The 144,179-nt window shown below is 35.9% G+C and overlaps 1 protein-coding gene and 2 long non-coding RNA genes across 5 annotated transcripts; 2 read left to right on the plus strand and 1 right to left on the minus strand.

Moving 5' to 3' along the window:
• The first annotated feature begins 24,564 nt into the window (after positions 1-24,564).
• On the plus strand, positions 24,565-32,302 carry LOC145684551 (uncharacterized). Its single transcript, XR_014131323.1, has 3 exons — positions 24,565-24,720; positions 29,699-29,893; positions 32,151-32,302. It is a non-coding gene; the product is annotated as an uncharacterized LOC145684551 (long non-coding RNA).
• On the minus strand, positions 29,923-32,151 carry LOC145684561 (uncharacterized). The gene is made up of 2 exons (XR_014131324.1): positions 31,808-32,151; positions 29,923-30,555 (listed from the first exon to the last, which is right to left on the minus strand). It is a non-coding gene; the product is annotated as an uncharacterized LOC145684561 (long non-coding RNA).
• Positions 32,303-34,321: 2,019 nt separating the features above from the next.
• LOC145684566 (uncharacterized) lies at positions 34,322-105,932 on the plus strand. 3 transcript variants are annotated; one of them, XM_081756964.1, is made up of 7 exons: positions 34,335-34,600; positions 39,830-39,966; positions 87,984-88,187; positions 98,784-98,904; positions 99,421-99,467; positions 100,454-100,634; positions 105,451-105,932. In XM_081756964.1, the coding sequence occupies exons 4-7, from the start codon at positions 98,786-98,788 to the stop codon at positions 105,518-105,520; spliced, it is 417 nt and encodes a 138-aa protein (XP_081613090.1). In that variant the 5' UTR covers positions 34,335-34,600; positions 39,830-39,966; positions 87,984-88,187; positions 98,784-98,785; the 3' UTR covers positions 105,521-105,932. The 3 variants fall into 3 exon arrangements, with proteins under 3 accessions (XP_081613087.1, XP_081613085.1, XP_081613090.1); XM_081756961.1 differs by lacking the exons at positions 87,984-88,187; positions 98,784-98,904; positions 99,421-99,467; positions 100,454-100,634; positions 105,451-105,932 and adding an exon at positions 45,231-52,000 and having other exon boundaries at positions 34,322-35,167; XM_081756959.1 differs by lacking the exons at positions 87,984-88,187; positions 98,784-98,904; positions 99,421-99,467; positions 100,454-100,634; positions 105,451-105,932 and adding an exon at positions 45,231-52,000 and having other exon boundaries at positions 34,322-34,600.
• Positions 105,933-144,179: the final 38,247 nt, after the last annotated feature.

The following is a 144,179-nucleotide window of genomic DNA, read 5'->3' on the forward strand; positions in this document are numbered from 1 at the left end:
CCCTTGTTTTCTGAAAGTCTTTCTGTGTCTAAAGAAAAAATGCGAATAGGACGCAAAAAATCCTTTTAAAAAATTTTAAAAAAACGTTTGGTTTTGACTCGTAGTTACCTAGTTTTAAAGATGATATCTATGAACTTCTACAGTTTTTTTTTAAAAAAAAGGGGAGATTGACCACAAGCGTCTCTGGGGGTAGAAGTGGATGGTGTCTTCCCACTTGCGACAGTCCTATTAGCGACAGGAACTGTTAACTGTCCTATGAGCGACCGATTCGATCTGTTAACTGCTCTATAAGTCACCGATTCGTTCATACTAAGATAATGGAAAAAGATAAGGTTCTCCCTTCTTCAACTTGTTTCATGCTAATGTAATTTAGAACCTAACAAAATGTACTATGAAAAATTTCGCTCTACCTGAATTTAATACGTGAGAATGCTCTCATTACATTAACAATCTTTTATACGTTTTTCCTAATATTATATTTTTGAAATAATTTCTATGAATACATTGACTCTATCAAGGGGAAACTAACTAAATACATTTAGAGTAGCTCCGTCTTTGTCTATGATTCTAATATAATTAAAAATTTTATGTTAAAATGATATGGAGCATAAGTTTAGATTGAATATGTTTATGTCACAAGAAAGAAATCAGAAAGAGGTAGGGGCGCCCGAAGAAAATTTTCTAGGAAGGGGCATCTCCATGGTTGCTGTATCACGTCTGGTATATCTGGTATTTAATATACGTGGTTTGCTATATTACGTATACATTTTTGTGAGCCAGAGGGCGACCCCTGCCTTCCCATCGGGCGCCCATGGAAAAAAGGTGTTCACCACTTGAGGATATCAAAGAAATCTAAAATACGGTGTATTTGAAGAAATTATTACACAAGTTACAAATATCTCGCAGGACTTAACGGTTCGTCTAGTTATAAGGGATTATTTCAGATTGCTACACGACAAGCTTTTATGTGTAAGTCAAAACAAGGGAGGGAAGGCAAATTAAACAATTAGTTTACGTTTTAGTAACTTACAATAGGGGGAAAGGTAGTTTAAAGAGTTTGTTTACCTTTTGGATTGTTTAGAGTGAACTGCATTGTAATTGGTTGGATTGGTTGAGAATAGCCAATCAGATGTAAGGGATCTCAAAAGCTGTCTTTTATCATTGACTTTTTTTCATTTTATTTATAGAGTCTTAGGAAGTCTAAAAAGTAGATAGTTGGCGAAACTGTTACACGTTTAAGTTTTTCAAAATAAAATATATTACTGTGCTTAGTGTGTGATTAGATTTGAATCAAATTAAATACAGAAAACAGAGCTTTTGAAGAAAGGGGATATTACAACTGGACTTTCAATAATTACATAGGAATATACTTTTCATGGAAATATCCCTGTTGTCTAATTAAGTTACTTGATATGTTTTATGTCAAATCTAACTCAAAATTAAAATAAGTTTTATTTGCACTCACAGTAGGGGAAAAATATATTTGACGAACAGTATCACTTGCACGTACATATTTCATACCAAGGTTGTTCGGCCGCTAATAACGCCAGAGGTAAACATATTTTACGAGATGGAATCATATCATCTTCCATCATCTCAATAAAAATGAATCGGTCGCTCATAGGACAGATAACAGTTCCTGTTGCTAATAGGACTGTCGCTTCTGGGACTAATTCAAGTGGATTCGTCCCCCCAAGAAATGTGTACAAGAGGGAATGGATGAACGTTGAAAGCATTTACATGAAAGAAGTAAAGAAATAGGGGGAGCATATAAATATTATATTTGTTAAGTAGTAGTATTATATTGTGAATATACTTACATAAAATTTGTCTTCTCAGTTCGGTGATATGATGACAGGAAAACAAAAGAGCTAGAGAAAGACTACAATTAATGAATGATATTAAACCGTGTAATAGCCATGCCAAGACAAAGGTGCTGAACACCAATATTAAGAAATAAATAAATAAAAGTTGTCATATTCTATTTACCTCATAATTTTGACTTAAATTTAGTTAGGCTCATCTACAGTAATTCTTTGGTTTAGTTGGGGCCGCGGTGGTTCAGTGGTAGAGCTTTCACCCCTGGTGCATGGTGTCCTTGGTTCGATCCCAGTTCGCGCCAGGTGAAGTTTTTGGTGGACAAACACAGTGTGCGTGGGTTTTCTCGGGGTTCTCCCACTTCCTCCATTCCATCGTTTCACTCATCTTTCATCATCACCCTCTTCTTTAGCCTAGCCGGCATAACGGTGGTACGTAAGATTTTATTTCATTTCATTTCTTTGCTTTAGTCGTCCCCCTTAATTTTTTACATACCAGAGGCGCGCCCATGAGATTGATCTTTTTACAAGAAATTCAGCCATTAAAAAAATGACTAGATTCAAGTGACAATCGATGCCCTATAGTTTTGTTCTTAAAAATTTAGAATTAAACACAATATACTAAGCAAAGCTATGTGAAAAAAATATAAAAACACAAAGACGTAACAGTTTCAACATATTAACTGTGTCTTCATCAGACTTCCACTCGTTCTCCTATTAAGACACAATTTGTGTTGAAACTGTTAAGTGTTTATATAGATAAATATATCATATAGTCTTACTCAGGGTGTTGTTGAGTTTAACAATATAGCAAGAAGGCCTTATAGAATTGTTATAATGTAAAATTTAAGATTGAAGTACCGTTAAATAATTAAAAATCTGGTTATTTTGAAAAGCTGAAGATTTTTGAAGAAGTCGCGGTGGCTCAGTGGTAGAGCGTTCATCTCCGGTGCTTGGAGTCCCTGGTTCGATCCCAGCTCGCCCCGTTTGGACCTTGTGGTGGACAAATACCGTGCTCGCGGGTTTTCTCGGGGTTCTTCCGTTTCCTCCCACTTTCTTCATTTCATTCATTTCTCATCCTCACCGTCTCCTTTAGCGTAACTTCGCATAATCGTGGGACGTAAAACTTAAAGATTTCATGTCATTTTCTTGTCTTCTTCAGTGGCACGAAGAACAATATGACAATGACATTATCTAGGTGGATTATTAAATTATGCCAGTTTGTCCAGTGTTCAGCTTTCCTTTTTCAATTCTTTAAATCTGTTACCCTAGTTTATATCAACTTTCAATCAACAATTTTGTCAAAATAAAAGCGCAATCAAATATTGAAAGAGGGAATGGAAACGATCACAATGTTTTTTTATGTTTCTATTTCATTATCATTTGGTCGAGTCGAAAAAAGTTAATCCAGTCTTCGTCCCCTCACGTTCTGAAAGATTTCTTCTTCTTCTTCTTCTTCTTCTTCTTCTTCTTCTTCTTCTTCTTCTTCTTCTTCTTCTTCTTCTTCTTGCCTTGATAGCCTCGAAATGCATTGAATGAAATTAAAAATGTACTAACAAGAAACATTTCCTAAGTGTGAAATGAATTTTGCACAATATCATGATACATTTATATAGTTCCTCCGAAGATGTAACATATCCAAACTTGTAACTGCTAATGGGCTTAAATACAGTAATGAAGTTATGGTGCAATAAAGATTTGGCAAAACTCAACCAAAACAATGGTAAAATTTTAAGCTAAATTTAAATAACTTCAAATGTATTTAAGCAAGCTATAGAAAATTCTAGTGACATTAGGGGTCGTTTACATATCACGCAACGCTTTTTTTACCACTTTTTTACTCCCTCCCACCCTTTGTCACATTTCGTAAACCAAGGCCTTTCCCCTTTGTCATGTAACACTTTTCATTTTTGTTTTTTCAACAATTTTGTTTATTTTGGGGGTTATTACAATTTAAAAAAAAAACTAATTTTAATGGCAAAATTTTAATTAAAAATTGCTTGTATTCTTACTAAAGTTGTGTCTTTTTCGCAAACAAATCAAAGTATTAGAAAATGGTAGTACCGTAATAATTTTTAACCCCATAAGGTTGTTTAATTAATCAGTCTTTATTCTTCGATATTACATATTGTCGTTTTTCTAAGGAGATCGCTCCCATTCTTTTAGGTCACTGATGGTTGATAAGAAGGAGGTACTGCCAGAAGATGCGGGTGAAACAGAATACAAAGAACTGACATCGATCTCTTCTTCCAAGATCCAGGATGCTTTCTGTATTTGCAGTTCTCCAGTGTCGGCAACGCAAAGATCTCGTCGACCATAGATTTGACATGGCTGTACACTTGGAGGAGCAAGAGCATCTCGTTTGTGAACAAGCTTTCGAGCCTCTTTGTACTTCGGACTTCACCCCTTTTTAAATTGTTGTTCTAAATCAGTGTCAGAATGCGATTAAACTTGATTTCTCCGAGAAAATTCAAATCCAAAGAGCAAAAAATTCAGTACGAGATTACTATCGACGAATTCGGTTTTTAATATCTTAATTTTTGGTCTGCAAAATCGTGGAACGTTCCGTCGCAGAAAATATAATTTCATGAAAAGAGTTTCTTCTATTTCACATGTGAAACTCTTTAGAAGAGTAGAGTGGGTAATTATTCAAATCAAAAGTTTTGAATCATATTCTCAAGAACAGTGATATAATTGGAACGCGGGGGCATTTTTAAGCGTACTTATGATCGCTAACAACTACCTTCAGAAAAGCTTCGTGTGCCGTAAATGCAATGCAACGATAGCCAGAAAACGAAAAATGAAATGAAATGAAATCTTTAAGTTTTACGTCCCACGATTATGCCGGTTAGGGTAAAGGAGACGGTGATGATGATGAGAGATGAGTGAAATGGTGGAATGAAGAAAGTGGGAGGTAACGGGAGAACCCCGAGAAAACCCACCAGCACAGTGTTTGTCCACCACAAAGTTCACACTGCGCGAGCTGGGATCGAACCAGGGACCCCAAGCACCGGAGGTGAACGCTCTACCACTGAGCCACCGCGCCCCCCTCCCAGCCAGAAAACGGAGTTTATTGTATTCTAATACATGAGGGTTCGTCATCAGTCATGCTGGTGTCTAGTAGCGTCTTCGAATTCCTTCTACATGATTCAATTTATATAGGATATATGTTTGCAATTTCCCAAAATAATAGAAATATTTATTTATTTATAAAAAAATAAAAGAACTGAATAAAATTATATGTTTAAAAGATTGCATATAAACCTGAGAATAAAAATAAAAATTACGTGCGTTGATCATTGGACTACCCGACAAAATAAACTATTTTGTTCCTCAATATTACTGTTTTAAGAACACAAACTTATTGAACAAAAATCAGTAAGTTTCTTCCAGCCAACTGAACATGCACTAATGTAGCTGTCGGTTAGCTTGTTCTACAATTACTTTCACTTTCGATTTCCAACGATTGTAGTGAAAAAAAAAATGAAGCAACATACCGTATCATCTACATTGTTAGGATTGATATCAAGCACGAGAAATATAGATATATATATTTATTTGTATTTTTCACGAAATAAAGTAGGCCCTATGTGTTTTGTTGTTGTTGACTCGGAGGAATGTTTTCCACGTTTATTTTAAATATTCTATACAATTTTTCACAGACATGCTGTCGGCAGCTATGAATAACGAGTTCAAATGACAATAATAAACTAACGAAACGTAAGTGCATTAAACCAGTAATCGTATAATTTTATGAGTAAACTAGTCGAAATACCCGTTCGTCGCACGGGGAGAATATGTTTTATGGAAAGTAGGTATCCTCTTCTATTTTAGGACACGTATTTCAATAAAAGTGAAGTGATAATAATCCACAAGATGCTCTACTTCTGGGATAAATTTGGAAACACCCTACCCCCATAAAATATAAACTTTAGTCGAGTATTACGAAAACCCACTTTGACATAGATACTAGTTCCAAAAGTTACTTCAAGCGGGTTAGCCGTTTTTTCGACCTCGAAAACTATGAATTCGACCTTATTTTCGGTCACTTTTCATATTTTATTTTCGACCCTTTCTCACCTAACATGCGAATGAGGGCTCAACGTAGATCAAACATCCTCCAAAATGTTGGTATTCATCTTAGCGATTCTGAAAACAATGGATTAGACTCTCATATGTATAGTTTTCGATTATTTTTACATGTCATCGCCTTCCGACCACACTCAGCGGGTGCTATGAATGTCGTACCCATACTAAGGACTGAACTTGAACTTATCGTGTCAGGAGGTGTCAGTATTCATATTAGTGACCCTAAAAACTATTTATTCGACATTAACGTTTAATCGGTTCGAGAATGGTGCTTCTCAATATCTTGCACTTGCTCACACGAATTTTCTTATACCTCCGTTTTCGGCCAAAAGAGGGTTCACAGTCCTTGAACAACATCCCCCATATTCACCTGATTTGGTTCTAGTAGACTTCATACTCTTCCCTAAGCTCAAATCCGCCCCTTAAGAGGGAGCGTTTGGAGGATGTTGCATCGGTTCAAGTAAATGTGAAGGCAATGCTGAACATCCTTCAAGTGGATTTCTTTCCTAGAGCGTTCCAGAGTCCTTATGACCGGTCTCTCTGGAGTATGTGAGTTGAGTTGATTTTGAGTTTAACGCCCCTTTCAGCAGCGAGGCTATATGAGACGGGACCTACTAATCCGAACCACATAAGCTTCCACCGGAAATTGAACGCGGGTCTGCCGCGCCAAAGTCGTATACGCTAACCGCTTAGCCGCGGAGGAGCTTTCTGTAGTATGTGGTGCGACAACGGATGTATGTACGAAACTAATGTGGTTAGAAGTTTTTCTGGCATTGTTAATTGTATTATTTCGGCGTAGTCCTGAAAATTATTTACCGCAGTGTGTATTTTATTCATGGTGGCCGCGGGGCTCATTTTTCAGTCATAAACCACTGGCACAAAATTCCACAAATCAGCGACGTATGATGTGTTCGTTCATTCATTCACTTCTAACCTAAAATGCATTCTTGATGTGTTTTTAGCTGTGTGCTCAAGATGCATTCTAGATGTGAAGATTGTGTCCGTTTGAACTCGTAAAAGAAAATCGCTCCCAATTTATCTTTTCTTTTCAATATATCAATATCACTGGCGTATTTAGGGGGGTGGCTTCCGGGCTTAAGCCCCCCCTCGAAATCTTACTCAGTATAGTAAAGTAAATGAAATATCTTGCAGAATTTTCACATTTCCAGGCAAAGCCCCCCCGAAAGATAGCAAAGCCCCTCCCGAAACAAAATCGTAAATACGCCACTGATCAATATAAATATAGCAGTGGTTCTCAGCCTCATTCCTATCATGACCCCTATTTTATCACATCCTCTTGCCAGCGATCCCCTTATAATTTCTGGTTAAGCTGGTTCTGTAATAAGCTTGTGTGGGACTTTTAATATACCTATTGCAGAGATCTGATTAAACCCATCTATTTCTATAATAGCAGAATCCATTTCTTGTATATAGTGGATACAGTAACTTCCTTAAAAGCGAATGGATTAAAACCAAATTTGGTCAGTTCATTCCTATTACAAGTATGAATTCGATCTGTCACACTGTTTTTAAAATGGAAACCGTTTGAAAATTTTAAAAATTCGCAACTCCCTTAAGTTTGAGTCATAGATTAAAAAATAAAGTGATTTTTAATTGCGTTTTAAAAATTTGGACAGTTGTTAAAAAGAAGTTATTGAGTATTTTAAATGACTTGATAATGTGCGTCACGAATATTTAACCAAACATTGCCGCACTAGTGAAATTACACCATGCTCAGATATCTCATTAGCTTTTAATTTTAATTGTATTCCAATATGTAGTGTTATTTATTTATTTATTTATTTCCATTTGTATTTTTCTGGTATTTCAATATGCAGTTCTCATTAGCTTCATATCATAGCTCTTTCATTTAAATTGATTTTTAAACAACTCTGTATCTATTAAAAATGTTGAGTAGACCTGTTTCTTGTTCTTAACAGTACGTATAAATATAAAACTATTCCTATCAGAACAAAATTCAAATAAGCTTTAAAAATCTTGCATATATATTATTCTTTACGAAGCCAAGCATTTCGGCCAATAAGGAATTATATAAACACATTATTATATGATGTATAATTAGTAAAAATATAAAATAAAACACTATAATAAAACATTATATATTTTTTCATGATAAAAATAAGACAATCAAATTATATTACAATAATTCTACAAATTTTTCAAATTTAAATTACAATATTTGACAGTAATTTATTCCTTCCATTTAATATTTTCAATGATTAAATTTCATTGTTATATTTAAGTCTCTATTAATATTTAATATTTTATAACAATAACAACAATGACATTTAAACATGATTTCTAAGAAGCAAACGCAATTTGAATAAATATTATGTTAGAGGTGGATGGAACAACATTTAAAGTTTAAACCTAAAATACTGTTAAATTTCTCTGAACCCATTGATATATTATTTTTATTATTCTATTGTTCGCTTGTTTCTGTTGTAGCTTTAAAAATATTTTCGGTAGTAGATTCTAATTATATTTCTCTCTTTCGCTTATCTTTTCGACACACCATGAAACTCTCTCGCGACTCCCAGGTTGAGAAACCCTGAAATAAACCTACAACGGTGAAAGATAGCGGAATCCGCAAAGTAAACTCGGAAAGTTCCGGATTTCAGAAAATTCTGGAATTTAGAAAATTCCGGAATTCAGAAAAATTCCGAATTTCGGAGAAAGTCTGGAATTTTCTAAATCCCGAATATTTCCGAATTTCTGAACTACTCTGAATTTTAGAATTTTTCCGAATTCCGGAAAGTGAAATTTCCAATTCCGAAAATTAAATTTTCCAGAACCCAGATTCCGGAAAATTTTCGGCATCCGTAGTATAAATATACTAACACTCCTAGTTTCAGTAACAATTGAGAAAATATAACAGCATAAAATGCCAAACCTCTTCACGTGGTGTACACGTAAACTACTACTTGTTTGAATGTATGCAGTGTTTTTGACGTTGTATGCATGATCTCGGTTCATTCATTGGATGCATTACAAAGTCTTTTCCCTACTAGACGTTGCAAAAGACATTTCAATCAAAACAACTCAATATTTTGTACTTTAGAAGACTTGAAAAGGTTATGGAACTTTAGTTCTGCAAATAAATAAATAAATATTCAATGATAATAATTTTAAATTAGTTTTAGTTTACTGTTAAACGGATTTTTCTTCATTCATGAAACAAGAAGTACTTCCCTTATTCTTACTCTGCAATGATCTTAATTTCCATCGTTCGTTGAATAATTCTCAAACAGGTCTAACGGATATTTGTAGAACGTTCCTTTGTGAAAGTTAAAGGCATTCGAAAGTGCCATATGAGGCGCCTAGTATCAAAATCCGCCACACCCATTTAGCTAGTTTGGAGTAATTTGCAAAAAACGTGTAGTCAATCTCCGTATACAGAAGTTTCAAAACAACACCGACAACGTTTGGGTGGTGATTCCTGACACCACGATAAGACAAAAAGTATGGACAAAACCTGGGTGCACAAATACTTCCCTTCGGAGTTATAGACTACTGAAAACATGAAAAAATGAACTTTGAAGGTTCATAGCTCCAAAACTACGGGACCTACCGTAGCCGGGTCAAGACTTCACTTAGGAACTAATATGTGCCCTATACAAATACCCAAGTTTTAGAATCCTGAGGTACTTCCGCAACAATTTTTATAGAGGTAGTTGGAAAGTATTTCAAATTATATGCCTGTAGCGAAACTCCTTCGAATTTTGTGTAATAATAATAAGCATAAATATATATAGTCTATATATGTAGCAGTTGATTTCAATGCATTTTATCAAGAATATACCACCATGAGCATTCTAACTACAATCATACAGTCTCTCTCTCTCTCTCTCTCTATATATATATATATATATATATATATATATATATATATATATATATATATATATATATATATAGAGAGAGAGAGAGAGAGAGAGAGAGAGAGAGAAATAAATATTTAAAGCTTCTTATAGTTTTTCTCAGTGAGGAAACTAGAACATGCATATTACGACAGACAGAATAGTGCTTTCTGTACAGGAACAACGAAAATATAAAGTATTAATCTCTAAGTTTTCACAGTTTCTTATGTCAGTAAAAGGTACACTAATTTTCTTGCTTCCATGTCTTAAATTAAATCATATTATGCTGCAGCTACTTATGAAACACTATTCGCTGGGTTAAACTAAGAAAAAATAGTAATATGTTCCGTTAGACGAAGTTTTTTTTCTTAAAATTTAAGTATTATTATTGTGGGCTGAATTTAAATTCAAACGACATCGGAAGTGTCACTGTTCATCTCAGTGACCACGAAATCTATGGGTTCGACACTAACATCGGTCATTTTTGATTGTGGCCAACATTGTGGGGGTATCGAAAGGCAATGGGTCCGATGTCACGAAGGCATACACAATTCATGGGCAAACGACGTCTGCAAAGCACAACAGTGGTCGAAAGACAATCCTGTCAGATAGAAACCGAAGGGCATTAAAACGGATTGTAGCAGCTAACAAGAAGACCACTGCAATAAAAATTACGTCTGAACTCAATTCCGGCCTACAGAACCTAATTTCATCGAAAACAGTGCGACGGGAACTTCATAAAATGTAAATTCATGGCAGTTCCGCTATCGCCAAACCTCTGGTCATAACAGTAAATGCGAAGAGGCGTATCCAGTGGTGCAAGGACCACAAGCCGTGGACTCATGAGCAGTGGAACACGTAATGTGGTCCGATGAATCAACCTTCACCTTGTTTCCAACAACCGGTCGTGTTTACGTATGTTTACGTCGCAGGCCTATGATACAGACTGTCTGCTCCCATCTGTAAAGCATGGGAGTGGTTCTATTACAATATGGGCAGTGATATCGTGGTTTTCTGCAGGTCCCATCATAGCCCTGCATGGAATGATAAATGCTAAGGCGTATGAGGCCATTTTGGGGGCTAGGTTCTACCCATGGCCCAAGTATTGTTCCCTAATGGTGATGGCATCTACCAAGATGATTTGGCACCCTGTCACGCTCCAAAAACGGTGAAATCATGGTTTGAGGAGAATGACCAGGAGCTATCACACCTCCCCTGGGTCCCACAATCACCAGATCTGAACATCATGGAGCCATTGTGGTTTGAGTTAGAAAGACGTGTTCGGTCTCATTACCCTCCACCAGCATCCCTTAAGGAACTCGAGCATGTTTTAGAGGAACAATGGTACAAAATTCCACATCCCATGATTCAGGAACTGTATATGTCCATTCCACGTCGGATCCAAGCTATTTTGGACGCAAAAGGAGGCCCCACACCATACTAGGTATGATTTTCACACTTTTGCAAACGTTTTAGATTTTTTTGTTCAACCCCTATATATATATATATATATATATATATATATATATATATATATATATATATATATATATATATATATATATATATATATATATATATATATATATATATAAATCGCCCTTCCCTCTCCCAAGTTGCACCATTAAAGTGAAATGATTAAAACCATCCCAGGCCCTGAACCTCATCTATGTTGAAAATTTGACCGAGATCGGTCGTCGTGTGGTTCAAGAGTTATTAAGTTGCAAAGACAGCACTTTAATTTTCATAGTTTTTAAACATATCTTTCCCTTCCCCCTCCGCTACGTTGCGCCGTCAAAGTGAAATGGTGAAAACCACCTTAGACCTATGTTGAAAGTTTGATTGAGATCCGTTGGGTTTATTTATTTTTATATACCTTTCCCTTTCCCTAAGTTTTACCGCCAATGTGTAATAATAAACAATTTCCCAGGTCCTAACGTAATATATGTTGAAAAAAATGATCGAGATCGGTCGGGTGGTTCAAGAGTAATTAAGTCATATAGATTAATTATGAAATATGAACACAGTTACTCCTATAATAGGCGATTCGGGAAAAATACGCCTCTATTATACAATTTGTAGATTTATAAAGGTTAAATTTAAAGCTTGTTCGGATGCATTAAATGGAATGATCCCTAAGTATGTGAACATACATCAGGATGAACAGATGGTTACTTTAACATTTTCGGTATAATCATGAAACGTCTATTGAAATATCGAATTCGATTTTACTTCCTATCTCCAACTTTCTTTTTTCCTTATCGCCGTTCAAAAGTTTCTTTCTTCCTTTCTTTCTTAAGGGAACTTACATGAAGAATCTGGACTCTTGTCTACAGGAAAGGCAGTCGAGTGTAGTACGATTACTTATGAGTTGTAACGTGATTTACCATACAAACACGCATTGCAGATTTTCCTCCTTTTTTTTTCTATTTACGTTTCTTTTGTCCTTTTCTCCTTTCTTTCATCTACGCTAGCTGAGGGGGATCAATAACAAAAGAGGTACCGACTGCAACTTCTGGTATTTTGCAACTAGAACTTTCTTTTTCTTCTTTTCTTCCTTTGGCCCCTTGCACCAATGGGAACATTTGCATTCAACTCCATCCGAACCCAGGCTATTCAATATGAATGCTCTATCCATCTTTTATTCTCCATCAGTCTTTTTCAGCAGATTTTTTTTTTCTTCTTGAACTTTCTCGGCGTGGTTTAGCCTCAAGAGGTAAGAAATTTCATGTTCAGCATTTTAATATTCATCTGTGCGTCTTTGAATTTGGTTCAATGCAGGCGCAATCAACGATTATTTTATATAAAAGTTTATATATAATATTTAGAATGAAACTAAACCAATAGAGAAAAAATATCCATTGAAGCGAGACTTAATGATAATACGAGTCATGAAATTATGCAATTTGAACTACCATACTTGAGTTCCAGGGGCGTAAATAAGGGCCACGCAGACAACGTTTTGCGTGGGGCCTCAAGTCATCAGGGAGGCCCAAATCATGATGTGGAACGTAGAGAATGGGGCCATACTCCACATTAACAGCAGGAGGGCCCCAAAGCCTTTAATTACGCCACTGTTGAGTTCTGAGTAGAGCTCCCTATTGGCTAAGCAGTTAGCGTATGCGCCTTTGGCGTGGGAGACCCGGATTCGATTCCCAGCGGGAGCTCATGTAGTTCGGATTCTACGTTGATCAGTAGGTCCACATCTCATATAGCCTCGCTGCTGAAAGAGACGTTAAACTCAAAACCAACTTCAACTTGACCTCAAATGCACCGGGGGAAAAATCGAAACTATTTGCTATTGTCTTCCAAGTACGTACTCTCACTGTTCGTCTTTGCAGTGGTTTAAATAGTGTTCTCAGTTTTAGTGTAACACTCAAAACTACTATTACTTTTGGCCCCCCGCAGCGCAGTCGCTAACACTCTCGCCTTTGGTACGAGAGATACCTGGTTAGATTCCCAGTAGTGTTGCCACGAGACGAGACATTTCTCGTGTCTCGTCTCGTCTCGTAAACGAGACGAGACACGAGACGAGACAGAACCCTTTTAGACGAGACAGACTACTTTTCTCGTCTCGAAAACGAGACGAGACACGAGACGAGACGGGACGTCTCGTGAAATGTCTCGTCTCGTCTCGTGTCTCGAAAATCAAAACGCTGGCGGGAATGGACAAGATTGAAATTGCCAGTGGTCATATAGATTGCAAAAGGAAAATCCCATTTGTGAGAAAACATGTTGAAAAGCCTTCATAGAAAAGTGTCCTCTGTCTATTGAATGAAACAATCGTGATACGTGAGCTTGCAGGAATATCATCCTTAATCTCTTGTCCCAAATTCTCTTTGCTGTAAACTGAGGATTTCTCATTTTTTTTTTCATTTCCGGATGGAATGATGACAAACAAAACAAAGACAGGGAAGATTTTTACAAGGTCAAGAAACCGAACTACCACCACCAGCTATTCAATTTGAAAACTGGGTAAGGTCTATACTCATCACAGGCTGTAGTTGAAAGTTTTGGCTGAGGTGGCAAAGAGAAACAGACAACACTTGTCTTTATTCTCTGGTGGCGCGGCGGTATTCTTTTTACTAAATGAACTGAAAACGGCAATTGAAGTACATCTTGCAACTAAAATTTTGTCCTCTCTCTCTCTCTCTCTCTCCCTCCCTCACACACACACACACACACACTTAAAAATACACTTTTACCGTTTTACCAATCGCCCGCTTACAGCAGTCATGTTGAAAAATTCACATCTTCGTTTGGAAGCCGGCGAAGGACAAAGAAAGCAAACATATTGTCGACGAACCCTTCAAATTGTTTGCTTTCAGCAAATTTATGGTACCCCTATAGTAATAATAACCCTGGAGCTGAAGAGGTTTTACAGGGGGCCTTCCTTTTGTTACGCGGAAATGTTTGATCTGACCAGAGTGCGAAATTGCCCTCTGCTTCTATGTTGGGAGGAGGGGAATACTTCACTTTCCTAGTGAAAAATATTCATTAGGACCTGAATTATCTTCAAAAATGTTTTCTTACAGGCGCATTAAGCCTTTTGAACTTAATAAATGTAAAGAACATTTGGTATGATATTCATGGAACTCCGTTGAAAGCAGAAAATATTTTGAGAATGATCAAAATTCAAACATTGAAAAACGTAATTAACAGAAAAGATATAGGATACCCAAACCATATTTTTAACCCTGCTAGAAAATGTATATCCTATATTTTTACTAATTCCGTACTCCCATGAAAGTAACCTGGCCAGGATATTCTCTCCAAATTTTTCAGACTGAAATCCGTTTATTCCGTACGATTTCGCCCCCTGACACAATACGGAAAAACAAATGCTGTTAAAATCCATACACATGAACCTTCCGGGACTCAACCCGTGGCCTTCAAGCCGATGGTCTATCACCGCAGACTGCTCGGTTTGGTATGAAGATGTACGTTGTATGATTACGAATAGATCACGACAATATAAGAAACTTTAATCCAAAATGGCCACCCAAAATCCTTTTTTTAGACCACAAGCTAATCTGGGTATACTGTCATGAGTTTGTTACACAAACGGGGCAACCACCATATAGGGGCACACACCCCGCGGGTATGGGAAGAGATTTGTACCATGGAGGTGTAGACTGGCCCCAAGCATTCTTTCCTCCGATGTGTCAAATAGAGCTTACTGTGCAGTAACCTATAAAATTTCAATCAAATACTTTCCATTACTCAATAAAATTATTTGGTTCCAAGCCTTTTTAATATATATATATAATAATTGCAACAAATCTAAACATGCTAAAATGGAAAGTAGTTTTTGGATTGGTATGGGTTAACACTGTGAAACCTAAAGGCTGGAATATATGAAATCAAAGTGTACACACACACATCTATCTATCTATCTAATATATATATATATATATATATATATATATATATATATATATATATATATATATACCGACACTATAAAGCAAGTGGGCCCCTATATGGTGGTTGGTAGTATACGGTAGTGTCGGGGATGGTGACACCTTTACATCAGACTTTGCTTGTCGTGAAAACATCATTTGACATTAGTGTCTTCATCTTCCACGTACCTATGAGCAATTTACTATATATTCGTGTATTGAAACTGGTAAAACAAATTTCAATGTTTCAAAATGTTAAAAAAAAAAAAAAAAAAAAAAAATAGGCCAGGGTCGAGAAGCCTCAGACAACTAACAGCAGAGATATATTATCTTGTAAACTATTTGCCCTTACCTTGTCAGCTTATTTGAATTTATTTTTAAGACCTTCAGGCAACTTTGGCCCTCTTCGAATAGATGATGATGGGGAAATTAGTGGAATGAAGAAAGTGATAGGATACAAGACAACTTCGAGAAAACACACACTCCATGTTTGTCCACCACAAAGCTCACATGGCACTAACCGAGATCGAACCGACTACCACACACACCAGAGGTAAATGCTTCACGGTGTAGCTACCGTGACCAGAGATGGAGTGGATCAATGGGTCAAGTGGGTCAAGTTTTCTGAGTGGATCAGTGGGTCGTGAGTCAACAGCATGTGACCAACCACCCACGGTGACCCACTGCGACCCACCACCCACCATGACCCACTGTGACCCACCACCCACCGTGACCCACTGCGACCCACCACCCACCATGACCCACTGTGACCCACCACCCACCGTGACCCACTGCGACCCACCACCCACCATGACCCACTGTGACCCACCACCCACCGTGACCCACTGCGACCCACCACCCACCATGACCCACTGCGACCTACCGACTCAGCATAGCGAGTAGAAGAGTCTCTTCTACTCGCTATGGACTCAGTATGATCTACCGACCCTCTCTGCTCACTGCATTGTAGAGAGTATCTTCTGAAGACTGGTAAATTTATCTCCGTTTTACTTTCAAGACCTTCATTTCCCTTTCTTTTCCACTTGTTTCTGTCTACTTCCCTGAGGTGAGTATATCTAACCAAGTGAAAAAAGAACTTCGGGCACTTTTGGATATTAATATTTTAATAGTAATAATAGCAATAGGACTTACACTACAACTTGGCTTTCAAGACCTGTGGGTTTTTAGAGCTAACTACTGGAAAAAATCACTTTTGAATCACTGTAATATATAAATTATTTATAAAAAATTGAATGTAACTATGTGTGCCTGATCATCACGGTCAAATTGCAAAGCCAAATGAAATTACTTTTGGTATATAGTTAGGCCTTAATCCAAATTAGGATGTTATATTGCTTTTATTATAATGCATAATATCCTAAGGAGGTAGTGAGGATCCGAATTTTTGCGAAACAAAATGAGTATCTCGCAAGCCGTTAAACATACGGAGCTGAAATTCAGTGTATTAACTCTTTATTGAAAATAAACAGAATGTGTCCTAGCATTTTTTTAAATGCTCCTTTATGTGGGGAGGGGGGCGCACTTTCTATACATGGAAAATTGGTAGTGAATTGGTTTGTAAAAATGATCGAAAACGATCGATGTTATTTCAGAAAAAAAATCAGAAACAAAAAATACAGTGCTTGGCTTCATATATAAATTGCTTTCTGCTATAATAATTGCTGAAGCTTATGTTTATTATATGGAGCGCTCACAGCACAGGGTAATCAAACCCATAAAGTTGTGAGAAAAATAGGCATAAAATTTGTACTGTAAGCTTAATTACACGGAAATTTGAAATTTGGATTGTACGCATAATTGTATGGAAAATTTTACACTTTTTTCCCTTACGTTGGTCTACTTACTTTGATTTGGAACTTCGAAATTTCATCCTTTTTCCACTGAAAAGTATTTATAATTCAACAAGGAAATAATTATACTATGATAATTTAACTGGAACTCATCGTAATTTGGCACATGGCAAACAGCAGTGTGGTAATTGAAGTTGAAGAAGGAGGGAAATTCCCATTTACCTCTGAATACTTTCCAGAAACCTCGTTCCCTTTCGCTTTCTAGACGGGGGAGGGAACTTGGTAATGGTATCAAACCTTCATGTGTAATTACAAAAACTAAATTTATAAACAAATAAGAAATCATCAGTTTATCAGGCTTTAATTGATAATTTATTCACAAGATTCCCCATCAAAGGCGTGGTATATGAAGTTTCTGTTCTACATGGGTTGACATTGCCAACTGACATGGTCGATATGGAAAAGATGTTGTTTGGTGATAGAGACATGATACTTCTTGCTGAGTATTTCAAAACTGACCGAGAAAAATCGTTATCAGACTTAAGTCTAACAAGTAGATTGTCGATGAGAAGTTGCAGAAATCGGGTAGAAGTATTATCAATTTCCACGACAGAGTGCGAACGGGGATTTCCCCTTATGAATTTACAGATGACTGATATTAGAAATAGATGAAGTGCTCAAACATTGTCTAACTTGTTGCTCATCAATGTTAATGGCCCACCGCTAGACAAGCTCAAAGTAGACGAGCTAGTTATTTCTTGGCTGAAGGATGAACATCATTCCACTGCGGATGATTTACCGCCAGAAAGTTACCAACAGGAAATAAATCCGATTTCAGATTTGTTTTAAGGTGGAAAATTACGAGTTACGGAAAATGTATACTTGTATTACTAATGGCTTATTTGTGTTATTCAACTTTGTACCTACTTTTTAGTAACTCTCTTCTTTGGTTTAGGTAAACTACGTTTGAATAAATATTCATAATAATTGCAACTATGCATATTTGTAACTTAAATTTAACGAATACTCTCTTAGCAAGAATAGCAAGAATACTCTCTTAGTACAAGTATATTTTAGGCACACACTAATTTCCCCCTACCTCAAACTGTTTCCTCACTGACAAACACTTTACCATTTTATATCGTAAAGGTCAGATCCACCGTTATTGTAACAGAGTGGTGCTTGAGCGATTGACTAGAAATTCAAACTCCGATTAGTGACAATGTCAGTCTTGTTTTATTACAAGTGTAAACTCTTTAGTCAGTTCAGAAGAGGACGTGGATCGTGTTCAGACTTCATGACGATGGATTTTGGTGAGTCAGACTAGGTCAAAGTGGATGAGAGTGGTTCATGGTGGGTGGTGGGTCACGATGGGTGATGGGTCAGAGTGGGTCACCGTGGGTGGTGGGTCAGAGTGGGTCACCGTGGGTGATGGGTCATGGTGGGTGGTGGGTGAGTGGGTCGTGGGTCACGCTTGGTGGTGGGTCAGTGGGTCGTGGGTCAAGTTTTCATTGACCCACGTCAACTCTGACCGTGACATTTCTTGTCTTGTTTGTTCTGGGTAATAACTTAGTTGTATCTTGATTAGCATGGTGCAGCCTGGTACATTTTACTTTCGTTCCCATGGTATGCTGCTATATTTTTTACGAGACAAGACGAGACAAAACGAGACAAACGAGACGAGACGAGACGGGACGGGACAGAACCTCTCGAGACGAGACACGAGACGGGACGAGCACGTTTTTTCGAGACGAGACACGAGACGAGACATGTTTTGCACGAGACGAGACGAGACAGCCTGAAGTCTCGTCTCGTCTCGTCTCGTGGCAACACTAATTCCCAGTGAGGATACTCGATCGAAAAGGTGTAATATCTTTCTCAGGCCAGCTATCCAGCGCGAGGTTTTAACTGGATTTTCCTCACTCACACCAAGCAAATGCCGGGATGGTACCTAACATAGAAGGCAAAGGCCACTTCCATACTTCATTCTTTTCTTCCTTCCTGCCTTTCCCGGATAGTGTACTTGCCAAGGGACGCCATCTCTATGTCTGGGCCATAGACGCTAGTAGGGTCCAGAAACATGTATAAATAAATAAATAAACCGGATAACTTTAGATTTACTTTATTACACGATCTCAAATGTCAGTGCAGAGGTATAGTCATGGGGCTAAAATGGGGGCCCGATGCCCCAAATGAGATTCTTTTGTTTAATAAACAATTATTAAAATTGTTTAATACATACAACGAATGAAGAATGTTTGTATTTGAATATGAAAGAAACATTTAAATCAAAATTATATATCATGTTAATATGCTCAAATAATTAAAATAGGTGAAATTAATAATCTATTTTGTTGCTCCTTTTTGCTTAACCAGATGTACACAATTCCGAATGTATTGCTGCACTATTGCATAATACTATGTAGAGTTTAATCATTTTCTTACTGTTTTTATTTATTTATTTATTTATTTATTTTTATTTTGTGTGTGTGTGTGTGTGTGTGTGTGTGTTGGGGGGTTGTAACCATTTATTTAAACTTATATAAACACAACGTTAAAAAAACGAACTTCTTGTAACCAATTTGTTTCCGTACGAATAGTTTATTAATGAATTTCCTAAAGCATTTGATTCGAGTTTCACACATTATTCAGATCCATGTTTCAATAAGGTAATTTTGCACATAAATTATTATTATTTATAATAATGATGATAATAATAAAAAAAATGTGCGTATGATGAGTTATAAATGTTTCTGTATTCTGTCAGAAGATTTCAAGTTTGTTTTTAGTATGCAAAATACCAGCTCAATGAAACAAAAAATAAAATGAAATCTTGAAGTTTTACGTCTCATGCTTATGCCTGCTAGGCTAAAGGAGATGGTGTTGATAAGAAATGAAGGAAATTGTAGAATAAAGAAAGTGGAGGAAAGGGGAGAACCCCGAGAAATCCCACACATACGTGGAGTGGGGAGCAAGACTGTTAATGGGGCTGCGTTAGAGGCCTGCACGGGCTCGGGCCTATAAAACATACAGAATATTACTTCGGGCTCGGGCCGTAAATTTTTAACCGACCGTACAACCATATTTCTCGGGTCTTTTGGGACCTAACTTTGTAAACATATTGTACAACGATATATATATATTACACCGTTCTTTCTGCAGAACTTTTAAAACACAACTGCAAAATTAAACGTCTAATTGCTGTAAATGAAGATACAATTTTGCGTTAAGTATTAAGTTTCTGTAATTCAGGCTTATTTCGGGCTCATTTGATTATCATACGAATTCGGGCCGGGCTCGGGCCTAAATGCTAAAACATATTTCAGATTCAGGTCGGGCCTCACATTATAAATTCACAGGCCGGGCCGGGCCTGGGCTAAAAATTTCAGCCCGTGCAGACCTCTAGGCTGAGTTGAATTCATCTTACATTAATTCATGAATACTAACAAACAACCGATAACTGCAGGAAGGCTGAAGATGTTCCCATATTAACTGAGCCATCCGTGCCACTACCTAGCTACGCTTCTAACGAATTTCCTCTCCAGGACTTCATTTAAAAACGTAGTATAATAAAATCTCCAATAAATACGTTTCTAACTGGACGTTTAGGAAAAAATAAACAGAAACTTTTAAGAGGCTTATAAAGTAAACGGAAATTTGAAATGAATTCTCTAAAAAAAAATTAAATAATAAAGTTTTACTTTCCACGTTTATGCTCTACCGCCTAAAAGAGACAAATAATTAATGAATATAAATGTTTTTCAAATACTTGGTAAAATAAAAATCTGAGAGGCGAAGCCAGAAGACCTCGAATAAAACCGAAATCTCTCGTGTTCTTGTGTATACGTTAGCGTTGGGAAACTTGGGTTTGATTCGTGGTGTGAGCTCGTATGGTTCGGATCACATAGTAAGTTATAGGTCTACGTCTCATAGAGTCTCGATGCTGAAATGGACATTAAACCATAAATTAACCAACAAACAGCTCGAGAAATCCACGGACACAATGTTGTTCACCACAAATTTACATGGCGGTGAGTGCCCTACCACCGAGCCCCCAATAAAATCTGTGGTTTTACGTCCCGCAATTATGCCCCATAAACTAAAGTATCGATAATTAATGATAGTGAATGATTGTGAGATAATTCCTACAATGAGAATGAAGGAGGACATGGAAGAATACCGAAAAAACTCACGCACACTCACCGCGGTCCACCACCAACTCATATGGTTTGGACCGAACCAGGCATCTTGGCACCAAAGGTGAGCGCTCTGAACACATTAAAAAAATTCATGCTCTTATTAGTATCACACTAGTAGGCCATATTAGATTGTAATGTTAATAGGATAACGCTACTGGACCTTATATGGTAACATTATAATGTTATTATAATAACTCTAGTGGGCCTTATAATATTGTAATATTATTAGAATAAAGTTAGTGAGTATTATAGGATTGTAATGTTATTAGTATCACGCTATTGAGCCTTATAAGATTGTAAAGTTATTAGGAACACGCTAGTGGGTCTTATAATATTGTAATGTTATTAAGATCACACTAGTTATTAGAATCATGCTACAAGGCCTTATAAGATTGTAATGTTATTAGGATGACGCTGGTGAATCCTATATGATTGTAATGTTATTAGAATTACGCTAGTGGACCTTTTAAGATTGTAATATTATTAGGATCACGCCAGTGGACCTTATAAGATTTTAATGTTATTAGGATGATGCTAGTGGACCTTAAAAGTTTGTAATGTTATTAGGATCACGCTAGTGGACCTTATAGGATTGTAATGTTATTAGGATCACGCTACTGGAGCTTATAAGATTATAATGTTATTAGGATGACGCTAGTGGACCTTATAAGATTGTAATGCTATTAGGATCACGCTAGTGGATCTTATGAGATTGTAATGTTACTAGGATGATGCTAGTGGACCTTATAAGATTGTAACGTTATTAGGATGATGCTAGCGGACCTTAAGAGATTGTAATGTTATTACGATGACACTAGTGAGCCTTATAAGCTTGTAATGTTATTAGGATCGACACGCACTTCAGAAGGACTCGAACCCCAATGGGTTTCGCTCTGTATCGTCAATTTAATATATCAGATCTCTTTTGACTACACTGCAAAAAAATACAGAAACTACTTTTAGACATAGTAGGACACTTTACACATTACCGACTCTCTTTGAACATCTTCAGATGACACATATTCACCCCTTGTACATACTGTGTTGTCCAAGTATGTCCCAGATGTATGTACAAAATGTTGCAAAATGTATGTCATTACTTTGTTTTCAAACTGTTTCCCGAGAAGTGTTTTAAATATGTCATACTAGATACTCTTTTTAGAGAATGAACGCTTTTGAACACGCAAATTACACTTCATAAACACTATTTGATCAAATATTTTCGTAAACATCTGTACTAAAAGTGTTTCAATTGTGTTTTATATTTTACAGTGTATACCACACCAATGAGCTACCTTGAACGAAAGTTGTAATTCCATAAATTTATATTCTTTATTTTTTCCTTTCCTTTTCCTAATTGTATTTCAAACACTGTTGCTGCTATCTTCATTAGTTAATTTTATCTATTTTTCTTCTTTTATGAATCAGGTAAACGATAAATGTGCGTTTCAACATTAATTGGTGTTTGTGCATCCATACTGCTATTTTAGTGTGGATAATATTGGAAAAGTTTCTTTACTACTACTACTGATAATAATAATAATTAAATCTGTAATTTTACGTTGTACGTTTATGCCCAGAAGACTAAAGGAGATAGATAAATGGATGATCATTGAAAGGAGATGGAAACTGCTATGCCATAACTGATGGAATGATAAGGTGGGAGGAAACGGGAGAACCCTTAGAAACCTACGGACATTGGCTGTCCACCACAACCTAACATTATCTGAAGTCGAACCAGGGTCCCCTTGCACCACATATGAACACTCTACACTGAGCCACTGTGCGTTCTTTATTTGTGCACGGTGGAATTCCGTTATTTTCCTAGGTGGAGCTAAGTGAAATCTTCGAGGAACAGTTATTTGTTGAAATAATCTCTGCAATGAGTTGCGTGTCTTTGAACGTTGATTGGGTTGCGCTGGCTCACTGGATGAACGTTCACCTCTAGAGCATGGGGACCCTCGTTCGACCCCAGCTCGCGACAAGTGAATCTTGTGGTAACCAAACACCGTGTGCTTGGGTTTTCTCGGGGTTCTCCTACTTTCTTCATTCTACCATTTCATTCGTTTCTCACTATGACCCTCTCTTTTAGCCTAACCGACATAAGTGTGGCACGTAAAATTGAAAGATTTCATTTCATTTGTAAACGTTCATAAATTCTTTTTAATTATGTTCGTACAATAACTTCATCAATATACAGTTTTTATACTGTTAACCATGTAATACTAAAACGGTGTTTTTAGACCTAAGACTGGGCTGCGGTGGCTCAGTGGTAGAGCGTTCACCATTGGTGTTTGGGGTCCCGGGTTCGATCCCAGCCCTCGCCAAGTGAACTTTGTGGTAGACAAACACCGTATGCGTGTGTTTTCTCGGGGTTCTCCCGTATCCTCCCACTTTCTTCATTCCACCATTTCATTCATTAGTCATCATCACCGTCTCTTTTAGCCTAACCGGCATAACCGTGGGACGTAAAACTCAAAGATTTCATTTCATTTCATTTTAGATCCAAGACTTGGCTATTGTCCACGGGACTAGAGAAATATCTCGTCTCAAAAACGAGACGAGAATTGCTATATTTCCAATCTCTTCTCAATTTGAAAATGCATGTTTTAAAATTTCTGGTCTTGTGGCAGTCAGAATGATACTGGAATTCGAACCAGAATTCGAACCAGAATTATGTAGACTCTTCATTGGCGCCTAGTCGTTGCGCTGGAATATTTTGAATAGAATATCTTTAGTAATATTAACTTAACAATAACTTAACATTCTTTACTGAAATCAGAAGAACCCAAAAGATAAAAAGGAAAAAAAAAAGATAGTTCGTTATTCCTCAGTCGTTCATAATAAGTTTAGATTGTAAATATTTTATTTTTTTCATTTTTCCTCCACAGCTATCATTCAGAAACACGAAATGTAGCTGATAGTGACGTACAGTAGTAGACTTTATCTACCAAACAAATCTCTCTTTCAAATATTTCACAACAGATTTCATTTCCTGATGTTCGGTTACTCGTTTGTGAGAATTTCTTTTGTTTACATTTTTCTTTCCTACCACACGAAACTCAATATTTGTTGCAGGTACTTAACAAAAATTCTTCAAAATAAAAAGAATAAAACTTGTTCTGGACATCAATACTATACACACAACCTTGACATAGCACATGACCGGCGACAGTATTGTTTTGGCAAGTGCGTCTCCACAGAAAACGTATTTGTTTACTGGAGATTTTGTTCTCACAAGCGTCTGGATTTAACTCGAAGCTGTTGTTGAAATTATAAACGAAACATTTATTTTTTTTAAATGTTTAGATGACAAGATTTCTTCAAAAGTTTATTAAATATTTCTTTTAGTCTTTATCTTCCACAATAATTCCACAATAAAAGAGTCATATATATTTAGGGTACCTATAAAAAAAATCTAGTATTATTTTGTTCTTCATTAAGAAGAGTAACACAACTTACCTGTTGCTAAAGTCTAACTACTGGTTCCACAGTATATTATTATGAAGATCCTAACTATAGTGAGTATATATACTATATATTTACCTTATTTAAACTTGTAATATAAATCAGGTTTAATGTTAGAATATGTAGTTTCAAACTTACATTTGAATATACCTTACAATTAGCTGTATATCTATACAATATACAGAGCTCCTTCGTGGCTAACCGGTTAGTATATGCGCCTTTGGCGTGGGAAACCCGGGTTCGAATCCCAGTGGGAGCTCATGTGGTTCGGATTATACGTTAAGCTGTAGGTCTACTCCTCACTTAGCCTCGCTTCCGAAAGAGACGCAAAACTAAAAAAAAAAAAAAATCAAATCAAATATAGAATATACATTAAAATCTACATACAGGGTGTTAATTTAACCAGACCGACAAATTGTATGAAGCGATTCCTCACATCAATATAAGAAAGAAAAATAGTTCACATGAACATGTGGGGATAGTTTCGGAGCTAGGGCCGTCCAAAAGTGGGAGAACTTTGTGGGGAATCATTTGCGCATCCATTGCACATTTCTGAAATATGTATCTTCGGATAGCGTATGTGTAACTTCCATGGACCGTCAGCTCCACAATGTCTCATGTTGCGATATATTTTTCCATGCTTTTGGATGGCCCTGGCTCCGAAACAACATACTTTTCCCCACAAGTCAAATTGATTTATTATTATTATTATTATTATTATTATTATTATTATTATTATTATTATTATTATTATTATTATTATTATTATTATTATTATTATTACAGTGTTGTGAAGAATTACCTTTTACAACTTTGGTCCTAGTTCATTAATACCCTGTGGACCATTTATTATGAAACGACCTGGTAACTTTTAAACAAAAAACAAAAAAAAAAAAAAAAAAAACTAAAAACTAACCAATGGCATGACAACCCACGTGAGCCTGAGCCGCTTCAACGCCATCTATTAGCGATCGGCTGAATTACATCCAGCCTAGCAACGAACAAGTGGTTAGAGCACTGCATCAAAGTGTGTCTAACAGACATATCAGGCCGTCACATATTTTATTCGTATGACTCCCCAGTTTGCCTCACGACGCTCGGTGAACGCCGAAAATTGGAAGGCACTAGCTGTGAATCGAACCCAGGACCAACGTCTATATGAATCCAACGCTCTAACCACCAGACTACAGTGTTCCCCTAAATTTTAAATTACTTAATAGGAATAGGTGAAATTGTATAAAATGCAAATATCGACAGGGAACCGTTTTCTTTACATACACTTCAATACCAATCAATTAATAGTGTTCGCAACCCAACATAAAGCTATATATTTTAGATGGGACTATGTCAGGTTATTACAGCAATGTGATATCTGAACCCATTTTGCAGATATGAAGAACAATGGTAAAGTTTACAACTTTGCTTAACATTATGTAATTGTGAGAACTTGTATGTAGTTCGGCAACGGCCACAATAGTGTTCACATCATGTTACTATGGTCCTGTGCGGAGGAAGGGGGTTTACACCTGCATTACACTTACATTTTTCTTCTTTCTACATACATATGCACATACACCCTTTTTTCTTAATGACAGAGTTTTCAGGTCATTCTTCTTTCTTCTTTTCTCTTCTTCTTTCATTCTACATTTCTTTCTTTTCCCGAACTGTTTTTTCCCGACCATCTGACAGGGGCGGATCAAGGGGCGATCGGGGTGATCGCCCCCTCCCCCGAGGTGAGGAAACTTTGATATTTTAGATATAAATAAAACCCATCCCAGAGTTTGAAACTCTTAAAAGTAGCTCTAAGTAGCATTACAACCCACCGCCCTTCCCCTAGAAGTCCGTCCTGGATCCACCCCTGCCGTCTGGATATTTAACCCTCTTTCTCTGTCTGAACTTCTTTCCTGATTTAGACGCTTCTTTTTCCTGATTGTGTTCTTTAATATTCCTGATTGTGTCCTTTACTTTTCCTGATTGTGTCCCCACTATTATTGCAATTATTAGTTTAAGATAATTTTACTTAGACCAGGCTAATCGTCCTCGTGGACGGGCCATTTTTAATCTATAACATTTACATCAATTCTAATTTCAAAACAGTATTAGTGATGAATTCGAGTGGCTATGGTTGCGACTATAATTATATAATCACTCAAAGGGAGAGAATAAGAAGAAGTCGTAATTACAATTACCAAAAGCTGTTGCTGTAATGTTATAGAAGCAGATGATAAAACATTTTTAAAAATAATTCCGTACAATTATATGTCATAGTAATTTCTATCTGTGTTTTTATAGAATATATATAAGAATACAGATGAGGCGTAAAATCAATTCTTTAGGTTACATCAGTAATTTATCTGTTAAACAAGTGTAGTTCTGTTAAGAAATTCTACAAATGTTAGTCGAGTTACGAAATTTGGGGGAACCGGACCCGGTGAACATGCCGTAGGTACGTCCTTAAGTCCCATTTCTTCATTCTGTCTTTCAAGTTTCCTTTTCTTAAAAGCAGCTTACTTGGTTCTTTTCCATTGCCATTTAGTGATGTCAAAATTTCTGCCTCGTTCAATACAGTACTCCATCTGAAGAATTTCACAAAGTAATCTTTTCTTACTTCTACTCTAAATCAGGGCCGCATCCAAGCGGGGTCCACCGGGTCCGGTCTCCCCCCTCCCCCCAAAAAAACTTAACTCGACGGACATTTGTACACTTTCTTAATAAAACTATACTATACATGTTTAGCAGAGAAATATCCAATGTAAGCTAAACATTTGCCCTTGCTCATCATTTGGACTATTTCTTTTCTGATAGAAATAACCTAGTTTTATCATTTTACGTAAAAATATAGGTAGCAATACTCTAAAATAGTTTTCGTGTTTTTCAACTGTAGATAGAATAACACCCGTTAAATACTATATAAACTTAGTTTCTTGTATTATGGGACCACTCCCAAACTTTGGACCCAGCGGCGTAGCGAGCATTACAAGATTGGGTGAGGGATGAAACTTCAAATTGCCAAGTCTTGATATAAATTTTCCAAGTGTTTCGAAAATCTTAGTCTCACTTTTACCAACCCTGTGAAAAACTACTACAGTAACCTTATTTTCATATTCGTCCCATTCCATGCCCCGTCTGAGATACGAATACGAACAGCCCTTGTTCGGCTTTCGAGTCCAATTTCACACCTCGGCTCAGGATCATTATCATCACCAACGATGCACAACTGTTAATTTGACATCTCAGGGCTAGGTTAGGTAATCCCTGCCAGCCAATCCTCACGAGATCATTTGAACTACAATGTTGTAGAAATGCATTTAAAAATGTAGAATAAGGTGGGATATACTTACTGCTCGTGGTGTTGGGATATCTAATTTACATAAACATTCAATTGAGGGGTTCAGTGAGTTACCAGGCTAACATACACCCTGGTGAAAATTGAGATTTTAACTAAACTGTGTACCACTGTCATTTACTAATCTTTGCCTGAACCACTTGTTGGTGTGGCTTGTCCTGAGACATGGGCGGATTCAGGGAGGGGCGACCGCCCCTCAAGTAGGGGAAACTTAAAAAAAAAATAAATCTAAAATAAAACCCATCCAGACTTGGAGCTCTTAAAAGTAGCTCTAACTTGTAAGTAGCAGTAATGCAACCCAGTGCCTCCCAGATGTCCGTCCTGGATCCGCCCCTGTTGTGTACTAGGCCAAAGTATGGGGATGAGTAACGTGTTGTTTTCAGTTTTCTTTTTTTTCCCTCAGAAAATTACAATTAGCTTAGTCTCTCAATTGTGAAAAAACAAACCAATAATTGTTGATGCCACCTAAAACATACTTATCCAAAGCCTACAAAATACATCACATTATTTAAGTCCCTTTCAAAATTCCTTGCGATATTTTTCTTCTTGCCAAGCATCCGAATGTCATGGGGCGCTTCGGGTCCCGGGTACGATTCCCAATGGGAGAGCATTGAACGACAAAAGTGCTTCGGATTACACTATAATCAATAGGTCCACGTCTCCTGTACCTACCCGACATAATCGTGGAACGTTAAACTAAATCAAACCAAAAAAATCTTATCGACCCTTCTTTAGTTAATAGCGTCGTAAAAGTCAGTGCTGTTCCTAACGGAATAATATTGCATATAAATTGGGCTACATCCTTAGCTCATCTATTTTATATTTTAAGGACTTTTGGTAAAACGTTGAAGTTCGTTGGGTGGGGTGTGGAACAAGGCTCTGGCAGAGAAGTTGAAGAAAGCCTGGGAAAATGTCTTTCTAGAATGATTTTCTACCAAAATGAATAATGTCTGTGGTTAGCGAAGAGAAAAATGCATTATAATACATATTTTAATGTATGAGATTTGATTTTACATTAAATTCATTATTTATTAACGTATTGAAATAGTAGAATTTATTATGGAAAGGAGAGTGCGAAATTCGTGGGGAACGGGGGATTTTTCCCCACTAAATATTTTTTGACAAAATTTACCCCCACTAAAACCTTGCTGGGGAGGATAATGTAGTGAAATAATGTCAGAAGTTTGCAAAATAATTACAGTAATGCATATACAATAAATGTGTATTTTATATTTGAAATAGAAGAATAGATATATTTGAATATCTGTTTGAAATATATATTTATATTTCAATTGAAGATATATTTGAAATAAAAGAATAGAGTTACTGTTTGAAATAGGGGCTGGCTATCGACATGTTAGCATAAAAGATAGTAACTTCATTCACTTATGTTGTGGATCCAAGCAAATGGCAAGTTGCATTTTCATTTAACATTGGGTACATAAAGAGTGTACAGCCCAAACAGCTCGTCCAATTAAAAAAAAAAAAAAAAAATCATTTACTTTAGATTGAAAACATCATATTTGAAGACGGTTTCCCCTCTTACATTTTGTTGTAACTCTGATAATAACAGAGTTACCCTATATCAGGGAACTTTTGAGACACCTGTATACTTAGGCACCTGTATACCAGTTCAAAACAAAAAATGTTAATTAATAATTGTTATTCTTTTTGCTTAATTGTAGCTTTTGTTGGTCTTCCTTCTACTGGCGACCGTCTCCATGGCAGCGCCGACGTTTGGACTTCTACCATTCAAAGGAGGAAGATCTTTAGGTCTCCTCAGAGGCTTAGGTGGTTTAAGAAGAGCATCAAGTTTGTTGCCCTGGGTAACGAGGTTATTCGCTGGTTAAAGTTGTGGATAATTCATTCCAATAAACAAGGTAGGTTGTTATAGATTTGTGTGTATCTATATATATAAAATGTGTTTTAGCTTTAAGGAAACTGAATGTTCTTTCTTTGCTAACTGTCTATCATATCTCGAACTGGATGACCTGATTCACACGTATAGTTTATATAATTAGCTCAAGGGCGTAAATAAGGGCCCCGCAGACCCCGCATTGCGGGGGGCCCAAACCATCAGGGGGGGCCTAACTCGTGAAGTGGGACGTAGACGTAGAGAAGGGGCCCCACTCCACGCTGTCTGCGGGGTGGCACCCAAGCCTTTAGTTACGCCACTGAATTAGCTTGTAGTCATCTACTACATTCGGATCCTCTCAGTACTGATTGTTGTCGAAGTAGATTTTTATTCTTGGTCTTGAATGAAATAAAACTTCTAGTTTTACGTCCCACAATTATTCCCTTCCACTGGCTTAAAAGAGATTGATGATCAATGAAGGTGGACGAACATGAAAGAATTAGTAGGATGAGAATGTCGGAGGATATAACAGAACCTCAAATAAACTCACAAATACGTTGCCCACCACAAACTCTGCGAATTCTTATCGGAAAAGTATTGTGTCTGAGAATTCTTATCGTTACTTATACTAGTTGCATTTTGTAAGTAGTGCAATACTTTTCACATTATCGAAGAGATATTCTGTGCCTCACAACAGGGGTGCCCATCCCCCCAAAGTTGATGGCGCACTCCCCCCAAAACTAATAATCTCTTCCCTCCTCAAAACTCAAGTCCTCTAAAAACAATTGCCCAGTGTAGCAGTAGTTTTTATAGTACTAATAATTGTTATTTTTGTTGTTGTTTTTATTTCCTGTAGTAGTATTATAGAATGCTTGTAGTAGTAGTAGGGGCAGTAGTAATTATAAAAATGGCATCACTTTTATTAGTAGTCTTGGTAGTGTACAATACTAAATATGTTTTATAAGGATATTGAAGTCTATAAAAACTTCTACACACTGTGTATGGGACAGGTATTCTTTTTTTTACAATTAGTAGTATTATTTTTTTCTTTACAAAATATTGATATAATTCCCTTGTACATGAAAAGTAAGACGCAAGTTACAAGTTATTGAGTTTGATACCAAAAGAAAATGTTATCCTCGAAATTAGCCTACAAAAAGAAATGATATCCAACAAAAAACATTCCTGTAAAAGAGCTAAGTACGAGTGGTCTTAAAAAGAATTGAAATCACAAAAATAGGCGCCAAGTTCTGGTGGACAACAGTTACAAACACTCACTGGCTCACTTCAAATTTAGATTTGAAACTTGGCTGTTGTCTGTATGGTTACCACTAGCTCACAATTGTCAAACTACGTTATAATTTTCAACAGACAACATAGGCAAGTTTCAAATCTAAATTTGAAAGTGATTCCTTGAGTGTTTGTAACTGTTGTTCACCAGAACTTGGCGCCATCCTTTCATATAGCAACTTGCGCGGTACTTCATTCATAGAGTTTCTAAGCAGGGGGTAGGGGGATTCATTCTCGAGATTAAAAAAAAAAAAAATCGCATCGTGTTCCAATGTTATTCTGACGACAGCAAAATTACTTATTCGACATTAGAGTAAAATTCTTCCCCAATTTTTTTATTCCCCCAATTTTTTTTTTCTCGATGGCACAACTTGCGCCATTCATCCCTCCTGTGGGCGGCCCTTCTCTCTTAAAACGAACCAACCTTTCCTTTCATACGGCTACTTGCACGGTACTTCATTCATCGAGTATCGAAGCAGGGGGTAAGGGGGTTCACCCCGGAAAATTTTTGAAAATTAGCTTCTCAAAATCGTGTTTTAATGCTATTCCGACAGTAAAATTGCTAGTTCGAAAGTAGAGTAAAATCCTCCCCAAAATTTTTCTTAATGGCGCAGCTTGCGCCATACATCCCCCCTGTGGGCGGCCCTGCCTCACAATAAAAAGCGTCATAAACGGCGTCCACAGACTTCTTGAAAAGGAAATCTTAAGAAGAAAAATATAGTTTTTTCTTTCTTTCTTTTTTTTTCTTTTATTTTTTATTTATTTATTTTTTTTGACAGGCATATGTAGAAAGTTTACTTTCCAAGTATCCGATATTTTAAATGGTCTCTTTTGAATTATTCACCAAGATTCATTACATTTTGAATTCATTTTACCTATGGAGAGGTTATTGAGCTTTTATTTTTTAAAAAAAGGCAGAAATTGTTTCCTAACCCTAAATGATGCCATATAGTAACTTTATGTTTTTTTTTTTTTTTTCTTATATTTTACAGGTATCACATCCAAGGTAACAAATGGAGGATCGTAAAGGATATTTTTGTTTGTTTATGATTTAAGGTTGACAATTGAAATTGTTATATCATATTTAATGTAGGCCAATACTGCACTTGCATTTGTATGTTAAATAAAAGTATTTTAAAACATCCTTCATTTCTTAAATATCAATTCTTTTTGAAAACAGGTTGATGAACTTACCTACCTTACGTTTCTAAATTGAAAACCTCTCCTTCCCGATCATGTACACTTAGCTTCATTTTAGTGGACCCTGCATTGAAAATGAAAAAATGAAATAAAACATTCGAGTTTTACGTCCCACGGATTTGCCGGTTAGGCTAAAGGAGACACTGATAATGAGAAATGAATGAAATGGTGGAATGAAGAAAGTGGGAGGAAACGGGAGAACCCAGAGGAAATCCACGCACACGGTGATTGTCCACCACAAAGTTCACTTGGCGCAAGCTGGGATCGAACCAGGGACCCCATGCACCAGAGGTGAACGTTCTACTACTGAGCCACCGCGGGGACCTTGCATTTTTACGTACTCCATACTTTAGCCAACCGTTTACCTTGGAATTTGGGGGTGAGGTTAAATTTACCTTGAAGTTGCACCATTTGAGCGTGACATTGGTGATATTGATTTCTTACTTTTTTGTATGTTCCCCTGTATTCAGGGACGTACCGGGGGTGGGTCCTGGGGGTCCGGAGCTCCCCGAAATTTCTACTTTTGTGTAAATTTAGCCTAATTTTAGGGTCAATTTGAGAAATTTTAATATAAAATACTCTCATATTGAGTTTGGATCCCTTCCGAAATAAATTCCTGTGTACGCTACAGCTATATTACTATGTACAAAGTTTCATGTTCGTCACATTCACCAAACTATAACTACAAATATCTTAATAAATGCATGTTTGGAGCATTTTTCACGTGTTTAGTGCCCTCTATCTTGGAAACGGTAAACGATCAGCAGCTGCCACTTTGAATTTCAACACGTCACTTTTGACTGTTGCAATGGTCTGTCCAACAGCTTGATAAAAATTGAGTGTATCGTAACAATAAAATATGCTTCATTATATGTTAAAAAAAAAAAAAAAAAAGTTTAATAATGTGAGTGTTGTGGGGCGCCGAAAGCTCTAGCTACGGCTCTGCACACACAACTTTATTGGTAGCTAAGTGTGTAATCAGCGAGCGAAGGGGGTTAGAAGCCCCGCAGTACTCGTTTTATTCCCACCTTTATGACAATGATAATACCCTATGGTATTACGTAACGCTCGAATGGTGCAATTTCAATGCAAATCTAACCTCACCCGGAATTTGGCTCCATCGAGCCAACATTATTTTATGCTTAATATAAAAGCAATGGTATATTTGCTTTCTTATGTTGGACATCCGAATTTTCAATATCATACTTTAATCTCTTCATTTCTTACAACCTCATACAGAAGATCTTGTACTGTTGTTGTCACGGTTTGGAAGGTCAATGAATCCGAAGTAAAAAGGTGGAAAAATCTACATTGAATGTAATTTCTCTAAAACTAAAGTAATGCTGCTGTTTATTGTTTTTCATATATGTTGCCGGACAGTGTATGTACAAATTTGCCCCATTTAAGGAAATAATGGTGTCATTATGCATCCATATTTTAAACATGTGCAATAACAGAAGAAAGACACGAGAAGGCATCCATGGAAGAAAATTTCTTCTGAAAACAGGGTACGATTGGTAATGAAGATCACAGCGTTTCTGATGGGAAGACGGGGGAATACTGCGAAATATTGAGGGGTCCGTTTCCCCCCAATATTTTGTAGTACAAAATTTTCAATATTTTGTTCTAATTTAATTTATTTATTAACGACAGAATAACATACAATAATAATTATTATTATTGTTTGGAATGTAATATTCAGGCTGTGAAACGATTATTCAGAGTTCTTGATATATATTTCAGGGGTTTTGTGAAGATAAGCAGAAAGGGAACAAATCAGCTAGGTATGATAGTACCATTTAAATCACTTTATTTGATGTTCCCTCCCCAAATTCTACATGCCAGAGACGCCAGTGATGAAAATGCATATATTTGTGACGACTCGACAATCGGCACGTATTCTGACTTCATTTAGGCCGAAGTGTGGTAATTCGATATAAAATACAGTTTTTAAAAAATCCAGTACAATTCTTGCGGGTGTACGGATTTCCAACCCTGACTAGCGGTGATATGAATATGAAACAGAAATTGAAAAACAGGCCAATTCGTCCATTTTGGAACGGGCCATCTTTTTACAATTATAATAACAACAAGAAGATTTAAGACAATTTTAGTGAAACAGTCAACTTGGCCTTAGTGCTGTGACTTTAATTTTAAAATCTCCCGCAAGGGAGATGCATAGATAGATAGAAACAGAAATTGAGGGAGATTTATTGCAGCAATTTATTTCTTTAGTAATCAGGTTGGTGATGAACTCAGCGGTGTCCTGTATCCAACGAATATCATTGAATATTTATTGGATCCATGTCTTACTCATGTATTGTAGTGAATGAGTACAAAGTCTTTCCAGTACAAGTATAGGGAAAGCAATCTTGAAGGATCAGAGAATTCATTGTATTTATTTCGTGGAATATGTTTAGTACAAGGGGTTCAGAAGCACGTAAAGAGCAGAAAATTTACAGGAGAAATGAATGATGCACGTACTTAGACGTAACAGAACGTAACCAAATCTAACCGAAAGTAACCTAAGCTAACCTGAACTAACCTAAACCAACCTAATGTTAGTAGAAATAAGCGAAATTCTATCATTCTTTGGAAAAGTATGCTGGACCCATACACTAATATAACATAAACTAACCTAATTTGAACAGAAATTACCAAAATTGTAACATTTTTTAGAGAAAAGAGCTGGACCCCTTCTGCTAAACATAGGCCTATTTCGTTAAGCGAAGCAAGCTAATATGAACAGAAGTAACTGAGCAAAAGTTAGAAATCGCCTGCTGAAGGCATTGCCAGTTTTGGCTGATAGGTTAGTTACAGTTAAGTTACGTTTCGTTCACGGTATTATCCTATTGGAATAATTTTGGAACTGGGCCAAAATCAGGTAAAATCACCATGTTTACAGGAGAAATAGGTTGATGTTACGTATGTATAATTACTAAGTACTAACATAACCTAACCTAACCTAACCAAGCCTAAACCATCAAAAACAGAAAAGACGGTTCTAGAACACAGGTCCTCCTTCCCGTCTAGTTGTAATAAAGACAGAAAGCAACGTGCCCTGCAGGGCTCTAACCCGCCCTCACTCGCTAACGGTCGTTCGGCAATACTATGTGATTTAAAAATTAAACTTTGGTGCAGAGAGGAACCAACCTAGCTATTAACCTACATGAGGGGACCTGTGCTCTAGAACCTTCCCCACAGAAAATATAGGAAGGAAGTACGAATTTTAAGCTAAGAATTCTGCCCCCCCTCAATCCAAATATCCTAAACTAACCTAACCTACCTAAATCAAAAAAAAAAAAATACAGAAAATATAGCAAGAAAGCACAAAATTTAAGCAAAATATTCTAGCCTCCCAGTTCCAAAAATATGTCGATCCGATATTAGGGGACACATTTATGAAATATCCTCTTTGGCAAGAGTTTACTTAGGCCATTTCATTCAAACTCATCCTGCTTTAGAAAATGTTTCTTACGATAAGTGTTGCATTACTGGGTGCAGATTAACTTGAGAAGGGACGAACCAGATTAAAAACCAACCAATTTGAAATAGGTGGCCGTTAAAAAACACGAATGCTGTCTAACCGAGTAAGGATAGAAGCTCAACAAGGAAGCCCGAGAGGTTGCGTCCATAAGCAGCAAGCGCGTTAACGATAGTATGTATATGCATAAACGGGGATAATGGAGAAAATTTTGTATGGCATAAAAACAAGCATTGTATGTGTCACACTTTTATCACTTTGTACACTTCCTGCACATAGCACTTAATTTCATTATGTCTTCCGTATGAAGTAAATTACAGCACCTTTTTCAATGACAGTCTAACACATTGGAAAAATGATGCCATTTTTCCCCAATAATATTTCACTCCGTTTATTCTTGCATTAAATTTTAAAGCGTATTTTCCTTAATGTCTTTTCTACATTTTTCGACTTACATTTATTAATCCGTCTTTCGTGAAATTTCAGCAGATTTCTCTCGTTCTTGGTGTTTTAACTGCACAAATGTAAACACTGTTAAATCACAACCCACACAGATATTCAACAGTTTCTCAATATACTTCCTCCACAATGGGATAACTTTCCACCGTAACGTCCACCATAGCAAAATAGATCCGTCTTCACTAATATTCATAAATAAAAACTAATTTCTATCCTTTTCGTAGTCTCACACACTCACTAATTCTTCCCGGCAAATTTATCAAATTATCAGTTGGGCAACGGAACTTAACCCTAATTCATTTAACATAATCTAATCGAGAACCATTTACATTAAATTCAATGAAAGGTAAGGCTTGGTTTAGTTTTTCTGTATTTTAAACGAGGATAGTGGAAAAACATTTCGTATGGCATAAATACACATATTTTACATGTAACATAGCTTAGCGACACTTTCTTGATCACTTTGTACACTCTTTCACATAACACTTGACTTCATGTCTTCGTTATGAAGTATTACATGGTAAAGAGCACACTTACTTATGCTTTGATTTTATTTGATTTTTGAATAACACATCACTGAATTCTGCCCTTTTCTTATACTGTTTTTGAGCGCTGTTATGATTGCCAGTACGTTACCGTACTTCAGACCTTCGTTTGCAAGGAGTCAAGACACCTTTCGGAATCTTTGATCATTAGGAGTCAGGACTTAAAATATTGTCTGCTATTTTCCCCATGTTAACTAAGTTCTTAGAGGCTTTCAAGTGTATACTTTGTATTCTCGCGTTTTACGCATGTCAAGTGTAAGATACAATATATTCGGAGTTCCTCTTCCAAAATCAGAATTAATATTTCTTTCGTAAATTTACCTGGCTTATATGTATATGTAATGATTATATCCTTTTGGAAAATACGGTACTGGTCCAATTTATAGGGCCACAGGTTTATAAAATTGGGACAACTTTACAAGTCTCCTCTAGTTGGTATTCTTACGTGGACACAATATATTACACTTTATTAGTTTTAAAAAAATTGGTCCGAATTACTCTAACCTTATCCTATTCTACTCTACTATGGTCTTTTAAAGCGGTCCTACTTATCGATGCTCAGCGCGAGCATGTATTGTAACGTTGATCCGTAAAATATATAGAAGAAATACTTAATGTATATCAAAGAGGGATATATATAAATAATTAAAATATATGGATATCTTACCTGTGTCACCCCTAATGTTAAAAAATGTAATTCAGACTTTATGCTTTTAACCGCGTAATAGTCCATAAGGAAGCCATAATAAACTAAGTTCCTATGTGAATACGGTGTGTTATCCCATGATCCGTAACTGTAAAGCTATCCACAGTGTTTACACGATCCTGGCGTGCTTTCTGCGAACGGATCCGGGGACTGCAAGCGTTTAATAGGACCTCTGCATTTCTTTCTATTGTTCTATCATCCCCTATTAAATTTACATCATCAGCATAAGCCATAACCTGGTGAACACCGTTCAACTCTAGGCCCTGGTTGCTATCTTTGATTTTCCTTATAGCGTATTCCAGGACAAAGTTGAATAATAATGGCGACAACGCATCTCCTTGTTTCAGGCCATTTTCAACCTGAAAACTCGTGGACAAAAATTTTCCTACCCGGACTTTACTTTGGGGATTCATTTAAATATACCTTAATTAATCTCATTAGCTTTTTCGGTATGCCTGTCTAAAATCAATAAATAGTTGATGTACCGGGGTATTGTATTCCCACTTGTTTTCAAGTATTTGGCAAATGGTAAATATTTGGTCCATGGTTGATCGATTTCGTCTAAATCCGCACTGATAATCTCCAATAGTTTCATCTACGTATGGGGTCAATCGCGCTAATAGGATGCTTGACAGGATTTTGTATGCCTCGATAATTATTAGTTAGTTTATCGCGTTTCTTGTGAATTGGACCAATGATTGATTCTTTCCACTCTTGTGGCAATTCTTCCTTGTTCCAGATAAGGAGAATGAGTTTGTGTATCTTGTTCCACAAATTTTCGCCTCCAGCTAAAATTAACTCAGCCGGAATTTCATCTACACCCGGGGATTTGTGTTTCTTTAATTACTTTATAGCGTTTACTACTTCTATTCGGTTGGGTTCTGGAACATGGTTCTACGGTGTGTATCTCCCTTTCTCCACGCATATTAGTTTTTGGATGCGTGTTAAGCAAATCGTCAAAGAAATCTTTCCATCTATTTAAGTTGCTATCTGTATCCGTGAGAACTGTTCCGTCAGCTTTCTTTAATATATAAGCACGAGGTTGATAGCCTTTCTTAAATTCGCTGATCCCCTTATACATGTCCCGGATGTTTATTTTTATACATGTTTTATTTTTACTATTATCTTCAAGTTCCTTAATTTTAGCTTTCAAAAAAATCGCATTTCTTTGTTCTAAAAGTTTTGGAAGTTTCTCGCCTGATGTCTACAAAATTTTGTGTAGTTATTTCATTCGGATTTTGTATCCAACGTAATTATGCCTATTTTCTCTTTTCTGCTAGTTTAGTGTATTTCTGGTCGAATCATGGTTTGTTTCTACGTATTTCCGCGTTTCACAATTTTTCTTTTGCTGAAATTTTAATGCTATCTCTAATTTCAATCCAAGTATCCTCAGCACTAGTGCATTCTGATTCTTCTAAAGCCGCGAATCTATTCGAAACTTCAATCTGATATTCCTCTTTTACCTGGCTCTCTTCTAATTTCTTTAAATTAAATCTCTCCGTTTTCAGACATTGAATATTTCCTTTATTCAGCGATAAGCTCTCTCTCTTATTATCGGTGCTACCAGGTAGTGATCAGTGTCACAATTAGCCCCTCTAAACGACCGGACATCAATTATGCGAGATTGTCTTCTATCTACTAAAACGTGATCAATTTGATTATGTGTTTTTCCGTCTGGTGAGGTCCAAGTGTACTTATGAACATCGCGATGTGGGAATTTTGTACTCTTCACGATAAGGTTTTTTGATGTTGCAAATTTCACGAGTCTAACACTGTTGTCATTACTTTCCATACGCAGACGTTCGTTCCCTATAATCGGGTTGAAAATATCCTCTCGTCCTACTTTCGCATAGAAATCCCCTAATAGAATTTTCATATGGTATCGCGGGAGTTGATCAAATATCCGTTCTACTTCTTCGTAAAAGCTGTCTTTTATATCGTCATCCTTATCTTCAGTTGGGGCATGTGCATTTAAAACAATATCACATCACCGACCCTTAAGAGTAATAAAAGAAAGTCTGTCAGTCTCAGTAACAAATTCAACCCGTTTAATTGCTGATATTATTCGTTTGTGAACGAAAAATATCGCCCTCAATTAAATTGGTGATATGAATTGCATCCAAGTAAAGAGTTGATAAGCGCTTCACTTTAGTCATTGCATCTGTTACTGATTAATAAGGATTAAATATTTTGAGCTGAATCTATTGTGAAAATAACATGCATTTTGCCAAAACTGGACAGAAAGAAAACGCACCTACCAATATTTCATATTTTCAGTGTGACACGTCAGAAAATTGGACAGTAGAAAAGGCACGGGGAGAGAAGCATACATCATTAGTTCTTCAGTTGATCACCACTGACCATTCGACTTCGATTTGGTAGAACTCTGCCATGGAGCTTGAAACATTTACTCTGTAAGTACCTTTGTTTACCATGTTATCCCTTCTCTATTGTCGAGAGGTCTTTCAGTCAAACACTGCCTTCTGACATGTATGAATGGAATGTCATAGAATCATTTTGGGTATAAACCTCCTTGCGGCAGGCAACTTATTGTACAATTGATTTGCAATAAACTGTATAATTAAATGGGATTTCGAGCTCTCATTAAAATAATAATAATAATAATAAAAAAGCTGCTATCGAGACTAACTCGAATCAGAATTTATAAATTTAAATTTAGCTTCATAAATTAATGTGCGTAACAGTTTGGATGTTTAAACAACAGAAATCTATTTGTCAATTTATCAAATTTATTTATCTATTACTTCATTTTTTTTAAAAAAATATTTTAATAATAATGAAGGATAAATAATATGATACATTTACATGATAAAGGCTTGAGAAAATTCCTTGTTTATTATTTGTTATTTAGTGTTCTTGAACTTTCAGTCATGGACAATATTAAGAATTTTGTAAATACAATATCTAATTTGATATATATCCCGGGGATATCTAAAGTCAGAGGCCATAGGCCAACTCCGTTTGAGTTGTTGGAAATAGGTGGTTTTCAATTTAAAATGGTGGATATTTTCAATTGAACTAACCGTTTGGGTTCCATACTGGTGAAGCGCCATTGTTGGGTTAAAAGAAGTTTCTAGTTCAGTAGGCTGTTCGGACGAATGTTGGTATACATCATTATATGAAGGAAGCTAGAAACTTGGGATCCATTCCCTAACAATGATGTATTATTGGTATGATGAGAGTCCAATGAAAGCATCTGCTGAACTGTCAATGTTGTTTTTTTCATTTAGCATAAGGTACCTTACCAGTGTGGAGCGATCGGAAAACTCGCCATGTTAAATGAAAACACACTTACTTCTAACAATTTCCTTCTCTCTTTATTTTATCATATCTTCACTCATGACAGAGTTGGACTGTGACTCCGGTCTTGTAATACACCCGGCATATATTGTAATAAGCTGACATTTCTGTATTTTGTTCCAAGCAATGTAAAAATTAGTTATGAAGAATTGTGTATTTTGGATGGTTAAAAACTTAGTCACTCTATAATGGGGACCTCCCACACTAACAAAAACAAGAAAAGTATTAGTGGATGAAAATATGTAAAAACTAGGAGAACCCTCCCTTACCGTTCATTATGATTGTAAAGAAAGTATTGCACATACCAAGAAATATGCCGTTTAAGCTATTGGCAACAATGCTAGTAGCTTGAGAAAGGCGTGGCAGCAATGAGCAGTTCTATTGAAAAGAAGAAATTAAAACCAGCTGAATGCTATTTTGACTTCAAGAAACATTGCCTGTTCTGTCGGGGAAAATATAGGGAAGAATTCGAGAATAAGTTCCCTTATGAGAAAAGTTTGGAGAGTGAGCATATTTAATATCTAAAGAAAAGTGCTACAGAAAACCAGGGGGAAAAAAATGGTCCTATATGTTTTTCAGGTTTAATTGAGCTCTTTCGAAATATTTCAATGTCTGTTGTAAAAGTGTTAAAATGTGATTTATATTTCAAGATTGTTGTCATGGTCACAACTTGCAACAATTTTCTTTTCACTGCTGTTTTGAAAAAATGGCCTCCATCTTGGAATTTTACATTGGATCGCTGAGAAAATCTATACAGCAAATTTAGAATGTCTCGTGCTTCTTCCCTCAAAATTTCAACTTAAAAGACCGAAAACTGCGCTTTGTAGCATGGATACCTGCTGTTAAAAAAAAATAAATAAATAAAAAAATGGCCGCCGTTTTGAAATTTTACGTTGGTATGCCACCTAAATATATCTAAAACCTTGAACCCGTCAAACGCATGAGAGGTAACGTCCCTCGGCGTCACCGATCGACGAGCTCACTATTCAGGGAATCCATACATTGATTTGTTCTATAATTGTTTTAAGCTAACGTAATTTTTTTTATTCATTCAGTGCATTCAGAACTTTATAAAGGTCTTATGATGAATTGTTGTATGCCTTAACATGAAAACATCTAATTCGCCCAAGGAAAGTCCAAAATCTGATAAAAAATCACTTTCAATGCGATCACCTTAGTTGTACCAATAATATACCATCGCCGGCCCTACGATCCCTTAGCGCCTTACCATATCCCTCTCGTAACATGAGATTTATCGTAAAGGGGATAGTTGACCTTTCGGCCGTTGTGGCGCCACTAACGTGGACTAAACAGAAGGACAGGTTGTCTATTGTCACATAAGTCGGATTAGATTTAGATAAGTGTAGTGTGGTCAGAGTTGTCAAATAAAAATAGCCAAAATAAGGGATGGGTTGACGAGTTTCAATGAGTATTAACGGGAAGGGTTTTGATAAACATGATCTAGTGGTAGAAAATGAGCCAGGCATCAAATAAAAAAGTAATCATCTTAGACCGAAAGAAATACAAAAGTATGAATTAATACAAAGAGTTAATATAGATTTAAGAAAAAATAGGTAAATCTTACTTTTAAAATATTGGATTTACGTAATGTGAACTTTTTTTCAAAAATCCTACTTCACGCTTGACTTAATTGTAATTATAATCTTTTTCAAGTTTGGATTTTTCTTTAGGCTGTCGAAAATCTCAGCTGTCATCAAGGGTAGAACACATATTTCTGTGTCAGTCCATTTCAAACTTATATGTGAGAAAACTCCACAAATGAATTTGACGATGGGATCCTTAGGAAAAAGGAGACGACTTTAAATAAATTTGGCAATTCGGAGCTTTTCTGAAATAGCATTTGCCATTTACTGTCCACACTCATGACGACTCATTAAAAATTGCTGGCTTTAAAGTCGTTGTCTGAGGTAAATTTGTCATTTGGGCAAAATACGGGACTTCTGCTGTTCCGTATCGAAGCTCCCCGGGACGCGGGACAAAATCATAAAATAAGAGACTGTCCTTTAAAATCCGGGACATTTGGGAACCCTGAGTGTAGTGTTTTACGTGATTTTTCTCCTTGCTAAAAAAGAAGTCACGTGGCGTGTGTAGGCACTATAGTTGCATAATACTTGCAGTATCTTTATGTGGTAAAATTAACAGCACAAAAATTGTTCTTTTATTGTTTTAACTATGGTATATTTGTGTATCATTTTGTCTGGGAGCAATGATATGTTGGTTAGCAGAACCATTGTAAATACAATAAATCGAATTTTGAAAACTGGATTACTATCGCTGCCTCCCACTGCAAATTCTACTACTATTTCAAAGGAAAGTATTCCCGATCACTTTACTGATTCTGAAGCATATATCCCCATACCAGATACAGTTACAGATTTGTTGACTGTTCTTCATACTGATCTTAGTAAGTGTTGCTTTTTGCTTGTGTATTTAATTTTATTTATTTATGTTTCTGAGTAGTAATGGGATCTATGCGTAGGTTGGTTAGAGCTAAAACCTTTAGCTTATGGGCAAGAGTGCCGATTTCTGTGTAACTTTGGGGGAGCCCTATGGCAGATACGCTTTAGTAGAACAGGAAAACGAATTATCATGTACTGTAGAAATTGGAGAACCTACTTCAACTTAGCATTTTGCCCCCCGCCCCCCCCCTTATTAGGGGAGCCAATTTTAACTTCGGGGGGCCCGGCCTCCAAAGCTTCCCAAGATTGATGCCTTGCTAATGGGATAGAAGAAGAACACAGAGCCTTTATTTCAGATACTATCCCAGTATTTGGTGTGCCAGTGGTAACTCCAAATTTCCCTAATATTTATCTAGATAAAATGACGTGATTTACTTTTGTGAAATATCGTAGTAATATGTTAGTAGTCTTCTATTTACATCTTACTAAAACAGATAATAATAATATACAAAAATCTCATGTTTAGAAAGATATTTATGTATTTCTGACAATCTAACACAGCGTTTCCCAACCTTTTTCAACGGGTGTAACTTGAATTCTCACGGCACACTCATAAATATAATTATTATCATTTGTAAATATAAAATACCGTGATTTTTTTTTTTTTTTTTTTTTTTTTTCAGTGATTACTGATCTCCTTCTCACAGAGAAGAAAGCTGGATCACTGATTTACCTTCGGGTTAAATCGTTATGCTTATTTTTCGTTCTAATTTAAACACAGAAACCAATTTCAATGAAATATAGGATTCAGGTTAGTAAAAATATAGTGTACTTTCTTTTTCGAAAACTGTATCCAGCCTTTCACTTAGAAGGAAGATCACTAAATAACGAACAAACAAATCTCTTGTACTTTTAAAACACAAATGTAGGTAACTTGTATACATGTTTGCTTTGTCGAAAGGATTGAATGATATTTTAAAATTTCAAATTACGAAACAGTCTGCAACAACACAGTATGAATGTTATAATTTATTAACATTGTTAATATACGTTACAATTTTTAATTATATGAAAATTAGAATTGTTCAATAATATTAGTAATGTAATAATTTTTCAATAATATCTATTGAAGGTTACAATTGTTTAATAATAATGTAGGAAGGTTACAATTTTTGAAAAATAAGTAAAACACGTTGGTGCACGATTCAGAATTGTGCAACTTGAGCTTGATGTTCTTTCATAATCTTCTTCAATTGTGGATGGATAGTTGATAAACACACCCTCATGTCGTGTTGCAGAGGTAATAGTTGTGACCTGTTCTTACACTTGGTTGTGTTCATTGCAGAAAATCCTGCTTCACTTAAGCAGGATGTTGAAAAGGGAATTAGAACTTTTCACAGTCTTTGTAGAAATAGCTGGATATTCTCTCCGGAGAGAAATCCAGAATGATGCCATGTATTGCTGCAAGTGCTGAACCTCGGTCATTCCTCACATCGACAGGTTCAAAGTAATGTGAAATACAAATATACATTTTTTCTGTCTTGCAATTTGGCTGCTATACAATTAATCATTTTGTTTCGATTTCCTCGCAGCACACCAGCGACCAATTCGCGGTACACCGGTTGGGAAACGCTGATCTAATATATGAAACCTACTAATACGATAATGCCAGGAAAAAAAAATATAACCATTTTGCACTAGGAGAAAAATAGATACATTCATTAAAGTGTAAACTAAAAGTGAAATTCAGTTAAATCATAACGCAAATGAAATCCGATCCTTAACAATTCAGTCTGTGCACACTATGCACAATAAGAAATTAGTCAACTCACATTTTTAAGAAATTAGTCAATTCATAACATTTTAGCCTATTGTTCAGTACTATTATCACAATTTGTATAATATTTTAATGTTCCCATTTATGATTTTCTTTTCAGACATTGGATCAGGAACAGTGAAACTAGCTTCTACTGCTTTCTTAGGAGGTTTTGTAGATCGTAAAATTATTCAAAGCATAGATTGTGCCTCATGCCACAAACTTATCAGTCAGGACAAATGCAATTCCACGCTTTTGAATTTGATACATAAACAAGACAGTAGAAACGGAATGTGCTATCCTACAAAAGAACTAGTGTGGGAGATTCACGTTGTTGAAAAGTTTGTTGAAAAAGCCCGTCGGTTTGTGAACACCCGAATTTCGGAAACTCTTTCCACCTACATTGTTTCCTTTCTGCAACATGTTTACTATTTGCAGTGCCTCTTTTCGGACAATCATTCATTCAAATTAACAATTCAGTATTGTAAGTAGAATACTTCAGTAAATGTTTTGAGCCATATGGAATTCTACTGGAAGAATAAGCAGGCTAAGAATACACAGTAGGGACGAAATAGATAGGATTATGCACAATCACTAAAACGTAAATCATCAAACTTCATTCAATACCTTTTTATTAAGATTAGAATTTATTTATTTATCTTATTTTTTTTTTATCGTTTACTTTAGTATTATTATTATTATTTGCAGGATTAACAGTATTATACAATATTTAATATACCAGAAAAAATTAAATTGTCTAAGAAAGTCCAAAATTCGACGGTATTATTCAACTTTTAATACCAACGGATATGATAAGTTTGAAGATCCTTTCTCGTTGATCTAGTTACTGGTACCCATAACTGAATCATCTATGGATTTCGGTTGCAGATTCCAGCGGGAGCTGATTGGTTCGGATTCCCGTTAATCAGTAGGTCCCGTCTTATATAGCCTCGTTGCTGAAAGGGACGTTAAACTCAAGATCAAATCAAATCAGTTTCAGATTACAAGGCAGAGTTCATATTTAGCTCTCGAGTTCCACTGAAAAGCATGTGCAGTTTTCAACTGTCCTCGGTGTTTCTGCGTTATGTCCCTGTCGTTTGTCTAATACGAAAAAGTAGAACAAAGATGAGGAAAGTATATGTATTAAGGAAATTTTTTGAAGGAAATTTCAAAATAAAGCAAGAAAAATGGATACATTTGTTGCTTCAGTTTCTGTTTAAAAATTATAAAATAATCAAAGTGGTCAATGCGCATATTCTCTGTGAACGAGATCCTTATTTCTATACCCGGCGGTTGGAGTTGAGTCTAGTGTTCCTTTCCGAAGCAAGGCTATACAAGACGGTAAGCGTGATCCGAACCACATGAAGTTTGGCCGGGAATCAAACTCCAGTCCCGGCGCCAAACGCGCGTACACTAACCATATAGCCACAAGAATGATCATTTTCTGATGGGAGAACATCAAACGCACTACTATGCTTCAGAATCCATCTTAAGCTGTAGATATTCTATACTAGCTGAAATACCCATTCTTCTCATGGAAGCTGTTATGACAGTCGTCACCTCTCACAATTGTGTATGTATTATTAAATAAAATTTGTATTTTTATTTTTGTTTCACTTTGTATGTATTTTTTCTTCTCGTGTTCTGGTTGGAGTCTGGACAAGGAAGAAAATATCTTTAAGAACCAGAGTAGTGGTCATCTCACTGAAGATCCGAGGACCCTTGCTGTCACCATGCTAATTTATTGTTCTCGGGTGGCGAAGAAATTCCAGCCCTCTTAACGAACTACACACGCACGCACACACAAATTTTAAAATTAACAGAAGAGAGAGAAAGACAAAATTTTAAAAACTAAATCAGTTGCTATACGAAGCGTGCAGCGAGAACACAAGAAATAACGATTTCTTCACAACGTCTTTGCACACATATGTATATTTTTATTCATCGTTATTATACAAATATGTTCAGAAAATAAATACTCATAGTTAGTGTCGCAGCAACGAAGGTGCTGATATACCAAGTTCCTGCATAACTCGAACTCTCTCTCATATTAAAATGGACAGTTTATGTGAGTGTAAGATGGTACTCTGTGTCTTCTCCACCAAGCGAGGGCAAGGTCCAGATGGATGCTTTAACTCCGGACTCCAAGTGGGACATGAGGATTCTACGTGTCGTGTGAAATTAAAACACAAGGTAGGATCTATACATGCTTTACATTGGCTTTGCATTCATATTAACCTTTCTTGGCACGAATACTACAAGACGCCCAAAGGGACGCCAAACCATTCGTATTATATGGGTCAGTTTGGAAGTGTCCAGATTATTGTAATGAGACTTCTGTTGTTATTTTTACATTACCCTTTTTTTTTTCTTGGCATTTATTCAGATGTTGACTACTACTGACTCAACAGTCATTTGCCCGCGATTGAAGGGACGAAAGAACATTAATGTTTGAAGGATTTTTAGTGGCAGACTTCCCAGAAACGCTACTCATTTTTTTTTTAATTTAAAGTTTGATCATGGAGTGATAAACTTATTTGAACTACACTTTTTTTTTTTTTGTATGTGTTTTAGAGAGAATCCTAAAATAAATTATGAAAAGTTTCAAGTGCAGTTAAATCATCGTATCTTCATCACTACGGAAACTAGCTTAATTTTTTATCATTTTACTCTATTTTGGAAACATCAGTTATTATACATAGTCATTGTTAATTAATATAATCTATAAAAAAAATCGAAATGTAACTTACGTTAAATTATTTTAAATAATAACTTCAGAATATAATTGGTCACTATTAAGTTATTCAGCCCGCTAAGATAAAAGGTATCTCAAGGGACAGGAATAGATTTTACTTTAAAACAAGAAATATTTGTTTTGTTATTGATAGACTACCAATACATTTCCATTATGTTGGAAAGAAAGTATTACAGATGATTCTTGGTTACTGTACGACATAAAGAAAATGGAATACGTATGATGAAATGTATGTAAGCGAACATAAAGTATTACGTTTAATTGTAAAGTCATATTTAACTTTAGTCTTTCTGTAGGTAGTTGTTGGGTAAACTAGGCGTCGACGACCTAAAGTAATGTAGAGTATAAATATTGGCCAAGAAAGATCGATCTCTAGAAGTAGATTTGTGATTTAATTTCCTGTGTATTGATTTATAGTAATGTATGTTTATGTCAAGTGTGTGAATACAACTATGGTATTTTCGTATTAGTATTAACTAGTATTATTAGTTTGCTTTCAGAAATATAAAGCAAATTATGAAATTGAATTTTATATACTCTAAAAATATATCATTCACTATACTTCATTTTCCTTGTCAATCTTCTTTCAAGTAACTCAAAATTAAAGGTCATGACCCCGATAATCTTAAATTTTCATTAAGCAATATTCTATCTTGCTATTCTTCTATACTTTTCTAAAAGTTTTCCGTCATTTAAGTAACTGATCAAACTAATCAAACATAGATTCGATTCTGGTATTGTCAATGCAAGTAATTTGTATACGATAGGAAAACTATTCAAATTTATCAAATGAAATATGATAATTAACTTGTAATTTAAAATCTTGTTACAAACTTGCATTTTAATTAAAGAATCGTAATGTAGTTTAAAATGCCATTTGTATTAATGTTACATATCCGCATTATGTAATTTTGCAGACATTCAAAATTTAGAAAGTTATTGTAGTATTTTTTTTTTAAATTGATAACCTTTACAGTAAAAGTTCAATGGAATAAGTATGTCATTTTTTTTAAATGCAAATGTTTTCATCAGATGTTGTTACCTGTTGCTATTTTTCTTATCTAAATTAAAAATTCTATTAATGTTATCCAAATTCAGTGTTATCTTTTCTATTCAATCAAGTTCAGATTACCTCTAATCTCAATTTAGGCAGAATAACAAAGCTTTGAGTATTGCTACATAGGGATGTAGCTGAACTGACTTTCACTTAAAACATTATTTTTTTTTATAAGTAACTTGGCAATATTCTTCGTTAATTAATTTCTAATAATTTTTCTGGCTACCCATTTTCCTTTTTGTATAAATTATACAGCACAATAAAAGCCAGTGCAGCTCTTCCCTAAAAGTCAAAATTAGAGAAACATTTTCCTTTTTCAGCCATGCAGCATGTGATATGAAAGAAGATCGGAGCAAAGCATTTTTTTTTTTTTTTTTTTTTTGCGCTCGCAATTTTTTTATTCCACTTTTAAGACTTGCCTTTCTCCAAAGCCCTGGAATCCGTCCGGAGAGGGGTTGGTCTAGGAGTGAAGTAGGAGGGGGAGTAATATTCAGGCGACCCAGCGGACAAATCCTCGCATCTGTAGCGTTTTCAGCTGAACCGAGGTTCGACTCCAGTCGGACTCAAACCCCGGTAAAGCTAATCGTGAAAAATGGCCCCCCGAACAGGGACCCGAATAATGTTTTGCGTGAAAAACAGTGCATCGAACAGGAACACGAATAATGTTTACTGCAACAAAATGTCACATCAAAATTGGAATTCGTGTTTTCGAGACAAAAAGGACGTTGCAATCATTGACCTGCTTTACTTAAATTAGATTATTTCACATTAAATTAAAATATTTTCCCTTCCTAATTACGAAATTGTGGAGTGTAGCAACACTCATGGCATTGAATTTCCATTTCCGATAGTTTGAAATTTTCCTATTTATAGCGGACACAACAGTTTCAGCGGAACAACCCAGAACAACTTAACTGAAAAAAAAGTAAGAAAGAAAGAAACGTTCTGTTTGCTGCATAATTTTTGCTTCACATCCTCTGAGTATTTGAAGCACAGAAGGGAGGAAAACACAGGTCAAAAAGAAGACTTCACAAATGACGGTTTACACACTAGCCTTTCTAAAAACGACAGGAGGTGAACCCTCTGAACGTCGTAAAAAAAAAAAAAATAAATAAATAAAATAAAATAAAAAATAAAATAAAGAGTATTGACTACAGCTTATAAATGGTTTGTTTTCTTTCTGCCTTTTGATTGAATTTGAATGGATTGAGTAGCAGAGAAAAAGAAATAAAATGAAGAGGATACCGGAAAGAAACAGGTAAAAAAAAAAAAGTAAGTACAGTCAACTCAATAAGCAAATTTATCTTAATATAGGTATTCATACATTGAGCCAAGTAAATCAGTATTAGTATATATCTATTAGTGACATTTGTATATTCGTATGTTTAGTAGTATTTTAGATTAAGATTTACGTTTGTTCTTCGTATTATGAATTTATTAGTTTCATGTTTTTGTATTCATAATTTTATATTACGTTAGAGTGCAATATTTACTACTAGGATCTATTGATTTATATATATGTAAGGTAACAAATCTTTAATATTTGTGAATATTTATAAAAGAATCAGAGAGAGAGAGAGAGATGGAGGAATTTGGGATATTTAAATGGCACTGGTTTGAAGGCGGCACTAACTACTCCATAAAATAATTTTGTTTAATGGGTTTGTGTAACCATACGTTTATACATTACATCATTTGATTTTTTTTGTTCTTGTGAACATTTGACTGGAGAGCAACAAACTTGCCCTGATTGTGGCAGAGATGTAGGGGAACAGGATGTAATCCCATCTTCTTCTAATGCAGAGTGTGTCACGTGTAGCGCTGTCAACACAGCAGTGGCGTCGGCCGAGGGAAGGCAATCTCCAGCAACCGAAGAAACGCCAAGAACAGAGCAAGCAGATGCTTCTAATAGAAATCTTGATATTATCGTTATGCTACAGAATCTTATGGAAGACCAGAGAAAATTCCGAGAAGGTCTTGACCGGAAGCTGGATGAACAACAGAGAAGATTGCGAGAAGGTCTTGACCGGAAGCTGGATGAACAACAGAGAAAATTGCAAGAAGGGCTGGAAAGAAAACTCAACGAGCAGAAAGAACAGCAGATGCAAGATATGAAAATTTTGCAGGAAAGTATTGCTGTCAAAATGGCAGAGAAGCTGGATAGGCAGGCCCAGAACTTGCAGAGATCAAACGAAAAACAAATACAAGAGTCTGAGAAGGTAAGGGAAGAACGAGAAGAAACTTCTCGAAATGCATCAAATAATGTTCAAGATGTTGAGTGCGAGCAGGAACTGCCAAGTGAAATTATTGTGGCCAGCGAAAGTCTCCGAAAACAGGAAGACAGAGAATGCACTGAAGAAATTTGTGGAAAGGAGCAACAGATTGAAGAGGAGGAGCATATTGCTACAGGGCTACATAATGCAGATCTAAAGCAACTGATAGCAACACCTCAGCCGTTGAATTCACCTTCAGCAATTCCGGTGAATGTAAATATGCACACTAAGCAGCTTGATTGTAAGGCGACCAAGAGGCAGCAATTGAAGAAGAGGAAAAGAACTCGTGAGAAACTAAAAGGGAACCATAGAAAAAGAGTGCGAAAGAAACACATACGCATAAAGTTTCTGGAAAAAGAGGACAACATGGTTGTTAGACCAACTTCCACCGATGGATCAGTGTACACGCGAAGAGGGAGACAAGTACATGTCAGAGAGATTTCCAGACAGGAAGCACCACCTGACAGAGGCGAAGACGGCCGGATCTCCGATGACGACCAAAGCCATGTAAATTATTAGATGCCTGTGACTCCAGGGTTCGAGTTTACGATCAAATTGAGTGCCAAACAAAATAAGCCGCTACTTGTCGTGTGAGAAACTTGCGCCAGGAAGAGAAATTTCATAGTAATGTAGATCGATTTAAAAAAAAAAAAATAGAAGAAACCATATAAAAAAAGACTATCTGGTCGAGGTGAGCAGCGCTCTTGTGGTAACAGAAACAGCGCGCCTTCCCAAAGTTAAAATACATATCACGGCAACATTCCTCTCACAAGGAAGAGAAAGAAGAAAAAGAAGAAAACACGTAAGTCAGGCTTAAAAACTAAAATTGAGAATAATTGCAGAAAGCAATCTGGAAACGGAGAGATGCAACAATGAAGACGGAGGAGCAAAACTTGAGGAGAAATTTCAACATGTAAATGACCACGCATTGGCAATGAATATGACACTTGTTGACTTGAGAAAAATGAAAGTTAGAGCACTCGGTTGTACTACGGTCCCGAATGAGCTCCGAAGTAGAACTTGCGTTAGAGGCACTTGTTAAGAAGCTCAACGCAACCTTCCTTCGTATTTGAGGTGTAGACTTCCTGCAGGACTTAACGCGCCGAGCTAAGAGTTCAAACTCGCTTGCAGCAGCGAACTTCCTCAGGGTCCACCAATATTTTAAGTTTATTCCTACCCAGTATGGTAGAAGATAGATGTTCTCGAATTTTATTAATTGTTCGTATAGATGAAGTCCAAGTGGATCATGTAAGATTAGTACAGCATGACAAGAGTTATAAGCTAAAGTATCAATAAAGAAGTTAACCTCGCAAAGAGAAGAACAAAAGCTCCAATAGCATCCTCCGGACATACCAGGACGCATCTCCAAAAAAACCAAAACAATATATGATACAGCACCACATCAATGGGTAAATACCAAAGAGCCAATGACGTTGCATTCAAAATATGTTAAAGTTGCGTTTAAAAAAAAATAATTTCTTGCGATATATTTATATGTATATAAAGGCGTTCAAAATATGCTAGCGAACATAAATAGCACTCTGGTGGCTCGTCCAACTTTGATCGGACTCGAAACCCTACAATATGTTACGCTTTGACAGAAAGAAGTTCTCTGCTCACACTTAAACGAAAAATGGTTGAAGCAACATCAGAGCCAGGATTTTCATGGAAAACATTTCTGCAACAGTTGTAGTCGGTGACTCATTGTCATTTACAGACTCCGTTGAGATGAAGCAGATCTTCCGTTTCACTTCATCTCGTGCTTCATCTTAGGAGGGGGGTAATTATGACAGTCGTCACCTCTCACAATTGTGTATGTATTATTAAATAAAATTTGTATTTTTATTTTTGTTTCACTTTGTATGTATTTTTTCTTCTCGTGTTCTGGTTGGAGTCTGGACAAGGAAGAAAATATCTTTAAGAACCAGAGCAGTGGTCATCTCACTGAAGATCCGAGGACCCTTGCTGTCACCATGCTAATTTATTGTTCTCGGGTGGCGAAGAAATCCCAGCCCTCTTAACGAACTACACACGCACACACACACAAATTTTAAAATTAACAGAAGAGAGAGAAAGACAAAATTTTAAAAACTAAATCAGTTGCTATACGAAGCGTGCAGCGAGAACACAAGAAATAACGATTTCTTCACAACGTCTTTGCACACATATGTATATTTTTATTCATCGTTATTATACAAATATGTTCAGAAAATAAATACTCATAGTTAGTGTCGCAGCAACGAAGGTGCTGATATACCAAGTTCCTGCATAACTCGAACTCTCTCTCATATTAAAATGGACAGTTTATGTGAGTGTAAGATGGTACTCTGTGTCTTCTCCACCAAGCGAGGGCAAGGTCCAGATGGATGCTTTAACTCCGGACTCCAAGTGGGACATGAGGATTCTACGTGTCGTGTGAAATTAAAACACAAGGTAGGATCTATACATGCTTTACATTGGCTTTGCATTCATATTAACCTTTCTTGGCACGAATACTACAAGACGCCCAAAGGGACGCCAAACCATTCGTATTATATGGGTCAGTTTGGAAGTGTCCAGATTATTGTAATGAGACTTCTGTTGTTATTTTTACATTACCCTTTTTTTTTTCTTGGCATTTATTCAGATGTTGACTACTACTGACTCAACAGTCATTTGCCCGCGATTGAAGGGACGAAAGAACATTAATGTTTGAAGGATTTTTAGTGGCAAACTTCCCAGAAACGCTACTCATTTTTTTTTTTTTTAATTTAAAGTTTGATCATGGAGTGATAAACTTATTTGAACTACACTTTTTTTTTTTTTGTATGTGTTTTAGAGAGAATCCTAAAATAAATTATGAAAAGTTTCAAGTGCAGTTAAATCATCGTATCTTCATCACTACGGAAACTAGCTTTATTTTTTTATCATTTTACTCTATTTTGGAAACATCAGTTATTATACATAGTCATTGTTAATTAATATAATCTATAAAAAAAAATCGAAATGTAACTTACGTTAAATTATTTTAAATAATAACTTCAGAATATAATTGGTCACTATTAAGTTATTCAGCCCGCTAAGATAAAAGGTATCTCAAGGGACAGGAATAGATTTTACTTTAAAACAAGAAATATTTGTTTTGTTATTGATAGACTACCAATACATTTCCATTATGTTGGAAAGAAAGTATTACAGATGATTCTTGGTTACTGTACGACATAAAGAAAATGGAATACGTATGATGAAATGTATGTAAGCGCACATAAAGTATTACGTTTAATTGTAAAGTCATATTTAACTTTAGTCTTTCTGTAGGTAGTTGTTGGGTAAACTAGGCGTCGACGACCTAAAGTAATGTAGAGTATAAATATTGGCCAAGAAAGATCGATCTCTAGAAGTAGATTTGTGATTTAATTTCCTGTGTATTGATTTATAGTAATGTATGTTTATGTCAAGTGTGAATCATCTATGTCAAGTGTGTGAATACAACTATGGTATTTTCGTATTAGTATTATCTAGTATTATTAGTTTGCTTTCAGAAATATAAAGCAAATTATGAAATTGAATTTTATATACTCTAAAAATATATCATTCACTATACTTCATTTTCCTTGTCAATCTTCTTTCAAGTAACTCAAAATTAAAGGTCATGACCCCGATAATCTTAAATTTTCATTAAGCAATATTCTATCTTGCTATTCTTCTATACTTTTCTAAAAGTTTTCCGTCATTTAAGTAACTGATCAAACTAATCAAACATAGATTCGATTCTGGTATTGTCAATGCAAGTAATTTGTATACGATAGGAAAACTATTCAAATTTATCAAATGAAATATGATAATTAACTTGTAATTTAAAATCTTGTTACAAACTTGCATTTTAATTAAAGAATCGTAATGTAGTTTAAAATGCCGTTTGTATTAATGTTACATATCCGCATTATGTAATTTTGCAGACATTCAAAATTTAGAAAGTTATTGTAGTATTTTTTTTTTTTTTTTTTAATTGATAACCTTTACAGTAAAAGTTCAATGGAATAAGTATGTCATTTTTTTTAAATGCAAATGTTTTCATCAGATGTTGTTACCTGTTGCTATTTTTCTTATCTAAATTAAAAATTCTATTAATGTTATCCAAATTCAGTGTTATCTTTTCTATTCAATCAAGTTCAGATTACCTCTAATCTCAATTTAGGCAGAATAACAAAGCTTTGAGTATTGCTACATAGGGATGTAGCTGAACTGACTTTCACTTAAAACATTATTTTTTTTTTATAAGTAACTTGGCAATATTCTTCGTTAATTAATTTCTAATAATTTTTCTGGCTACCCATTTTCCTTTTTGTATAAATTATACAGCACAATAAAAGCCAGTGCAGCTCTTCCCTAAAAGTCAAAATTAGAGAAACATTTTCCTTTTTCAGCCATGCAGCATGTGATATGAAAGAAGATCGGAGCAAAGCTTTTTTTTTTTTTTTTTGCGCTCGCAGTTTTTTTTTATTCCACTTTTAAGGCTTGCCTTTCTCCAAAGCCCTGGAATCCGTCCGGAGAAGGGTTGGTCTAGGAGTGAAGTAGGAGGGGGAGTAATATTCAGGTGACCCAGTGGACAAATCCTCGCATCTGTAGCGTTTTCAGCTGAACCGAGGTTCGACTCCAGTCAGACTCAAACCCCGGTAAAGCTAATCGTGAAACTGTATTTGGAAATCAACTCCTGTGGGAATATTACCATTCATCTCAGCGACCGCGAAAACTATGGATTTGACACTAATATCGATCATTTAAAATTATTTTTACATGTCTCGGTACCCCCCTTCCCCTGCAGGTGAACCCCGGCTCGCATACAATGGTAGCTGAATTTGAAAATCATCGCTAATGGAAGTGTCACCATTGATCTCAGTGACCGCAAAAAATATGGATTTGACATTAATATCGGTCATTTTGGATTATTTTTACATCCCCTCCCCCCCGCCCGAGATCCCCTGGATCGAATTTTGAAAGAAAAACGCTTTGTCTTTGGTTTGAGGCCTGGACCAAGGTAACCGTGACCAAAGTTTGGTAACTCTCGGTCCACTTACCTGGTCTCCAGGTCGGTCCCAGTAAACGCCCTTCCTGAGACTTTCCTCGTTCGAATTAAAAAAAAAAAAAAAAAGAAAGAAAAGAAGCTTTGTCTTGGTTTGGAGCCTGGACCAAGGTATGCGGGGCCAAAATTTGGTAACTATCGGTTGACTCGTCTCGTCACCAGGCCGCATACAGACAAACAGACTTTATTTTAGGGTTAAATACAAAGTAACCAATCAATCAACAAGTTTGAAGAATGAATAAGAACATAACTTTTCCACTGATGTAGTGAAACCTCTCTATGTTGTCCACCATCGGTTCCATTGGAAAGTAACCAATTTAGACAGGTGGCCAACTTACAGGAAATAAGTATGATTGGTGTATTTTAGAATTGGATTTCTAGTATTACTTGATTGTTGAATTTGAATATAATTTGATATCAAATTCGCCCGGTATTTTTCATAACGTTAGTATGTGTATAATTGGCAAAGACATGTGTAGTAAATTTCATGTCAAAAGAGCAGTAAATAAAAACAATAAAACGAAAATAAAACTTTCTTGTCCAACATTTTGTTTTACTCCTTCTAGTTTTCGTATTTGTAATTCTTTTCCTATGAAATTTACCAGAAGTATACATTTCCCGATTATGCATATAGTATCAATATTAAAAGTACCCTGCAAAATCATTATCAAATTATAATCTTACAAGAAGACAATATAGATATGCGACAGTCATTTTGAACACGAGTGTACACACTTTTCTTTTCCTGAAAACTAGTCTGGTACACTGAGTTAATCGGATTAAAAACACAGTAACACAAACAACCATAAAATAGAAACATATGTGAACAGGCTTTTAAAATTGATATTGTAGCACACTGAGTTATTCAGATAGAAAACAAGAAAAGGAAAATTATAAATTGAACAATTTATTTGCAGTATATATGACTTTTTTTTTTCAGTTGTTACTGTTCTTATCTATTGCAAAATAGTCCCCTAGTTTTGCTTGCTTTCTTTTCATTTTAGAAAAAATCCAATGTGCTTCCTATCTGTTGTACAGACGAAACATACAGTAGTTAACTACCTCTTGTTACGAGCTACAAGTATTACTCTCGGAGCGAAAGATGTTTTGAAAAAAATCTTAAGAGAATTCATATCTCAAAACCTCCTCTATCTTTCGACAAGACGTCAGGTACGTTTATAGGTGTGAATTGAGATGGTTAGATTTAACCTTGAAAATTTTCCGGTATTACTAAAGCTCCCTACTGATGAAAGGAGCTAATATTGCTAATGGTTTTACCAAAACAGACTGGGTAAACAAATACGTAGAACCATTTCCTGAATTCCTGTACGTGCTTTTTCTTATTCACATCTTCTTTCACCACCCCTTTATCAGAGTGGTGTTCTGGCCATTGATCTCCACGAACAAATCGTGGGAATCCATCTTCCTTTGTCTCCAGTCACAAATACAAATTATCTGCCTCTCATATGGGAATACGAAAGAGTTAAGAAAAATAACAAAACGGTATTTTGCGTGGCCAAGGTACGCAAGTACATTTATCAACATGGGGTAAACATTGCTTCAATGCGGATAACTTTCAAGATAGACAGGTGGCCAACTTAGAGAGTAATAACTAACGAATGTCTTATGGGAAAATGCAGGTTCAAGACGAGCAGGTGGCCAAGTGGACAGGATTTACTGTATTATCTACTTCTAGTGAGCTACCTCGTCAGTATGTGGTCAGTTTACACATTTTTCGTCCGGGTTCGATTTCCAGTGGGAATTTATGTGCTTCGTATTCCACGTTAGTCTGTAGAACCACGTTTCATTGTACCCTCAATGTTGCAAGGGACCTAAACTCTCATCAACCAACCAATCGTTGTCTACTTTTAAATCACTTAACCCAATCATCGAAAACTTAGTATAAAACGAAAAAGTTACAGGCTTCAGAGGTCGATTTGTGCATTTGATTTCATTTTAGCATACCTTTCAGCAGCAAGGCTATATGAGACGTAAACTTGCATATTATAGACTACCTGTGTCTTTTCATTATTATTATTATTATTATTATTATTATTATTATTTACTAATAAAACTCCAAACAGATCTGAAAGAGGGTGTCTAATAGGAACAAAATAACTTCGAAAGGAAGTTCAGTAGTTAGTTAATTTAATGGTAAGTTTCATTAACTACTTTACATGCCATTTGCACTCTATGATTAAATGAAATTTTAGCAGATTGATTCATCATACTACTGAATTTTGACCACCAAGAAATGGAAACGAGATATGGTTTTGTCTCTTTTTTTTATACTTTGTAACATTAATCTAGTCATCATTTGTTAAAAATTGCGAATTTCCCAAGAGGAAAAGGCTTCAAACACGTGACGAAACCATCAGGCAGGCTGGTTTTCAGTGCTGCTGCTGCTGAATTTGAATTTTGAATCCCAATTTTATGCATTAACGTGCGAAAGAGAGCCAGGTTAAATTATTATTAGCCCCCCTTTTTTAAACCATATCCAAACCTCAAATTTTAATTCATGTAATTCAGAATATATTGTGCTATTTAAACAGTATACATGTATGTATAACGAAGTTTTATGCTAATTTTTCTGTATTATAATTGATAATAATATCATCCCAGTCCCTATCAAGGTTTCCTTTATCGGTGTTCAGGCTTTTTTTTTTTTTTTTTTTTTTTAATGCTTGAAATACATTTTTTTCATGTCAAAGCATTTTCAAATTACCAAACACTCGGTACAGGATTTGAAATATTTCCACGTGCTACTTTAAAATCACCGCATGAGAAAATCCAAAAGCACAAATAAATAAACTAAATAGGTAGTACATTATCGTAGGACAAACAGATGTGTATATATAAAATATTAAGAGCAATCTATAACATATTGAGAAAGCCAGATAACAATAAATATCGAAAAAAATTGCATAATTTATTAAATTATCCCTGTTGAAACACACACACATACTCAGAAAAAATATGAAGATGGTGTTGTGGAAAAAGATTTGTCATTGTGTGCCCCCTGAGGATGAGTGTCCGAGTGTCACAATTAGAATATTGGATGGAAAAAATTGACTGAGGGACATTACTAGGCGATTAATTTGAAATACAGTGTAGCCCACTTATAACGAACTCAGAAATAGCGAATTATTAGATATTACAAACATAAATTAAATCCCCATCTCACCGCCTATTTAAAACATGGAAGAAGTGACCATATATTACGAACAGTATTTTCTGTAAAGACCGCTTATAGCGAAGTTTTCAGAACGGGATCATGTTTTCTTTTGTTTTGTTTGTAGATAACTCAGGTACCGCAAAACTGGTTTTCATAGCTGTTGTCGCTGTGCAAGCCAGGCATGATCTGCCCCTCCCACTCGAATGACAGCAGAAATCGCCCCGGGTGCAGATATTTCCGGCAACACGTGTTCACCGGAGTTCAAGGCCGAGGTTAGAAATCTGTTTTCACTGGAGATCATTGTGTTATAGTGACAGCGACGACTCGTGAAGCCTGGGCGCTACACGAATAATAGAACTGATTTCTGTCACGTGTGATGTATCGGAAGAATTCGGTACAATTCGTAGAGCTGCTTTCCGAACGTATACTTAAGAAAACGTGAAACAGAAGTGCATCAACTACGTTGCTAAACTTAGAAGACATGGTAAATGACCGGAAAAAAAAAAAAAAAACTTAAAGAACTATAACACGAACACTGGCAATTATTCGAATTAAACGACAAATGATAGCAAAATATAAAACAACAACAACAATAGCAACAAAACGAAACTTAGCGGCAATCCGACAACCCTGCACACTCAGGAGATGTGTTTCATATATCGCGCGAGACGACACTGACAAAATTTCATGGATAAGGTTGACGACCAGAAGACATCGTAGCGTTCTACTGGGTGGTGAAATTGGTAAATCTAGGTCAAGCTTCACGACTCCCGCAACAATTATAGACGTGGAGAGAATGTGAGGTGCGGTTTTCGGTAGCTGTAAGGTAGGAACACGCCGCAAGTTAATTTTTTAACTCGTGTTTGTGCATCGCTAGATTGAAAGACGGCAAACAAAAGGAAAACCATATCTCTTTCAGACAAAAGTGAAAATTATACGTATTATTGGTACGATAGGCTAGATAACAACCTAATTAATAAAATTATCTTCAGATGTAATACAATACTGCTGTATATTCTTTTTTTAAAACGTATCTACTTGTTATCTAATCTCTTTTTTTCAGAATTTAGAAAAATACATGAGTTTCTTTATAACGAAGTTCAGATATAAAGAACTCATTGTGTTGTTGATCCCTTGAAATTTGTTATAAGTGGACGGGGCGCGGTAGCTCAGTGGTAGAGCGTTCACCTCCGGTGCTTGGGGTCCCTGGTTCGGTCCCATCTCGCGCCGTGTGGACTTGGTGGACAAACACCGTGCTCGTGGATTTTCTCGGGATTCTCCCGTTTCCTCCCACTTTCTTCATACCACCATTTCATTCATTTCTCATCTTCACCGTCTCCTTTAGCCTAACCGGCATAACTGTGGGACGTAAAACTTAAAGATTTCGTTTTTGTTATAAGTGGGCTGCACTGTATTACAATGTATCCCATGCGCTCGATAAGTAATTATTTAATTTCCTTAGATCGATATTGTATTAATACAAATAATTTATTTCAAGGCATGGTAAAAGAGAAAGTGAATTCTGTCGGAGTGACGCAACATCAAGAATTTTACCTATGATATTGGAAAATCCTTAAGAAGAGAAGTACCTTGTTGTTATGCTCGGAACAAACTATTTTTCGAGCTATTTTTTGTTATATATATCGCATGCACTTCCTACAAACACACAAATATTAGTAAGTTCATTGATAAATAGAGAAAACACCCGTTTTTTTTAACACACTTAACCACTCTGAATAATAAAATTACTAATTGATACGATGGGAATGCATATCTATTTAACAGTAAATAAAAGTTCTCATAAATACATTAAAACATCCACAAGTACGAAATCTATGAATGGTTTCGAAACACTTCTCAACTCTTCGTCAGCGCTACTTAATAGAAAACTTGTTGCTGCATAAAAATAAAGAAATAAATAGTGAATTTCCTTGTCTTCCCATTTTGTGGGTAATGAAAAGTCAGTGATTACTCCTATATAATATCACAAAACACTCAATTTGGAGTCACGCAAGAAATTAATGATATTGGATTACGTTGACAGAAACATTTTCAACTTGAAACATTTATAAATCATGGAAGAAGCACTTGCTGTATAGTAAGATTTGGGAATAAAAGCTATGATCCAACGTGGAACTGTTCAGTAGAATTCAGCGTTTTCGTCCAGTACTTCAGAATCCAGTCTTTAAAATGTAGAATTAAACAATTAAGGATTATACTGCGGTGGGTTACGAAAAAACTATATGTGCTGAGGAAGAAATTATTAGTGCTTCGAAACTATTTGTACATTGTGTTCTTCGAAATCGTTCGTACATGTTTTAACGTGTGAAAATTTTTATTTACTGATATAGGAAAAGTTTAATTTTATGAGAATTAGTAACAAATGCCTATACTTATTACACGGAAACAACCTTTTTTTTTTTTTTTTTTTTTTTTTTTTTTTTTTTTTTTTTTTTTAATCAAGGTAATATTGATCTCGAGAAGAGAATTTCCTAAATCAACAACTTTACAAGATCCAAATTGAATTTCAAATCCTTTTCAAGTTTCTGTATTAAGATGGATTAATATTATTTGTTACATATACGCTTGTAGCATTTTAATTTACAGTTTTGTATTGATGAACGTGATTGTTGGTTTCAGCAAGACGGGGCAACATGCCATACGGTAAATGAAACATTAAACATGTTACAAGAATTTTTCGGTAAAGCGGTAATAAGTAAAAACTTGTGGCCCAGTTGCTCCCCTGACTTGACATCACTGGACTTTTTTTTTTTTCTATGGAGCTACTTAAAGCAAGAGGTATACAAGAACAATCCTCGAACTATACAAGACCTGGAAACAAACATTCGCACTGCCGTTGAGAACATTAACACTTCTACTCTTCGTAAAGGCTGCCCACATGGTGAAACGTGTGAATCTGTGTTTGAATCAAAACGGGACGCACTTCGTGATGAATAGCAATGTGACCGGGTGCATGTAAGTAAAAGTTTTATCGTGATAATTTCAAAGTTTCTTTTTCATTGTTTTCAAAAATTGTATAATGTAGACATATCCTTAACACACCTTTTAATACACTGAAACGTCAGCAGTGTTGCCAATTCAGAGTATTAATGTATGAAAATACGATTTTTGTAGTTACCCCTTACAGAGGCCTTATCCGATTAGTTATCGGTGGAAATGAAAAGTTCTTTTTTCCGCTCCGTAGTTCCCAAGCTACTCCAACTAAACAAACTGAAAATTAACGACAGAACATCCATACGTATGAGTTAACTCCCAACTACCAGAATTGTTCAACTCTGGGGAATCTTGGATAAGGCTCCAAGGTTCTATTGTATTTACATTCCACTGACTTTTGGGCAGCCATGTCATCAGGGTTGGCAAAAACCATGGGTTTTATTGAAAAAAACAAAAAAAAAAAAAACGTTTTTTTTTGGGGGGGGTTAAACCAGGTTTATTTGGTTTAAATAATTTGCTCTATATATTCATATCATGTATGGACAGAAATAAGTTTGTTTCGCCTTGATATTATTATGCAACAGCCGGGTTATGCTGAAAGGAGTCACATAAGCTTAAAGCGGAATAAAAACTGCTTCTCGAGTTACATCCGAGAGAAATTGTCCTCCATTTGAACTCGGAACCAGAACTAATTGGCCACAAATGCGATACGTCTGCCGACTCACTCACGAAGGAATCCTGATAAAAATACGTTGTACTTATCTTTACACGCTTCTTAATATAACCGTCAAGAGTCATTTCAGAAGGACAAAAAGATGAACAGTTGCACAAGTGAAACCATTATACAGAATTACATATGGACAATTTCAAAGTACTACGGAGTACAGAAGAACTAATTTAGTTTAAGTTAGTTAACAACGACTTTTATTGGTCCAAATTAAAGAAATACAACGACTTAATTTGCATATCAGTAAGAAAAGTGAATAAAGATACGAATTATTTGAGTCCACTTTGGCTCAGACTCATTTATACATAAATAGATACCAAAGATACTTCTCATTTCACTAAATGCCTCTCGTGGGTCTGTATGAACCCCCCCCCCCCTCACACACACAGACAAAAAGTACGGCATTTCGATGTATTTTATCAATAGTAAACATTGAAACGAAATAATATTTAGAATTTTTATTTGATTGCAATTACATAACAATAATAACTACAAAAAAATCACAAAACAAACATTTATGAACTTATATTAAAAAGTTGCTTTTGTAGTATAATCTTTTTGAGTAATGAATGGGGAATTTACGTCTGAATATAATACGAATAATATACGGAAGTGAAACGTAATAACCCACAAATGTGTGTTCATCAAGATTTTACAAACACTTACACTTTTACGAATATTTTTCGTTTTCTGGTTTAAACCAGTTTTTTTTTTTTTTTTTTTTTTTTTTTTTTTTTTTTTAATACAGCTGGTTTAAACCAGCCAACCCTATATGTCATAGATCTATTTTAACCATTTAAAATGGTGTTTTCATTTTAAAAAATATTTAAATTGTAATGTCCCACATGGTGTTGTGTATAAACAATTCTACATGCCAGTGTTTACAAACACTACCCGGTTGTTTAGCAAGAGGATTCCCCACCAGATGGATCTACTATCACCTGCAGACGACAGGCTTCTGGCCCCTCCCACGGAGCAGACGATATCAAAGGAGCAGCAGCGCCACCGCCACCCAAGGACCTCTATAAATTGGCTGGGCGACGGCAATTTGGTACCAGTTTTCTGGTGTCCCCCCTACTGTTTGCCACGGAACCCCAGGGCCTCTAGTCTGCTTCGGGACTACGCCTATCCTATCTCCTGGCTAGCCTCTTCGGGGCTCTGTAGAGATCCTGTCTGCGACTTTACGATCAAAGACTATCTGTAACTAACCTTGCAAAGTTAGAGAGATTATTTGTATAGTATTTTGTAAAAATACTTTTATAATGAAACTTTCATAATAAAAGCCAGTAGTGGGAGTCGATTCCGGATGCTCTTTTTATTAACGCTCTACGTATAACCTATATGGGACAAAGTTTTACATGGTCGAAGCTTTGACCGGCTCAGTTTTGATGTGAATACTCCTACTGGGCAGTATTTTTATTAACTGGCAGTGAACTCTTTTCTCGTAGGTATGTGATTTTCTTATTTGTGAAATTAGTGACTCGGACTTGACTTTATTTTAGTGTATGCCTCATACTAGATCAGGAAAAATCACTTTTGCGGAGAACGGTGCAAACATGGATCAGAATTCACGCCTTTCTTTCAATATACCACACCTCACTAAATATTCGGGACACATTACGGAGGACCCCGATAGATTTTTTATGCTGTTTGATCATCTTGCGTTATTGCATTCTTGGAATGCAGAGAAAAAGAAAGAGCTATTACCTATGTACTTATCATACAAGACATGGTCCTAGATTTAGTGTTACAGTTAAAAGCTTAGAAGCAATTGGACTCACTTAATTATGAACAATTAAAAGCTAAATTAGTCACTTAAGTAGATCAAAATTATCTGCCTATAGGGCTGAGTTTGAAATTTTTCAGGTTCAACAGGGCGAAAATGAGTAAATTGATGCATATTTCTTAAGGAAGTTGAGAATTATACAAGTTCTGCCTCAGGTCACTGAGGAACAGAAAATAAATTATTTATCATTAAGATTAAAGAAAAACTTTTTACAAAAAATCGCGTTAGAAACATTCACAACAGTTCAAGATTTACAGACACACTTATATAATCTGGAAAAGGCGCATGACCTAATAAAAAAAACGTGATTATGTAGAGTTACAACAAGCAATTTATTCGCTTTACGATCAAAATTCACCATGCAGCAGTATAAATTCATCGGCAGTTGAATTTGCTTCCTTACCAACACTTCAACAACAACTAACTTATCCGTTATGTAATCCAACACCTAATAGGAATCAATACCAACAACCTGCCCCAGTATTTCCTGTACCTTCAGTACCGCAGCTACAGGGTGCCTCACAAAATCAGTTACCTGCAAATCCTTCCCTCTCCCCCAAGTTGGTAATCCGAATCCCACTCCGAACCCCCTGCTCTTAGCACATCTGGTACTTCTAGCGCCAATAATTCATTAGATTTTAGTAAACTAACTAATCAAATGGCCGAATTATCTCTTCCAGTAGCCCAAAATCAGAGCCGATTCAAGACATTTCTTAAGTGTAAGCAAACAATATTTAGGCGCCCCCATCTAAACATAGAAGGGTAGAAAATTGTAATGGACAAAAATTCTTTAAATAATTGTTACAATTGCAAATTTCTTCAATATCTGTAGTCTTTCTGTAAATATTGACGAAAATGGCCAAATGATAACTAATTGTTTAGATATTTGTAATCTTCGTCAACAGGGGACAGTCGAATTTAGCATTAGGGGCCGCGGTGGCTCAGTGGTAGAGCGTTCACCTCTGGTGCTAGGGGTCTCGGGTTCAAACCCTGCTCCCGCCAAGTGAACTTTGTGGTGGACAAACACCGTGTGCGTGGGTTTTCTCGGGGTTCTCCCGTTTCCTCCCACTTTCTTCATTCCACCATTTCATTCATCTCTCATAATCACCGTCTCCTTTAGCCTAACCGGCATAACCGTGGGACGTAAAACTCAAAAATTTCATTTCATTTTTTCGAAATTAGCATTGTGGAAGTTTTATCTCCTACGTTCTGCGAAAGTTCTTTTTTATTTATTTATTTATTTATTTATTTTTTATTATTTGTGGTCTCTTGCTCTGTAGGAATATATTTCAACGAAACTGTAATTACTGAGAGTATTCCCCCATGATATTTGTTCATAATAGGGCAACTCTTCTCTGTAGCTACACATAAGACCTATTTTATGGCAATGTTGCTTTGAAATAAACACCCTGTTTTTTGTAAGCGAAGTACAAAAGTACTTTAAAAATTACGAAATTGTGATTAAGAAGACATGGTTCAACCATAAAAGCAATCTAAATATTTTAATGGTAATGTTATCAATGCTTGCCAATTAAAGGGTTAATAGTACTTCTGATTTCAGTTGTATTTCCATAGAGCAGAAATGATAAGAAATATCAAGAAATGTTTTTTGCAATCGATTCAGCGTCCCAAGAATAGGTTCCACCTCCTCCTCCAGAAGTGGTTCAAATTAACAATTTTCGCTTTCAGTATTTATCGCTATCGAAGAAAAACAGCACGGGATAGCGAATAATGGCTTTTTGATATGAATGCAGCGTCCGAGAAACAGGTCTATCCTTGATTTTATTACTTTATTGCAACCAATAGTTATAGATGTAGCACTTAAAGTTTGAGTATTAAAATCGCATTGTTTGAAAGTCTACTGTAGTAAACACTGTAAAACATACTCATTTGTTTTATTTTGGTTTGTTACATCTCAATCAAATATATATTTCATATTCATAATCGGTTATAGCATTTGATAAATTAACTAACTTTTACGCTCTACTGTTAAATGTGGACTTCTCTATTCGCAATAGAGAAGCTAATAATATTCATATGCGTAGCTTGAATGGTGTCTGGGCCAAGACACTCGTGTTACATCCCAATTTCAGCTGATAGCTTCGTCTAGTTCAGGCGATCGAATCTCATTTCGAGAAAATACAAAGGAGTAGAATTCTTAAATAATTAATATTTTTCTGACCAGAGTCTTTATTAATTAAAATAAGTCGTAACAGTTTCAATGACGTACCGTTATCTTCATCAGACGTTAATTGGCATATATATGTTCATACTAATGTAGGTAATGTAAATAACATAATATTAAATTATTGCTGTACAATTTTAATTATTGCTTTTTATATAATTTTAATTTTTTAAATATGTAACAATAAGGTATTGTTATAATTTACTGATTCATTTTAAAACTTTCATATTATAACTATATGTATAATCACTATTAACATTTTTCTTTTCTTCTTCTCAAATGTCAGTTAAATTTGACGTTTCCTCTCCATTCTATGTTCTATAATGTAATTTTTCTTATCCGTGAAATCCGTGAATTTCTTCACTTTCTAACAACCTATCCCATAATTTGTAATATGCCATTACAGTCTAGTGAAATTATGTTTTAATAGGAGGGTGCCCGAAATTTTTTGCACCGACTGTACCTGAAGTTTAACAAAAAATTTCTGGCTGTTCATATAATTCGTAATTTTATTTGTTATTCTATTTCAAATTAACATGGAAAAACTGTAAAAAATTCATTAGGAATTATAGTTTTGGGAATCAATACCTTTATTTATATTTTAAATTAGTTATAAGTTTTGTATATGGATATGTAAATGGATTATTACAATTCTTACGGTGTCAGTGCTATCCGAAAATATAGATCCACTATTGGACGGAACTTTCCAGATCAAATAACCAATCTAAAATTCGACAGAATTTTCAGGACCACCCTTCACCTCTCTTTTAGATACCTAGGTCCTTCTAAAATCTAGTTTAATCCAGATTTTACCAAATTTTATTCGCTTCAAAGCCCCACCGCCAAAATGCTTAGTTTTGATTGGATGATAAACCCACGCGATGATATTAGGGCGCAATTATTCCATTCTACGCCGGGAAGATGGACTGAAGACATTGGATTCTAATCGTCTAGCTTAAAAGGTTAAAAAAGAGCTAGAGAAACTACAAATAAAGGTAATATTGTGACTTTATTGACGTATAGAAAATCACTGGAAGTCCGAGGAGCCATAAACTGTTAAATTTCCTAGTCAAAACTGGACAAAAAAGCAAAGATAGGAACCATAAGATAATGACGCCATGATTTCATCTGCCGATCGATATGGACAGGATTCAGAAGTATTGTGATTTCTGTTTTCTTTTCTAAAACCGGTTCAGAAGATCAGTGTTTCCCATCATATTTCTACCTCCCAATTTTCCTACTAATTGAGGGTTACAAGACCTGTCCATTATAGATTTGTTTATGTAGTTAGAGAGTGATTTTTTTTAATTACATACATGGCGGTATTTAATTTTGTGGTAGTCAGTCCAGTAATCACAATGCACGTGTAAATTTCAGTAAGGGCTCCTATCTGACTCCCAAATTGGGAGTACGGCTTCCAGCGGGATGAGTTGAACATTCAGTTTGTTCCGGGTTCCTGCCCCTTCAGGGCAGGGGTCCTATTGCTAGCTAATACTCCGATATGTCCCCTCAGGGCATCGATTAAACAGGTTGATTTCAAGAATGTGATTTAGTAAATAAAGGGCCAGTTGGCCCTGTTCATTTCTTTTCCTTTCGTTACCTTTCATAGAGCCGATTTAACATGGTAAAATCTGAATGATTTCTGTGTATATTTATTAGTATAACATGTATTAATGTAGTGTGTAGTATGAATGTGGCATGTATGTGTTCGTAATGTAGAAACATGTTCTAGTAGTAGTAATTGTGGTAGTTAAGTGATGAAAGAGTGTGTGAGATGGTTAAATACGGACAGTGTAGTATTTATTATGCGATAAATTCTTTATTATTCCGTCATTAAGTGAACTCATACACAATATTTAATAGTGAACTTAATATAGTATAATAATTCCGTGTACAAGGTCACATTCAGTTGTTCAAGGGTTGATTATATCGTCGCTAGCCCTAGTGTCAAAAGTCAGTACTAACCGCCATTCTTCTGTCGAGATGCTTAGTGATTTAGATTTCATGAAATTGACCTTTCTTTCCGAAATAAAACCTAGAAGGTATAATTCACAGCCCATATGAATGTACAGTTAGGTCAAGTGACCCAAAATTAATATATTCTGAAAGTTTCAACATTCTGCATAGTCTAGAAATCTAAATATTTAAATAAATAAACAATACGTAAATTTTTAACAGAAGTCGGGCGATATGATGCTAGTTCTTCGCTTTGAAAATATATTAAATGTCCATTTTTCTTCGTGGCTGTAGAATTCATTGTTGATGCAGAATTTTATAAACATTAAACATTATCGCAGATAATTCTATTTTCAGTGAACATACATAGGATTTTTTTTCTTTCGTTCTTAATAAAGCTACCAGGTATTACATAGTATTGTGTGTATGGTGAAAGAGTCTTGAGTTCGAGTGAGGTTGTCGTGCGGTGATCGGAATGGGAAAATGTTTGTAGTGATTATAGATTTTAAAGTGTTATGATGAAATGTGTATATAGGCTGGGCGTAGATAGAGGAAACAGGGTGTTCGTAAGATATAGCGTCGTAGTAAATGAAAAGAATGATGATATGAATATAATATGAATATTAATGTGAATATGAATATAAAGTATATGAATATTGTAATAAATGAATATAGAATATAGGACACCCATATAGTTAAATATATAGTAGCCCAGTGAATACTTCGTCGCGTGTTGATATATAGATATTGAATAGATACGTGTAGCTACAAACATCTCAGGTTCTGACCCCTGCACCATAATATCACGCGGACCGGAGGGCGATATATAGTCGGACTACGGTAATACTTTGTAGTTTATGTGTTATAATAATAATCATCAACCATAGTAATACCATCTGATAGAATGGGTAGCATCATATAATCGCTGACTAGACATATTGAATATTAAATTGTGAAAAGACAGTGGTAGTTATACAACAGGGCTGTAGTGAATTATATTTTCTGGTCGGTTTTAAAAATAGAATGTACCACTCTGTGAGATTTTCTTTTTTTCTTCACGTTACCTACTCAGGCTAGCTTACAATGTTCATGGAGGCGACAGTCCTGATAGGGTTACAGAATCAAAACAATTAGTTATTGAAATTTATTTATAGCGTACCCGGACGTCGACCCCTAGTCCCCTTAAGTATTTTCATGTCTTTTCTTAGTTTAATTAGATGAGGGAAATTAACGACGTCCCAGACTGTGGCATGTCTGCGCAGGGTAGCCATCGGTGAAATTTGGTTATTGAAATCACCGATCCAAAATTCAGTTTATTTAAATTTTTTTTTAGTTTGGCAAATCACTAATTAGGGATATCTTAGCTATTACTCTAATTTCATTACTATTCTGGAATCTTCTAGTTTCCAAGAGGTCGGATGATTTTTTTTTTTTTTTGAAATTCTAAATTAACACCTACTCTAAACTTCCGGGGGATTTCCGGGAACCTGCTGGTTTGGGCCGGATACGGGGATCGGATTTCAATCTTACAACCAAACTCTTGTGGGATTGGGATCTGATGGACACAGAACTTGCATCCTTGGCAGCAGGGCGCCTCTTGAGTCTACGTATTTGAGTAGACCACCCTTTTGGCATGCTAAGTATATTTTGGCTATGGATTTGTTAAGATAGAAATTCGACTTCTGTCTTTGTAGCGTTAGTTATTTCTCACTTAAGTCTTTGGCGCCCCTATTCTTCGTCTTCCTTCTTCTCTATCTCTCTCTCTGTCTTCATTACTTCGAGATTTTTTTTTTTTCAAATTTTCAACCTTCCCCCCCCCCCCCCCCCCGATTTTGAACTTGTTGCTTACAATTTATTTAACTTACAACTCTGATCTGAAATTACCAGCTGAGACGTTGCAAGACACGATTCATGGATAAAGTAGATAGTGATTGGGTCCTCCATCACATTTTGACCTATCGCTGAAATGAACAAAGACTTAGTATTTGACGACACTTCGATTACGTTCTTTCACCGTCGTCCCTCTTAAGTTTTTTTTTAATCCGTTGGTCACTTTCCTTTCTGTTTTGGTTTTCAATTACCTTGTAGTTAACCTGGGCCCAGAAATTGTATTTTGATTTACCTAGTTATATCTAGAAATGCTCTGTGTTACGTGTCTGCCTCACAAAGTTTTTTTTTTTCTCCTTCATGATTTAAACACGAATTGATTATATAAAAGTTAAAAATTTATAGACGCGCGGTATCAGATAAAAGTTAATTTGTTTCCAAATCTAATGTTGGAAGTCATTTGTTTTCTTGGACAATGTTGCAACCTTGTAAAATTTTATTGTTGGGGATGATTAATTTAAATGTGTGCGCATTTATTATAAATATATATATATATAGAGAGAAATAAATACTTCGAAATATATGTGTAATTAGTATGTGAATATGATGTTAAAGTAAAAGTATGATATTAAATGTATTATGAATATATGTAAGAGCGCTCGTGTCTGTCCCCCCTAAACGTGTATTGGTTGCTATAGTTTTACCAGTGAGTTTTCTGACGAATTTAAGAATGTAGATTTTGTCGAGAATACCGCCGTGCACTTAAATAATTTTCCTTTTCTTCTGAATCAATGTAAATGATAACCTATGTAATTATGTAATGGCATGCATTGAAAAGTAACGGCAGGTCTAAACGTAACCCATACCATAACGAATATTATTCCTGAACGACTAACCTAAAACCATTGTGGAAAGTGTACCTTGAATCCGTCTCACCTTCATATGTATCCTGTGATTTGACCAGTTTTTTTTTATCCTCAATTTGAACCATCATACTCCGTACACCTGTGGAAGATCATTTTTTTTTTTAAATCCGAACCATGTATAAACATATACGAAAGTGATCCTAATGAAAGGTCTCGTGAAGTGTCCCAGTGTTGGATAAATAACTTGAAATTATTCAATTAATAAGTTGGAAATGGACCTTCTAAGAGGAGAAACATCCTCTGGTGAAAGTGATTTTCGAAATCCCTGGATGGATATAAAGCGTCGCAGTGTGCGATTGCAGATATAAACTGTTAAAAGTTATAAACCAAGTATAGACGACGAATGGTTTTGTAAACCAATAGATATATATATATATAGAGAGAGATAGATATATATATATAAACACGAACGAAGTTAAATGGAGCGAAATGTTCTGGACACTACGAGTAGTGCGTGATTTGTGATTTGAACGCTCAAAATTAGTAATATTTTAATGTCTCGACGTGAGGTAGAGACTCATAAGTTCTGATACACTTAAAAGTTTTTTTTCTTTCCTCTTTGTCCAATTTTTTTTTAAATAAAATAAGTGTCTTCTTTGCGTATGTCGCAAATCATAATTTTGCTCTAGCATGCCTAAGATATGATATATGTAATAATTCCTTTTTCTTTTCTTTTGTCAATATGATTGAATATATAAAAATTTACTAAAATATAACACTATGTACTCTATTAATATATAACTAAGAATTTGTGCTTTTAATATTTTTTTTTCATAATTATTTGTTTGTCTTCTCTTTTCACTATGAATGTAATAAACTATTTGTACCCTTGTAGCTAGTTGATTTTCCTTTAAACATATATACACTGTCCTGAGTGAGTGAGTGTGTGAATGCATGATAGATTTAATTTAAGTAATTTTAGTGATATCATTTGTCATATTAACATCTGTAATATATGTGTCATGTTTTAATATATATGTTAAGGTAAATAACCTAGGTTATGAAGGACCGTCACTAACGGTTTAAATCGGCTCGAGGAGTGAAGCAAAAATAGCAAGAATAAGCCTCAATACGACATCTTTCTTCCAGGAAGTTGAGATTCTTATTGATACGATACATAAATTTATATTGAGTTTATAAGTTTGATTTTTTTTTTCCTTGGCTAATTCATATGTGTGGTCGATCCTGAATGGTTATTAATCACCGGTTGGCATAACATTACCAAGAATGATTTCACTTTTCTCGTTTCCAGGTCTAGGTCTGGGCAACCCCATGATCGTGGTGCCTGGAGCTAGGTCTGGGTGGTATGAGGGAACATGTGTCTATTCTAAAGCATTCCAAAATTGATTAGTCGTTAATAATATTTAGAATGATTCATATTTCAAGGACTTTCCCAACCTTTTGCTATATTTCCGGAATTATCCAGTAATCTGTTTTCTTATTAAAATACCATATTTCTTTTCTTTCTTCCTTACCTACCTCCTTCTTTTACCCTTCTACTTTCTTCTCTTTCTTTCCTATTTCTAATTGAAAGAAAACGGAGTCATGACAGAGTAGTCGCTATTGGCACGGTCAATAAGTTGTTTAGATGAGTTTTCTTCGGGAGTCCGATATGGAATAATTAACAATAACAAGAAAGTTTATTGGAAGTTACTCTATTGGAAAATAATCTGGATTTCAATCAGTAAGTGATCTTTCGTAATCGTCCTCGTTAAAGAAGGTTGAATTTTAGCGACTCCTCTCCAGTACATTGCGCTTTTATTATTTTCTTCGTTTACTATTTTTTTTTTTTTTGTTTTCTTTCAATATTGGCGACCGTTGACGTTGGATAGTTACCATGGAAACAATTGTTTTCCCTGGTAACGAATCTGAAATTATTTATTAAACACTGTTTAGGATCGAGCACATATTGGCTTGGCCACAAAGATGAATAATTAAAAAGTCACAGTGAGATTAAATAATTATAGTCATTGGCTGTTCTGCTATCTTTGTCTCTCTCTGTAGAAAGGGGGAAATGAAGGAATTTGCTAAAGTGACTTCTAAAATTTGAAAATGCTGGAAGTTGACCCAAGGAGGGAATTAGATAGGAGTCCCTTAATTTATGAATAGTACCTGAATAATAAGTCTTGTTAGTTGATAAGTATATAATTGCATGTGTTTATATTGTGTCTTTTTGGGTGTAAGCTATGGCAACCAATAGAGAAGTCGTATCACACGAGAACGCGGAAGTCTCATGTACACAATGTACATTAGAAAGTAGTGAGAAAAGAGCTCGCGTCTCCCGTAGGCTAGTGAGGTGTCACGAATGTGGGCTGAAATGGATTCATTTCAGTTGTACCAATTTAGAGGATACTGCGGAAAATGCAGAAAAGGTCCGAGCTGGTGAGATAGTCAAATATTGTAAAGAATGTGAAGGGAAGCTCCACCAGTCGCGTGAACCCATGAGTTTATCCTCTGAAAAGGAAAATGAACATCCCGATTCGGACGGTGAACGAGGGTATAGTACCCCGAAGAACCGAGGCCAAATATCTCCAGTGGAGATATCTGACCTCGATGATGATGAAAGAGATGGGGATCCAATTGGTGATAAACCCAAAGAAAAGCAAAGGAAGACTGGGTCATCTAATAATGACGCTCTCCTCCTTTCATTGCAACAAATGCTACAGGAAATGAAACGCGAAATAAATGGAAAAATAGATAATAATAGCCTGGAAATGAAACGCGAAATAAATGAAAAAATAGATAATAATAGCCGGGAGATGAGACGTGAAATAAATGAGAAATTTGACACCTCGAAACGAGAAACCGAATCTCGATTCGAGGTATTAACCCAGAAAATCGACAACATATGTTTGGACTTTGCTTCCTCAATAACCACATTGAGGCAGCAAACGTCTACTGAAATTGATTTGGTCAGATGCGAGGCTCAACAGTCCCTAAAGCAATTTCAGCAGGAGACTGAGGGTAAATTAGATAATGTAAATTCTGAAATCGAACAAATAGATACCAAATTGCACAAGATTAACAATAAATTAGAAACACAGCAGGCCGAAATTGATAGTTTAAAGTCAACCTTGTCGGACTTATCATTGAAAACCGAACTGGAAGTAACTGACCAGAAAATTTCGAAAATTCAAAACGAGATAGCAAATATTCAAGAAATGACAAAATCTAGTCGCGAAAAATCAGAGGTAACCTATCCTTTCCCCGGTAGCGATTCCTCAGGAATATTACCCGCTATAACTACCCGTGGCGCAGGAAAAGAAAATTTAACGTCAGTTGATGCACGGAATATTGCGACGCACTACCCCATGCATCAGTCGGAACCAAAGTCGTGGTTCAATTCCAATAGTGTGCCGAATCAGTCGAGTGTTGTGACGACTACGGTCACTAGCGTGAGTGCTCCCTCCTTACATGGAGGTATACAATCACATAGCGTGTTGCCGGGAAAAGGAGATGGGTGCCATTCTGAGTCGTTGTTCATGGGTGCGATTGGTCCGGGAATGGAGCCCAACATATTTAATACGACCAATAGAATCCCTTTTAATTACATGGGTAATTATAACACCGCTACTACGTCGTCGGTGGTAAATCCGGTGACGACTCCGATTGTGCAGGATAATATGTTAATTCCCAGTAACTATTCCCCTGCTTATGTTAGTATGGGTTCCAAGGTTTCGCTGAGGGACATCGAACGTTTTCCCACTTTTGACGGGAATATTACCAATGGACAGCCTCGTGTTTTTCTGCGTAGATTGCAGCAGTGCTTAGAAATGTATCGGCTGACCGACAGAGAACGTTTACAAATAGTGGAAAAACTTTTAATTGCAGCATCAGGCGCGTGGTTTGCTTCTATTAAATATAGAATCCATACGTTTGACGATTTCCTGATCCTTTTCAAGGAAGAATACTGCAATGAACATATAGAGAGGCTTCAGAAACGCAACCTCCAATCTTTAAGATATGATCGAGCCAAGTATGGGTCCCTTCTGGACTATGCTTGGAAGATCATCGAACTGTACTACCAGATCGCAGAAAATCCATCGCAAGCCGAGCTAGTAGACATAATAGTGAACGCTCTTCCACCAGATGAGTCGCGGGCTATTGCTTCCCACTTGTGCCAAACGGTGCGAGAAGTTACGTCACGCCTAGCTGCCCTGTGTGGGAAAGAAACTGGAGGCCCACCAAAGAGGTATTTCGCCAGACAGGCAAAAATTGTGAAACCCGTGAAAAGCAAGGCAACGGCTAGTTGCCAAACGGACTTTCTGAGTTACACCCAAGCTGGATCTCGCTATCCGAGTGGGAGTGGCTCAGAAAGCAATCAATATAATGGTCGACGTCTGTTCCGTAACCGACCGATGTTTAACAATCGCCGGGGTTATCGCCCCTATGACCGCACAATGGGGGAATCGAACCCGAATAGGGACGATAATAGGAGGAACTTTAACGGGGCGTACCGGAGAAGAGAAAACGGTAATGGTCAAAACGGCAATGTTAACAATAACTGTACAAGTAGATCTCAGAATTCTGCCCCTTCGCAAATACCAACTAATGGCGGAAATGGAATTCTAGCCACTCGAGGGATTGATAGTCGCGAGACCGCTGTCAAATCGACAAACTAATTCCGCAACTACCTGGTGAAATGGGGGAGGATAGTTGCGGGAAAATATACCCCATTATTTTGAAAAATCAGACTGACCATGAATGTAAATCTAAGTTATGGACTCAAAATTCATCATTTCGGGACTCGTTACAATTTATTATAAAATTTGTTATAGATGAGGAACCCTTTGCTTCAAGCGAAGAACGCTATTTTTCTGCCTCTCCCAGCCTACGAGGAAGTATCGGCGGCGTTGAACTTGTCGCTACAATAGATAGTGGCTCGGAGCTCTGCCTAATGGACTGGGAGGTGTGGAAAAAATTAAAGCAACGGTTTCCATCCGCTAAATTGAGACCATACACGGGCCTTACACTTGGCGCTTTCGCTGGAAAAGAGAGTTTTTCGGTTCAGGGCGTTCAGAATTTCAACCTAAATATACAGAATCATATATTTGAAATAGCCATTTTCGTTATAAAGTATTTGCGAACGGACCTAATACTGGGATGTCCGTTTCTAGATAAATTCCATTGTATCATTGACCGGGAAAAGAAAGAGATCAGAATGAAAGATAGTTTAGGAAACACTGTTGTCGTTCCCACGGATCGACCAAATATAATGCTAGTGAAATTACCAGTAGAAGAGATTGCAATCGGTGAATCAGGATGGCCGGTGGTGGATCAACCCATGCTTGACCCCAATTTAACTTGTCAAGCTGCCTGTGCAGTGACACCTCTCCACAAGGGAGGGGTTAACAGGGGAGATCAGCTGGATCCACTCCTGGGCACCGAATGCAATGTCTCGGAACAAGAGATTGATTCATATATTGTCACTCGGGATGACTTACCATCACCGATTAAATTAGGTCTTCGGAAATTATTAATAAAGTACCGTTCTCTTTTCTCTGAGTACCCACGCCGTGTTAACGCGCCTCCCTATAAAATACAGTTGAAAGATGAAGAACCAGTTGTTGGACCATGTTATTCCGTTCCTCAGGCTATACAACCTGAGTTTGAAGCAGAGTTGAATAAATGGTTACGGTTGGGAATAGCAATAGAACAAATGTCTCCATATCGAAATCCTATTCATGTCGTCCGGAAGGCCTCTGGCGGTGTACGTCCAGTTTTAGATCTGAGGGCTACCAACTCAAAAATTATATCTCCACAGGTGCAGGTAGAACCAATCAATGAGTTACTACACCGTGTTTCGCAGGCAATGTGGTTTTCGTCGTTTGACGCGTCAAGTGCTTATTACGGGATCAGTTTACACCCAGACTCTTACCAATGCACCAGTTTTGTGTACAAGGGAAGACAATATTGCCTTACTGTTCTGCCACAGGGGCTGAAAAGTAGTCCTGCCGTATTTCAATCAGTAATGACAAAATTTTTTAATGACTCGACCCGTTCTTTTGTTATTTTGTACTTAGACGATGTACTAGTAAAATCAACTACTGAAGAAGAGCATTTGATTCATTTAGAGAGAACTTTCGAAATCTTTAAACAAGCAAATTTTTCATTAAATTTCAAAAAATGTAAGTTCTTTGCACGGGAAATCAAATTTTTAGGACATATAATTAGTGGCAGAACAATAAGGGTTGACCCTCGACTCAATGAGCCAATTCGTTGTTTTCCAGTACCGAAATCCAAGAAAGCATTACAGAAGTTTTTAGGGCTTATAGGATGGAGGCGAAAATTTATCCCAAATTTTTCTGGTCTCACTGCTAATCTGTATCAACTCCTGAAAAAGGATCAGAAATTCGTACTGAATAACGAAGCCTTGGAAACTTTCAATAAACTGAGAACTCTTCTTAGTAATCCACCTGCATTAAATCAGCCAGATTTCTCCTTGCCTTTTCACATCCATAGTGATGCGTGCATGGAAAATTTGGCTGGCCTACTTGCACAATATCCTTCAGATAAAGATAATCCTAATGTCATTGGATATGCCAGTCGACGGGTGAAACCCTATGAGTTGTCTCTTTCAATATCTCAGCTGGAACTCCTGTCAGTCCTGTTCCTCTGTGAACATTTTGAGCAGTATATCACGGGTCGTACTACTTATGTCCATACGGATAACGCAGCAGTCACGCATGCATTCACTCAAAAGAACCTTGAGCCACGAACCACCCGCATTATATTGAAATTACAGAAATTTGACTTAATTTTCCAACACTGTCCAGGCAGAGAAAATTTTGTAGCCGACACAATTAGTAGATACCCACCTGAGGTATTGCTTGAGCCCGAAACACATTATGTTCATTTTTTAACCAAAACGCAGGATGCTGATATTAATCTAGACTTTATTCGAGAAAATCAAATAACAGATGAATTATGTAAGAACCTGTTAAAGCAATATGAAAACAACCATAATCTGGACAGAGTAACAATGTACTGTGGGTTAATTTATATTAAACCTTTACGTATTCAGAAATGGCTCTTAGTGATACCGCAGAGTTGTATACCCCAAATTATCAGTGTTGTCCATTCTACCGGTCACTTTGGAGTTCAAAAGTGTTATCGCTTTTGTCGAGCTATATTTTATTGGAAGAATCAAAAAACCACGATTAAAAACTTCATACGAAATTGCATAGAATGTGCCGAAACAAAGTTTACAAACCGTGCTATAGCTAAGCAGGAATGTCATATTCAAGCCACCGTACCCCATGAGACTCTGGGGGTGGACTTAATTGGAAAATTGCCACCCAGTCAGGGATATTATTATATTTTATCTTTAACAGATATTTATTCTCGTTTCGTTACCTTCCTCCCACTGAAAAAGGCTCATACTAAGGAAATAATCACCGTATTAGAGAGACGATACTTTCATCTATTGCCCTACCCACAGGAATTTTTATCCGATAAAGGACCGCAGTTCCAATCTAAGTTATGGCAGGACTTTTGTAACAAATACAAAATTAAACATAAGAAAACTTCCAGTTATTCCCCGCAGGCTAACGGCGTTACAGAACGTAGCCATAAAGAACTCAATAGGTTGGTTAGATTATGGTGTCATGAGGATCAAACCACTTGGCACAAGTACTTAGTCAAAATTCAGGACCTCCTAAATAATTCATATTGTTCCAGTATTGGCTGTACGCCTGCGGAACGCTTTCTTAGTTATTCTGCCATTGATAGCTATAGGAAAGTGTTCCCATGGCCCAAAGAGTTAGATTCCGTAGATAACCGTTTCCGATACGCTGAAGTAGAGGTAAAATTAAAAAGTCATGTTAAACAGTCGTCAAACGCTATAAATCTGCAAGAAGGGCAATTAGTGATGTTGAAACTGCATAACTTATCCTCACTTATAAAGCATGAGTCAGCAAAATGGATGAAAGTCTATACCGGCCCGTTTTTGGCAGTTAAATTATTGAAAAATTGCGCTGTATTACATAATCTAAAAGGTGAAAGTATCGGAACTCACAATTTCCAGAATCTTAAACTTTTCAACTGTACTGAGGACAAAAAACGGGAACTTCTATCTCAATACCCAAAGTGAATGTTACACTGTCTCATTTGAGTGCATGAGAGTATGAGTGAGTAGTTAGTTTATTAGTATTAATACATGTTAATTCTATTCAACAAAATTTTGTTATTCAAACAAAAATTTTTTTTAACGACGCCGGGGAACTGTAATATGCCATTACAGTCTAGTGAAATTATGTTTTAATAGGAGGGTGCCCGAAATTTTTTGCACCGACTGTACCTGAAGTTTAACAAAAAATTTCTGGCTGTTCATATAATTCGTAATTTTATTTGTTATTCTATTTCAAATTAACATGGAAAAACTGTAAAAAATTCATTAGGAATTATAGTTTTGGGAATCAATACCTTTATTTATATTTTAAATTAGTTATAAGTTTTGTATATGGATATGTAAATGGATTATTACAATTCTTACGGTGTCAGTGCTATCCGAAAATATAGATCCACTATTGGACGGAACTTTCCAGATCAAATAACCAATCTAAAATTCGACAGAATTTTCAGGACCACCCTTCACCTCTCTTTTAGATACCTAGGTCCTTCTAAAATCTAGTTTAATCCAGATTTTACCAAATTTTATTCGCTTCAAAGCCCCACCGCCAAAATGCTTAGTTTTGATTGGATGATAAACCCACGCGATGATATTAGGGCGCAATTATTCCATTCTACGCCGGGAAGATGGACTGAAGACATTGGATTCTAATCGTCTAGCTTAAAAGGTTAAAAAAGAGCTAGAGAAACTACAAATAAAGGTAATATTGTGACTTTATTGACGTATAGAAAATCACTGGAAGTCCGAGGAGCCATAAACTGTTAAATTTCCTAGTCAAAACTGGACAAAAAAGCAAAGATAGGAACCATAAGATAATGACGCCATGATTTCATCTGCCGATCGATATGGACAGGATTCAGAAGTATTGTGATTTCTGTTTTCTTTTCTAAAACCGGTTCAGAAGATCAGTGTTTCCCATCATATTTCTACCTCCCAATTTTCCTACTAATTGAGGGTTACAAGACCTGTCCATTATAGATTTGTTTATGTAGTTAGAGAGTGATTTTTTTTAATTACATACATGGCGGTATTTAATTTTGTGGTAGTCAGTCCAGTAATCACAATGCACGTGTAAATTTCAGTAAGGGCTCCTATCTGACTCCCAAATTGGGAGTACGGCTTCCAGCGGGATGAGTTGAACATTCAGTTTGTTCCGGGTTCCTGCCCCTTCAGGGCAGGGGTCCTATTGCTAGCTAATACTCCGATATGTCCCCTCAGGGCATCGATTAAACAGGTTGATTTCAAGAATGTGATTTAGTAAATAAAGGGCCAGTTGGCCCTGTTCATTTCTTTTCCTTTCGTTACCTTTCATAGAGCCGATTTAACATGGTAAAATCTGAATGATTTCTGTGTATATTTATTAGTATAACATGTATTAATGTAGTGTGTAGTATGAATGTGGCATGTATGTGTTCGTAATGTAGAAACATGTTCTAGTAGTAGTAATTGTGGTAGTTAAGTGATGAAAGAGTGTGTGAGATGGTTAAATACGGACAGTGTAGTATTTATTATGCGATAAATTCTTTATTATTCCGTCATTAAGTGAACTCATACACAATATTTAATAGTGAACTTAATATAGTATAATAATTCCGTGTACAAGGTCACATTCAGTTGTTCAAGGGTTGATTATATCGTCGCTAGCCCTAGTGTCAAAAGTCAGTACTAACCGCCATTCTTCTGTCGAGATGCTTAGTGATTTAGATTTCATGAAATTGACCTTTCTTTCCGAAATAAAACCTAGAAGGTATAATTCACAGCCCATATGAATGTACAGTTAGGTCAAGTGACCCAAAATTAATATATTCTGAAAGTTTCAACATTCTGCATAGTCTAGAAATCTAAATATTTAAATAAATAAACAATACGTAAATTTTTAACAGAAGTCGGGCGATATGATGCTAGTTCTTCGCTTTGAAAATATATTAAATGTCCATTTTTCTTCGTGGCTGTAGAATTCATTGTTGATGCAGAATTTTATAAACATTAAACATTATCGCAGATAATTCTATTTTCAGTGAACATACATAGGATTTTTTTTCTTTCGTTCTTAATAAAGCTACCAGGTATTACATAGTATTGTGTGTATGGTGAAAGAGTCTTGAGTTCGAGTGAGGTTGTCGTGCGGTGATCGGAATGGGAAAATGTTTGTAGTGATTATAGATTTTAAAGTGTTATGATGAAATGTGTATATAGGCTGGGCGTAGATAGAGGAAACAGGGTGTTCGTAAGATATAGCGTCGTAGTAAATGAAAAGAATGATGATATGAATATAATATGAATATTAATGTGAATATGAATATAAAGTATATGAATATTGTAATAAATGAATATAGAATATAGGACACCCATATAGTTAAATATATAGTAGCCCAGTGAATACTTCGTCGCGTGTTGATATATAGATATTGAATAGATACGTGTAGCTACAAACATCTCAGGTTCTGACCCCTGCACCATAATATCACGCGGACCGGAGGGCGATATATAGTCGGACTACGGTAATACTTTGTAGTTTATGTGTTATAATAATAATCATCAACCATAGTAATACCATCTGATAGAATGGGTAGCATCATATAATCGCTGACTAGACATATTGAATATTAAATTGTGAAAAGACAGTGGTAGTTATACAACAGGGCTGTAGTGAATTATATTTTCTGGTCGGTTTTAAAAATAGAATGTACCACTCTGTGAGATTTTCTTTTTTTCTTCACGTTACCTACTCAGGCTAGCTTACAATGTTCATGGAGGCGACAGTCCTGATAGGGTTACAGAATCAAAACAATTAGTTATTGAAATTTATTTATAGCGTACCCGGACGTCGACCCCTAGTCCCCTTAAGTATTTTCATGTCTTTTCTTAGTTTAATTAGATGAGGGAAATTAACGACGTCCCAGACTGGCATGTCTGCGCAGGGTAGCCATCGGTGAAATTTGGTTATTGAAATCACCGATCCAAAATTCAGTTTATTTAAATTTTTTTTAGTTTGGCAAATCACTAATTAGGGATATCTTAGCTATTACTCTAATTTCATTACTATTCTGGAATCTTCTAGTTTCCAAGAGGTCGGATGATTTTTTTTTTTTGAAATTCTAAATTAACACCTACTCTAAACTTCCGGGGGATTTCCGGGAACCTGCTGGTTTGGGCCGGATACGGGGATCGGATTTCAATCTTACAACCAAACTCTTGTGGGATTGGGATCTGATGGACACAGAACTTGCATCCTTGGCAGCAGGGCGCCTCTTGAGTCTACGTATTTGAGTAGACCACCCTTTTGGCATGCTAAGTATATTTTGGCTATGGATTTGTTAAGATAGAAATTCGACTTCTGTCTTTGTAGCGTTAGTTATTTCTCACTTAAGTCTTTGGCGCCCCTATTCTTCGTCTTCCTTCTTCTCTATCTCTCTCTCTGTCTTCATTACTTCGAGATTTTTTTTTTTTTCAAATTTTCAACCTTCCCCCCCCCCCCGATTTTGAACTTGTTGCTTACAATTTATTTAACTTACAACTCTGATCTGAAATTACCAGCTGAGACGTTGCAAGACACGATTCATGGATAAAGTAGATAGTGATTGGGTCCTCCATCACATTTTGACCTATCGCTGAAATGAACAAAGACTTAGTATTTGACGACACTTCGATTACGTTCTTTCACCGTCGTCCCTCTTAAGTTTTTTTTTAATCCGTTGGTCACTTTCCTTTCTGTTTTGGTTTTCAATTACCTTGTAGTTAACCTGGGCCCAGAAATTGTATTTTGATTTACCTAGTTATATCTAGAAATGCTCTGTGTTACGTGTCTGCCTCACAAAGTTTTTTTTTTCTCCTTCATGATTTAAACACGAATTGATTATATAAAAGTTAAAAATTTATAGACGCGCGGTATCAGATAAAAGTTAATTTGTTTCCAAATCTAATGTTGGAAGTCATTTGTTTTCTTGGACAATGTTGCAACCTTGTAAAATTTTATTGTTGGGGATGATTAATTTAAATGTGTGCGCATTTATTATAAATATATATATAGAGAGAGAGAAATAAATACTTCGAAATATATGTGTAATTAGTATGTGAATATGATGTTAAAGTAAAAGTATGATATTAAATGTATTATGAATATATGTAAGAGCGCTCGTGTCTGTCCCCCCTAAACGTGTATTGGTTGCTATAGTTTTACCAGTGAGTTTTCTGACGAATTTAAGAATGTAGATTTTGTCGAGAATACCGCCGTGCACTTAAATAATTTTCCTTTTCTTCTGAATCAATGTAAATGATAACCTATGTAATTATGTAATGGCATGCATTGAAAAGTAACGGCAGGTCTAAACGTAACCCATACCATAACGAATATTATTCCTGAACGACTAACCTAAAACCATTGTGGAAAGTGTACCTTGAATCCGTCTCACCTTCATATGTATCCTGTGATTTGACCAGTTTTTTTTTATCCTCAATTTGAACCATCATACTCCGTACACCTGTGGAAGATCATTTTTTTTTTTTTAAATCCGAACCATGTATAAACATATACGAAAGTGATCCTAATGAAAGGTCTCGTGAAGTGTCCCAGTGTTGGATAAATAACTTGAAATTATTCAATTAATAAGTTGGAAATGGACCTTCTAAGAGGAGAAACATCCTCTGGTGAAAGTGATTTTCGAAATCCCTGGATGGATATAAAGCGTCGCAGTGTGCGATTGCAGATATAAACTGTTAAAAGTTATAAACCAAGTATAGACGACGAATGGTTTTGTAAACCAATAGATATATATATATATAGAGAGAGATAGATATATATATATAAACACGAACGAAGTTAAATGGAGCGAAATGTTCTGGACACTACGAGTAGTGCGTGATTTGTGATTTGAACGCTCCAAATTAGTAATATTTTAATGTCTCGACGTGAGGTAGACTCATAAGTTCTGATACACTCAAAAGTTTTTTTTCTTTCCTCTTTGTCCAATTTTTTTTTTTTTATAAAATAAGTGTCTTCTTTGCGTATGTCGCAAATCATAATTTTGCTCTAGCATGCCTAAGATATGATATATGTAATAATTCCTTTTTCTTTTCTTTTGTCAATATGATTGAATATATAAAAATTTACTAAAATATAACACTATGTACTCTATTAATATATAACTAAGAATTTGTGCTTTTAATATTTTTTTTTCATAATTATTTGTTTGTCTTCTCTTTTCACTATGAATGTAATAAACTATTTGTACCCTTGTAGCTAGTTGATTTTCCTTTAAACATATATACACTGTCCTGAGTGAGTGAGTGTGTGAATGCATGATAGATTTAATTTAAGTAATTTTAGTGATATCATTTGTCATATTAACATCTGTAATATATGTGTCATGTTTTAATATATATGTTAAGGTAAATAACCTAGGTTATGAAGGACCGTCACTAACGGTTTAAATCGGCTCGAGGAGTGAAGCAAAAATAGCAAGAATAAGCCTAAATACGACATCTTTCTTCCAGGAAGTTGAGATTCTTATTGATACGATACATAAATTTATATTGAGTTTATAAATTTGATTTTTTTTTTTTCCTTGGCTAATTCATATGTGTGGTCGATCCTGGAGAACAGAGTTCAGATACTGGATGGTTATCAATCACCGGTTGGAATAACATTACCAAGAATGATTTCACTTTTCTCGTTTCCAGGTCTAGGTCTGGGCAACCCCATGATCGTGGTGCCTGGAGCTAGGTCTGGGTGGTATGAGGGAACATGTGTCTATTCTAAAGCATTCCAAAATTGATTAGTCGTTAATAATATTTAGAATGATTCATATTTCAAGGACTTTCCCAACCTTTTGCTATATTTCCGGAATTATCCAGTAATCTGTTTTCTTATTAAAATACCATATTTCTTTTCTTTCTTCCTTACCTACCTCCTTCTTTTACCCTTCTACTTTCTTCTCTTTCTTTCCTATTTCTAATTGAAAGAAAACGGAGTCATGACAGAGTAGTCGCTATTGGCATGGTCAATAAGTTGTTTAGATGAGTTTTCTTCGGGAGTCCGATATGGAATAATTAACAATAACAAGAAAGTTTATTGGAAGTTACTCTATTGGAAAATAATCTGGATTTCAATCAGTAAGTGATCTTTCGTAATCGTCCTCGTTAAAGAAGGTTGAATTTTAGCGACTCCACTACTCTACGTTGAGTATTATTTTTTCTTCATTTACTATTTTTTTTTTTTTTTGTTTTCTTTCAAATTCATTTATTTGAGATTCATTTGTCCAGTTCATTAATCTTTCTCTTTTCTCCCTCTTAATCCTTCGCCCTTCATTCCATTTTCTTATTAATGTTCTATTCTCTTCTTCTAAACCTTGTACTCCTTTCCAATCTGTATCATTCCTGTTTCTTTTACATGTTTATATATCGCGTTGTTCTCTCTTTTAAGTCTTACGTCATCCTTATGCTCTTTTACTCTTTCTTTGAGTTTTTTCCTGTTTTTACAATATATATCATATTACATTTCTTACATTTTACTTCATACACTACTCCTTAATCATCTTTTTTATATCCTTTTTATTGCGCATTTCCTTAATCAGCTAGGATTCTACTTCCACCTTTTCTAAATGTGTTCACACCTCCTTTTCTTAGTAAGTTCCTTAGTATCTCTGTCTTTTTTCCAATGCTCTGTATCGTATGCTATTTTCTCTTTTACTCTTTGTCTCTTTTCTCTCCTTTCTCTCTGTGTTCTTTGTTTCTGCTTTTCTTTATATTCTTTATGTTAATAATTAATAGTGGCCAACTTGCTAACAAATCCGCTGAAATAGGCATATATCGTTATTATGTAGGGCTCTTTCTCTTATTAATCCATTTTATTTTTGTCTACTTGTGTAAATAGCTTTATGTAGCGTTTATTGTATTTATTGTTTATTATTGCATATTCCATTGTATAATATGGAGGCAGTATTGCAATCTCTTTCCTGTACGCCCCCAATTATTTCAGTAAAACCATAATTGTCAAAAACCCGGTTTTTTTAATTTAAACCAGATTTTTTTTTTTTTTTTTTTTGTTTGTTTGTTTAGATAATTTACTCTATGAATTTGTATTACATATGAACAGAAATAAGTTTGTTTCACCTTGGTGTTATTATGCAACAACGGGATTATGCTGGAAGGGATCACATAAGCTTAAAGCAGAATTCAAACTGCTTCTCGGCTTACATCTTAGAAATTGTCCTCCATTTGGACTCGAAACCGGGACTAATTAGCCACAAATGCGATGAGTCTGCCAATTGACTCTAGAAGGACTCCTGATAAAAATACGTTGTACTAATCTTTACTTACTTACTTGTTAATATAACTGTCAAGAGTCATTTCAGAAGGACAAAGAGATAAACAGTTGCACAAGTGAAAACATTATACAGAATTATATGTAAATCGAGAAACTCCCGCCTTAGCCATTGGGAAAATCCTGTTATTGCTTTGCATATAAAATTTTAAGATCAGCTTATCATTAAGTACGCTAAACCTGAGGTACTGAATTACAAATTTAGTAGGTAGATATCATTCAATAAAATTAAAACTGAAAGTACAATCCAAGCTAATGTTGGAAGCTGCGAAGGTTATCAATAAATTTTGCCAATTTCTATCAATATATTCAAACAATATTGACTTCTTTATAGAACAACAGACATTCAGGCAAGCAGAAATATACAATTTGGTTTCGTTTGATATGTTTAGGTTTAACATCCTTATGTAATACCAAGGTTATTAAGAAGATGACTCGCTAAAAGTGACATCGGAACCAATACATAGTTTATACTTGAAAGAAGGATATGAGGATTGAACATGGGACGTCTTAAAAGATGAAAAGGAGATGAAACTAATGCAGATGGTTTGATATGTGAAAACGTCACCATGAAGTTCACACGATTTAAAGCGTTTTTGTTTTTTGTTTGTTTGTTTTTTTAAACCATTTTTTAGTGTATGAAAAAAAAACACCTGGTTTAAACCAGTCAACCCTGAATAAAACAACTGAATACTTCTACTTTAAATACTATTTATGCTCCCATTCTCTATTCTATAGCAAAGATTATAGGGATGGGAACACAAGCGTGCCAGGGAATTAAGCAGAACACAACCGCACTCTAAGAGATCCCGTCAACTGTAAGTGATGGGGAGACCCCATTTTCTGGTACCCTCTCCTATACGAAAGATGGTGAGCGAAAGCGAGTCAACTGAACGCCTGGCCGAGGCCCCAGGAACCAGCGAAGAAATATTTTCAAAAAAGGTGAGAAAATGCTTTCAGACAAGTAACTGAAAATATTAATAGTACAGTAATATTAGTAAATAGTATCAATATTTTGATGTATCTTTATTTTTGTGCAACTATAATCTTTATTTTCTCATGGAAGTAAAATAATAATATGTTTTTACTGTTTGCATGTTTTTAATTCGTAGTGATTAAAATTCACTTTACCAAATCTATTATATTTGGACTCTTTAGTAATTAAAATCACATCAAGAATAGGTTCTGGTATTTTTAAAGCAGGATTTGTTAAATAACTATAGTGGCCTGATGTCAAAAACTATTAATCATTACTTGAGTCTTTCTTTGTGTTTTGTTCATCATCCTGGAATGAAATCTACTATAAAGTTAACATAACCGTAAAAATTCAGTCAATTCAGCATGCTTTAGATTATCTTATTAATGCTATGTAGAACTTTCTGAATACAAATCTTTAGCCATTTAGTTTTTCAAATCGTTGGGAGAGTCGTTAACTTTATCACAACAATAATTAACATACGAAGTTTCTTGTTTGTTTAATTGACTGAAATGTATAAATACTGAAGGGAAAACATTGCACAGAAACATTATGTTCGTATGTTAAACATACTTTTTTGTATGTGATGCGAAATATCCTCGCCTATGGGGTTATATTTCAATAATTATGGTCACACTGAATATTTACTAATGTACCTGCATGAATGTTTTCCTTGTATATCTAGCTATTATATGTTTAATATACAGTGTTCTAAATCATCACGTTTGTAAGTTACATGCGATTTTTTTTAATTCCTTAAATCTGGTGAAAAGTTAGCCCGTCTTACGGTACGTCCATTACGCTTTGTGATGCAAGAAATCAAATTGTGACAAATAATTTTCAGTTCAGTGTCGTAATATATCTGCATAACGCGAAAAGGAGTATTTTTATTTTTGTTTATTAATCCATTTTTCTGAACCTAGATTTCACGTTTCCTCACAAATGTTCGATAAGATTGATATTTAGGAGTTCCCAGACCAATCAAGACATTCGATTTTCAGATCTTCTATTCGGTTTCTTTTTGATTGTATGGTGTGAATGAAGTGCCTTGATGGAAAATACCATTACTATCAGGATTTCTTGTAGATAATATTGAGCGGAATTCATCATACTCCAAAGAAGTCTGTCTGTCGTTTCAGGTCCGGTCCTGGAAAGGTGAAATACTTCCAAAATACTCATGACCAGCTCAAATATGTTCGCCAACATTCCGTCGTACAATTCTATTTCCCACCATTTACACCACAAAATGCACTTCGTCTTACGTTTGAATTTCCTTATAGAGATCATGCGTTTCTACAACTAGCCAAAAGAGGTTCTTGCCTTTCGTGATTATCAGAAACAGACATTCGGCATTAGGTGTCGAAGTAATCTCGATCAGCACCCAGCACCTTTTGACAGCGTTCCTGCAGCTGTAGAATGCCCTGGCGATAAAATTCGGGGGTCTTGGAAGTCCGTGGGTGCGTGGCGCATGTCTTCGTCATTGTGGAAGGTTGTCCAGGGAATGGAACAGTAGTAATCTAATGGCGGTAGCTCCGACGAATATGGCGCATGGCACAATGTCTTCCAGCCAAATCGCGAAATGGTATCTCTAGTCATATCTGCCACATGTAATCGTCCTCGAGGTACAATATACTGGCTCCTCCTGCTCCAATACGTGTTGCAACTGCTGCAAGTACAGGTCCACAGCGATAGTCTAGCCTTGTGGTAGAAGTTCATAATGCACTACTTGGCAGCTAGTCCACCAGACGTGCAGAACTGGTCTTCATATGCTAGGCACAATGTCTGGTATGCTTAGGAGTGTAAAATATACCCACTGTTTAACACTTATGAACACTGACCGTGCGGTGTGGAGATATGAACGAAAAATAGGCTATTACTCGTTGTTCTTTTGTGGGCAGATAAAAATGTCTTTGATACCCATTGGCTCAACTTGCACACCTTCCCTATGCAGTGCAGGTGAAGTGAGTGTTTTCTTGAAGATTTGGAAGCACTGAGATTTGCAACACATTTGACTGCTTTCAGGGCCTCGCCACCCCATACCTCTCCCTACTGCGTGGTTCCTCATAAAGCCTCAGATCCTGAACTTCTGGAACCAGTTCTGACGGTACGTTCGTTCACATCATCCTCCCCCAATACCTAGCCTATTCGATAATTTGATGCGACTGCTGACAAGCCGTCTTGAAGTCGTACGGCAAATAATCGCGAACGAGCTACTTCTATACCTTCACATTTCTCCTCCAAACTGTGATTGCTTTGTGTGCCCAGTGTGCCTGTATTGGCGCAGGCCAATAGCCACACTAATTCCTATCGCTGTTCCACGCGTAAACCACTTCGTTTCTTTCCGTGAGCTCTTCATCAAATGGGACGTCAAAAACTTTTTAAAGGTTACTTTGTATTCCGTAGGTTTTGTAAGGACGTGCTTCTTAACAAGTATTGTAGTTCCTACAGTCTTTAATGGTCTACCTAGTGCTATAGACACGTTAATATACACAGTTTCAGCAACTAACTTTTGCAGCAATTCTTGGCTGGTTGCCTCTTTGTATTCTAAGTTACCAGTTCGTGAAATTGTATGCGTGCATCCTCTTCTCACTTTTCTTTTCGATGAAATTGAACATGTATCCTTCTAGGTTTTCAGTAATATTGAAACGCTTGATTTGCATGTTCTCGTAGCGGTAGCGTTATCTGTGATTGAAATATCAGCATTATGTGATTGGAAAAATTTTAGCAAGTCTTGTTGGCAACGTCCATTGTATTGCACTACACTCATAAATGATACATGATTGCACTTCCTAAACTTGTAACCGAAACTGAACTGCACTTACACGCCAGAAAGTGAAACTACGCTGTCCGTTATCCAGGATGAACGTTTTGACCATGAAGATGCCATTCTTCGCTTCAATAACGAACAGTGCATAGACAAAACCAACGAAATAACATAACTTCTCGCCTTGCCCCAATTATCTCGTATAGTACTATAAGAAGGCCAAACTATGTATTCTCTGCATTGTCGCTCTTCTTCAAACGCCTTATCACGCAAACGCTAAGGAACGAGATAATCAAACTCAATAAGCTGTGATATTCACTGTCATTCACGCCTTCGATTTGCAGGAATTGATTAATTTCTATTACACAAAGCCCAATATTCACTCATTCGCTTAGTATTTCCTTTCTGCTATGTGGGAATTCTGATGGTAACGAAAAATCTTTAACAAAAATTTAAGTTCAGACAAGGTTATATTCTTTCCATGTAGAAGATACCCTTACGATCTTTCTTTACTGTTAAATTGGTGTATTCGTTTTGAAACCACTTACAAAAAGATAACATTTACTAGATCGCACACATAAACACAAAAAGTTCTAATCAGATACTTTGTTCTTATAGTCATTTAAGATATACTCAAAGTTGACAGGAATATAATAGTTCAGATCAGGCTATTTGTGTCTGTAACTTCCTGAAAATCAAAAACTTCTCAAAGTTTCGCTTCCGAGATAAGTTGGCATATCTTGAAGAAATGAAACTTTTTTTCCCATTAAAAGACAATAAAACTAAGATAATATTCTGTCGACAAGAACTTTATCTTATTTAAGGGAACTTTCGAATCACCATTAAAATTAACACGTGTGTTTTGTAAACTTAATTTCAACAAGACAGTTTATAAGCGTTCAAAAAACACAACAGCTCTTTCAATTTGGTAATACCATCCTAATCAGAAATGTATGCACTAACCGCGAATCTAGAAATGTTACATAGTGGAGGTTTGATTAAAAGACGACTATTCATTCCTCAGGTATGTTCTTTTAGCTTTACTCAACTTGAGTTAAGAATGTTTGACACAATTTGTGAGGAGTGTACCCTTATGCCTCCGTGGTTGAATGCTGCAGTGCTGTTGAAACTACTAGCCCAAACTTACGTAAAATACATATATATATATATATATATTTATCATCTTACTTTTAAAGCTGTTTCTTTGCGCTGATTGCAAATATCTACAGATATGACTTCGCCCATAAACGCCATGTGGTGCATTAAATATAAATGCATGTATAGAAATTGGCTTGTTCGGATCTGGTTCCAATAGATCTTCATATTTGTCCATAAACAGAGCATCGAATCATGGCAGTATTAAGAACAACGCCATGACATCAAATGATGCCAAATAATTGGCTGAATTTCACCAAAACATCTTTGCAAGAATTATTTTCTATAAAAAACAAATTGGTTATCAAAAGAATAGTTTTTACCACTTCCGCTTTCAATAGAGAGAAAGAGATGGGTAGGATTGGAACCTACTCTTGGGAGTTTGAAACTGTATGGAAGAAACCATCCCTCGCTACATAGGCACCGACACGAAGAAAACATTGGGGGTCTCAACTACTCTAAATAGGAACAATGGATGTAGGGTTAGTTGGTTGAAAACCAACTGGTTTTAATCAGAATGGATTTAGACACCTTGTTGCCTGAGTATCTCCCCCTCCCCCCCTCCCGCTTCGTTCTGGTTAACAGTTTTCATTCACTTTCTCACTATTTACGTTCACCGTTTCTGTGCGCCAATAATGGACTACTGACAGCTCGTCACAATGCAGTTGCAGCCCTCCCCGCTAGTCTAGTGGCTAGCACGCGTGCATTTGGTGTGCAGAGTCCCGGGCTCGATTCCCGGTGGGACCATTGAATGACAGTGAGTCGATTTCAGCTTAAATTGTAGATCCACGTCTCAAGTAGCCTTGCTGCTGAACAGATACGATGAATGATAATCAAGTCAATTAAACAATACAGTTGCAACAATTCAGAAACGATAATGGCTAAGAATTCACTATAACAGGGTGTCTATCGGTCACGAAAGTCACGAAATTTAACTTTTGGGTCACGATTTATATATATATATATATATATATATATATATATATATATATATATATATATATATATATATATATAAATGTAAGTGCAGATTGGAAAATTTTGTACTATAAAACGTCAAAGTTCACCATCAAAAATGTATATGGTCGGCTTTAGACATGTTATGAGCAAGCTTAACAGAGATTTTTTATTTATTTTATTTTTATTATTCATAAAATTTGCATAAGCAATCTAATCTTATATTCAGATTTAATATATATATATTTAATTAGTTTAGTTATTTTATATACATTAGATTTCAAGCTAATCATTCTGATATTATTTTATTTTATTTTAAATTTCATTAAGTTTAGTGGCATAGCAGAAAACTGCTTTTTCTTTTTGTATATTTGTTGGAAAGTTCCATATGATTTTTGAAACTTCAGGGAGATAGAGGTTAGTGACCTTTAGAGTACCAAATATTGCCAACCTATAGTATCTAAGAAATACTATAAACAAGATTCTTTCAATGTGTTATAACTATTATAGAAATATATTGTAAGAAAAGGAAAGAAATTCTAAGGATGGACAAAACAAAATTGGCGACAGAAAGTCGCTGAGCAATCTTTTGTTAAACTATACACACCTAGATACGAATTTTCAAATACAATACGTGAGAAATTGTTTCACTGACCGCGATTTTCACACTTTTAATGGAACCGCTACCTCTCCGGTGGGGGTGGTTCAACGGTTCTAGGTGCCCAGTCAGCGAACCTTCATCAATTCAATTTTCATATTGTTCCAGGGTTGCCAGAAGGTACTGATGTATGAAATATATTTTTGAATATAAATTCCAACCTATAACAATTCTTGGACAGATCCGATATAGTTATATTAGTATATAGAATCGCGATCCTTACCCGTATTTTCTTTATAGAATAGCTATTTTGGCAGTTTGCTATTTCTTGCTTAATTTTAAACTCAGTATGTTGATTCTGGCACTCCTGGCATTCCTTGGAGTGTGATGAAGGGTAGCAGAAGACAATTTTCTACTACCAACAAAAAAAAAAGTTATTTTGTATTTTTTTTCTGTTTTTTTTTACAATGACAACTCCACCCAAGTTTATAAATGTAAAATAGGATATTTAAATATTGGTTTTCAACTTTTGTTACATGTCAATTGTAATTCGTTAATCGGTAATATCATGAATTATAAATGTAAACAGAAAAGGATATCGGTCACTGAGAGAAGTTGTTTACATTCAAAAAAGAAACAGTAACCGCTAGAGGGATACATGCGTCAGGCCTCTCGCAAGCAACCCTTATTGTGAAAGAAAGTCCCGCTATCCTCTGACAATGAAGAAAGAAAAAAAAAAAATTTGAAAGCCGCGAAGGAGGCGAGTTTTGGTAAAAGCTAGCGTTTGTGTGTGTAACAAAAGCAAATGAGAGTAAAACATTCAGTTAGTTGAAGATCCACTGTCGCCAAAGTCAGACATTTTTTTTTTTTTAATGAGAAACTGAGAGTTGAACTCATATCTTCATACATACATAACTTCAGCAGTAATAATAGAGCTAATTGTTATTTGGATATCTGTTATATAAAGATAATTATTCTGAAGAACTACATTTTATTTGGTGCTAAAGTGAATAATCTTTATTGACATAAAATTACAGCTGAAAATGTCTGACAAGTAAACGAATATTAGTTTAGCATACCAAAAGTGAAACACTGTTTGCATTGCTGAACTTCATTTTGACATCAGTGAATTGTTATTTTATTAAACACAAGGTATAAGACTGAGTTAAAGATGCCAATGTGTTTTATCAGCAGTTTCTCTGAAACTAAAACTTTATTCTCAATAGAAGACAAGATCTAAAGACAGTGACTCCCAAGGAAGAAGGATAATAGGACCTCTCTAGGAGAATCATCTGTAGTGAAGTGTGATTACAGTGACGAGAAATGAAATATCTTGTTTAAACGGTTTAGTGACAGTGAACATTTGAATTTGAGAGAGATCTCTATTATTATTTTTATATTAAAAAAATCATTTAAGGCAGTTATTAAAGTGATTTAAAAAAAATCTATTGAATATCTAGTGTGTATATATATATATATATTGCGTGCGGTGTTAGTGTGTGTTAATTAGTGAAATTAAAAATAAATATGTGTGCATTTTCTATAAAGTGTGTGGAGTTTTTAATTGAATACTTAGCCGCAGGGTGAGTACAAAATAACTTGTAGTTTTTTACTTTTCAGGCATTCCAGGATTTGTTGTGTCTGCCAGATTTAACTAATTCAATTTGATGATAGATTCACATTTTCTTAATATTAAGATAATATCTTACCTAAAGTCAGAACTTCAAGCAGCATTACTGTCCCTAACGGGGCAATGGGACGTTAAAATAGAACTCATGTTTACAGGAATGTAAATTCTAACTTTATTGTAATTTGGCTCTACCGACACTAAATTATATTTTTATTTTTATTTTTTATATTTATTTTGGCTAATCTAAATTTTATTAATTATTTACATTTACATATGCATATACATATACATTTACATATTAATTATTTACATTATAAAACGATCCATTTTTCAAATGTTCAATTAGTACTATTTAACCGCAAATAATGAATGAGTGAATAAAGAAAACAAACACTTCACTGAAACTCATGCTCCTCTTCTTCCAGAAAACTGAAACCATAACACGTCACCACAATAATGTTTTATTTTTTCTGTCAACACTATCGATAAACTAACATACCAACACGTCACAAAATCTTTGGAACAAAACACATCGGAGTATACGTTGTTACTGACTGCGTTTTCTCCACAAAATGACCGAAATTAAATATTTGAAAATGTAGAAAGAAAAAATCAGAAGAAAGGAAGGGAAGCAGGATTGGTTTTCTGCAAGCAGGGGTCATAAACCCCTATATAAACTAGCATGTGTTGCAACTGCTAGCAGGGAAAGTTTAGAGGGCTTCCAGAATTCCTAGAAAAAAAGGCTCACTATACTTGTCCTTTACATCCGCTCATATAGTAATAAAATGAAGACAATTCACGCTGTGTGTGTTTGTTTTGATGCCCCAGGAGGACAATGCTCACCAATACAGTCACTAGTAAAGAATTGAAGCTGGGAGCGGGAGAAAAAAAAAAAGTATTCTCTTTCCTCTTTTCAATAAAAGTTGTGAAACGGAAAAACAGCTGTTTGGCGACACTAATTTTACTAAAGAAAACTAAATATTATATTCTGAAAATGAAAACGCACCTGAGTAGTTATTTTCTAAAACTGTCTGGAAAAAGTATTTTGAAGAAATAAGGATACGAGAACATAACTGAAATATTGGGGGGTGCTCAGCCCCCTCATCGGTAATATTGGGGGGACTGAAGGGATCTGAGCCCTCAGATTCCGGCGCCTATGCCTCGCTATATTTTACCGGTTTTACACTATATAAATCCAATATTGTAAGATTTCTGCCACTTAGGTTTCAGTGGAGCAAAAGTGGCTTTTTAATGTAGTGACAGTTCCCACTGGCTTCCCAATTAAAACGGAGAAAAGTGTGTTTTAAAAATATGGACATTTATTCCTGTATGAGAATAAGGAACGACTGAACACAGAATTTATATGAAGTCTACAACCCTGATTGATGCCATTGAAAGACTTGGTAACATAGCGTAAGTCTTGATGTTTGATGTTACCTTCTTGTTCTGGCTTGTTCCATTCTAGCGTTCGCCTGCCGTCACACAATGATCCTTTAAATATGAGTTTTTGAGTTTTACTTTAAATATGTGACCATACATATAATATAATCACACTCTCACCGTAGCTTAGAAAACGGAAGTTTTTTTTTTTTTTTTTTTTTATCTCTTTGCAGTGGTGGGAGAAGGAAGTTCTGTACTGATTACGAGCGCTGTATACGAAAAGGTATCAGGAACTTGTTCTGCTTCTTGCGCGGAAAGTTTATACTGTTTCAAGAGCGGGAGATCTCTATAGTAGAATTTTGAAGCATTGTTTGCTTTGCGACTCTCATATGCAAAGATCTAACACTTTAGATCTTACTAGCACTTTCGATCCTGGACTATTTCAGCCCTTATTTTCCCCTGTCGTGGGTTTTTTTGAGGTTTAGAAAAAAAAAATACTGAAACCTTAATTATGCAGATAGAAAGATGAAATTTGGTTTCTTGAAAGAAGAATAACAATTTGTCATGTAGAACAAAATTTAAATGCGTTGTGCACAGGAGAGTGGGTGTGATGACGTCATACTTTTAAAGGACATTTTGCTGATGTAATTTACGTTTGAGTGAAATAAAATTATTTCTTTTAAACTATACATAAAAACCCCAAATGGAAGTAGCTTTAGATAGTGGCATGCTGAATACGTGCTAACAAAAAAACATTCAACTCGGGAAGAGTAATGTCTCTGAAACGAGAAAATGTAGAGTATTTCTTTCAAAGCCCCTTCCAGATGCTTCTTCGCAATTTGTTGAGATGCGTACCTGTTCGTTTCATTTAGATAGAAACATCGTAGTCAAAAAAAATATAGAAAAGAAATCAAAGAGAGATGTATCAGCAGTAAATACTTGGGAGGGATTAAAACTGGGAATTCTGCAAAATTCAGGTTTTTGAGATGGCTGCTGGTCCCTAAAATTATTTATTTATTTATTTCGTTCTGCTTCCAAGATAGGGTTATGACATGTTTTACAGTTATTAGAAAATTATCCTTCTAAAGACTCATGGTGCAGTTTTCTGGGGAACTATGAACTGTAGAGGAAAGAGCAGTGTTTTCCAATTCTAATCAGTGAAGTGGAATTTGTGATTAATTTCGTGACACTAGACTAGGCAGAAGTGAAGCCATCATACGTATTTTTTTATGTTCTGTGATTTAATTGCGAATTGTGTTTGTTTATGAATATTGAGTGTTTTTTTTTATAAAATAAAAAGAGAGAATAGAAAATTCCAGAATGAACAGTAAGAGACGTTGAACCGACGAGGAATCTGAATTTTTTTCTTTTCTTTTCTTTTTTTTCTTTTTTTTTTTAGTTCGTCAAGTGCTATGTAAGGACGAGGTTTCGCCCTTACTGTGTTATTTTGTGAATAAATAATTAGTGTACAAGTGTATATAATGTTATTGATAAAGGTAAGTCTGGCCAGACATATATTTAATTACATACATCGTATTATGTGTTATACATATTTATAATTTAATCTTGGCTATTGCTTATTTGTATGTGTATATCTGCTTAAGCTGTATATTCTTGCTTGGATTTCTTTTCAGCTATATTTAACGAACTCTATATTCAAGTTTTTTAATATAGATTTTCTTATAGCGATCGATGGAATTTTCCAGAGGCTTGCGACGGTTGCTCGTTTTTCAAAAGACTTTTTTGCGGATTTTTAAGCGAAAATAAAATTAAGTAAACTAAAAGGGGAAGGGTCATCGACCATCTAAAGCTTACATACACTGCTTACTAAAAATCGTATTTATATTAACTAGTAAGTTGGCTTTAGCAGTTTTCTGCATATTTGTGTGTTTTCCTCAGGGATGTTCATATTTATGTTAAGTTTGGTTTTGGCGGTTTTAATAGTTTCGGTGGTGTCAAATTTTATATAATATTTTTTAGAAATTTTCAACGGACTTCGTGAAGAATGACGGAGAGATTCGTTAGTGTTTTTCGTGATATTGCATTTAGTAACTTTTTTTTTTTTTTTTTTTTTTCAGCAATGCCGTATAAAGACGCTTCTAAGCCTAAGGAGTACAACAAAATTTATTGGGCTAAGAGGAAAGAAGAATTTCAAATGACGTTCAAAATATCACAATTGGTAGAACCACATTGTAAGAGGTATGAATTTAAATACTCCTTTCAGAATTTTGGTATTAAATTAGTGTGCTTAATTTCTTATTAATGGCTATTTACAATTTCACGTTTATTAAGTGGAAATATTTTAAAGTATGTGTAGTTTGTGGAAACTTTAGGCACTACCTTTATAGACTGTGATTTTTGCTAAGATTGTTGAAAGTAGACGCGTTCCTCAAAGTAAATTCTAAACGAACATGCTTCTATTTTCTGGGTGTTTTTTTCTTTATTATACTCTTTTAACTGCCATTTTCCCTCTATTTTCTTGGAATTGACTGAGAACACCCAATTAAACGACTTTTCCTCATTTGCCATTTAGAAGCCATTTCTAGGAGTAATTTTATTTCGTAGAACGTTTTATCGACGGTATCGAAAGACATTTAATCATCAGTATCAACACTAATTACATGTATATAATTAATACTTCATACACCTTTTGATGCCGTATTTTAAGTTTTATTTTTATTATTGTTGTTAATTTACTAACCATCATCTTTTCAGGTTGCAAGCCACGGAGTCAACCTGTAGCCAAGGAGGAGGTCTCTGCCGTAAGTAAAGTAATTTTGAACCCTATATTGCACACATCACAATATATCAACAACACTACTGCACGGTATTTACCAAAGCTTCCATAATTATATAAGCAGCATGTCAATATCAGATACTATTGTATTGCAGAATATACAAAGGTTAGGTACTCGGATCAGTTCTACTGTGTATTCCAAAGTTCAACTTCTAGTTCGGGACTACGAACCCAATTGTCAAAAATTAACCACTAATTTTGATCTTTTGAGTTCCTTCAGCTAAACGTGCGTGTCCATAAGGAAGCACATATTTTATTTGCATAAGTAATTTTTAATTATAGACACAAGGTTATAGATATGGTTCATGATTATGCAATTTCAGTTCGGTAATATTAAAAAAACATTTCTTTTTTAATTAAAGTCTTGGGGGAAGGGCAAGTGAAACTGGATTGCTGTTCGCCGCAAACGAAAATCCGAGGACGTGCGCCGAGAACTTGAAGGTGAGGTATTAGTTAATATTATTATTTTGATGAATATTTTGTTTATGTGAAACCTCTCGATTTTCGCACGGTACTCTACGACGAATTACTAATTTTTCAAGTAGTTACACGTATAAGAAAAAAAGAAAAGATTAAATTTTATCAATTTAGAATTTTTAAAATTTAACTTCTTTAGACGTTTTACTATAAGTTAATTTATATATAACTGACCGTCATTTTCTCAGTTTGCTAGCCAAGGAGTTTTGTCGTATTACATTAGGTACATAATACTGTCTTACATTTGACCCGATATAGTAACTTGAACTCATAATGTTTGTAGGTTTTAATGTCAATGTTTTCGTCAATGTTTCGTGTATCGTGCATATCATGAATGGTGTACTTTTGTATATTTTTTGTACGGAACATTTAAGCTTAGCCACCTATAGCTCTAATCACCCAGAATTTTCGTTTTACCATTTTACGTATGATAATTATTATTATTATAAATACCCTTTATTATTTGTTTTTCAGAGCGTGATCCGAGAAGCAAAACGCTTGTTGAGGACGATGTAGAAAGCCAACCGTTTAACTCGTCCCCTTCTCCTGTGCCAGAGGAGAATCAACAGATTGAGTTGAAGCTAACAGAGGAAAGGCCAGTCTCTGGTAGAGGACGGTTAATTAAAAGGAAAAGAAGTAGTATATACGAATACTGGTAAATGGAATAGTTAGAAGAAACGACAATGACTCATAGTCTGCTAATTATTAGCTTAGGAAATTTAATGGGATATAAAGTATTCTTCTTAGGATGTTTATTATTCCTGTACTGTGTAGGAAGTATTGTCTATTACTTACTTTAAGCATAACATTTTATTGAAATCATTATATTTTTATATATACTAGTACTACAGCATGTACCTAGGTAGAGGGAATGACAATGACCTATAGTCTGCTAATTATCATTATAATTAAAAGTATTTATTCACTATTTTAGTAAACAATTTGTAATTTTTCAGATATATTTGAAAGATTCAAAGAAATTTCAAAACACGTTGACTATGGTTATTTTATAATATAACCGATCTAGGGAGAAGTAACTCATCGTTACTCACTCACTCACCGAGATTTGGAACATGGAATATTAGAAGTATTTAAAGGGCAGGCGCGTTACAATCTGTAACGAATGAGTTAGATAAATACAGGATGGACCTAGTAGGAGTTAAGGAAGTTAGGTGGGAAGGAAATGGAACTGTTAAATCCGGAAATTTTACGTTGTTTTACGGGGAAGGAAATAAAAACCACCAGTTAGGAGCAGGGTTTTTCGTTCACAAATGAATATTACCAGCAATTAAACGGGTTGAATTTGTTACTGACAGACTTTCTTTTATTACTCTTAAGGGATGGTGGTGTGATATTGTTTTAAATATACATGCTCCAACTGAAGGTAAGGGTGACGATATAAAAGATAGTTTTTACGAAGAAGTGGAACGGATATTTGACCAACTCCTGCGATACCATATGAAAATTCTATCAGGAGATTTCAATGCGAAGGTAGGACGAGAGGATATTTTCAAACCGATTATAGGGAACGAAAGTCTGCATAAAGAAAGTAATGACAACGGTGTTAGATTCGTGAACTTTGCAACATCCAAAAACCTAATCGTGAAGAGTACAAAATTCCCACATCGCGACGTTCATAAATACACTTGGACATCAGCAGACGGAAAAAACACATAATCAAATTGATCACAAGAAGGCAGTCTAGCATAATTGACGTCCGGTCGTTTAGAGGGGCTGATTGTGACACTGATCACTAGCGATAATACGAGAGAGATTATCGTTCAATAAAGGTAATATTCAATGTCCGAAAACGGAGAGATTTAATTTAAAGAAATTAGAAGAAAGCCAGGTAAGAGAGGAATACCAGATTGAAGTTTCGAATAGATTCTCGGTTTTAGAAGACTCGGAGTGCACTAGTGTTGAGGATACTTGGATTGAAATTAGAGATAGCAATAGTTCAGCAATAGAAAAATTGGGACACGCGGAAATATGTAGGAACAAACCATGGTTCGACCAGGAATGCATTAAATTAGCAGAGAAGATAAAAAGGCAAAATTACGCTGGCTACAAAATCCGAATGAAATAAGTACACAAAATTTCGCAGATATCAGGAGGGAAACTTCCAAAACTTTTAGAACAAAGAAAGGCGATTTTTTGAAAGCTAAAATTAAGGAACTCGAAGATAATAGTAAAAATATAAGTATTCGGGTCATGTATAAGGGGATCAGCGAATTTAAGAAAGGCTATCAACCTCGTGCTTATATATTAAAGGAAGCTGACGGAACAGTTCTTACTGATACGGATAGCATCTTAAATAGATGGAAAGATTTCTTTGACGATTTGCTGAACACGCAGCCAAAAACTAATGTGCGTGGAGAAAAGGAGATACACACCGCAGAACCGTATATTCCAGAACCCAATCGAATAGAAGTAGAAACCGCTATACAGAAATTAAAGAACCACAAATCTCCGGGTGTAGATGAAATTCCAGCTGAGTTAATTTTAGCTGGAGGCAAAAAAAATTGTGGCTGGAACAAGGAAGAATTTTCACAAGAATGGAAAGAATCAATCATTGTTCCAATCTTTCTTTCATGCTTTATATAGGCGGCGAAAAACCGGGAAAGGTCAGGAAATTTGAGAAGACTGAATTCAGCTAAGAGTCAGGGAATGATTTGCTAAGAATGAGATTTTTTTAAAAAAATATATATATATATATATATCTAAAATGAAAATTTTAAGACAATCTCAGATGTGGTTGTAGGTTTTAATTTTTTAAATTCACAACTTCAAACTTGGAAACTTGTCCCTGTTTTGCCGTAACGGTGTGTAACAAACTTATTTAGTTGTGCGCGTTATCTTTTACTTTTGCTTGTGCAGTAGAATATCATATTGGTAAATCATCCACAAAATGCAGTAGTCTCAAGGATACAATAATAATTCATTTTTGACAGATGCATAATTCCAACCTTTTTTCCATACCACTAGTTTCGATTTTATCGGAGTTCTGTCCTTCATTAAGAGAGTAGCTTTTGACATAAATGAAAGAATTTGGGAATACGGTTAGTAATGTATTTTAATTCGCAAAGAGGTTTATTTCGGAAGTGCTTGTGAGTTTACGAAAATTGCTTATAAAGTTGCAGAACAGCGTATACATTGAGTTAATACTCAGTGAATAGGCGGACTAATTTCATAGAATATGGGATACGTCAATAGATATGAAAGTGAATTTTCTACTTTCTTCTTATAATGCAATACTTATTAATTGCTGTACATTCATAGGTACATATTTAATCGTTTTCCACCGATAGTTATATTGAAATGATTTATGACGAAGTGTCTCATAAGTTCTTTAAAAATATATTGTTTATTCTCATTTTAAAATTATTCTGACATTAAAAATGATGCAGGAATTTGGAAACAATATTTATGGTACACAAGTTCAAATAAAGTTTCAATTTTTTTTTTTCTCTCTCTCTCTCTCTCTCTCTCTCTCTCTCTCTCTGTCTGTCTGTCTTTAATCATTCTTTGAGCCAAATTTTTGTATGCTTTTTTTTAATGCTAATACGAAATGTCCAAAGTTTTATAAAATAAGATTATTTCAGATGTGTATAAAATATTTTATAACTGGAATGCAGCCTTTGAAAGGGGGAGAGGGGGGCACAAAAACTTCTGGGACTTGGTGGGTGTGTTCCCATGGTATCAGCACTCGTCTCAAAAAATGTGTAACGAAGACACGTTTTTTTATTTAGTGAATTGAAAAACAGAAAAGAGATTGTTAGAATTTGCGACTCAACCTAAAATAAACATTTCTTTCCAGTACACTGTGGAAGTAACCAAGTTTCATGATATGCAGTTCTTGTTTGAATGTTGATATCATCATATCTTTACTATAGGAAAAAAAAATAATCATGTTTTGTGTTTCGCCAATATCCTTGGATTTTGGAACAAGGGAAATAATATGTCCCTTCTTGCTGATGGTTCATTATCACGTGTTACATTGAATGAAGGAAAATGATTCAAAAGATCGATCATGTTTCAGATGTTAGGCGAGTTTGAAATATTCTGCATATTAGTCCTCACTTAACCGTTGAAGGATCGGACGTGGATCCACTGGTGCGAATTTTACAAAATTTTCAGTTTCCGTCCATCCAATATAGTTAAATTTTCGTTTTAATTGTCGAGTATCCTTTGTTAATATCATGTGACATTATGTTTCTTTTTGGAAACATGGCTCTTTCGCCTCTGTAGAAGTCACGTCTTTCCAGTTTTGCTTATACAGTAAGGTATATTATTTAATTTAGTGTAGGGTACGTTTCTATCAATTTATTACAAACACTGTATTACATGACATTTTTACGTAGTGTACAGTACAAGCTTTTTTATCTTAGCTTACTACTTATGATCACTTTTGATTAGCTTACTATTCATTTACTTTAAGTATATGCACATGCACTAATTTCTTTTCATGCATACATTTTGTATAATTGTATATGTAATAATAGTGCTTTCTAGGAAAATCAAAAACGTATATTAGTAACAATTTTTTTTTCAGTTCTCTGTTAGACATGCGCTTCTTGTAGAACATAAGCTTACTGTTTTTTCAAGTATTCAGAAGGAAAAGCATACAGTCAGTAAAAGAATCTCTTTACTATCTTTATTGTATTTACGAGTCAAGTTTTATGATCGCTCTCAAGTTCGAATACCTCTCATGCATTGTAAGCAAGAAAGAGTTTAGTAGTGGCAAAGTAGATGTATCTTCTATAATGAGAAAGGCAATGAATGTAATTTAACACTTAAAATAAATGAGTCAACGTGCATTATGCATTCAGTACACAGAAAACGAAATTAAGCGAAGAGCGTGTCCACTTAAAGGTGTGATATTATGTGCAAAACGGGTTATATCTAAGAACCAAGATGATATCAGTGTTTGGGATGGAAAGGGAATTTTCTTAAGTATTACAAATTTATTAATAAAGAAATTGTATGCTTCGACATAAGCAATGAAAATGCACCGGTGCTTGCAAAATCCTCTCGATAAACAAAACAAAACAAAAAAAAAAAAGTCAAACTGTACTTTAAACTGTTATTACATACTGCGTATGGATCAGAGCTAGCTCCATCTAAGTAACATCTGTTCTTGAAACCCATATTTTTTATGTTTGCACATCTTTGCTCTTTCAGGGTACTCACACGCATCACAGATGTCACGAAGTCAGCGTTAACACCCGATCACTTTCAGTCTTAGGATGTAATTGTATTCGTTTTACAAAACAATGTTTTACATTGTTATTCAAAATTATTTGTTTCTTGTTCCTAATATTGGCTGAAATGCCCGAATACATCCGAATTCACTCGAACATGAATATGGCGAGATGTGACATAAAGTTAAAACTACATAGTATGTATTTTTATTAGTAGTAGTAGTACTAGTATTTGCTGTACCTTAAAACTAATGACATATCCTTTTGCAGGATGAAATTTGACCATTGGCGACAACCATTACCAGAACACTTTGTATTTTTGGAAATAACCATCATGTAACACTGACAAAAAGAAGCATGCGAAACATCATAACACCTGCACGAGTGATTTTTAACTAATGGAACATATTACAGTTGTTAGAATCCACAGAGGGCACTGTTCCATTTTTAATGAACATACTTGAATACAAATAGTAAGAGAGATTCTCAAAATAAGGAAGAGAGAATTGTGGGTATTCTACGTGTAGAAGATAATAATGAATTTCGAAATCATAGTAAACAAGAACAACTTGAGAGAGATGAGGAAGCAGAGGGGGTTTCTATTGATCATGAACAACAACAGGGTGAAAATGATGATGAGAAAGTGGAAATTTTTTGTTTGTAGAGTGTTTTGTTTCTTGTAAATAGTATAATCTCTCATTTTCGTATATGTAATTTTAAGTCTTTTTAAATACATACTTGTATATATTCTACGTCTTTGCTTTTTTTATTCCTCATCTATGATAACTGTATTCCATTCTTAACGAAGTTAAAATTTTTTCTACTAATTATAACAATGCTTTTGTAAATGAGAAATACCGTTTTTGTCTATCAAAGAACAGCATAAAACTTCCGACTAGTAAATTCGTCCTAAATTGCTAAAAGATATTAGTACCACTACTAGTACTGCTAATACCTTAATGCAAATATACACTATTTCTTTATAAATTCTAGATAATATATCGTAGAATACGAGTAAAATGTTGAAACCGAAAGTTATAATGAATGCGATTTAGAAAAACTTTTTTTTTTATTATTATTATTATTACAAACAAAGATCAATAATAAAGCATAGGAACATAAGAAACTATTTGTAATTTTCTATAAAAGCTTTTAAGGATTTCATCATGAGAACAGATATTTCACTTTGCTGCATATTAACTGGAAAGGAAACAAATGGTAAAAGTGGAAGAGAATACCACAACATGTGGTACAAAGCTCACTTGATGCGAGCTGGGAGCAAATTAGAAACACCAGAGATGAATGCTCTTCCACTGCAGCTGGGATTTTTTCATCACGTTCAGAAATGAACATTGTTTTTACTTTTTAAAGATTAAATATAGAAAGCAAAAAAATATGTTTATACTAGTACCTGTTACCTGTTTCACTAGTATTTTTAACATCTTAAAGAAGACTGCATAAAAATAACAGGGCGATTTTTACAGATCTTAGATACATTCCATTCGTGTTTCGAGGACCCTCAGGTAACGAACAGTCCTTTTTTTTTTATTATTATTATTAAGGTAAATAGAAAACCATTTCATTCACCAAGTCGCCAGGATGTAGTAAGCAGAAGAGTGAAGATAATGAAAGCTCCAGCATTTGCTGTTGGGGAAACAGGCTTATTCACGTAACTATCTACGTAACGGCATTCGTTGTGAAAAGTAAGAAAAAGAAAAAAAAAAAACATTCTTCACATTGCTATTCATCCTCGTGTGGCTGACATTTCGCACTGTTAGTGAAAAAAAAGATGAATGAAATTTAAAACTTGAAACATAATCTACTTTCGCTTTCATTCTTAGATAAGTATATATATATATATTTTTTTCCATTCCAGAGTGTAACTTAAAACAGAAAAAAAGATGTATGTGTGAGTGAGAGGGGAATCTGCTCTAAAAGATCCTTTTCATATTCTCCTTGTGCGTAAAAGTATAAATATTTGTTTTAAAATAATGTCTACAAATACTCTTTTTTCTTATTTTTTAATTTTTTAAATTTTAAATTAACTATTACCTCAACCTGTGTTTACTACACAAACGAAATCATTTCTTTTAACGTTAAACGATTATACCAGCTATACTAAGGAAGACAGTAAAGGTGAGAATGAATGAATGTGTAAGAATTGATAAAATGAAAATGTGGAAGGAAACGTTGAAAAACTCCATCGATATAATGTCTACCACAAATTCAACTTCGTTGGGGACCAAACTATGGACAGCAAAGGTAACTGTTCTAACACTGAGCTGCCGTGCTCCTGCGCTTTTCTACATATTATATCATTCTGCTTTTTTTCCATACCCGATTATACCTCATTTTGGGCCTACAAGTTTGTTTTTTTTTTTTTTTTTCAAGCTGTTACCATGCAATAGATAAAAAAAAAGAAGAAGCAAAACGTCTGCGGTGCGTGTCGAACCCGCTATACGTAGGTTCTGTAGTGGTTGTCTAACAGAAGAATACCAGCGTTTCACCAATAATGTTGAACCTAAGTACTCCTCTGAAACGTTAAGTAGAAAACAACGACAAGTTTTAGTTCTCAAGTCCAAGGTAATTGCTCACAACAGTAGTATAAATTTGTCATTTTACTATATAAATGGAATATATATTTACGGTTATTATTAGGAAGGATGATTTTGTATACTCTTATGCGTTTCATGGACATTTCATTCTTTACGTAAAAAGTAGTAAGCTCTCTAAGATCATTCCTTTTTTTAAAAAAATATATACCAAGCAGGGCGCAAAATTTCCGGCGACTAGAAATTTACAGCTGGCGATCAGTGTTCAATAGGAATGGTCTCTGCCTAAACTTAGTCACAGGGCTGCGCAGTTTCTGTTTCGCACGAAAATAATTGTCACTGAGTGAGTGAAAACACAGAATGTGAAGTCTTCATAACGGAAATGGAAAGTGGAGTCTTCACAACATTGTAATTCGCCCCTCTTTTCCCACCCTCAATTGAAAACTTCATTACGAGATCCCTAAATTTGCTTCCGAGTCACATTTTGTGCAATTTTACCTGCAACTACTGGCAGTGTCGAACTGGACAAGGTGGCGAGGCGGAGATCTCTGCCTGCGCCCCACCCTCTTATGGCGCCCTTTTGTCAAAATAAAATAGAATTCGTTATATTGAACTCAAGAAAATTTTAGTTAATATTTCCAGTATTGTCTTTATAATAAAAATTACATGATAGAGTTATTGCAGATTTGCCACATGATTTAAGGGCTATAGCCTGTCAAGTCACCGTGCTCTCTTCGTTGCTGGTGCCAACAATACCAGATATCCTAGGTGCTATGCTGCAACGCGGTCTGATCTAATTTTATCACAAGTGACGTTGTGACTGTTGTATGGCTCATTCTCTCGTTGCATGGTTTGACTATGATAGTGGCATAGTGTTATCGTCGTTATTCAACATAAACGGCACCTGCGTGTTCCGTAAGGACGCGCCGCGTTCTGCAAGAACGAAGATTCTTGTTATGATATCAAGAAGTAATTTAATAATCAGTCTACTGCAGAAAATAAGTACATTAAGTTACTTTGATGGAAATATTACGGCCACAGCAAGACGTTTAAGAGATATGTAAATGGTTGAAATTCTAAACTCTAATGTCAGTAGCTCTTAACACAGAACTGTTTGAGCTTACAACACCAACTTCGAATTACGTAGAGTTCCCAAACATGGACTACTTAACGGCAGTGGAAATGGTCCAAACACTAGCAACAGGTTTGAAGTCACTCAGAGAGAAATTTTCTGAGTTGTACGGAAACGTTAAGATGTTTTCGAAAAATCTTAAAGAGAATTTGAAGGAAAACAAACTTCATCTTAGGGTTGATGCCTGTTTTTGAACGAAAAGGATTCGGCGTAAAAAAGTATTTCTTTGATGAAGACTCGTCTTACGCCTTTGCAAGAGGAAGGTCAGTGGAAGAAGTTTAAGTGGAAATGTACAGAATTTGTGACACTGCTTTGACAGAAGTTGAGAAGTAGTTTGCTTCAAATGAACATTTAATGAAAGATAATGCCTGTTTGGATCCAAAGAGATTTGAAGAAATAAAGAAAGCAGGATTACCAGATGAACAGAGGCGGATCTAGAAGGTAAAACGCGCAGCAGCTAGAACCCAGACTATGATAATTATATCATGAGATTACAATTTTTCATAGGTATTGCAGAGGTTTCCAGCTTAACTCTCTCCCGTTGGCTAGGACGTTGTCATTGTTGACCTCAAGTACGGTATTATTTTACACATTGCATAACAGAAAAAACTGCAACTGAAACTATATCTAATGTTTCAAAAAAAAAAATCAATAAAGAATAAAAGGCAATGCTTACTATAAATTTTCAAAAAAGTATATAAGTAATAGTTTCAATCACTTTTATTACTCAAAAACTTGGGGAGATAGGCTCCCGCGGCCCTAGGCTAGATCCACCAGTGCAGATGGAGCTATGAAAACATTAACAGAAAATACAGGCGCGTGTAAAGAAACTCTTAGAAATCAAACACTCACGTGAACTCAAACAATTTTCGACCCATTACAAAGATTACTTCAAGAATCTGAAGGATGCTTCTATTAGTGACTTTGATACGTTTCTGTGTCCAGGTGATTCTGGAAATAAGGAGAATGGGATGAAAAGAAAACAGAAGATCTGGATCAGCTGAATGTTCGCCGTTGTAAACAGAATTGTATACACTGTGTTTATACTCTATGAGCTGACTTTAAATAAAGGCACTTATAGCAATCTATATTGTGCCTACAAATATATTATGACTCTTCTAAATATCCGAGTTTGAAGATCATTAAATCAAAACTAAGTCTACTGGAAAACTTAATGCTCCTTATTACTGAAAATGTTCAGAATTATCCTGTAGATTACGATGTTATTGGAAGCGAAATAGCAGAAAGCTGAAGAGATTTTATACAATTACTCATGCTGTGAAATCTAATATAGTCATAAAATTTACATAATGGCATTTTTTCTTTCTGTTCGTGCTGGAATAGGTAGGCTCTTGCTAATTTGTCTATCTTACATTCACATTTTTGTTGGCTGTAATTATAATATTATTCTGTGATATGTAACATTTAAAGTGTTTTGTCCTAAACGTTTTGTGAGTAACTATGTATCCTTAATGCTGTGAACAAATTAAAAAAGACATTTTAAAAGCAAAAAATGTTTACACTAATTTGGTTATAAGGTGCCCCTCTAAGTTTGCACCTCCGCCTAGCACTGACAGCCCCAGTCCAGCACTGAGTACTGCTTCATATGAAAGAGGCTTCAGCAGTCTCAACAGAGTTAAAACTCCCTACAGGAATTCACTAAAGATTGACACACTGGATGATTTGCTGACAATTTCCATACCAAAACTACAATCGACAACTGGCACTTCAGTGCAGAGAGAGAGCGTTACACAAACGTGAAGTCGTAAGGTAAGATATTTTTTAACATGTATATGAATTGTCCAATTCAAACTTGATTATCCTGAATCGAATTGTCTGGTTTTGAAATTTTAAGCCCCGATGTAATCTCTTTGTCAAACAAAAGATCGGGGGGAGGAGGGGTACTTCTCACAATTCGTACGTGAGAGATACTGGCGACCATCATTTTTGGATTGGCGAGTGCTTCTGACTTTCGAAATTTTGCGTCCTGATACCAAGTAAAGGTAAATATCATTAACTAAGCACATTTTAACGACTTTTGTGATTCCCCTTCAAAAGTCATATATGTGTAACAAACACTCCATTATCATTCCTCCTTTGATTTATGTCTGTGTATATTGGTTGTCATGCGTGCGAAATCTAAGATTATAAAATATTAAATATTTTCATAGATCCCTACTATATTCTTCAAAAGATGTATTTTGTCAAATTCTCTTTCTTAAAATAAAATTAATAAAATTGTGTGCTAGTACAGTCTACATATGAGAATTATGTGTAGAAAGATTAACAAAATTCGGTTCGGCATACATTTTCTTACTAGAGCATTTTCTGATCTTCAGTCCCGATTGAATAGCCATATTTCATCACAAAGTAATATAGTCAGTCGTATATAAATAAGTATATTCTACTTAGTACACTGGCATTATATTTCCATTCTATCCTTGAAATAAACCCAACTTATTTCATGTAACATATGATACAACAACTAATATTGTTTTTCTAGAATCAATTTATTTTTCTTATAAGGCAACAATACGTTAGTCTCACAGACAATTCAGTTGCCAGTAAAAGCTACACTAATTACGAACTTTACAATATTATGCATTATTTTAGCTATAAACTATTATTTACAGGTGGTAGTTTAAATTTTTGTGACCCACCGAATTCCTGACGTTAAATACTACCCATCAATTATTCCATTTATAAAATATTATTTATAGATGGCAACACAAATGCCTGTAACGCACTATAATGTCACAAAATTGCATCATTGTATTTAGTCCTTTAATTCTTACAGTATATGATGATAAAATATATACAGGGTGACTGGTAATTCGATGCATTTCTTGCAAGTTGATATTCTTCAAGTACTTTGGAACATTTTCAGCTATATGAACCGTGGGTCCCAAACCGATAGTTTCTGAGTAATTTGCACATCTGTGATTTGTTTGGAATTTGCCAGCTAACGAGAAGTGCGAGAGAAAATTTTACCCTGACTCACTTGAACATATCGTAGAACGATGAAATTTTACGTGTGTAATCCTGCATACCTATGTAAGTCGTGTGGTAATGTACAGCTCGTAACTCTGTACTGGTGCTGTGTTATAGGTCCGAACGTGAAGTAAGGTGTAGTGGTCCAAAATCCATTACTGCACCTCAGAAAGCAGTGTGGCAACATCGCAGAAGTACTTGCCTCTAGGAAATGACTGCATATTTGGGAAGAGGTGGGACCAAGATCGTGTGCGATCAAAAGAAAATGCGAACTATGGTGGATTTCATACCCAGGGTCGTGAATCTGTCTGCGAACATTCGAGCAGTAAACGGGTGCGTTGTTTTTCAGGAAACGGACACCTTTTGTCAGGATGCCACGCTCAGGGATTTCACAGAATCCCGCAATGCACGCAGCAGTGACGCATAGTATATTCTAGTAATTGTAGTACCCTTTGCCCGGAAAGCAAGTAGTAATAATACCCCATACCCCATGTTAATCCCAAATAAAATGATCATCACTTTGGTCGCTCGGAGTTGAACACGAACTTTCTGTGGTGGTGGTACGTCGTGCCACCCTGTCATTGATTTGATTAGGTTTTCCCTGGTTTTCTTCACTCCACTAAGCGAAAGCAGAGACGAGTGTTCCTTCTCAAACCATAGACCTACCTAAAAGATTGATGTGACCCCGGACTTACAGGTCCGAACCCTTCCTTGAGCCATTCCCTTGCATAAATACATAAATAAAGATTTAGCAATCAAATACACCACTTGAATATCTCGAAACAAAATTACGATCATTGACGTACCAATTGCTACAATAACAATCTAATGTTATAAAGGTACAAAGGTAAAAATGTAAACCTTGGTAAGTCATAACAAAATAACACGTTCAGCACTGTAGTACTATCGAAAGCTTGTGAAAAATAAAAACAGAGCTTGGCATGGTGACAAAAGGTGATCGCCTCCTAGAAAACAACGCACCTGTTCACTGCTCGAGTGTTCGCCAGACATATGCACAATCTCAGGTATGAAATCCGTCATAGTTCGCGTTTTCTCTTGACTGCACTCTATCTTCGTTCCGCCTCTTCAAAACCATGCAATCATTTCCTAGGGGCAAGTACTTCTGCAATGTTGCCACCTACTTTCTGAGGTGTAGTAATGGATTTTGGACCACTACACCTTCTTCTACGTTCGGACCTATAACACAGCAACGGTACAGAGTTACAAGCTATACATTACCACATGACCTACATAGGTATGCAGAATTACACATATAAAATTTCATCGCTCTACGATAGTCACCCTGTGGAAGTGGGTCAGGGTGAAATTGTCTCTCGCAACTCTCGTTAGGAGGCAAATTCCAAAGAAATCACATACGTGCAAAGTACTCAGAAAATATTGTTTTGCGACTCCTGGTTCATTTAGGTGAAAATGTTCCAAAGTACTTATAGAATATCCCCTTTCAATTAATGCATCGAATTAGCAGTCACCCTGTATATTCTCATCATACACACTCGAATGCACTATGCCAATGTTTATTTAAGAATTAAATAATTGTTTATCCAGAAAAGAATCTAATAACTCGTTGATACAGGGTTGTTACAAAGTTCTTGCTATAAAACAAATGCTTATAAGTTTCTAAAATACAGTGAAATAAATGTTAAGATCCGTATTGAGACTTATATTTTGTATTATCATCCATACATACACTGCCCCCATCATCGCCATACCTTCAGCTGGGCTCTGTTGACATCCATACATTCCTGCAACCTTCGTCGAAATCCATGAGCTATCCTGTCTGGCTTTTGTCAGAAACGTCATGAGTCACTTCACTAATCTTAGCCTTCAGGTCCTGCAAGTCCTTTGGTTTGTCTGCATACATCTGTGTCTTAACTTAATCCCATAGCCAAAAATCACGGGTGCCAAATCGGGGGACCAAGTGGCGGGGCTTCTGCGTGGATACCGGTTCCTGTATTGAAGTCTCTTGTAAGAAAGTTCTTACTGAAGCGTTCACCAAAGAATGCCAGCTATATTGAGAACCACATTCTCGTGGATGTTGTAGAAACAAAACTAGTTCAAGGGCTTGATGCCTTTATTAATTGAATACCTTGCACAAAGAAAAAAAAAAATCTGAACGTTTGTAAACATGTTTGTAAGGTAAGCACGCAACAATCTTTGTAGAGGCAGTTTGGCTACGGGCATATAATTTGAACTACCTCTATGAAAATTGCTGCGGGAGTACCGCAGGATTCTGAAACATGGATATTTGGATAGTGCACATACTACTAGTTTCTAAGTGAAGTTTTGATCCGACTACAGTAGGTCCCATAGTATTAGAGCTATGGACCTTTAAAGTTCATTTTTTCATATTTTCGGCAGCCTATAACTTCGAAAGGAAGCATTTCTGCACCCAGGTTGGTCCATACTTTTCTTCTTATCGTGGTGTCATTAATCACCTCCCAAACGTTGTCGGTGCTGCTTTGAAACACCATATATATATATATAGTGTTTATCTGGCGATACACAACGGGACGGCGTACCGCGCTTTTCTTTTTACAAAATAACGTTGTATACAGGGTGTTTCAAAACAACAGCGACAACGTTTGGAAGTGATTCCTGACATCAAGATAAGACAAAAAGTGTAGAACAATCTGGGTGCACAAATGCTTTATTTCAGGGTTATAGGCTGTTGAAAACATGAAAAAATGAACTTTAAAGGTCCATAGCTCTAATACTATGGGACCTACTGTAGTCAGGTCAACACTTCACTTAGAGACTAATATGTGCGCTATCCAAAAATACATGATGTTTTAGAATCCTATCGTACTCACGCAACAATTTTTATAGAGGGAGTTTGGCTACGAGCATATAATTCGAAGTACTCACCAACTACCTTTATAAAAATTGTTGCGGAAGTACCGTAGGATTCTGAAACATGGATATTTGGTTAGGGTACATACTAGTTCCTATGTGAAGTCTTGATCCGACTACAGTAGGTCCCATAGTTTTGGAGCTATGGACCTTTAAAGTTAATTTTTTCATGTTTTCGGTAGCCTATAACTCTCTCAAGAAACAAATCGTACAAAGCAGACATTTTTTTTTTTTTTAATGGATACCACAAATGACCAGATTCTTGATATCTAATAGTGAGCATTTGAGATTAAGAAATAAATGCTAATACTTTGTTCTGGCAAATTATAAGTTTAATTAACCCTGTAGTTGTAAGAATTTCTAAAAACAAAGATAGTTAAACTAAAATTTACTGTTCCTGGATATAATTTGGTAAAAATTACTGTTATGTCTGCATATAACAAACTGTTCTTCGAACTCAAAATATTTTAACAACCGGTACTAGCGAACCCGGCTGAATGATTACTTCCCAGATGCGTACATGTCAAAATCCTTCCCAGATGCGTACAAGTGCCATGGGCGATGACATGGCATATTTTGATATTGATAAGTTTTTCCCACTTTCGTACATGTTTAATAACTGACACTGTTTCTGTGCATTTTTAATAAAGTTTGGGCAGAGGAGGATATGGAATTGCATGCTCAAGGAAATACCAAAAGATGCATACATGCTTTCTATACTGTTGTATTTTTTTTTCGACTCAACTCTTCACGTTGAATTTAAATTCGACCAATGTGTCCCCGAAATGTGTGTGATATGAATTCACAAATCACATCAAAGGGATACACAAGTCGGCTTTTATAAAGAGTCTTCGTCGAACTAATATCTGGATCAGGAGCGGTATGGCATCTCTGGGGGCCCTCGGTAGTAGGAACCTAGAGGTGCCCCTTTAAAAAAATGTCCACTTGCGTATGTTACTAAATTCTATTATTATTGGCCCATTTAAGTAAAGTTACATACCGCATTGTTTTATAGGAGCTTTATTTTAATAGCAAACCTCTACAGTATGCTTACATGTTCTAATTACATAAATTCTATCATAATATTCTTTAAAAACTAATTTTCAATATCTTGATCAATGACATAAGGTATTGGCATATTATGAATACAACATTTACTAACATAGAAAAGAAGTCTCCTTCTACCTAGATCAAGTCTATAGGCCTGACGTCTAAATGCTTCATTAAATTAATAACTTTTTCCTAAGTTTCTCACTCGTTATTGCTGCTTCATCTATAATCAAATTTTTATCTATATTTACAAACAAGTCTCGTTATATATTAGCTGACCAGCGAACGAGTACGGGCGGACCATTTTGGAACTAAAATATAAACAACAGTGTTTCTAACCGGCTTACTTGTAATTAATCTATCACAGTTATTTTTGTCCTGTTCATAATAAACCACTTCAAGCATATGTTCAAGTTAAGACAAACACAGTTTCAGAAGTTATTTCCAGAACACTTTAAGGGATTGAAAAAAAAAGTGCATATACCATCCATATTAATTTGGCAATAACTTGCGAATAAACTAACCTCAGTGTTGTACAAAGAAACACTAAGAAGTTCATAGCATTCTAGTGTAAGGGATTCCTACTTCTCCTATTAACAAAGCCTCGAAGCTCATCTTTGTGAATCTAAGTTATACTTTGGCAACTGCGCTTTCATTGTTTAAAGCAAGTTCTATTGTGTAGTTTTGAGATAAGACGTCTTCGAAATTGCGACCAAGTTGGACCATATGATCTCCGATCGATTGTCTAAGCCAGCCCTGGCCACGGCGAGCAGATAGTGGAAACTCTCCTCATGAACGCTCACGAGCACTCTACGTGCAAATACCGTTGTTCGTACTTCGTGAATCTTCGGGTTTCGTCCTTAGAGGAGCGGAAGTGTTGTCAACCTTAGCAGTAACCACTAGCTTACCAAATAAAAAAAAACTATGTATGGTAACTGATTGCCATTTAGTGTAAAGTGTTTTTTACAATGTGGTAACCGTTAACTATAGACAACACAAACTTGTAACAGCAATCAAATGATAAACTATGTACGTTCCTTTTCTTCTTTTTCTTTCCTTTTGTTAAAGAAGGATGTGGTGGAACCAAACCATCGCTTACATTTATAAAAATTTGCTAGTTTGCCCAATGGAAAACCAGTTTTCAATATATATATAATCAAGTTCTTAATCCGAGTGTGGGTTTGTTATTTTATGTTGTTTCGCTTTTTAGGAGAAGAGATAATCTCTTGATACGCAAAAAAAAAAAAAATATATATATACTGTAGCACTTGTTTGTAATTATCTAAGTATTATCTCCAGAAAATTAGCTTATGCATGTATGTGTGTAAGAATAGGCTTAGCAAGGGGTTGGTTGTGGAAATTAGAAGTCACTATTACACTATCAATAGGAAGAATAGTATTTCTTACTCCCCTTTAAAGTTACTTTATATTAAGAGAGCCAAAGAGATTTTCCATTTTTAAGAGTGACCATTAGTGACTACCATTAGTTTTTTTTTTTTTTTTTTTAACAAGGAGTGTCTTTTTAATAAGGAAAAATATATTGTCCCTGGCTGGTTGCTTGCCGGTGGCTTGTTAAAAGTGAAAAAGAATGTTAAATCATATCAACGACTGAAGCTACACGCTTGTCTTTCTTCGATAGTTACTGACTGATTTTGAAAGTCACAATTTTGTAGGCCTACTGTAACAGCGTAAACTCGGAAGGAAACGTTCCAACTGAATGATACCAACAGTTATTGCCAATGTCTTGAACATGAAACGTGGGTTGCACGGATAACGCTTAAAGTGGGCTGGACTGCACTTGAATTTCCTTCCGGAAAATTAGTGTTTGGTCGGAACTCAGTTCTTCTGTGTAATTGTCTCTTAACAATACTTGAACATTTCTTTTAGATAATAATAACTAACTAACTAACTCTATGGCCTGTGGAACCCGAAGGTTCAATGCCGCGTTTACAAAATATTTCCACTAACTTCTGTCCTTAGCCAACTGGATCCAGTTTCTACTCTATACTCTTATTTCTGCAAGATCCATCTTAATATTGTCTTCCCATCTACGCCTAGGTCTCCCTAGTGGTCTTCTTCCAATTGGGTTTTCAGTTAAAATTATGAAAGTGTTTCTAATTTCTTCCATTCTGGCTACATGGCCTGCCCACCTGAGCCTTCTACACTTAATGACCCTAACAATGTTAGGTGAGCGGTATAAACTATGCAATTCCTCATTATGAATTTCCTCCAATCCCCATTGTCATCCCTCTTTGGTCCGAATAATAATAATAATAATATGCATTATTATTATTATTATTATTATTATTATTATTATTATTATTATTATTATTATTATTTTCAACCTCCCGTCGTTCTGCTATCAATCTAGCAACGAAAGGCGTTCACAACTTAGCAAACGTGAAGCGAGTGACAAGTTACAGACCGAGTGCTAATGTAGTACAACGTCGCGAATTGTGTAAGCAAGCTAAAAAGGTCTGAAACAATTCGTTTCCGATGTTCTGTCGTTTTTGCGTCTGTAAGCTTCATGTTTAATAGTTTCTTTCTTTCTTTCTTTCTTTCTTGTTCATTTGTTAGTTACTTCAACGCTAACTGTAACCTCTATCATGCGTCTTCCTCGACCAAAAAACGTACCAATTTTATTTCCTGCAGTGTTTTCGCGTCACTGCTTTTGAAATGGGGAGGGGGATTGCACACCTGCACATTTCACGCTTGCGTCTGCTCAATGCTTCAACATCGTGTGAATTTCTGACCAGGTTTGGCCGTAGGTTTTTTGCCATCATGTGTGGTTGACAACACTTAACGGATGCAGTGGAAGGGGCTAAGCTACCAACACCTGTGCTCACCTGTTCTTGTCTCCACTCGTGCTCGCTCACGCTTCGGCTCCGGGAGCCAATTAATGTCTTGTCTGATAACTATTATCAGTCAAATAGGTAGGTGCACCAGCTCACTAGTCATATGTGCTACCAATACTAAATGGCCAAATGTACCTCAAAAAGAGGATTTATGATTCAAAAACAAAATAGAATAAAATACAGGGCACAATCGGGAAGAATGGACACAAGTCAGGAAAATAGTCAAAGTCAGGGAAAGGTCAAAATCGGGAAAGAAGTTCAGACAGTGAAAGAGGGCGAAAAGCCAAGATGAACAGGGCAAAAAAGTAAGGGGAAGTGGGAAGTATAAAATGAAAAAGAAAGCGTATAAAAAAGAAGGGGATGTATGTACGTGTAAATGTAACAGAAAGTGTAAGTGTAGTGTAGATGTATAGCAAGGCCCACTTAACGCTCTTCCTCACGGAGCACCACCAGCCACGAGGCACTCACTAGCACAGTCACTATCGAACTCGGGAGCCAATTCATGGACAGGCCTGGTCTAAGCAGTGTCTTGAGTAACAAAATTCTTTTACATGGAGATCATTTTCGGATGTGCTGCAAAAGTCCGGTCAGAGAGAAACTGATAATCTTTCACCGCCACACTCCTAACCGCTTCCGAAGGAGACTTGGATCCGCCCCTGATTTAGATGGTAGATAAAGATAACTCTCTATGTCTAACCTGTCATTATTTAACATTTTTTTTTTAATTTTAAAAATCCAGTATTTCTGCCATATTTTGAAAACTTTATTTAAAAGAAATATATGCAGTGTTATATTGGAGGCGATAGGGGAGCGATTAAAATTTAAAGTAGGGGGCGTGACAACTGAAGGTTCCTTGTCCTTCCAAGGAATTGAACTCCTGTAAAATTCAGAAAAAAATGAATCACGTATTAAAAAAGAAATACAAAATACATTTTCAGGGTAACTATTACAGTCATTATGTTGTTATAAAATTAATGCTAATTCTGAAACTGATTAGAGTGAATAGATATGTATTTAAATAACAAAATCACTTGCATAAATTTTTGTTCCACTGTTATCTCATTGCCCAAAGATACCGGTGATGAAAAAATTGGCTAGAAAGCATGCGGCCGCTTCTTACATTAATTCATGAAGAAGAAGATGAGTGACAATGTTAGGTACCCAAATTCAGTATTAGAAAAAAAGACATCCAACCTCCTGTAACTATACGTAGCACATTTTAATACTTAGACTTGAAATAAAAATACTGCTGTTTAAAGTTGATTGCCTTTATCTTTGAAGTTCATATGTGGACAACAATATAGGGCTTTTCAGATAGAGGAAGGGGAGGGGCTGGTTTTGTTAAACAAGACCGTACATCTGATATGTTTGAACTACATGCAACGTGTGCTTACGGGCTAAACTCAATTTTCTGAAGTCAATCGACAAATGATTATGTGTTCCCAAGTTTTAAAATTATATTGTGATGAAAACAGATAGTAGAATTAATTCTTTGTCACCTGAGACCTAGAGTCTGAAAGAAATTCAGAGGGAGTTCAAGGGGAATTTCTGTACTCATACATAAAAGTCGTGAGTTTATTACGTGTTCAAGCAATGATACTTACGCTTACATTATCCATACGCTGATGTTTTATCAATACTTTTATTGCCATTTACCAAAAGGATGGATTTCGATAATAATCCTAAAAGAAATATGCACTGTAATCAGATTTTATTAGTCAATCTCGAAAGCAGTGGTGGATCCAGGGGGCAATCGGGGCTACCTCCCCCAGAAGAGGAAACTTTCATATTTTATATATAAATAAAACCCATCCCAAAGTTTGGAGCTCTTAAAAGTAGTTCCAAGTAGCAGTGTTAAAACCGCCACCCCCCAGAAGTCCGTCCTGGATCTACCCCTGCCAGAAAGGCAAGTTATCCAATCCCACAGCTGTTTAAAAAATGAAGGATAAATTTCTTTTTCCCCTCCTTTTACCCTCAAAGGGTTCACATTCATCAAAAACATGAAATTAAATTTATTTTGTTTAACGTCTAATGATTATGCTCTTTATGCTAGAGAAGACAGATGAGTATTGAAAGTGAAGGATTCTAAAATTAATTTTTGGGCTCTCACTGGAATTTCAACCCAGAATCACGTACAACAAAGGCACATGCGCTAGCCAATAGATAAACGGAGGAGACTTCCACAGTTCTTGAGTAGAAACGTATCAGAATTCTTCCTTGGCTAAAACTCGAGAAAATAATTTATTTGTCAAGCGATGAACATACATTTAAAACAAACGCAAGCTTCGCGAGCCTTAACTTGATTTAGAGTTACAAGGTACTGCACAAGTCTCTAAGCCACCAACCCTTAATAATTTTAGTCATTGGCATCGTTATTCCTGCGTTTTACATGTTGCTCTTGTCTTACAATGAAATCAAATAAAACGTAATCAATTTTTATACAATCTGCTTAATATATGGTAGAAACTCACTTGCGTGCTATGCTGTTCTTAAACTGTTAATTTCCAAGCATATGCCATTATCCACAATACATCTACATTACTGCAGGAATAACCATTCCTGCATTCTGTAAGAACTATATAATTCATAGCTTTCCTTATTAAGCGAAACAAACTAGGCTATTTATAACATGTAAACTGCAACTTTTAGAAATCGTTGGATACACTGCAGAGTAACACTCTCTACTCCCCTGTCCCACCGCGCTTATCTAGAAACTGATGTAAACACAACAACAGCGCCATCCACCAAAAACCGCACTAATATCCTGGTCAGGTAATATATATAAAAAGTAGCTTAGACATTAAATCTTGGTTAAGCGCATAAATTCTGATCTAATCTATTCTTAAAAATTGAAAAGGTCCTTCCACAGGTTAGCTGTGTACAAAGCAGAGTTAATATAAACTTGTAAGCTGTATATAGATTGGTAAAAATTCCAGATTGTGACAGCACGAAAACAATGTTAAAGGTACATGCCATACATATAGAACGTATCTTCTTCACTGAGCTGTTGACATAGCTCTCGTCACCTTCTTCTGACTCTCAGCCGTCATTCGTCTTCATTTAAGTTATTCACATGAATTTCATCACTGAGTCTAAGATCAACTTTGGTTAGGTGACAAATGGTGCGCAAGACTTCTGTTGGAAATTCGTCAATGTCTACTGTGTCTTTTTTTCTTTTTTTTTATGGAGCCATGAACAATCTTTCAAAATATCTGCTTGGATTAAATCTTTTTTCAATTAAAAGTAGCACAATCGATAATACGGAAATAGATTTGTTTAAATTTCTGAACTGGAGTAATTTCGAAACCTTCATCTTTAGCTTTTTCACTAGGCATTTTTCTTCGAAATTCTCTTCTCGTCGAAGTCCAGTGAAACTTCTACATCATCCACTCCTCTAAAATACTATTCATGGCAATTGCACACTATTTTGTTTTGTCAAGCAGAAAATCAAAGTGCTCTGAACTAATTTTAGCAGTGATTTGTTGTAACTAAGTTTACACCAATTTCCAAGCTGTAGGCCTACAGTAATCCATTTCTTTAAGTATTTTGAAACGGGAGTTGTGATCAGAAAAATATCGAGCATGACAAAAGGCATAGAACATATTCGAATTTGGACTATTGCTTTATCATATTTTATGGCCGCGAACTTTGATTTGCAATCCAAGCTTCCATTCAATATTTTATTTAAAACTTGCAACAAATGGGTCAACTTTCCTGAGTTGGTATTACTTATTAAAAACGGTTCATCAATAATTGATGAAGGTGTCGTATGCTTACTCCACCATCTTGTGGCATCAATGTTTTGGAGTTTGTATAGTTTGGTGCTGGCACTGTTTCGTTTTAGTCTCTTTCTCCCAGACAGTCATTCTCCTGTAACAAGAAGTTAAGAAAACAGCCGATTCCTCTACTAAACCAAATAAATTTTCTGCTTGGAGCCAGTGGCGGCTAGTGTTAGTGTTGCAGCGTTGCGCAACAACCAAAGTATTTCAAGAAAAAAATATTATTATCAATAATAGTAAAGAACGGAAAGAATACTTTTTAATACTTGCATATATACACTTTAAATAACATATTTTTTACTTCTGTAACTGTCCGTTCCGTTAATCCGTTTTAAAAAGCGAAAAATAATCCGTCACAGAGTCTCTAATTTACATTGTGTTGCAGCGAGCATGCAACGACCAGATTCCTTCAGCGCGGCAATTGGAGGAAATGTTAAGTCTCCTTTCCCCTATCTCAGAAATTAAAGGGACTGGTCGTTGCAGTGCTTCTGCAACACAGCACGATTTCCAGTGAATGAGAAGGTTTTTCACGCTAAATAAGATTTCTGAATTTTCTTTCACTAGCAATTAACAAATGGAATTTGTTTTTATGCATTCATATTTTTAAATTACGGGACCATACTGAAGCAAATCAATATAATGACAATTAAAAAAAGTGATTGCAAAATTACAAAATAAGAAAGAAAATATTTAATAGAGGAGAAAACAAATGAAAGTAGACCCGGATTTACAAGTTAATTCTTAGCTTATATTGATAATGGAGGCTTCTTCTACAGTAATTTGTGAATCAAATATTAATAAGTCTGTATGTAGAATCGCTCACCTCCCCCCCTCTGTGGATAGTATTTTAGTATAAACATATTTCTTTTATAAAATAAGTATATTTTATACTCTTGATAATTTCCACATAAAACTGTATGATGGGGAACGCCACATTGAATTTGGGACTAGTTAGCAATGCTCAGGGGCGTAGCCACGAGGGGGTCCACCGGGTCCGGACCTCCCAAAAATTTCGAAACTTGACTAACATTTGTAGACTTTCTTAATAAACTACACCTTATTAACACAGAAACGATTGATGTATGCTAAATATTTTATTTTACGCCTCATTATGTACTCTTCTTTTCTTATGAAAATAATCGTTCTATCATTTTTCTAAAAATATAGGTGACAGTAAGTAAGAATTACTTATCGTCTTTTCGGGTGCAGTATAAGACAGGTTCCATATTATGTAGACGTATTAGACCTCCCTCAAATACTTTGGACCCCTCCCAGTTAACATTTCTGGGTGTAGAACTGGCAGTGCTGTTTGTTTTGATGTTCTTTGATTTTTTTGGCTTCTGTTACATGCTGATCCTTCATCTGGCGGGTTTCGAGGTTTCCTTTCCAGAACATATCACATTGGTAAGCATTATTTCGCCTCATGTGGAAGTATATTGTGTTCATCGTGCATTGCGTAACAAGCAAGACGGATGATTTTGAATGTAATTTTTTTCTTTTACGCACATGTGTGTGTGTGTTGATGTATGAATATGTAACATTCGGAATTCATATACCAGTACTTCTTTTGTATCAGCTGGTTTGGTTTTTAATTATTAGGTTTAATTTTATTGTGTGTGCTTTAATTCTGTAAAAAAACCTACAAATTCTGAATGAATTGTATATCATGACTTCTGTAAATAACTTACAAAAAGCATTGACCAGCTTTCAACTGAGGAAAAATTGGTAATTAAGACTTAGACAAAACAAGCAAAGGGCAATTCAGGAGAGTGTTCGAAAAAAAATCCAGTTTAAATTTACAGGATATCTTATGCAGTAGTGTTGTTTGCACCAGATACATTTCCTCAATTTATTTTAAATTTTCCTGAATAAACTGTGAATAAAGTGTGTTCAATGTACATTTTTTTATAACACTAATCTCTGCTACGAACTCTCTTCAGTCAACGCTGAAGAGGAATTCGGATCACTGTCAAGGACTGAGTTTGCTAGGATGAATCGTTCGCAATAATCTAGAAAAAAATATTTAGTAAATCTACAAAGCTTTGAAATTAACATTAACAGTACCGGTACCTATGGCGTCAGCAAAAGACGAAAAGTTTTTTTCCACATGAGAAAGAATTGACACTTTCAAGGAATTGAATGCCCCAAGAAGAGCTATCACCATTGGTTATGCTTTCCATCGAAAAAGACCTGACACTAAGAATACCAGAGTTCAACCAGCATGTATTAGACAGATTTGCTCCAATCAAAGAGAGGAGAATGAACTTACTAATTAATTAAGGTGATTATTCGGATAAAATGTTCTGCATTTTTTATTTTTTAAAAACAGAATTTTATTTAATTTGACATAGCATTTGCATCTAAAGTTATGCTGATTAGTCAATGAGTCAATTTTATATCTTCTGTCTCTTATCGTTCGTACTGCAACACCCGAAACCACAATCCACCGGCCGCCACTGCTTGGAGCAATTTTACTGTAGAATCAGCTACAGCCTAATTTAGTACGTGCCTATGCAAGGTCCGTCGACGCTGCTGTTCTGCGCTTTTACAGGTCCCTTCATAACTCGCTGTTTCTGCGTAGTCACTTTCTCCAGCTGTAGTGTGACGTCAGCGCGGTGAAGCAGGGACAAATATCGTACGCTAAGCCAATGCTCCGCCATAGCGATTTGCAAAGAAAAACAAATTTTAAAATGCGATAAAAATAGACTACATACAGATACAATACGTACTTTAGGATTGTGCGTGCAGCACTTGAAGAATAGCTTTGCATCCACTATCTTAAAAGCATTCTTCTTCCGAAGTTCCCGTGTTTTTCTATTCAAAAACCGAATTCTGAAGAACGTCCTAGCCTTGTCGAATAGTTTCAACATAGAAGTGTCTTTCTTAGGACATCAAATGGTCGGCCAATCACATTCTTTTGTTTTCGATTTTTTTTTAAATAAAATTTTCAAAATACATCTTATTTTTTGTTGCTTCCATCCACCGGGAAGAAGGTAAGAGACCACAACATAACCTCACATGGCCACCGTTCAACTTGGAAAGAATTGCAACTATGTTTAATCCTAAGACTTCAACTTTCGACATGATTTCGAAGTTTAAGTTTTTACTCCTAGTCTTATCGGAATCTTCATGCATTGACTGTTTCCACACATCTATCAAGCCTCGAATCATTGCCACCTGGACATTTCTGTGTCATTCCAAAATTAAGTAAACCTGTTCGTCATAGGACACGCGCCCATTAACATTCATTTCATCAAATATAAGCACTGAAAATTTTTTCACACTCTTTAAGCAGCGCCCTTGCTCCGTCAAAATTTTCAAAACTGGTGTAAGAATACTACGAGAAAATGGTTATTTTTGCATGCAATGTCGAAGTGTTGACACATTGGGTACGCGGATTAGAACATGTGACCGCAGATGATTGTATAATTTATCACTGTGGTGCGTTGTGTTAATGCACGAATAATATCTTAATCAGTCCATCTGTTTTTTCTTGCCATTTATTAGCATATTTACTTGGCCCTGTATAAAACTTTTTCGTAATATATCCACCAACGGTTATTAACCACTTTATTGAAACGGTCACAATATTATATTTTAGAACCGGTCTTTGAAATTAATTCTTTATTATATTTGCTTTCCAATTCTTTTAACTTCGTTTGTAGATATAGACTATTATTTTGGCTTTGTACATACTGACAGAGTTTAGTTTTTCCTTGGGCCACGGTGACTCAATGGTAGAGCGTTCACCTCTGGTGCTTGCGTCCTTGGTTCGATCCCTGTGCGCCAAGTGAACTTTGTGGTGGACGAACACTGTGTGCGTGGGTTTTCCCGGGGTTCTCCTGTTTCCTTCCACTTTCTTTATTCCACTATTTCATTCATTTCTCATCATCACTGTATCCTTTAGACCAGCCGGCATAACCATGCGACGTAAAACTTTAATTTTAGTTTCTAGTTCTCTTCACGCAAAAAGGAAAGCTATTCCTTTAGTTCATGTCCTCACTCTCCACAGAACAAACGGAACATAAAGAGTTAATTTTTGTTCCGGTCATAATAGTTATTTCATCTGACTGTATACAAATGCCTAATTTGTTTTTACTCTAAACACCTAGCTTTCGTACACTTATTTCTTTCATTATTTACAGGAACACGGTTCCGTATGACACTGATAAGTTCAGTGAAGGCACAACATCGGTTTAAACTTATTCTTGAGTGAAATATTTAGAAAATCACGTTTTAAATCACGTTTATAAGCTTCGGGAATAAAATGATCGGAATAGACGCTGGCGTAGGTGTCTTTCCGACCACATTTCTCTTGCCAAACTTTCCACAGAGAATCCGAGGGAAATACCTGATAAATAACTTCGGAACCCTTAATATTTCTACTATGATTACAACAAGTACTTATCGTACAATTCGACATGCTTATAAGCAGTGGTGTAATGCTCGAATTTTTGGTAGGTATACGTTCGATCGTTTTCCAAAGTATAGTGTATACGCAGTGGTGCCCCCCCCCTCATGTCCATGACGCACCCCTCCTCAATTGTCTATCCGTAAGTGTTCTTCCATGAAAAAAAAATCTTTTCGATTAATTTTTACACACCCTCAAACATATTTATATAGATTTTACCCCCCCCCCAAATATTTCAATGACGCAGTTTGCGTCATAGCCCCCCTTGTGGGCACCCCTGGTATACGGAAGATTACTTGGCGTATACGCACCCCAATATACGCTTATTCTTTAGTAAATTTAAGGTGAGTATACGCTGGACTATAAAAAAATCAGGTGGGTATACGCCGTATACTCCCGTATATGCCCCATTACATCCCTGTTTATAAGCTAACACGAACACTACAGTAATTAATTTTTCTCAATACAGGAAAACAAGAATCATTCGCTTTCCTGCAAAAATCAAACTAACAAGCATGGGTGAATGAGAAGGACCTTGGGCGAAAGCTGTTTCTGCTCCCGCGGTGACGTCACGATTTTACTACATCTTCGGTTTTCAAAGAAGGGTAGTTATGACGCGACCTTAAAAGAGGGAAGTAGCAGTAGGGTCGACGGACCTTGGTGCCCATGCAGTGTAAATTAAATACGGATTCTCCCTTTTGAAATGCGCTTGAAGACCGTTGTAACAGCCGCTCATGTTTCTCGCCATCAAAAGAACACGCAATAATCGAAATTTTAATGCCACATTCAACTAGCTCTGACTTTATACATTCGTACAAAGCAAATCCACTTGAATCATCAACAACTGTTAAATTTAAATCTTTTATATACCTTTCCTTGGACTACGTAGCGGACACAGATTGCCAACTGGTCCATAAAAGCTATACCTTGTGTACTATCCACCATCAAGTAATAAACACCACTGTCTTGAAGGTCTTTCAAAATAATATTTCGTCCAAATTTATTATCTTGATTAACTTTTTGATGAATCTTTTTGACAAAAAAGTCAAGAGAGAGCCTGTCCAGTTTGTCCTTTTGTCGATTTTCCTTCTACTTCCCTTTTTTTTCTTTATTTTCAGTTTGTGCAATTTGATGTCTTCAATACACTTTGTAACATGAATTTGCAAAATCACATCATAATTTGCAACTAACATGACCAATTCAAGGAAATTTCCATGGTTTTTGACAGAATCTAATGAATGCGCCCCTTCTGACCCCCCCTCCGTCTGTAAACAATTCCTTATCTTCCTATAAATAACATTATGTCGATCAAACGCTGTGTAACCAATCTTCTGGTCTGAATTTCTGCTTCTCTCTTTTTTATCTGATTGAAAGCTAATAATGTTGAAATATCATGTCCGCTTTGGCTTTCGAAAGCTACCATCGCCACGAGGATGCGAAATCAGTGCAACAACACCCGAAGTCCTTAATGTCGGCTTTCTAGACCGGAGTCCGTTCCCTCTTAATTGGGATAGCTCTCTAATTGTCCTTACGATGCTGGTCAACACTGAAATTTTTGAGTATCCCCATCGGGAATCGAACTTGAGACCATGAGCATCGTACACACGTGCGCTAACTATTTAGCTAAACACAATACTAATCATCGAAAATATTTTTAATTTCCAACGTCACTTGTATTTTGACAATTCAAAGGGCGCCCCCAAAACAGAAAAAAAATGCCAAAATTGGTAGTAATCTAAAATTTCATAAGAATTCTTTCTCACATAAGAAACGAATAACTATATAAATGTTAAGTCATGAATAATAAACGGGTTGAGCGGGGGCCCCAGTGCGTTCCAATGTTTGCACTGTCGCTATTCTTTACTGAGTACCACTAAGTTATACAAGTTTCATATTTTAGGTCTAAATTTCAGCAGCCCACCAGGTTTGCTTTCTTTCAGAATTTCAACCAAATTTGTGTACTGCAAGGTAAGTTTATTTTTTAATGTTTATTGCAAACATGAGTTAGTGCAAACAAGGCATAGCCCTACAGCTTTGAAGTAATTTTCACACATCCTATGCTTGAATGCGATGGAGTAGTATCTAAATGTATGTAAACGTTTTTAATACCAAACAAAAATTTATCGTTTTGTTCTTGGGGGCCTCACAGCTCCGGGGCCCTCGGCGCCTCTGACCTGGCCAGACCGCCCCTGATCTGGATCTTCTATGATCTTGGTCCATGTGCAGTTGGCCGTTTACCGTTGTTACCACCACCTATAAGTAATGCTTATCAAGATATATATATACAGTTTACAGTTTATGACAACTTATGAATATATGAAAGTAGAACCAAATATCATCTAACATCTTTTGAAACATCAAAACTACCCAAAACGTTCTTCTTCTTCTTTTTTTGTCAAGTTGCATATATACTTTCTTTTTTTATCTTGCAAGCTGAGATACCTTCTGTCGTAAGCATGGTCACTTCTCCTGGCTTCTAACTTGAGAAAACGGACTAATTCGATGACATGAGGATTTTGCTTGTTTAGCAGAGTATATTTAATCTATTATCCCAATCCTCTGCAGGATTATTTGTTCTATGGTGTTTTTCATGACAATTCCACATGCTAATTGGAACTGTAGAATTTTCTAGCCACTAGTCAATGAAATAGCCATAGAACTGCTCAAGCTTAGGGGATGTCTTCTTGAATCGACAGTAGGGTGCATCGAATTTCCACTTTTTTTAAAATCAACTTACCCTTAGTGATATTTTTTTGCGAAATGGGATCCATATAACGTGTAAAAAATTGCAGGTCGATTGGTCAATATCTTTAGGTGCCACCAACGGCCGAAAATTTTAAAATTTTGTTAAAAATAAATGTTATTTTTTAAAAATGTAAAATATGTACTTTTATGAAAAATGGTTATCCTATGAGTGGTTTTGTTTCTGTAAAATGTCTATATTTTACGTGTAAAAAATTTCAGCTTCATGAGTCAAGTCATTCAGGTGCCACCGGTGGCTTAAAATATGGACAATTGTGTCCCCACTTTTTTATTTCTTAAAATTAAGTTGCGTTGTTTGTGCTTCATCTGGATCGTTAATTAGATAAGAAAGATTTTGTTTTACATCTGCAGCTCTTTGCTTGTTTCCAAACATTATGATGAAAATAACCCAGAACTCACCATGAGGAGGTGGCTGCAGTTCGAGTTTCGCCCACCCTTATATACTAATGTTGCATATGGTAGTGCAAGTTCATATCCTTACTCTTTTACCTCAAATTGTTTTTTGTATTAAATTCTGGTATGTTTTTTCTTGACTGTAGTGTTGCTAGGACAAATCTATATCATACTTCTTGCCAAAGGCGCAAATCTGTCTTCAACATTGGGGGGGACAGGTAAGACGTTCCCATATATATATATATATATATATATATATATATATATATATATATATATATATATATATATATATATATATATACGATGTTCAAAATATTTATGAAGTTAAAAAACAATGCTCTGACGGATCAGGGGAGCAGAATTGTTTTCAGTGACGTATTTAGGAGGCTATCGGGCTCATTCTCCCCTCGAAATAATTTGTTCGTTTTACGCATTCCACGTACAACAATAATCCTTCTTACCATTTTTAAGAATGTCATTGACTTTCCATTTTCTTATGCTTTTTGTTCAGAAATAATACTGTATTTGTCAAATTTCATTCCATATAAGAACTGCGTCCTTAATAGTTCTTTCTGTCATCCTTTCTATTTTTCTGTTTCTTTTTCTTGACGTTACTACTTTCATTTCGCCTATCATACTTTATCGACCGTTGTCAGTTATGATTCAAGTTGGCCGTCATCAGTAACACCAAAACTAAGAAGAGTTGATAAGCGAAACTAATGTACCACACCAACATGCGCGGATATCAACATGACAGGACTTTAGTTATTATAACAAAGGAACAATATATCGTTTAGTTATTTTTAAATGAAGGAAATGTTTGCATTAAAGAAAATCAAAACGGGGGAATAATTAGCCCGGGAAATTAGGACGGCCAAGAGGATGTTTTCTTTTTCTTGTATGAATAGAATAAAGGGTTAGATTCACCTCTAAATTTTTGTATCATATCATATAGGATTTATCGATCTGTAATTCTTGCCATTATAACTTCAAAATGCATAAATTAAAATATATTTAATTCTCAAACTCAGGTGGGCAATTGCCCACTTCCTTCCTTGTGTTGGGCATAGCCCTTGAAAGAAAATCCTAAATACGCCATTGGTTGTCTTCAACATTGGAAGGTGGGCAGATTTGAGGCTTATTCTAGATAAGGGAGATGAAACTCATATTACGGTAGATGAATCTGATCAACTGTTGTAGAGTATATTATATATTAGGTGATGTAGATGAAGTAGTAGTACATATCAGTATTACAAATCACTGATGTGAAAACATTCTGAAATCTGAATACATGCATATTTATAATTGGTATGTTTCTAATTAGGCATCCACAAAGATCCACGTTAAAATTGTTTTATAGTAATATAATAATATAAATGACGCCTTCCCCAAAACCATGAAGAAAGAATATCAATTATGTATGACGCAACAATACTCTTTGAGCAAAATGATTATAATCTCAATAACATTACAGGAATCGTTTCGGAAATCTGACGCATGTTATACTCTTTACTTAACAGATGTAACCTTAAGATTATAGAGAAAAATGTTCCAGCAATTGAATTCTTTTCTTTGCTTACGAAACATCCTCTCTCAAAAGAAAAATTGGGACACGCGGAAATACGTAGGAACAAACCATGGTTCGAACTAGCAGAGAAGAGAAAACAGGCAAAATTACGTTGGCTACAAAATCCGAATGAAATAACTACACAAAATTTCGTAGACATCAGGCGAGGAACTTCCAAAACTCTTAGAACAAAGAAACGCGATATTTTGAAAGCTAAAATTTTGGAACTTGAAGATAATAGTAAAAATAAAAACATTCGGGACATGTATAAAGGGATAAACGAATTTAAGAAAGGCTATGAACCTCGTTCTTATATATGAAAGAAAGCTGATGGAACAGTTCTCACTGATACAGACAGCATTTTAAATAGATGGAAAGATTTCTTTGACGATTTGCTTAACACGCAGCCAAAAACTAATGTGCGTGGAGAAAGGAAGATACACACCGCAGAACCATATATTCCAGAACCCAATCGAATAGAAGTAAAAATCGCTATAAAGAAATTAAAGAAACACAAATCTCGGGTGTAAACGAAATTCCGGCTGAGTTAATTTTAGCTGGAGGCAAAAAATTGTGGAACAAGATACACAAACTCATTCTCCTTATCTACAACAAGGAAGAATTGCCACAAGAGTGGGAAGAATCAATCATTGTTCCAATCCACAAGAAAGGGGACAAAACTGGCTGCAATAATTATCGAGGCATCTCTCTTCTGTTAATATCCTATAAAATCCTTTCAAACATTCTATTAGCAATATTGACCCCATACGCAGATGAAATGTTTGGAAATTATCAGTGTGGATTTAGACGAAATCGATCAACTATCGACCAAATATTTACCATTTGCCAAATACTTGAAAACAAGCGGGAATACAGTAGTCCGGTACATCAACTATTTATTGATTTTAGAAAGGCTTATAACTCGGTTAGGAGAGAAACATTGTACAACGTTCTTACAGAATTTGGAATACCGATAAAGCTAATTAGATCAATTAAGGCATGTTTAAATGAATCCCAAAGTAAAGTCCGGGTAGGAAAATTTTTGGCCACGAGCTTTCACGTTAACAATGGCCTGAAACAAGAAGATGCGTTGTCGCCATTATTATTCAACTTTGTCCTGGAATACGCTATAAGGAAAATCAAAGATAGCAACCAGGGCCTAGAGCTGAACAGTGTTCACCAGGTTATGCGTACGCTGATTATGTAAACTTAGTAGGGGATGATAGGAGAAAAATAGAAAGAAATGCAAAGGTCTTATTAGACGCGCTTGCATGGACATGGGTTTAGAAATAAATGCAGAGAAAACTAAATACATGGAAGTGCGTCGGGACCGTAATACGGCAATTCATGTATGTGTTAAAATTTTAAATAATACTTTTGATAAAGTGGATTCTTTCAAATATCTAGGATCAATATTAACAGACGAAAATCATATTCACGAAGAAATTAAATGTCGACTAAAAACAGGGAATTCGTGTTATTATTCAGTTCAAAACCTCTTGTCGTCGCGAATTCTGTCGAGGGATTTGAAGCTTAAAATGTATAAAACGATAATCATACCTGTTGTTCTGTGTGGTTTCGAAACATGGTCGCTTACTGAGTGCAGAGCATAGACTGAAAGTATTTGAGAACAAGATCCCGAGAGAAATATTCGGACCAAGAGGAACGGGAATGGGGAATGGTGGAAACTTCATAACGACGAACTACGTAAATTATACGGCTTACCAAACATTGTTAAGGTCATCAAGTCTAGGAGGCTTAGGTGGGCAGGACATGTAGCCAGGATGGAAGAAAGTAGGAACGCTTTCAAAGTGTTAGCAGTAAGACCAATCGGGAAACGACTTTTAAGAAGATCTAGACGCAGATGGGAAGACAATATTAAGATGGATCTCGCAGAGATAGGAATACAAACTAGAAACTGGATCCAGTTGGCTAAAAATAGAAGTCAGTGGAGAGCTTTTGTGAACGCGGCATTGAACCTCCGGATTCCATAGGCTATAGAGTTAGTTAGCTTACGAAGCATGAGTAGATGCCTAGGCTGATACTACAAATAGATTAAATGCGCATTTACTGAAAAGATGGGTTCTACTGACGTTGGATAGTCTATATACTCTTCGTGTGCTAGGGCCTAGGGGAGAGGAGGAGATAAGATTTCATATCAGGTTACGTCACGCACAGTCGCACGCCTTCATTTTCATTAAAAATGGAAAAGCCAAGAGAAACAAATTTCATCTCACTTTCCTTTGTGCCAGTCGGACACAACTCATCACAGTTATCTGCAAAAAGCACTTTTCAAATCGGATTATTGGGAGAGCCTCCAGTTCCAATGTTGGGGGGGGACATGTCTCCCCATTTCCCCGGAATGTGTGCCCGTACCTACAGCTGAGACAACTTTCCAGCATGAGGAGAGGGGCATATCCTCCTCTGGCATTTATTGCAATTTGTGCTCAAATAGCGGAAGCGGAATTAATACATATTGATGAGACTACTAAACTCACTACAGCACGACGTTCAGTTTGAAATACTACAGAATACGATTCTTTTTTAGAAAAAAAATGGAAAAGCCAAGAGAAATCAATTTCATCTTACATTCCTTTGGAGCAGTCGGACATAAATAATGACACTTATCCGAAAAAGCACTTTTTAAATCAGATTATTGGGGGGGACAGTCCCCCCCAGGTCCAAGATTGGGGGGGACATGTCCCCCTCGTCCCCCCGGGATTTGCGCCAGTGCTTCTTACCCACATACCGCTGATGCCGCTTGCCACCAACTTCACCATTCTTGCTACAGCGCGAGTGTGACAGGGTAAGGATGTAATAGATTCATCAGCCATTGGAGCCGTCTTTACATTTTCTCTTAGCTTCTGCAGACTCAAGTGTTTTGTCAGTGGTGGCTCCATCAGCGTGCATGTTGACCAATTAATCATATCAACATAGTTTGTCGCTTCTAAGTTGATTTCAGGGATGACGAATTCTCGTACCGGTACGCGATCAGCAGGTTGGGTCGTTTGTCTTGCTTTTAGGACTCGGCTCCAGCCAAGCTCTCGTACTTTAGCATCTTGGTCAATCAATATTAATAGAAGTAGGTTTTCAGGATGGCCGTACCACACATTTCTACGGATCACTGGATTAATTTTCCTGTATTTCGTTTCCATGTGGCGAGAAGTCGTGATAAGTTGCCACAAATGATGAGCTCCTTCTGCACACGATGGATTACGGATCACAGTAAACCAGAGTGGCGTGTAGACCATCATGATGTACTGGACGATGGCTTTAAGTTCATTAGTGCGTTCTTTTTGTTCCTACGTACAAACGTAAAACTCTATTTGCTGTAGTTAGCCATCTGGCTTGATGAATTTTACCACGCTTCATGTGAGCTAACCCAACGGGGCATTCTCCTGAAGAAACTGCTTGGCAGATATTCAGCAAATATTTTTGATCCGTGCTTAATGAATCCTCAGTGAAGTTGAGTTCCCAGTCTACTGGAACGGGCTGAAAGCTCTGGAGTGGCAACTCTTCGCAGGTTGGAAGTGCTGATCCTATTGGTCCTCTAAATGTATTTGGTCCAGTAGACTTGCCGTCTATGAATTCAATCAAATGTCGAAATGGGAGCTCATTCGTGTGTATCATACAGACGATTCTTTGAAGGGGTTTGTTTAGGAAAACTTCAATATGTGCCATCGCACTATTCTTCTGACCAGTGTTGGTAGCAGTACCGTGGCAAACCAAAACAACCAGATCTGACAGTGGGATATTTTGATGAACAAAGAACTTTGTGATGGCAACCCGAATGCTCTCTTCTCTTCCAGATGAAGAAGAGACGCGGCTAAGATAGTTCGATCCTGGCTCCTGCAGCAGTACGTAGTGATCCTTTTTCATTATTCGGTGGTTGATGCCGTCTTTAGTCTCAAGGGTGAGAGTCTGATTCTTTCTTCCGTCGAAGTATAACACTTTTACTTTGGTCGATTCAAGTGATGCACTCGCCTCTTCAACGATGGCGTTTCCCAAGGATTTCTTCTCTCTCCAAATCTTGCTTTTGTCTATCACCTTCTGCTTATGAACTGGGGTAACCAGTCCATATCTACAAAAAGCGACGAAGCGATAATTGCGGCCTTGCGGTCTGATATATTACATCTATATATTGCATTGGAGAATGTCGGCAACCTAACTTTCATTTGTTTTGAAGGGCTAGTCTTCTTTCTTTTAAGCGCAGGAAGAAACTTGACAGTGGAATCTGACTCTTCTCCCGTTCATTTTGTAAAGGGCACTATCGTTTTGTCTTCCGGAACTACTAATTTCATTGGGCTTTGGTTGATTTTTCTGACCTCGATTTTTTCGCAATAAATGTTTGACACGTTTCTGTGTCTCCTTTCTATCAAGTCTTGCCATACCCATCTGTCGGGTTGTTCTCTGGTCAATTAAAAATGAAACCTCCAATTTAGGCACTTTCTTCTCTCTCACACAAGTGCAAGCAACCGGGTCGATGCATTTACAAGAAGCGATATCAAACAAAGTTTTGCTAGCAAACGCCTGGAATTTTGCAACTTTGGAAGCAAAGGAAACGGGTTTGTCCTTGAACTTTTGCAGCTGACGGACTTTGTGATATGTACAATGTAAAATCAACGCTATAACCCGTTGCTCACTCAAAATAGCTGCACCGCTGATTGATGCATTTTGCCAAATTTGAATTACTTTCCTTGCCACTGAATGAGCTAGCACTTTAGCAGAGGGGTCCTTCCCCTCGCTGTATCCCATTTCGTGTTCTCTCTTTCACACAATAATTGCTTAAGAATATCAGCGATTGTTGGAAGCTGACTAAAAGTGAATTCCGCGGGGGATCCAATGACATTATGGACAAAGTTAATTACATTGAAAGGCAGTAGCGTAGCGTTAACTTTTGCAAAGGGGAGACAGCACAGGCGCACCCACGAGGGGGGGGGGAAGTCAGCCGGGTTCCGACATCCCCAAAACTTCTTAAGTCAATATACTTTTATTAATTTTCTTAATAAAACTATGCTTGTTTAGTAGAGAAATTATTGATGTAGAATGAAAATTTGATTTTACATATCATCTGTACTATTTATCTTATAAAAACAATGTAGTTCCATATTTTTTTTCTGAAAATATAGATGAAAGTACTTTACAGTTACTTGTCTTGTCGAGTGCAGAATAATATCCGTTCAATACTACATAGACGTAGTGGCTTAGATCCAGGGCCGTAACTTGTGGGGGGCAGGGAGCAATTGTCCCAGAGAAGCTCCCCACCGTTCGAGGGAGACAAAAGACAAAATTTTTTTACTCTATATACGATACGAACATGAAATTATAAATGAAGCATCAAACAGATTCACTATATTACATAAATAAAACAGCACACAAAAGGAAACAAAACAAGAGAGTCGTGGGCCCATTTTAGTAAAAAAAAGTCTGCTATTAGGGGCCCTAGAGATAATATTTATTCGTATGGCTTTGAGATTTATCAATATTGTCCCCTTAATTAATTTGTCATGTATGGAACGAGCCCAGAGGTGTAACTAACGGCCCCGCAGACCTTGTCGTACTTGAAGGCCCACAGGCTCCAGGGGGGTCATAAAGAGTAAGAGAAAGTTGGAAAGAAGGGGCCCAAGAATTAGAAAAACAACTTTTCTAGGGGACCCAAATATGCGTATTAATGCTTTCCCCCCAGAAAACTCTAAGTTAGGGGGCGCTGTTTGGATCCCCCTAAACCCTGCACCCCTCCGCCATGAATGGAGTTAGGAATTGTCTGCTCGGGCAGACCTTTTGTTCAGTGTCGGACCTGTAGAACACTTTCTACACAAATGTGGAGTTAGCATATAGGTATACACTTTATTTTTTGTAAAAAAGTTGGGGGCAACTCCGCCCTCCCAACAAAAAATTGGGTGCGTGCCTGGTAGATATTATTTCTTCTCGAGTTCGGAACCAACATTAAGTTGTAGGGCCATGTCTCATACAGCTTCGATGATGGAAAGGAATATGAAACTCCTAACCAAATTTCGTTATAAACTGATTTTTGCGAGGTTGCACTACTGTATATAACATATGGAGACTTAATTTTGATCAACAAAGCCCTCAACGATTAAATCAAACAGGCATACGGATATTTATTCATTCTGAAGAATCTCAGTATATACACTGGATACGTTAAATTGAATTAATAATTTACTTCCTATATAATATGTTCTTATTTGCTTAGGCTTTGTAAAGTGTGATCTCTGATTCAAAAAGTAAGCTTAGAAATTGGTTATGTTTTAAACTTGATACTAATTTTCATACGACAACATAGCATGCTATTTAATAACAACTGGTGCAATAAATCTATATCTAATCATTTAGTTTTCACATAATACATAATTAACACACGTATCCAAATTCACACAAAGTTAGCTAACGATTTTAAAAGCAACAACAAAATAGCATACTATAAAACATCTTGCGCTCGCTTTTGCCTTTCGCAGTGTTGATACACTCTGATATTGCGATTAAAAAGAAGCCGAAGCTAAATCGTGGAAAATTTATATGAATTACTGGTACTGTATTCATAAAACTTTCAGCAAATTGTTCCGGTAGTTATTAATTTGGTTTTTTTCTTCTATTTCTTGAAATTTTCTCTGAAATATGATTGAATATCTAAAAAGAAGAGGAAAAAGTGTGTTGGATTTACAATAGTACAATTGCGCTGAGTGTGGTATCACTGCAGCTGAAACATGTCTCATTGCCAGGTTCTTTCAGCGAGCGAGAACCCCACACAGCCACATGCGCGCGCAACTTTCAAGTAGGAGCTACACTGACTTGTTCAGCCGCGTTGAGACAGACTTCTTGATGTCTCTCTCTGCCCTGTTTGACGGAGACAGAACTTGAATTTCCCAGTTTTGAAAATTAAAATTATTTACAAATTAGATTCTACCACTATTGCTATTAACCAACCTATCACGGACCCTACTATTTCTATATTTTTCTACAACATGAAATGTATATTGATTCTTATTAATTAAGAAATTCTAAAACCATGTTCTTTTAATTTGAAAGGGTAGACAGTGTCTCAGTGTCTCATAGCACTCTACGCCACTGTTAAAAGGTGACATCTTTACGGACACTTGATAGTTTATTCGCCGAAACCAATTTTGAACAGATAGACACTTTTGTCAATGCAAGACCTCAACAAACTTGCCGCACCATTGGAATGACGAACTGACACATTCAATGACTGCCGATAGGCACAAGTAGGACGCAATCCTTCAAAAACGCACACAAATGTACATGTATTTTCACTTAAACACAATCAGCAACATAAACAGTTTCAACATCAAACACCAATTTTTCTGTCTAGAAAGCAACGCAAAATTACTCCTAATCTCATCTGCAGACAAACTAACAATGGGTCACTTTTTTCTTTTCTCTCGATTCTACTCCACTTTTAATTTTACGACAAACTCGCTTTTGGGCGACTTCATTCTATGCAGTGCAGGTGTTTTATCGAAAGGAGTTTTATCTACAAAAATAATCATTTATTTTTTCGCGCTACGAACATAAGCTGGACAACTGGTGTGTGTCTTATTTGATAACATTCATTCTAATATAGAGTCTTTTTTTACCTTGATTGCCCCATTTCTTACCTAATTAGCTGTTTATAAGAGACGAAAACTCGATTTTTTTTTTTTTACAAAACACTGAATAAAATATATTTTGGGGGCGTTTCGTCCAAACTTTAAGACGCTGGTGGCACCTGAAGGACTTGACTGATCAAGCTGGATTTTTTTCACGTAAAATATGTATATTTCTGCCAAAAATAACTACTAAGTATAAAATGTTTTCGTAAAAGTAAATACGTATAATTTGTTTTTTTTAATGTATTTTTTAACAAATTTTTGAAACTTTAGGCCGTTAGTGGCACCTAAAGAAATTAACTAATCGGCGTGCGACTTTCTATATGACATGCAGAGACCATTTCGCAAAAAAAATTTCACTAAGGGTAAGCTGATTTCAAAAAGGTGAAACTTCGATGCACCCTAATAGACAGTCAACCACTGTCGATCATTTCTAATGGAAGAAAAGCTAATGACGCAAACATTCGAACCTGAAGTCATTGTTTTTGTAGTCTGTAACCAAGACCAAATCCTGTATCTTACACCAAAGACACTGGTTAAAGTGAAAATTGCACCCACTTACGGAAGCTGAAGGGAAGGGTCCAAATGAATTTATCAGAGATGGAGTGGGTAAGTGGGTCAAATGGGTCAAGTTTTCTGAGTGGATCAGTGGGTCTTGGGTCAACAGCATGTGACCCACTACCCACCGTGATCCACCACCCACCATGACCCACTGTGACCCACCACCCACCGTAACCCACTGCGACCCACCACCCACCATGACCCACTGCGACCCACCGACTCAGTATGATCTATCGACCCTCTCTGCTCACTGCATTGTAGAGAGTATCTTCTGAAGACTGGTAAATTTGTCACCGTTTTACTTTCAAGACCTTCATTTCCGTTTCTTTTCCACTTGTTTCTATGTCTACTTACCTGAGGTGAGTATATCTAACCAAGTGAAAAAAGAACTACAGACACTTTTGGATATTGATGTTTTTAATAGTAATAATAGCAATAGGACTTACACTACAACTTGGCTTTCGAGAGCTGTGGGTTTTTAGAGCTAACTACTGGGAAAAAAATATATTTTTGAATCACTGTAATATATAAATTATTTATAAAAAATTGAATGTAACTATGTGTGCCTGATCATCACGGTCAAATTGCAAAGTCAAATTAAATTACTTTTGGTATATAGTTAGGCCTTAATCCAAATTGGGATGTTATATTGCTTTTATTATAATGCATAAGAGGTAGTGAGGATCCGAATTTTTGCGGAAAAAAATGAGTATCTCGCAAGCCGTTAAACTTACGGAACTGAAATTCTGTGTATTAACTCTTTATTGAAAATAAACAGAATGTGTCCTAGCATTTTTTAAAATTCTCCTTTATGTGGGGGGGGGGGCACTTTATATATATGGAAAATTGGTAGTGAGTTGGTTTGTAAAAATGATCGAAAACGATCGATGTTATTTAAGAAAAAAATCAGAAACAAAAAATACAGTGCTTGGCTCCATATATCCATTGCTTTCTGCTATAATAATTGCTGAAGCTTATGTTTATTATATGGAGCGCTCACAGCACAGGGCAATCAACCCATAAAGTTGTGAGAAAAATAGGCATAAAATTTGTACTGTAAGCTTAATTTTACGGAAATTTTAAGTTTGGATTGCATGCATAATTGTATGGAAAATTTTACACTTTTTTTCCCTTTACGTTGGTTTACTTACTGTGATTTGGAACTTTGAAATTTCATCCTTTTTCCACTGAAAAGTATTGATAATTCAACAAGGAAATAATTATACTATGATAATTTAATTGAAATTCATCGTAATTTGGCACATGGCAAACAGCAGTGTGGTAATTGAAGTTGAAGAAGGAGGGAAGTTCCCATTCACCTCTGAATACTTTCCAGAAACCTCGTTCGCTTTCGCTTTCTAGACGGGGGAGGGAACTTGGTAATGGTATCAAACCTTCATGTGTAATTACAAAAATTAAATTTATAAACAAATAAGAAATCATCAGTTTGTCAGGCTTTAATTGATAATTTATTCACAAGATTCCCTATCAAAGGCGTGGTAGATGAAGTTTCTGTTCTACATGGGTCGACATTGCCAACTGACATGGTCGATATGGAAAAGATGTTGTATGGTGATAGAGAGATGATACTTCTTGCTGAGTATTTCAAAACTGACCGAGAAAAATCGTTATCAGACTTAAGTCTAACAAGTAGATTGTCGATGAGAAGTTGCAGAAATCGGGTAGAAGTATTATCAATTTCCACGACAGAGTACGAACGGGGATTTCCCCTTATGAATTTACAGATGACTGATATTAGAAATAGACTAAGTGCTCAAACATTGTCTAACTTGTTGTTCATCAATGTTAATGGCCCACTGCTAGACAAGCTCAAAGTAGACGAGCTAGTTACGGTATTTCTTGGCTGAAGGATGGACATCATTCCACTGCGGATGATTTACCGCCAAAAAGTTACCAACAGGAAATAAATCCGATTTCAGATTTGTTTTAAAGTGGAAAATTACGAGTTACGGAAAATGTATACTTGTATTACTAATGGCTTATTTGTGTTATTCAACTTTGTACCTACTTTTTAGTAAGTCTCTTGTTTGCTTTAGGTAAACTACTTTGGAATAAATATTCATATTAATTGCAATTATGCATATTTGTAACTTAAATTTAACGTGGTGTTTTAGTGATTACATAAATTACAATTATGAGCACACTTTATGGAGATGCTCTCACATAGGGTACCCGAGCACCTTCATACCCTATGAACAACTGATTTTTCAAGTTTTTTGTGAGAAAAATACTGTGAACTGAGAAATCATAACCATTTCCATATTGTACAGGGGTATTTTCCTGCGAATAGAAGTTTCTTGTGGAATGCGTTCAGAAATTAACACTTGCAAGAATACTCTCTTAGTACAAGTATATTTTAGGCACACACTAATTTCCCCCCACCTCGAACTGTTTCAATTTCGTCAGTGACAAACACTTTACCATTTTATATCGTAAAGGTCAGATCCACCGTTATTGTAACAGAGTGGTGCTTGAGCGATTGACTAGAAATTCAAACTCCGATTAGTGACAATTTCACAGTCTTGTTTTATTACAAGTGTAAACTCTTTAGTCAGTTCAGAAGAGGCCGTGGATCGTGTTCAGAGTTGATGACGATGGATTTTGGTGAGTCAGAGTAGGTCAAAGTGAATGAGAGTGGTTCATGGTGGGTGGTGGGTCACGGTGGGTGGTGGATCAGAGTGGGTCGCCGTGGGTGGTGGGTCAGAGTGGGTCACCGTGTATGGTGGGTCATGGTGGGTGGTGGGTCAGAGTGGGTAATGGTGGTTGGTGGGTCGAGTGGGTCATGGTGGGTCAGTGGGTCGTGGGTCAAGTTTTCATTGACCCACGCCAACTCTGGAATTTATTACTGCTTCCTTGAAGTCTACCATTTTACAACTTGAAGATTCCAATTCAGGACTTCAACCTTTCATATATATGCTTTCTCTTTTTCGAGAGAAGGCTAAAAACCACTGAAATCAGATTAGTTTTCTCTATGGATCTTCCAATATCTGCATGAATTACAAGAGTTTGGGAGAAAAGTTTGTTGTAGCTTTTAAATGTGCCGTCAATAAAGAAGGTCGTGCTGGCCACCAAAGTGAAACTATTCAGGGACTCTTATTCGCTGTGGGTGCTACTCGAAACGAAACCTTTAGATTCCATATCCCCCTCTGCTCAAAAAGTAACAAAAATTCACAGAAATAGTACCAGCTATTGAACCTATACGCAAATGGGAATTCTTATCTCACTTTTAAATCATGACATTTCATTGCATCTGGGACTTGTACGCAAGTGGGAAGGATTTTGACATGTACGCAAGTGGGAAGACACCGGCTGAATAGCACCATTTCCTGTGTCTTGGAAAATAAGGTGAAGAATCAGACGTCGATTGATACCAGGCTACGTGACAGCAACCAGAGACAGAATGTATTATTCTGATAGATGAGCGTCTGATTTCTACCATTGAGTCTCAGGAAAAAGATCACGCCGGAAAGAGGATTGGAGACTATTGGCTGTTCTCACATATAAGAGGTCCTTAGAACCTCTTGCCAATTCTCCTTTTGGAGTCAGGGGAAAGAGACAGAATTTGAAGTAGTTCAGCGCTGAAAAGAATGAGACGATCATTGGACGTATTAGAGTTGAGTTGATTTTCAGTTCAAAGTCCCTTTCAGCAGCGAGGCTATATGAGACGAGACTTACTGATGAACGTGGAATCCAAACTACAGGAGCTCGCTGGGAATTGAACCCTGGTTTCCCATGCGAAAGGCACATACACAACACGCTAACTGTTTAGCCACGATAGAGCTCTTTGGAACTATTAGACTCTCCCTCTTTTCCCCTTTCACCATTCTAACATCTACTTACTTCTATCGCTATTGAAATGGCCTTCTACTTTCATTGGCTATTTAACCCAGGTTACGGTTTCTTGCCCCAAAAAACAGGATCCTGTTCACATGACGAATTTGAAATAAATTATTACCGGTATTGTCGTATGAAATAGTAGTCATGTCTTAGATGTACTTCAACATACTTATTTTTAAATTTCTAAACTTGGTACGTTTTTTGGCATCTTAATTTACCACCAGTATGCCATATGAATTTCGATCACTAATCTTGTTATTTGGAAAGAATACTTATGTCTTACTTTGAGCTCTTCTTAGTACCTGTACGTTTGATATTCAAGAAGGACAAAATAGGATCTTCACAATTCAGAAACCGAGACACACTTTTCACCTCAAGGTGAATAGATTAGTTTTAGATCGTGGTGCATGCAATTTGCCTCAAGTGACTTAGATTTCTGATCTGTCGGCATTTATGGCCATTTAGCTCGTCACGTATGAGGGATAACGTCCCTCGGCGAGCAAACTATCCGGGGAAAGGGAAGGAAGGAAGGGACCTATAAGTTGCGTACCACCCCGGCATTTGCCTATTGTGAATGAGAAAAACCCA

The sequence above is a fragment of the Thermobia domestica genome, chromosome 1, assembly GCF_964235325.1.
Source record: "Thermobia domestica chromosome 1, izTheDome1.hap1.1, whole genome shotgun sequence".
Taxonomy (NCBI): domain Eukaryota; kingdom Metazoa; phylum Arthropoda; class Insecta; order Zygentoma; family Lepismatidae; genus Thermobia; species Thermobia domestica.

Excerpts from the sequence above, each read along its gene's own strand:
- LOC145684566 (XM_081756961.1), top strand. The coding sequence starts at position 50,853 with ATGCTACAGAATCTTATGGAAGACCAGAGAAAATTCCGAGAAGGTCTT.